This window comes from Quercus robur, chromosome 10 (assembly GCF_932294415.1).
Source record: "Quercus robur chromosome 10, dhQueRobu3.1, whole genome shotgun sequence".
Taxonomy (NCBI): Eukaryota; Viridiplantae; Streptophyta; class Magnoliopsida; order Fagales; family Fagaceae; genus Quercus; species Quercus robur.
The window spans coordinates 39477783-39621961 of NC_065543.1; the positions used below are offsets into that span (position 1 = coordinate 39477783).

The following is a 144179-nucleotide window of genomic DNA, read 5'->3' on the forward strand; positions in this document are numbered from 1 at the left end:
GATTACATGACATCAAAGTATTTCAACTCAGTTTAAGGGAACTATAGGATTTACTATTGTCATTTCGTCGGATTTGCATCCTCCCACGTTCATGTATAACACAATTCATGTTGTCAAAATCTCAACTATACAGTACTGAATGTATGGCCATGATCTTGCAGCACCCTAACTATGTGTAAACTCATAGTAGGAACCATATGTGGTGGTAGGATCATAGGATTCATAGCCATTTATTTAACATTCATATGGCCTAGATTTTATACCTTGAAAGTATTAAAGCACATTAATTTAGATATATATAGCATTGTAACATGACCCTAGGAAAAGAGAGAGAAAAGAGAGAAAAAAAAAAAAAGTACAAACCGAGAGTAACATCTACAAAGTGAAAACATATAACTTGAGATTCACATTTAAAATTGATAGAAAAAATTAATTTTAACTAAATAAATAAGAGTAAAAGAAAATTAGATACAATTTTTGTTTGAAAGAAATCCCAGGGCTAAAAATATGAACAAAAGCTAGAAACAGAAACCATTAAAGAAAACTAACCAGGGATAGGAGCTAGGACATGCTAGAGCTTTGAAAAATAAGTTAGAAGAAGAATATTTATAGTCTTTGAGAAAGGTAACAGAAACAGGAAGTGGAAAGCAACGCCAATGTTACTCACATTAATAATTACAATGCTATACTGACCAAATTAAATACTACAAAACCAGTTCCTAAAATTAAAAGAGTAACATTAAAAAACTCAAATAATTTTTTTAAAATAATTATTAAAAACAATAAAAGAGTACAATGCACACTATTTTTGAAGAAGAGAACAAAATCCAATTATTAAAGGGACAACATTACAATAATTTTTTTTTTTATAAAAAGAAAAAAATCAGATTCAGAATTTCTATTTGTCACAATTTAGAAATTCAACTTTTCCCCAAAACAGCTTAAAAGCTTGACAAAAAAATGCATTAAAATTTGAATTTTCAGAAAGAACATGATTCATAGTTTATGGTATAAAATGTAATGAATTTTAAAAGGGGGAGTTACTAAGTTAGGATATTGATTGAGAAAGAAAAGCAATGAGAAAATAATGCCTTTTCTTTTCCTTTTTCTTTTTTTTTGGGGGGGAAAAAAAAGAAGAAAAAAAGAAGAAGAGAAGCTTTTATCTGTGACATAGTTAAATCTTTTTCAAAGGCAATTGAAGAATGATTTCTATGCTAACGGTAATAGAAAAGAGAGGAAATTCCTTAATTGATTTTGTAAGAATTATTCTTCATTGACACAATTTTTTTTTTTTTGTATAATTCAATAGTTAGGGGAGACTAAGGTGGAGCTTGGATCCACGTTTCTGCGTCCATGTTTGTGCGTTTTCTCCTTTTTTTTCTTTTTCTTTTTTTTAAGATTAGCGACTGGTGACATAAACAGTACACCAAGGCATATGAACAGTAAAAAAAGAGTGAACATTAATTTTTCACATATTTAAAAATTATTTTGCTACAGTGTTTTCAATTTTCAGTTTTCAGCAAAATAAGTTGTATCCAAACGGACCCTAAAGAGAAATTTGAACCATTAATGTCTCTATTAAAAATATGAAGAAGTGTCAGCCAGATAAGTTATAAGTTTTTTTTTTTTTTTTGGGGGGGGGGGGGGGGGGGGAGACAAGAGTTCTTTTATGGGCATAACAAATTGTCAACATTTTTCACAATAAATTGAGGTGTTAGCTCATCATAGGTCAAAATAAATAAATAAAATTTAAAATATTGTACCTAGATTCACAACGACTGAAAATATCGTGTTACCAAAATATTATAACAGACATTTTGTTGTCCACTCGTGGACTTTCTCTTTACACTACTTACAGTTAATAAATTATGAGTAAAGCGTTCACATCTTTCTCATGTCAACTGTCAAGTGTTAAGCCTATTAACATGACGAATGGGCAAGAAGTGTGTGATTGATCTCAGCCATGTTGAAATTAAACGAATCCAGGTATTGAATAAAAATGATAGCAAAGAACTGATATTCACAGCATTTTAGGAATAAATCTTTTTTACTAGAATAATATCATATTATCATTCAGTGGATTCATTAACATTTTATGGTTGAGATCAAACAATCAAGACTTGGTCAGAAATGGGCAAACTTGACAGAATACTATTTTTTATGAAGATATAAGATAGATTTCAGGGAAGAATGCTTGTAAAATTTTCCATAGTAAAGAACCTCATTGAAGGAGGAAATAGAATGGAAAATAGTACTTGCTGGGATTAAGCACAAACTTGTGGTTTTGCTCAATCCAATCCAAAAACACTGATGTGGGTTTAAACAATTCCTAGGTTATCTGTGATAAGAATGTCATTTTAAATGAGAATTTGAGCCAAAAGGGAAAAATAATCACAAGAAGAAAAGGTTAAGATTCAGGATATGACACAAACTAGCAAGCAGAAATTTAAATGATAAATATGTTCATCAGAAATCATTACAAAAACTCAGGACTTTGATTAAAAAATAATAAGATTATAAATCAGCTAGATTATGAATAGTATCTTATTACATCAGAAATTTCTTATTGAAGAGACTACTACTTACACTAAAGACATCAGAACCAAAAGCTCTGAGTCAAGAGTGAAGAGAGAATTATGCACAAGCAGGAGCATCAAAGTTGGGAAGTACTATGAAAGAAATGGAGTAAGGTGAAATATATAATGGAGAATGCACATTATTGAGGACAGGGGCCAATTTTGGGATTTCTCCATGATCTGTAAGCACTAATGGAACTCCGTTTAGAACTGAGGTTTCACTTCGAAGATTCCCATCTTTGGGGGTCAAGTGAAACTCCTCTCTGTACAATGGTCCATCTGAAGCTTTGCTTCCAACCCAAGCAACCGTTTTCTTAATACTATGCACGAAAGAATTTCGGCTTTGGATTTTTCTCCCATTTGCGGGTAAATTGACGTGCATTAGATTTTCAACATTGATGACGAACCTAGTCTGATTGCTAAAATTAATCAGGAGCAAAGTAATACCCGCCTGTACAATGTGATGAAAATTGTCAAAATTAGTATAGCAAGATCATGGAATACAAGATATAAAAAGAGCAATAAGAAACTATACTAAAGAACTGTCTTAAGACTTTTTTTTTTTTTGGTTGGGGTGGGGGGGTTTGAGAATTGGGAGAAGATTGAAATACCATTTCAAAAATCAAATTTTGTTTTAGTTGATTAAAAAAGAACTGTTGAAAATAGACCAAGCCATATGTATGCAAGTAAAATAAGCTAAAGTATTGACAAATCAGCCTAGTTAGTACAATATTGAAGCCTATGTAATCAACATGCAAAAGTTGGGACCTAAGAAAACATGGGTGTCACTGAAAATATTGATGTTAAAGATCTGGGTTTAGATGGTCACAGGAGTAAGGATGATAAAAGTATGATGCTTATAAACATGTGACCATGATAAAGATAGACCTACACCTCCTAGTCCAAAATTGCCTTAAGACTCCTACATTGCCTCAAAATTATTTCCTTTGATTGGAGACAAAGTTAACGTATAATAAAGCCTTACTCTTCCTTTTGAACAGTGGGCATAAGAGCGTAGGTATGGTGAATCACCAGTACTAACAGCAAGAACACCTTTTCCCATAAGTCGATGCCATAGAAGTGCACTACTCAAAAAAAAAAAAAAAAGCTTCAAACAAAAGGAAATGATATGAATTAGATCAGCCCTGCAAGGACCTTCCCCAACAAAAAATAAGACTTCAATGATCTTGCCTGTAGTAATCAGGCCTGGGGACAAATGTGGCTGTGTTGAGGAGACCATAATTCCCACCAACTAAAGTCTGCCTGCAATATGCTTTAGTATTGAACTTGGATGCCATTCCAAGCTGATCTAAGTACCTAAAAATTCATATATAAATAAGTCATTACAGAATTAATGAAAGAGATAAGATGGAAGAGTAGTAAATTCTTTTTTTTTTTTTTTTTTTGTGGCTATAAAATGCTTAAAGTTTTTTTTTTTTTTTTTTAATTTTTTTAATTTTAAATGATGGAAGTAATGAGGAGACCAAGATTACCAGAAGCTGTCCATGAATGAGTCAGACACATGGCGACCACCACTGTTAAAGGCACCACCAGATTCTCCAACCCATGCAGAAGCCCAAGGACCATTATGCTGAATAGTTTGGTGAAGACTGTTAAATGTCTTTGATATCTCGCTTAAGTAAGAGGGATCCATTATCTTCTTTACAAGACTGGGGTCATTACCTGAAATGGAGAGAGCAACTATAAAAGCAGATATGGACACACCAATAAATAGGAAGGGGAAGTGTATGTGAGTGCATGCACAATCATGTGTCAGGGTATGAAAACTTTAATTTGTTTCCATAAGAAAGACATCATTCAGAAATCAGAGGTATTAAAATGCTTTTGACCTAAGCAACCAAAAGCAATGTATGAAACCAAAACAAACTAATAGTTGTCTTTTTGCCTTGTTGGGTTTTAACTTCCATACCAATTTCCAGTCAGGATACAATTTATAAGAACGAAAGAAAAAACATTAATTTGCACATCAAATAATTTTTTGCGTGCTCTTAACCATTCCTTGTTGCTGACATGCAACACTTTGACTCCAAGCGGAGAAAAATTAATGGGAAAAAAAGACACTGGAACATATCCTCTGCATACAATTCTCCTATGCACAATCCATTTCAAATTAAACTATTTTTTAATATTATGCAAGTGCAAATTGTGTAGAATGAGCTTTTAATATCACCAGTAGTGAAATGTACAGGTATCAACACTAAAAGAAGTTTGGTACCATGGTCACATACCTGCACCTAAATTATATATATGATGAGTCACGAAATTGACTACATTTGAACCTGAAACCTGAAGAAGTTTAGCGAACCATTCTTGGTCATAGAAACCTCCAGGTGCTATGAGTGAAGGCTTCAATTTGGATTTCTGATACAAGTTATTCATAAAACTTTTAAACTTGATCAAGTCTTTCCCATACAGTTCAGCACCAACACTTGCACCAATGCCATTTCCAGTCAACTCGTTACCTACAGTAGCAAAGGCAAGGATAGTGATGAAGAGAAACAAAATAATGGCAACAATAAAGAGCTTTGTCTATTAGTCCATACCCAATTCCCATGAATCTATCTGGTATCCCTTTGAAATGGAATACTTCATTAAACTCCTGGCGTTGCTAGAGTCCCAATCTCCTCCCCAAGCATTCCCCTTAAGCTTGTGCCTCCCATAGAGAGCATTCAAGCCAAATGTCACAATTACCCTGCAAATGAAAGATTCACATAACAAGTAAGCATGCAAACCATACCCCCCTCACCCCCAACACACAGGAAAAAACCAAACAAAAAAAGAAGAAGAAGAAGACGAAATTTTCCTTTTCCTGAAATACCTCTAAAAACAAATTCATAAATTCAATACCATAGGGAAATCTTGTGGAAGTCAAAAGACGATCATAATAATTTGAAAACTTCAGGAAAAACTTGAATTATGTTTACAAATGTTTAATCTGAAAAGAACATGGGAGAATGGTAAAACACTAAAACTTGAGATATAGAAACCTAGCATTCATTCTCAATGAATTTCCATAAGGAAAATAAGATAGTATTTAAAAAAGAGTTTACTCCCTAGGTGGTAAGGTAAAATGGAAGGAGTATCTGTACTGATGTTCTGTATGTATTGTACTCAATCTACGTACACGGAAATCCAGTTTAAGATTGACAAAATAACTTTGTGATGCATGTAACAATTTTGAATTGATCACGAGTTTAAGGCATCTACTTTGCATATTATGTTTGAATTAAAATTTAAGTAGAAAAGAGCTAGGGTTTTTCGGTCACTATTAGGGTTGACAAAACATAGACAAAACTTTGGTATGTAATTCTTTTTCTTTTTCTTTTTTAAGAATTCAGGTTGATATGTAATATTCCAAAAATCTTTTCTTTTTTTTTTGGGGTGGGGGGGGGGGGGGGGGGTTGAGGGAGGGGTTAGAATATAAATGTTCGAATGTCATAAAGCTTACCCTGTTTTACTGAAAAAATGGTTCAGCTCATCCCACCTCCTCATGTATAAACATCCCTTTGAAAATCCAAACAACCCATCCTTCATCTTTCGAAAAGGATGGCAAGGATACCTCAAATTTCCTACGTTGTACACCACTTGATCTTGCAAAGAACCTCCAATTCTTATCCTCAAATGATTGAAAGCTATCATTCCAGCAAAATTAAAAGAGTAACATAATGTTGTCCATCAAAATATACCAACAAGATATCAATAATATAAGCAGAGGCTCTTGTTTATCATTATCACTCTAAATAATACTTGAATGACATGAAAATTTCCAAAATATGGATACATATTGAAGCAGACAGACAAACCTTGGATAGCCTTGGCAAGTAAAGGATGAGATAAGTCCTGAAAAAACCAAACCACACTGAGCAGTGATTCAAACTGCCTAACTGTTTTTCAGCAATTTAATGAAAAAAGTATGATATCAGTCTTTCAATGCTAATTTAGTCTTATACTGAGGTAAGTTTCTAAATCCTCACCAAATTAATAACAGATGTATTCCCCCATGGACATTGGTTGTAGTCACACTTATTACGAGGCCACCAATCAATAGTTGCACAGATGAAATTATCATCAATTTCAGCTACCCTTTTAGTGCCATCCACTAAAATTTTAGCAGTTCCAATATCTTGAGCTAAAATCGCAGGAAGAGAAACGAAGGCAAGAAACAAGGTGAGGCAGAATCCCAATGTTAGATCCATTGCAACTACCTCAGAATCACCTCAACTTACAGAAATTGACTGCAACAAAAAGCGAGAAAGTTTTTAATAAGAAACATATCTTCTAAAATGTGCTAGAGCTAGTACATGTTTCTAGACATGAATTACAATACAGGAAAGATTTTTCAACTCAGTTGGGAAGAGAGTTACAGACTTTGCAATTCCCATTTGGCCCAAACTACACTAATCATCTTCATCTTTTCAGCCAATCAAGAACTTGAAAGTCTCAAAGCTAGCATTTATTTCACACTAGTAAAATACTAAAATCCTTAAAGATAATAGAGAGTGCGAGAGAGAGAGAAGAAGAAGAAACCAAAACTAACATCTACAAACTGGAAAAAGATAAGTTTAAAATCAAGAACATAGAAATTAGTATTGTATCAGAAATTCTTGTTAGATCCATAAATAGTATTAGAAAACAGCTTCTTTACCCAAGTTAGGGGCTTTGAGAACAGAAGAAGAGTTATGGTATCTGAGAAAGTGCGATAACCACAACATATTGGTGTTATTTTCATATATAACAAATAACGAAATGTGGAAACACCATTACTAAACAAAACCAGTTCTTTAAACTCAGAAAGCATCATTAACAGGCAATTCTGTCAACTTCTTCTCTCTTTTTTTTCAAGGGAAAAAAAAAAATGCTTTTCACCTACCATAGGCAAAAGGACCATAATCCAAAGCTCTACCCAAATACAATTTAGGATAGTTAAGGACAACCAATATGAGAATCAACTTCAATATAATCAAATAAGAAATAAAGACCACCATAGCTCGATTCTTAAACTAGCTTTCCTCATAGACACATGCATAAGAAATCACTATATCAGGCACATAAAGAAACTACATTTAAAGCAACCCAGATGGGATTTCAAGAAAAATAAGACTACCCCAGATGTAGACTAACCTCAAATGTATCAAAATCACCATTATTGATAACAGTGAAACTCAACTCTCAGAACTGGGAGTCTGAAGCAAGCAACTTCGTTCAGACAAAAAGCACACAGACCAATAATGTGGATCTTTTTCTAGGTGAGGAACGAACTATGTGACTTCCTTATCTTGGCGTATGCTAAGAAAACCATAATGGGTGAAATGGGTCGGTATCAGATTTGTCGGTTTTGTAAAAAAGTTCAGCTAAATTTAGCTGTGGATTTAAATCATTTTTACCTTTAACATAAGTTACTCATTCTCAGTGAGTTTTAGGTGTGTGGATACAGTCAAGTATCTTTTTGAGGAAAGAGTCAGATAAGAGAATATAAAATACATGTACATTTATGAAAATTTATAAAAAGGTGAAAACTTTGTGCGTGTGTGCAAGTGCTGCATTGCTATTTTGCTGAGATTCCAAGTAGTGTGCAATGGGCTTAGCTTTGATTGAAAGTTATGCTCATGCCCACTAAATCTTTCTAACCCAGGACTTAGATTTTGATGATGATGTAAAAAAAAAGTTGAAGATTGAAGAATGTTTTTTTCTTTTTTTTTTTCTTTTGGGGTTTTGCTTTTTTCGAGACTTGACTATGGCTTGAATCAAACTCAACAGCAAAGATCCGTGTAAAATGGGGTTGTCATGTAGTGCTTGTATAGTTGTATAAAGTTTCCACATGCACCAAATCAAGTGTCTGAAAAGTCATATAACATCTAGAAATTTCGAAGAGACATTCTACTACTAGACAGTGGACACTAGAGAATTTATGCTTCAATAAATAAATCATTTTTGTTTTGGAATAAAGCATTCAACTTTTGAAAATAGCAATAGTTATTATTAAGAGTCAAATTTTAAACTACAACTTGATAAATTAAATTATTCATCAAAATAAAAATTGATAAATTAAATTTGAGCTTCCTGGTAAGTTAAAATATAAGTTTAGTGATTTTTTTTTGGGAGCCATCCTCCTATCTCATTGATAGTTACATTATCTAATGACTAATTGTGTGAGAGTGAACGTGCACTTGCCTTCATCTTTGGTTAGTGCTCATGTGGAATATAAATTTTTTATATATAATATAGTATATATAAATTGTTTTATATAATTTTTGAAGATAATTTGTTACCTTTAAAAATTAAAAAATATATATTTATATCAGAAAAAGTATTTTTCATATCTCTATCTCTACAAATATATCATTCTATTATTTTTTGTATCTATATAGCCATTTAGATTGTGTTTGATATAAACTCAAATTCTCACTTCCAAAATAATTAAGAATTAACTCAAACAAAACTCAAAAAACATAACACTAAAACATATCAACTCAAAGTAGAGTTTATAAAAAATAAAAATAAAATAAAAAAAAACCCATAAAAATTCAACAACTTAAAGTAGAGTTGCAATAAAGAATAATCACTTTTTTCATAAGAGAATAAGAGAGAGAATAACTAATGTATAGAAAAGAAAATGAGAAGAAGAAGAGTCAAAATAAAAGGTACAGTTATAAGCATCACAAGTTATACTATGTAATAGAATAGCAACTAACAATCAAAGAAAAGGAAAGAACCTAGAAAAAAAAAAAAAAATATATATATATATATATATATAACAGCTAAAAAAACACAATCAATCTCATCAATCCATAGTAGAGATGAAACAAAGAATTAAAAAATCCACTAAAAGAAATATAAAAATAGAGAGAAATAGAGTAATTACCTTCTTTTTTTTATATGGAAAAAATATGAATTAAATGTGAGAGAGAATAAGATATTTATAGTAAAATGAAGACAAAAGAATTGAGGAAGTATAACAGAAAAGTTAGAAAGTAGTGGAAAGATAAAGAGATAAAAGCGGGAGGGAAATGTTGTTTTAAGTGTAATAGTAAGGTGAGATGTCAATAAGGATAAGAAGAGACCAAAAAAGAAATAAATAAATAAATAAAGTGCTAAAAATAGATGGATGACACATCACACTCTTTGTTCCACCCCCATACTCCACAAATTAAAATAAGCCACATGTCTCTTAATTCCTAATTTGAAGCTATTTTATTCAACTTACCTGAAATAAATTAGAAAGAAAAAACCCAACACATATTCTTCCCAAAGTACGCAAACCCTCCCACCACCAACCTTTGCCCAACGCCTAACGTCATTGACATGAGTTCATCGGCGCCATCAACTCTAGTCATAGGCACTAGTTCCAAACAGGTCTGAATTCAATTTGAATGCCCACAACCACCACCATCAGTGTTAACTTTGCCTTGTCCCTTATTCGCTCCCAAACCACTGCCCCTACCTCCTCTTACTTCTCGTCTTCTTGTACGCCCCCAAGGGAGCACAACCTGAACTCAACACTTATAAGATTTTGATTAGGTAAATAGAACATGGTGGTGGTGGTCCCAGGCCCTTATTCTTCTTAATTTTGATTCGAATGCTTGAAATTTTTGGTTATGTTTATTCTTCTTAAGAAATATATTAGTTGGAAACCTTCTTAATCATGATTCAAAAATTTGAAATTTTGGAGTTGAACTAGCAAGGAAGAATATAATTTTTAGTATAAGAATAAGGGACCAAGACAAAGTCAACAATGACGGTCGTGGTGGGTATTCAAATTTATTGCAATTTTTCTTGGATTTGGTGGCAGTATGGTGGCTATGACTGAAGTCAACAATGTCGATGAACTTTTGTCAGTAGCGTTGGGCGAAGGTTGGTGGTGGGAGGTTTGGGGATGAATATGTGCTGGGTTTTTTCTTTCTTATTTATTTTAGGTAAGTCAAATAAAATAGCTTAAAATTAGGAATTAAGAGACATGTGGCTCATTTTGATTTGTGGAGCATGGGGTGGAACAGAGAGTGTGAGACAAATGATTTTGACTCGCTTAATTTGGCCGATGGAATCGTTCATAATTCAACTATTTGGGGCTTAGGGCTATATTATGTAACAGCTGAAAACCAATCTTGTCTCTCTTTTTTTTTTATAAAACTTATCTCTTTTCTTTGATAATAAAGAAGTTGCTACAATTCTTGCCTATTTTTTTAATAAGGAATAAACAATATTTTACTAACAATAAAAAACAAATAAAAAATAAAACTCAAAAGCAAATAGCAAAGAACAAGCAAAGCATTAAAAGGGTATGATTAGTTACTAAGTCATATGCAGTAGGACTTAGTATGCATAATATATATCTATAAATAAATTCATATGAAAAAAATAATAATCATGAATGATCACAACCATCGCAAACAAATCTGGCCAATTCCTTAAATCTTGCCACGTTATGTGCCTATCATTTGTGATTTGGGCCTTGTGTTTATTTTTTATTTTTGGCTAATTGGAGCAAAAGTACTTTATTTTTGTTGCAACATAACATGCACCTATCTTTTTGTTGTAAAATAAAGAGTCAAAAGTACTTTCTTTTTTGGGCTCAAATAACTGGTAAGTACATCGTCACTTCAGGACTCCAAGTCTTTTTTTTTTTTTTTTTGGAGAAAAGGACTCAAGTCATTTAAAACTTAAATTATTATTATTATTATTTAAATTATAGGATCCATAAAATGTATGGACTGCAATTATAAAAGATCTGAAATTTAAATCTCTATTCTTTCTAAAAAAAAAAAAAATTTAAACCTACCTTAATAACAAGAAGAAGATTTATAATATATGATAAAGACTGCATTAGATTGGGTTTCTTATATAATTAGATTAGTTTAGGATTTCTTTGTTTATTTTTGAGATTAGATAGTTATTAGTGTTTGAGTTCAGTTAGGATTAGTTCTGGTATGTTGTTATCTTTATTTCTTTATTTTCCAGTTCTAGATAGACATGATTGATGAAATTCAGATTGGATAATTTCCAATAGTTGGGTGTTGATTCATAAGTGACCCAAAGTGTTGATTCTTAGGTTTATCCTTTAATTTTCTTGTTCTTATATTTTTGTTTTATTCATTTTCTTGCATCAATATATCTTTCACACTACGTATAATTGGGAAATATGGTAGTAATAATAATTAGGGTTTGAAAGATATATATCTTAATGGTTCCATTTTTTTTTTTTTTTTTTTTTTTTTTTTTGTGGTGCCTAACAACCCCTCCCATGTATACTTACAATGTTCAACAACAAAATATATAAATAAAATAGTAATTATTTATTTATAATAGGGACAAAACCTATTTTTCTTTACACCTATTAGTAAGTTAGTATGAACTATGACGTGCCAAATGTCTAGCTTGTCGGTGTGACTCGACTATAAATTAGAGATGGGACCATCGTAGAACAATTTTATGGTTGTTTAGGTCTTTTTCCTTCACAATCATGACCATAAGGTTTGACAAGGCCAGGAATACGGACTTAATTTATTTTTTTCTTTTTTTGAGAAAGACTTTTGTTTTTTTTAGAAGAATTTTTGAGAAAGACTTAATTGTTAATGAAGCATGGAGAACAGTATCACTAAAATAATTAAAAATCAGTAGGTTCCAGTTAACTCAACTGGTAAAATTTATGATGATTGTATAAGAGTTCTGGAGCTCAATTTTGGTGTTTTGGTCTAATAATAAAGAGTTATTATCAGGAGCGGATAACATAGGTTGAAACTCTCTCTAAAAAAAATTAATTAAAAACCATAATTAGAATTATAAAAAAATAAAAAAATAAAAACACTCATGCAAAGATTAAAATTTATTTCTCTGCTTGTATATGTCATATTCTCTTATACATCATCTATTAATTATAGAATACATTTTTGCTAGAGTCTTCATGTTTGGTTGAGGATATCTACTGCTTTGATTTGATAGATCTTAGGATAGAAACTAGAAACACATTGAATGATCACTAATAAAGGCTTGAATTATAGAGCCTGATTTGTTGGAAATTATAAAAATTAATTTTTTAATAAATCAGTTTGTTCAAGGCATTTGGTCGTATTTCTATATTTTATTTCTAAAAAGTAAAGACTACTCAAAAGACACCGTACAGAATGATTTTTAGAAAACTTTAAACCACTGTTTCTGGGTTTTTTTTTTTTTTTTTTTTTTTTTTTTTTTTTTTTTTTGTGGATTTAATTGCATCCTTTATAATACCTACTAGATCTCAATCCAGTATCTTTGGGCTTTGGTGGTGTCATGAAGCCTTTTTAGGGATGTATGTGTTGTTTGGGAAGGATGGCAACTTAAGGCTGTGGATGCTTAAGATGTCAATGGACTGATATTTGGTGATAGGAAGGCTGCAAATGAACCGAACTAATTATAAACAATTTAGGCCCAGTTTGAGTAAAATTTGTTTATGCTAATTTATTTAGCAAATAAGTTAATTTCAAGTCAAAGTTTATACTCAACTATTGAATGCGCTAAACTTAAACTCAAAACATGATAACGTGTTTATAAATTAAGGTACGAGGCTAAGACTCAATTTAAGTATATATAATATTGCATGTTTATATGTATATAAGTGTAAAAATATATGTACTTGGATTGTGCCAAATTGTAAATAAGTTTATATTATATCGTATTATTCTTATAATTGATTCGTAGTATAATTTTTAAAAATACAAGGATGATGAATTCAATTTTTATAAGTTCATAAATGAAAATCATTCTATATAATTAACTCAAATAATGTAATTCAACTGTAATTTAGTTGTAATTCATTTAAAAACCATTATTTAATTATTATTAATTATCACTATAGATTTTGTGAATGAGTAAAATTTTTATTTATGATGTTTACTGTATATTGGAAAAGAACAAATCAATCAAATAGCTAACGAACAAACTCAATCTTATTTAATAAGAAAATTGATGTTTATGCTCGAATCACATTCAAAATAAAATAAAATGAATAATTTTAAACTTTTATATGCAACTCATTTGTAGTCCTAAAGCGGGTTTTGAGTCCATAATGAAAGTGTGTCGGCCAGATTGTGGTTTGGCCCATTTGGGTTTGGTTGAAAAATGGATCTTGAAAGGTGAGATGTGGAAATTGAATGGGTGTTGGGTTGTTTTGTGATTTGCCATTGTTTATTGTGTTGTTTATTTGAGTTGCATCTTCAAAACCCATTTGTTTATTTTGAAAAAAGAAAATCTACAATTTTCAAAACAAAATTTTCAGATTTTTTGAAATTAAAAAAAAAAAAAGCTACCAATTAGGCCCTTACACGGTTACACCACTAATCAAACCTCATGCAATAACTCACTTTTTAAATTTTCAAAAATTTATTTTAAAAAAAAAACTTTTTTTTTTTTTTTTTGAGAAGGCTAAAAAAAACTTGTTAGTGTTCCACAATGACAAAATGTAGAATTTAATAGGGCCAACGTTTTACATGTATTTATAATTCAACCAATCTTTAAAGCTAAGTGTGGTAGTAAGTAGTAACCAAAAATAGAGAAATCTCACCTACCTTATTAAAAAGGGTCAAGTACCAAACACATTGCTATTATGTTATTTTCTTTTATACTTTTAAGGTCACCGACGTTCCCAAGCTACTATCTTTGTATGTTTATGTGTTACTTGTTTATTAATGTTTGTGTTAGGCTAATATGGATGATCAAAACCCACTTGTACATGAAGCCACCGACAAAATCCTTAGCTTGCAAAGTGTGCATCTATGAATAAATTAACTATGCCATAAAAAAAAAAAAAAAAAAATTCTTCAAGAATTTACATACAAGTTTTCATCACTAATCTATTTCAAATAATCACAAATAGTTATTTGCATTGTCACATAGTTTATTGAACAAAAATTTCACAAAATTATATTAAATGATAATTATGTTCATAATGAAAAGGAGCAAAGAAAATATATACCTGTTATTGAGGTCTGGTTCTTTGTTGAATCTACCACTCAATTGGAAGCCATAATGCAAGAGTTTAGAGATACCAAAACAATCACAATATGAACCAGTTCCAATTGAAAACCAAGTTATACTTATATAGTATTGATGCAGTTATCAACTGATTTTGTAATTGAATTTGGTTAGGCATAATTTGACAATTTCTCAATATGAGAGAACTATTCCAATCCAAGTAGCATAAAACCATAATAATAACAACCCCCCCCCCCCCCCCACCTTTATTTTATTTTTATTTTTTTATAATAAGAGTGTTGAACTTAGTAAATTAGGATTTATGCTAAATTAGGGAAAGATAACTCCCAGCCAGCTAATTGGATTAGATGAGTTACAATCATTGCCCAATTGTTTGTCTAATGGATAAGGTTGATATGGTAGTGCTTTCGTTCATTGTGGTTTGTTTTGAGTGTCGACACTTAAGTTTTAGGTTGGAATAAGTCATAGACTAATAGTTGTGTCATATAAAGCTCCATCAATATTATCTTATTTTATGGGTTATAGTTAGCTCAATTAGTGAAGTCGTTTGTCATCAGAAACAGACGCTATAGATTAAAACTCTTTAAAAAAATTATCTTTTTTTTTTTTTTTTTGGTGGTGATTATAAACAAAAAATATATTTATTAAAAACCTTGTGTGTCCAAAATTCTTCGGGCAACTGACTATTTCCTAATATATGTAGTCCTCTATCTTATACATACATACTAGATCATTATAGAGAAGAATTCATTGAAGATATCTCAGGATGCTAGTTAGGTGTTTTGAAGCCAAAATTTCATAAATCTCGTAAAGATTTGGAAATCTCTAAACCAACCTTCTGTAGTTTTTAAAATTTTTTGTTCTTTTAAAAACAAACAAGTTTTTAATATAATATGCTTAACTTATCGTGAAAAAGGAGATCTAAAATAATTGTCATATGCCAAGACTTAACCCTTTAATCATCACACTTATCCCAATAATTTATGAAGATAAAAACACCATAAGGATAATATATATATTTCTTTAATGTTTTTTTGACTTGGTCAATCTTAAAATCACTTTGTTTTTTGTTTGAAGTAAAGCTTATTAAATAAGTTGTAACTACCCACCCTAAACTATAGTGATAATTGTAACATACATCTTGAATTTAAAAAAAAAAAAAAAAATTTACAATCAACATTCTAATTGGACAATAATTTACAATTTTCATCCATTATCTAAACTAGTGTTACACAATGTAAAATGATCTTTTTAGGATGAATTGTAAATGCTTTCATAGATAAGCACACTATAAATATTGTCATAGCTTAGGATGGGTAGTCACCAACTAAACTATTTATTGTTACACCAACTTAGAAGTTGGGAGAAAAAATTGCAAATTATTATCTAATTAGGAAATTAATTGCTATATTTTAAATTTTAGGGTACATACTACAAACACCCCTATAGTATGGGGTAGATGATTATAATTAAAAAAAGAAAGAAAAGGAGAGTAGGACTTGTTAGTTGTTGCACAAAATCAAACAACTTGTTACAATGTGGTACCAAATTTTATCCAAAAGGAAATAATAAAAGAGACAAAGTAAAAAAAAACACAGTCGTAGACAATCTTATTCAAGCTGGACCCCTTTTATTAATTTTTAATTTATTTTTTACAAAAAAAAAAAAAAAAAAAAAATTTGGGCCCAAAGGGCAAATCTGTAAAAACAGTCACTCTGTTACCATCTCCCTCCTTCTACTCTCAACCTATATAACCTCACTCCCTACCAAGCTCTTCTTTCTTTCCCTCCTATTCTTTCTCCCAAGTCAAAAACCCTAGAAAAACCTTTTCCACCTCACACCTCAAATTCCACTTTCCCATTTCAAATTTTCCGCAATTTCATGCAATCCCAGTGGAATTCAATTCCCTTTGGACTTCCTTTTCCCCACTCTCACTCCCCATTTTCAGTGAAATCCGCAACCAAAATTTCCCCCAAATTTCTTTTCAATTCAAAAATTTCCAAGCTTTAACTTTTCTCCTCATTCAGCAATTTGATCACTGATTTGTTGAATACCCATTTCGATTTCAACGATCATGATCGTGTATCATTAGGAAAATTTTCATGTTGTTGTATAAATTAAAGGAATTTGTTGTTTTTTCCATTTATTTATTTGGGTCTGTAAAAGATTAGGTCTTTGGTGTAATATTTGATTTTTTTTTTTTTTGGTTTCCTGTAAATTATGGTGTTTTTTTGGGGGTGAAAGAATAATTTTGGGTATTTGATAAAGTGGGGATGGAGAACAGTGAAGAAGCTGTGGATGATCAGGGCTCTGGATGGTTCAAAGTGAAAAAGGTGTTCGTTTGAGTTCATTTTCTTCCATTTTCTTCATCAGCATTGTTGTAATTTTGTTGTTGATTTTTTTTTTTCTCATTAACATTAAAAAAAGAATTATATTTAGCTGCTGTTTGGTCTCTGGGAATGCTGAGAGAAACGAAAAGAAAACAAAAAGTTGAGACTTGATAAGGCATGAAAGTGGTTTAATTGGACTTATTGGAGTGAGTTGTTTTGATTTTGAAATTATAATTTCAATTTTGCTTTTTCTTCTCTAGCATTTTACCAGCTACCACACGGATCTCATTCTAGATAAATTGGGTTGTGATAATTTTTTAAATTAATCCAGTGTGATCAATTGTGTGTTGCACTTGCTACTTATGAAAGTTAGGACTTTGGAGAACACCTCAATGCATATCAATGAGAGATGTTTGGACACGGAAGTGGTTACTTTCACTAATAACTTTTAAATGCTTCATTGTATCTTAAGTTGTTTATTTATCTTTTGGATTTTTATTTATGGTATAGAAATTTTTATTTTTATTGAACTGATTTATTTGGGCTTTAGGTTTTTACATTGTGATGCATAAAGTAACAAAAATGGATCTGGATATCTATTCAAATCTCATATGTTACTTAGAGAGGGTGCTTCCACCCCCACCCCAATGGACGCGCACACACACACTCACACAAGGAAAATAGATGGTGTTCCATCCCTTAAATTAAAGAGTAAAATATGAAACAAATTTTTGCTTGCGTTTGAAAATGAGAAATCTTTTTACTCTTTATTGTCAATACGTTTGAGATGACCTCTATTTTTATTTCCAAGGAACAAAAAAGAACCATATTTCTGCCCTCTTCTTTCAAGTTACCTGCTTTTTAGCTGAAGTGTTTATTATATGTCTTCTGTATTTTTTTTATCAGTTCTTTATTTATTTACATTAGAAAGTATATCAATTCCATATTCAACCCAATTCTCATATTTTTAGCTGTATTTTCTTCCCATTTTTTCTTGTCCAGAAGCATAGAAGTAGTTCAAAGTTTTCTCTTCAGAGTTGGGTTGGGGGATGTTCAGGAAAAAATGCTTCTAGTTCTTTACATATTCAGCCCTCATTGAATGAAAATAGTGGGAATTCAAGTGGCAAGCACAGATCTCAGCTTCCGAAGGCAGGGGGAAATTATGCTGTAAATAGCCATTGTAGTGTTGTAAATTCTGTTTCTATCTTGAATGAAGACAAAAAGGATGTGCTCTATCTTGACAAATGTGTAGTTCAACAAGATACTGAGTGTCCTGATTCGGTTCCATTGTTTGATATAAATTCTAATGGTGTGACTGGAGATATTGAGAAAACTCCCCAAAAGGATAAGCCTGACACGGTTCACAAATTCAAGTGGGGTGATCTAGAGGATGATGCATTGCTACTGCATCATGAAAACACTGTTGGAGTAGGAATCAAGTTTGGTGATATTGGGAACGATAATTTGGTGGCCTGTAGGAAGAATGTAAACAATAACAATTCGGTTTCCCCTCTTACTTCTTGTGCTATTCCCCAAGAAAACAGCTTGGTGGCAGCTGCAGATGCAGATATATGCAGAAATGAGGTTTCTGAAAAGAGCTATACAGAGGTGAATGAAATATCTTTAGAAGATGCTGAAGTTCCAATTGTGAATGAAAAAAAGGTTGACCCAGATGTTGAAGTTTCAATCTGCAAGGATATACACACTGAACATGTTGACCCAGAAAATAATGATCATTTAGATACTGGTCCATCTGGTGAAGATGTGGGGACAGTGGTGAAACTTCAGGCACCTGTTATACCAAAGGCAGGTTATTCAGATATTTCTGAAGTACCAATGACAAATGGGGCTCCAAGCACAGGTGCAGTTTCCCAAAATACCAAGTTGGCTCCTTCTAAAAAGAGTGGACCTGAATTTTCAGGTGATGCTACCTTTACAGGCCCTACTAAAGACCAAGGAAGTCCATCGCATGGTACAATACAAAATGAAATGCAAAACACACAGATTATGAATGCCCTTGGAGAAGGTGAAACAACTGAAAGTAAAGAAAGATTTAGGCAGCGTCTATGGTGTTTTCTCTTTGAGAATCTTAATAGGGCCGTAGATGAACTTTATCTTCTTTGCGAACTAGAATGTGATGTAGAGCAGATGAAAGAAGCCATTCTTGTTCTTGAAGAGGCTGCATCTGATTTTAGAGAACTAAATACTAGGGTGGAGGAGTTTGAGAATGTGAAAAGGTCCTCTCCTCAGCTAATTGATGGCACACCAATCACATTGAAGAGTGACCATCGCAGGCCTCATGCTCTTTCATGGGAGGTAAGCATGTTCACATTTTTTTTCTGATGTTGGAAATGAAATTTTATGCTCAAATTACTGAAAATTCTGTTAATCAACAACACTGAAGTTTTTATGGAAAGATATTTGTTGATATCATATACTTATTATAAATCAGTGTTTTGTACTAATAATCTTCACTCTGATTTTAATAGTCTAAGAATGTGAATTTTCTCGTGGGTTGTTCCTTCAATTTCTGAAGGCATTAACTTTGCAAAAATTTGCTTAATTTAACATCATCCATTCACTATTCCTAAGCTAGAGAATTCTCCTTTGGGAGGTCAAAATCACCTTCAGCATGTTAAAGAACAAAGTCAAAAGTAGGGCACTTGAAGAAAGGGTAATGATCGTGTAAAGAATATGCAGATGCCTGTGCATAGTTTAGTTGATGAAGACATTGCATGTACATGTGTCAACCATTGTAGGGCAACATATCTTCTTAAAAAACATTTTTGGCAACGTAGCTCATCAAAAACCATTGTAGGGTTACCTGGCTCTGACCTTATTAAAGTTCACTCAATGAAGGTTTATAAAAGAGCGATACCTATATAAAAAAAGAAGGTTTATAAAGCAGTGATGCTTTTAACCATCTACTTTCATATATCATTTGTGATCTTTTGTGCCCCTTTTGTTGGAGTAAGTTCCATTATACAACTTTAGTTTAATCACCTTTCTCTCTAATATAAAAAGGGTTAGTCTCTTATTGTTGAGTGCAGGTGCGAAGAATGACAACTTCACCGCACAAGGCAGATATACTGTCTTCATCTCTTGAGGCTTTTAAGAAAATTCAACAAGAAAGAGCTAGCATGTTTACAGCTAATGATGTGAAAATCCTGGGGCCTGCATGTCCTAATTTTCAGTCTGTTGATAAATCAGCTGGGAAAAGCAATGTAATGCTCAATGCTAAAGAATCACAAATAAAGTCAAGAAAACAGAGTGGAAATTCAGATCTCATTCAAGGGAACCTGGGTGGAGAAAAGCGGATTATTGAGTCTGGCAGGTCCTGCAAAGTTAACTTAGGACAAAATGGACGCGTCCCTCCCCAAAATTCATCCTCTTCTGAAGTTGGTTCATCATCTAGGACACCTTTTAGGGATAGTTCTTCTGCTGGAAAGACTAAGAGAGAACAACCTGGATCTGAAGCAGATAGGCTGTTTCCTAAGAAAGAAAAAATGTTGGCAGAAAGTGGTGTTGAGAAAAATCCTAAATCTACAGAGCATTTAAAGAGGCAAATTCCTCCATCTGAAAAAGAAAGGGATAAGGAAAAGAGGAATTCAGCCCCATGGAAATCAATGGATGCTTGGAAAGATAAGAGGAACTGGGAGGACATACTTTCATCTCCTTTTCGTGTCTCTTCTCGTGTTTCACATTCGCCAGGTATGAGCAGAAAAAGTGCTGAACGTGCACGTGTATTGCATGATAAACTAATGTCTCCTGAGAAGAAGAAGAAAACTTCTATGGATCTGAAAAAGGAAGCAGAAGAAAAGCATGCCCGGGCAATGAGAATCAGAAGTGAGCTGGAGAATGAAAGAGTTCAAAAGCTTCAGCGTAACTCAGAAAAATTAAATCGGGTTAATGAGTGGCAGGCTGTCCGCAGTATTAAGTTACGAGAGGGAATGCATGCTCGCCACCAACGTGGTGAATCTCGGCATGAGGCTTTTCTAGCTCAAGTTGCGAAGAGAGCTGGCGATGAAAGCAGTAAAGTTAATGAGGTTCGATTTATTACTTCCTTAAATGAAGAAAATAAAAAGCTAATTTTGCGACAGAAACTTCATGGTTCAGAGTTGAGGAGAGCCGAAAAACTTCAAGTGATAAGAACTAAACAAAAAGAGGATATGGCTAGAGAAGAGGCTGTTATAGAACGCAGGAAACTCCTTGAAGCTGAAAAATTACAGCGCCTTGCAGAAACACAGCGGAAAAAAGAAGAAGCTCAAATTAGAAGAGAAGAGGAACGCAAAGCATCCAGTGCAGCACGTGAAGCAAGGGCCATGGAACAGCTTCGTAGAAAGGAAGAAAGAGCGAAAGCCCAGCAAGAGGAAGCTGAACTTCTGGCCCAGAAATTAGCTGAGCGACTTAGTGAAAGTGAACAACGTCGCAAGTTTTACCTGGAGCAAATACGAGAGAGAGCTTCTATGGATTTCAGGGATCAATCTTCACCTTTATTGCGCCGATCTATGAACAAGGATGGGCAGGGTAGATCTACACCAACCAACAATGGTGAAGATTATCAAGCAGACAGTGTCTCAGGCTTTGGAGGTTCTGCTCTTGCAATGGGCAATGTTACATTGCAACATTCATTGAAGCGAAGGATTAAAAGAATTAGACAAAGGCTTATGGCTCTCAAATATGAATTTTCTGAACCTCCTCTTGGTGCTGAAAATGCTGGTATTGGATATAGAACGGCTGTGGGAACTGCAAGAATGAAAATTGGGAGGTGGCTTCAAGAACTTCAAAAACTTCGGCAAGCTAGAAAAGAAGGGGCTGTGAGTATAGGGTTAATAATTGCAGAAATGATAAAGGTACCACTTGAAACCATTATTTTAAGGATTAACACTTTTTTTAACACAATATACATGTGATGGTTATGATGTTTCCAAGTTGGGTACACTAAATTGTTGGTCAGATTTTAGTAGTGAAAATTATCTCATTTGTCCATGATATCAAAACATCAACTCTTTTTAGCTGTCTATTACTTCTCAAATAGCATTTGATGAATTGATGGCTCTGTTAGTAAGTGGTTTTGGGATTGAATCCTTTTCTACTCTTACAGATGTAAACATTTTGATATATCTATTGTAGGTTGACTGTGCCCTGGACATATAGATTGTCCAATATGGTCAGGTCTATACTAGATGAAAAATTCTAAAAAGTTATTAAGTTACTTGAGGAGCTCCTTTTATTGAAGTTTATTCACGTTTATAGTTGACAAAAGTTGTCCATCCATTGGTGATAGGACATCACTCATGATTTTCCATCTGATCAATGTATGCTTTAATTCCCATTAAAGATGGTGGTGTTATAAATACACATTGCAGTTTTTTGCTTTTAATTCAATTTTGTAAGGTTCTGTTGATTTTCTAACTTAATGCATCCGATATATCTATGTGATTAGTATTTGGAGGGAAAGGACCCTGAGCTGCAAGCTTCTCGCCAAGCTGGCTTGCTTGATTTTATTGCTTCTGCCCTGCCAGCTTCTCATACATCAAAACCTGAAGCTTGCCAGGTGACAATACACCTTTTGAAGCTTCTCAGGGTTGTTCTGTCTGTGACTGCAAACAGGAGCTATTTTCTTGCACAAAATCTTTTACCCCCAATCATCCCAATGCTATCAGCAGCCCTTGAGAACTACATAAAGATTGCAGCCTCCTTAAATGCCCCTGGTAATATTAACTTGTCATCAAGTAAAACATCAGCAGAAAACTTTGAATCAATCTCTGAAGTACTAGATGGCTTTTTATGGACGGTTACAACAATAATTGGTCATATAAGCTCTGATGAACGACAACTCCAAATGCGGGATGGCTTGCTAGAGTTATTGATTGCCTACCAAGTTATTCACCGGCTGCGAGATCTCTTTGCACTTTATGATCGGCCTCAAGTAGAAGGGTCACCATTTCCTTCTTCTATTCTCTTAAGTATACATCTATTGGTGGTCTTAACATCCAGACCTCAGATCAATTGTTCCATTGACTGGGAATCTTGTCCTAGTGAAACAGTGCTGGGAAATGAAAGTCAAGAAGCTAAACTTGCTGAGTTTGCTGATTCTGGATATTCCACAGTAACCGACTCCTGTGGAGACTATAGACCTCCATTATTGGTGTTAAATGGTAGCACAGTTATACATCTACCAGATGTACCAGAGGATAGACCATTAGATGAATCATGTGAGATAAATAAAAAATCCGAGTCAGTATCCATGAGCAAGGATGGTGAAAAGGAGCAGACTAGTAGTTTAGTTGAGGCAAATAATTCCAAGACAGATGTTCCAGAAGAACCTCAAAAAATTGATATTGCGGAGCCTTTTGTAGCTCAGAAGGGCGAGAAACACTTGGTTGCAGCAGAACAAAAGAAGGAAAATTTTTTGAACTTGGAGCAGCCAGTAGCTCTTCTTCTTTCTGCTATATCTGAAACAGGTCTTGTCAGTCTCCCTTCTTTGTTGACAGCTGTGTTGCTGCAGGCAAACAATAGATTGTCTTCGGAACAGGTAACTATGCTGGTTTGGGAAAGTTGCTACAACTGCACATGTTGTTATTGTTGAATACTCCCCCCCAACCCCTTTTTCTTTGGTCGTGGGTTCTTTTTTAAATTTTATGTCCAGGTTGTTGTGAGTAAGTATTATGAACATGATTCTTGAGTTCAGTAGCTATCATGATTAAGTTGTTATGTACTGTTATAGATTTTTCTTCAAATTTTTTTATTTCAGTTTCTAAATGCTGATTTAATGTTTTCCTGGAAGGCTCCTCTTTATTTGTGACATGAAAATTCCCGTAGATAACTTTTGGCCAATTAGCATTCTGAGAATCTTCTTTCTCAAGTTCAAAATTACAACACCCTGTGTTAGTTTTACCTAAGTGGAGTCCAAGGAGGGGTGGCTTGGATACTGCCCTACCCTTCAATTTATTTTTTTTATTATTATTAATTTCATTTTCATGAATGGTCACTTTCAAGACTTAAATCCATGCACACTCACCCAATCCTTTACAATTGTACCAGAAAATGGCCCCTAGAACTTCTATCTCAAGTTATCTGTAAGAAAATTATGTTGAGATAACTTATATTCTGTTTCAGGCCTCATATGTCCTTCCATCTAATTTTGAAGAAGTGGCAACTGGAGTGCTGAAGGTGTTAAACAATTTGGCTCTTTTGGACCTTAAATTTATGCAAAAGATGCTAGTAAGTTAGTTAATATCACTTATTACCTTTGGAGATGTGTTTTGGTGATGGTGACATCTCAAAGTTACACTTTTATGATTCTATATATTCATTTTTATTTTGCAATATTCATCACTAAGCTCTTGCACTGAACTGACTCTTATTTTTGTCCTCGCTTTGGTCACAGGCAAGGCCTGACCTGAAAATGGAATTTTTCCATTTAATGAGTTTCCTTCTTTCCCATTGCACAAGCAAGTGGAAAGTCGCCACAGATCAGGTAACTTTATGCAGGCCACTATTTTTTAATACATGGATGTAAGACACCCAAGAAAAATTTAGACCTTTTTTTTTAATTTTATTTTAAATCCTTGTATTTTCAAGGGCTACTTTATTGATCCATGAGCATACGTTTTGTATGGGACCCAAGTGAATTTGGCATCCCATAGTTTTCAGTAGCTCTTTTGTTAAAGGCGACACAAAAATATAAAAGTTAGCTACATTTCAAAAAAGCTAGTTTTGTTGCTTATTTGGTGAAAGGTGAGACAAAAAGCAGAAAGCAAAAAGCTTATTTGAATGGGTATAGTCACTGTTTCTATCCTCTTTTTTTCTGCATCTTTAATGGTATTAGAGAGCTAGCTCCTATACCAAGTGCAATTGGTGACTATCAATTTCAAGGTCACTTTGTGCTATTTTATAAGTCAATTTCCTCTTAGTTATTGTAATTTGTTCTTAACTACCATTAGCTGGGACAGAGTGGGCTTTGTTAGGTTGAACTGAGTATATATGGAATTTCAATTGCATTTTTTAATGACTGTAGATGAATTAATTTATTTGTGGACCATTTAGGGCAGCCCTTAACCAAGTGCTTGTGCATTTTCTGTAATGTCTCTCAGGTTGGTTTGCTTCTGCTTGAATCTCTATTGCTTCTTAGTCACTTTGCTTTGTTCCACCTGGGGAATCAAGCTGTCCTCCGATGGGGAAAGAGTCCTACCATCCTTCACAAGGTAAGTGAAATTCTTTATGGAACTATTCTTGTATCTAAAGATTATATTGACAAAACCTAATCAATTGAGCTTGAGGACAGGTGTGCGATCTGCCTTTTGTATTCTTCAGTGACCCTGATTTGATGCCTGTCTTGGCTGGAACACTTGTTGCTGCCTGTTATGGGTGTGAGCAGAACAAGGGTGTGGTTCAGCAAGAAATCAGTATAGATATGCAACTTTCCTTGTTAAGTTCATGCAGAAATGTTTTTCCTTCTCTTCAATCCAATTTAAATGTAGACAATTCCATAAAAGATAATTCTAGTGAAAATAATCAGCTGGGTCCTGAATTTAAAAAGCCTCAAGTTGAGAGCTCCCTAAGATCTAGCCGATACAATGCCAGAAGCACTAAGGTTTGCTTGGGAAAGGCTGGAAGTTTGGGAAACAGCATAAGGAATGGCAAGATGAGAAACCAAAGAGATGGCAAAACAATTAAGGCTAGTGAAGAAATGGCTCTGAAGCAAAATCTGCTGGCTTCAGAAACTTCTACCGTAATGTTATACTGCAGATTCCCTAGCAGCTTCATTGATAGAGCAGAGCAGTTCTTTTCAGCTGGCATCCCGAAATTGGGTGATGAAGCATGAGTTCAACAGCGATACAATACAATACAATTTCGACAGACATCTGCTTTGTTGTTAACTTTTGACATTTCAATCTGAAATTATTACACGGAAGTTTCCACTGAAACTGCTAGAGGCTGGTGTTCGATTTTGCCACTGAGTCTTAAGCATCACTGACCAAGGAGAGCTTTTTCTGGGATAGCTCAGGCTATGTGATAATTATGTATTGAAAGTAATTATTCAAGATGGATTTTGATGATCATGAAAGAGTACTGAATTATAGGTGAGAATCCAGTGTTGTGTAATTCAGTTGCATTGGATTCTAAAATTCTCTTTTATTTAGCACAACTGAATGTCCAAAGGACACTATCAGGGTTGGAAAGATACAGGCAAGCCTTTTGTTCATGTATGAGCCTGTATTATAACTCTCTATTCCCTCTAACTTGTATACTCTTCACTATTTATTTTTCTGAGGTACACTAAAATAAATAATAAAAAAAAAATCAGTCGGTTTGCAAATGACTGCTAGAGAAAACGACTTGTAGTTGAGAGTTAGGTCATGACTCATGACCAGTAGTTTTCTGTCTGCATGTGAACTCACCAATTGCAGTATTTGATGACTTTTTAGATTTTAACTCCTGGCCATATCTAGCGAATATGCTATTACCCACATAAAGGACTCAGTTATTTTTTCTGCTTCAACGACTTGTAGCAGTTTATACCCCATAAACCGCTATGGTTCTTTTTTTCTCCAGTCTCCAGATCTTCAAACGTCTGGTGGCTAGTTTCTTGGGTGTGACAGAATTGGGATTTGAAAATCTAGCCTTCACAAAAACTTTAATTAGGACTGGGCTTAAGCCCAACAGGAATGTTGGGCCTAAAGGATGAGCCTAAGCCTACCTAGATGAGGACTGGCATTAAATCATCAATTTTTCTCAACATTCTTTAAAACTTAATAGTGGACGACTGTTCTGTCTGACTTGATAAAACTCAAAAGTAACAATGTCTTGTGTTTTCCTCTCAAGAATTGATTACATGCAGTCATAATTTCTGTAACTAGTTCTCTTGAAGTTTTCAAAATCATCTGATATTAATAGCTCTATCCAAAAAATAGGAACAAATCAAGCCAGGGCAACTGAACACAACTCAATCTGCTCAAGTAGCAGTGATTGTTAAACCTACAAATAATTCTCTCAAACTTACATTTAGAACTATTTGTACAATAATACAATGGAAAGGCATGATGAGTTGGAGAATGTATGAACTGAATCTTGCTTGCAGATGCTTCACTGTTAGGATATGCATACCATCCTTCTTTGGGACACTTTTAAGTCTCACTTCCAGTACCCCCATCCTCCAGAGTAGCCAATAAAAAATAAATATTTGAGTTGAAACTGTGGTACAATGATACACCAGACATCTAGGATACTACTTGCAGGAGCTTCTACATCATAGGGATTACTGAGATTTGTACTCTTCCAAGACTTCATTCCCAGTAATTGTACCTTTCTCTCCAGAATAGGCACTGCCAGGAACATTAACCAAAAGATCATCCTCCAAAATGTTCTCCTGTTTCTGTAAATGCCCGTGGGCCTGCCATAATTCCAATCAGGCTTTAATGTGAAGTAAATAATTATTAATTTTCTTACATATCCAAACATTGCTGTAGGTGAAGTCAGCTTTAACCATTTCAGACAAATAACCACTCATTTAAACTTGCAGAAAAAAAAAAAGCTCTTCACGTGCATTTTCAATCTTAAAAATCATAATAAAAAGAGATCATGAAGTAGCAGGCTATTTTACAAGAATCTTTAGCCAGCTAGAATGAAGACAAGAAACAAGCTACGATGTTTTAACCCGAATGAAAAGAATAAATCACAAATTTCTTTCATAAAATCCACTTTTAATTAGATGTTCCCCTTAGAATATAGTATATGGCCATAAAAAAAAAAAAAAAAAAAAAAAAAAGAATTCTAAAACATTTAACATAATTACAGCATAACTATGATTTAACATAACTACAGCATATTATTCCATAATAGGTGCTCCAGAATGCCCCAATATTGATGGTCATATGAATATGAGGCATCCTAGGTTAGCAAAATCCATTCAAGGCACAACAAATTCAGCTACTTTATCTGTAGATGGAAAACTTCATGAGAACAGGAGACCTGTACTCTCAGAACATACCTCAGAATTGGTATTTGTCCCTTTGGTGCTCTGAACATTTCTGAGTTCACTCAGAATAACTTTGAGTTGTTTCTTAGCTTTGGCCCTTGTTGAGCGTCGTTCAGCACATTGTGCTGCTGTAACTTCAGAATGACATGCAATACAAAGAGTCCTCATGTTCTCTAGTCTGCATTCGCCTGTATGAATTTTGAGGGGAAAAAGGGAAAGGAAGAAAAAAATCTTAAATTTTTCTGCCTATAGTGAAAAAAAAAAAAAAAAAAAAAAAAAAAAAAAAACACATACACACAAGATTTGTATTGCCAAGACGAAAGGAGCCTTAACCCTACCAAAGTTATGCTAAGAGTTAAAAAAGACTGGAGCAGCAACAAATACGATTCTAGCTGATTATGGTCTACATTATGGCCGATGTCATCTGAGACATATCAGTATTAGTATGGTCCAATCAGAATTTGAGTCCTGTACACAAATCCAAGAGCTTAACTGTCTTCTTTGAGTGGAACAGGGGATATCAAGTACATGGTTGGCTTATAAGTTATAGCAGGTGGAGCAAATATCTGATCTCTATATCAAGTTAGTAACATGATTTGACCAAATACTATAAATTAAGAATGTGGTCAGACTTTTTTTCAGCTAACCTCATACTATGATTTCCTAAGCAGCCCCTAAAAGAAGGGAAAAACTGCCAAAAAGATCGAAGGATACCAAGATTATTAGAATTAAGAATGTGGCTAGCCAATACATAATGATTTTAACTTGTACACTGATTCTTAACAGGTATCCAGCTTCGTATGACTTGAGTTGAAGAAGACGATGGGGGGCGGAGAGGGTTACAATACATTTGCTTATCTTGACATATCAAAAGTCAAAACAGCCAGTTACTAAAAAAAAATCCATATATTATAATCAGTAGTAGCTGTCTTATAATCAGAACGTTGTTAGAAAAGAGAAAGCACTTTCAATACCTTTTTTTACATGGTACCATTTTAAGGGGTTTTCCATATATTTGATATCTCTGAAGCATTGAATTTTTTGAACATTGACCTATTGTGTCTATAGTTATACTTACAGTTTTCTTTCTTATTTAATTGCCTATATATTGTTTTGCATATTGACAGGATCAACTGCCATAGAGTTGTATTGTTATCACCAAGTCATTATGATGATAATGAATTATGTTGGAGCCTATTGATATGATGACTGAGACCATTATATATTATCCATGTGTTGAGTGGTTTACAACTAATTAAGGAGGACAAGTTGGGGCAAGTCTCAAATCCAAACAGTAACTGGTACAATAGACATCAAGGAGACAGATCGCTCCTTCAGGGAGAGAAAGTTCTTAAATATTAATCTCAAGATAAAAATTATACCTCCTCCTCGGTAGACAGGAACAATGTGGTCTGCATGCCATGCATTGCCCTCAGTGGGATCATTAACAAGCTTATCAAGCCTGCAGGATATGAAACAGACATTGTTAGGCTATCAATGGTTACTGCCATTTGGAAAGAACCAATCTCAGCCTATTTGCAAGTATCACAAGCTCATTGTTCTGTAACAACAGCCTAATTGATTAATTCTTCCCACGTCTGGTGGAAAGTCTACTAAATACACTTAATACATGGACAATGCTATTTTTTCTAGAGATGGGATGCATACTAAGCATTAACAAGAATATTTATTGACCTCAATGCATGCAGCTGGACAAACACAAGATTCAACTTGTATGTGATAGTGTACACAGTACACTATATTGTTCTGCAAAATTTAAAAGTAACATTGGCATTTTTTTTTCAGCAACTTACAAGTTCTTTCGCCTAGCCACATTTGGTGCTACTTTCTCAATGTACTCTTGTCGTCTTGCCAATGATAAAGGTCTTATGTGCTTCACAAGCTTATGACAGTCTAACTGGCAATGTGTACAGACACCATGTTCTATTTCAAAAAGACCCTGAAAATTTTAAATATGTTATTTGAAACAAATATGATTGAGAACAATGAGAAGAAAAGAAGTGAGAAATATTGAGAGAGCGCCCAAGTTTTTTTCTTGAAAATATGACACATGAGCAAAAAAAAAAAAGGTATTGGAGACAACAATAGGTTCAAATTCATTTTAATGTATGATATAATTCATGTTCTAACCTGACGGATGGATTGGTTGCTAGTTCTTAATCGATATTCTTCGTAGCAGCCTAGATTACAAAAAAGATCCTCAAAAAATTCTGGTGTCTTGGCATTGTTGCCCCTGAAAGTAAAGAAACCACTGAAATAACCCATATGATTATAGCAAGAAAATTTATGTGAACTTACATGCATGGTTCCTGACAGAGTTTACAGAGAGGTTCATCTGTCAGTGTCCAACCCTGGGTGTATTCCTTCTCCTTTTTGCCATAGCTGCTACATAAATTAACCTTTTTCCACACAGCATTTGATGGTAAAGGCTGACTAATCTCATATAAAGGTGTAGTCCGTCGCTTGCTTCCACCCTTGAGCAGTCCCTGGGAGAGAAAATTATAGAATTGTTACCAATTCATACATGCTATAATATCCACAAAAGAATCAGAGTTCAAACTCAATTTGACAGACCCCATTGTTGTGGTTAATGCCTTCACTCAAGTAGCCCAACTCAACAGCCAGGGGAAGTTGCAAAGGTTTCCCGACTAACTTTCGTCGTTCGATGGGCCTTAAGTTATTCCACTCGTTAACAAACGCCATAAGAATATGCCTATATGATGGGTTGCCCTTGATTGTTGCTCCTTTGTTATTCTCAGCAGCTTGAGAATTAAGAGAATCAAGTTCCTCCCGTCGGAAATTCTCAAAAAGTGGCCTTGGTCTCAGATCTGTCCCAGGAATGCAAGAATACAAGTGGATCCTCCCAGTATATTGGCTCACCTGTAAAGCAGGCAAAGCTGATCATAATTTATTAAAGCTCGTACAACTGTTTTAATATGTACTCTTAGAAGCACTAGTAACTTACAGAGTGCAAATTGTTCAGGTACATAGCTAATCAGACTTGATTTTTGTAAGTGTAGTCAAAGGCAAGCTGAGTGCTTGCCAAAGCAATTGAGTGAGGCCAGGTGCCTTTGAAGCTTTGAGGCGAGGCATCTTTAGTTTAATAATATATAACTTTTACTTTAGTTTAAATTTTATTCTATATTTAAACCCTTCATTAGAATCTTTCCACATCATATTTTATTTAAATGGTAGAATAGATAGTTCCATATACAAACACAATTATAATAATTGCCTGTTAATAACTACTATGATTATTAAAATTATATTTTCTTCGAATGGTAGACTAGATAGTTCCATATACATACAATCACAATAAATTATCAAATTTCATATATAGAAAGAAAAAAAAAAAAAAACTAATATATATTTTTTAGAACTTTCTATGAGCTTTCTTGTGCACTGTATGGGTTATTGACTAGTTCCAACAAATAGAGAAGGTAGTTTCAATTCACAATTAGCTATCTCTATATCTAGCTCACAAATATAACTCCTGGTACCTTATCTCTGAGCCTATAATGAAGGCATTCATTAGCTATAAGAACCATGTCTAGTGTTTTTCCCCCTCCCACAAATGCATTCTCAAACTTTGACTCTAGCTTTCCAAACACAGTCGTTCGTTAGTCAAATAGAGGGCAGTTTTGCAATTTGATTAAAGTAAATGGGTGTAAACTGGTGATCACAAACAGCTAAGAGACGAGCAAAAAAGTAAAAAGAGAACCAAAAAGAAAAAATGGTAGGCTCACAAAACATAATAGTCAACAAAACATGACAAAAATCTGTCTTCTATGCTGTTAGGGCCTTCGAACAACATCTACCAGCCACCAGTTTTTATACTTCTCTCTCTCTCTCTCTCCTAGACCACTTTCTCACTCTAAAAAAAATAAGGGACACAAAAATTAAGTGAACTATTATAGTTTTTTTCCCTAATCAATTTAGAAATAGATTTAATATAAAATAAAATCAATCATCTAATATTTTAGCTAAGAGTTTCTCTCTCTCTCCCTCTCTCTCTCTCTCTCTCTCTCATATATATATATAAGCTTATTGTAAAGCCTATTCTTAGATTAATTAATTAAGCCTCTTTCTAGTTTCAAAAATCAATTCTTGCACTAGATACATTTGATTTAATTTCAGTTCATTATATACAAAAGACCTATTTTATAATTTTTGCCCCCCTCCACTCAAGTTATAAAGCCTTTTGGCGCCTCATGCCTCAGGCGATGCAAGGACTTGGTCCCTTAAGGTTGCCTTTTGCCATTGGTTACATTGATTGTCACAACTGAAATTCTAGTAATGGATAAATGCAGTTTTCACCACTAGCTTGAGATGAGTTTTCCCTAGGAATAAATAACCTTACTCTTTCACAACAATTTTCACAGCAAACTGCAAATTTCAGAGGAATTTGAGGATCATTAGATGACTACGCATTTATATTTATTCTAGAACCTTTGCTACATTGAGAGAGGATATAAAAGTCATAATCTATGCTGCATCAATAAGATTAAACTTTTATTTTCAACACAGATGCTGTGTAAGAGCCAAAATTAATCCAGGACAAAAATTCATGGATAATGTTCAGCAATGAAGAAAACTGCAATCTCACATTAAAAACCTAAATTCTAGGTATCAAGATACAACAATCCACAGGGTTGTACAAGCCTGAATTGATGATGCAACCATTGTGTGGCCAAAGAAAAAAAATATCCTCTTTGGAAGCTTAAGATTAAGCAAAGCCCTAGAATAAGTATCCGTGTCAATTAATGAGGTCATTAATATTTTATTTGGTTTTCCTGAAGTCAAGGGTATTTTTGTAATTCTGTTACTGTTGGTTGTCAGTCTTATATGTGAGCCTTGACGTTTTTCATTATTAGGCAAGTTTTATTTAGTTTATGGGCTTTTATGTGTGGTCCAATTCAATTAGGAGTTTGTTTACTATTGATATCTGAGCTCTGCAAGATTCATTGGTTTATGGCTCCACCAAAATGATTGTGATGAAAAAAAATGAACATCAATCGCAAAGACATCAATTTTTAGCAACTTTAATGTGTTATCTGTAGAAATGTGAATTGACAAACAACTACCACATATTGGATTTATGACATATTAAAGGTTACAATAATTTATAACATCTTAGTCATAATTGTATGCAAAAGGAATCTCATAGCCAGGTATCAATGCCTTACCTCAAACCGCAAAAAGCCTACTTGGTCAAAGCAGCTTTCATTAGTTTCAATTTGCTGAACAGGTCTAACATCATCTACTACTGTTGGAGGGTGGAATGTGAATTCCTGCATTATGAACTATATATAACAGTGTCCTTTGCATCAATTTTTTTTTTTATAAAAGAAGAAAGAGTGAAAATAGTTGACCGTTTTAGTAGTTCAAACACAACAATTACTCAAGTTGTACCTTTTCCTGTCTCCGTGTATCTTTGCTGCCCTCATTCAGCTTACAAGGAGAGACTTTGCCAGCACTTCCAATTTCAGCGTCAGAATCTTCCAGTGTTCCCTTTGAAACTGGACCTTTAATTATAGCCGTAGCGGAAACCATATGAGCCTGTTCTACCAATACAATTTGTCTATTACAGCCTACTACAAGAACCTACTTATCGCAAAAATGGAAAGGCAAAGAGACAAGGAAACCTATAAGTTGTATATAAAAAAAAAACCCTAAATGTTAAAGCTTTACATTATTGTGGAGGTCATCCTTTTCGCCTGAACTTCCACCATCAGATACGCAAAGTTCTTCAAATCTATCACTTATTTTTGGAGCTACTTCACCAGATGCTTCAAACGGCCACAAATCCTCAGCTGAGCCAGAGTCTGGCAACTTCATTGTCTCTGCAGAGAGAGTATCACATGCTGCTTTCCCCAAAATCTGATCTTCACAACTTCTATCAGTCTCACCAGATGTTTCCAAATAAGAGATACCTTCAACCTGCCAACCAAAACATGATGCTGATCATAGGGAAATAAGAAACAATAAACGATAACAATGAAAGCAAAACAAATGAACCATCTAAAGAAGTCTAAAATTTACACTTCATTACAACAGATTAATATACTATGCAGAGAACAAATGACTTCTATTAAGGAATATCAACATAAGCCAAAAACAGTAGCCAATCATGCAGAAGGAAAACCAAATTACAAAACATCGCCAAGCTCCTATGCTCACAGCAGAGTATGAAGCAAGATAAGGGCCACACAAACTTAAATAACAAAAAGCAGATGCTTGCTCTAGTTGCCATTATCATTATAATGCAGCTTAGCTCTCCTATATGAATACCCCATACTAATGCCTACTTTATCAAGTCAGCACCATTTTAGAGTTACTTCTTGGTATTTTTTATATTAAAATGTTATTGTAAATTAGCAGAAGGGTATTCTAATAATCATGCCATAAACTATTATATAAATATGTACAAAAGTGAGGGACTGATTAATGTAGCCCTAGACCTTTTCTCAAATCTCTCTAACCCTTCTTCTTTTCTCCTTTTCTCTCTTTTAACCCAATATCTCATATCTAACAACTTATAAATTACCACTTATCCCCTTAAAAAAAATTACCACTAATCCCAAAAGTTTAAACTATTAAGAAATTATGAATCTAATCACTTAAGCACTATTCCAACACATGTGACTTTTAACTTTTTATATGGGAGGTAGAGTGGAGACAAGGTTCAAACTCAAGACCACCTACTATGATTCCATGATAAATTACCACTTGTCTCAAAAGCTTAAACTATTAGGCAACGGCGATTTTAATTATTTAACCATTATTCCAAGACAACTCAACTCACTAGTACACATTCAGCAGAAAAATAAAAAGTCTACACCCTGTACACCTCCACCTCATATTCTTGTCCTGTGTGTATTATGTAATGACAAAGCTAACAAATATTTTTGTTTTCAGAGAGTAAATTGAGGACTCAGAACTTTCAACCACAACTTAAGGCAGAGGGAATAACTTAAGAAAGTAAAGAGGTTAAGAAAATTGTTACTTTGAAATAAGCATTTCCAGAAATGTTGCTACTCCATGTAAAAATAAAGGCAAGAAGGGAAGGAAGAGAGTTTTTTTTTTTGGGAGAGGGGGGACATACCAGTATCTCTTGTATGGCATCATATTTTCCATCTGTTGTGGATGAAACCTGACGTAAACTCGTGTTTAACTTTTGCCAATGTGACTCATCTATGGTGTCCTGCAATGTGAACAAAGCATTGGTTTGTGTTGAAGAGATATGTCTAAAAAACTGCTGAAAAACAAACAAGAACCTTTGCACAAAAAATGTACACGTTGACTGCTCTTTTTTGCCCTCGCCTGTGAGCTCTAGACTCACCCTAAAAGAATTAGTTCAAAGAAAGTTTAAGCATCAGTCACTAATATAATGTTGGGGAAAACCACAAACAATCTCACAGATTAGTGAAAACATGCTTCTTTTCCTCAAAAATTAAATTAGTAATGGTAACCAATAATAACAATATTTTAACTTGTAATTATTACTACTTTTAGTATTATTATTATGTAACACTAAAATAACTAATTTGTTAATGTATTCCATATTCATCTGTGTAACCATGTTGCATTAAATATTCTAATTTACCACATATCATTGAAAATACATATGGATAAAGAAATTCCCTCATCATTTTCTAATTTCAGAATAGTGCCGACCTTTCTTCTTCTTTTTTCATTTTTTTTATTTTTAAATTTAAAAATATAATTCCCACAACTGTATTAGATCGAACCCTTGACCTCACCCTCCATTATGGAAGAGGAGATAATGTCACTTTGTCCAAAGACCATCAGCAGAAAACTCATTACTTCTAGTCTCTTCACACATTCATCTTGACATACAAATTTAGGTTTTGCTCCATTTATGGACAGGTAGATTCTAAGTTACTTTTCATTAACTCAAAACCATCCCAACCTCATAGCAGCCTTATAACGCTCCCCCTTTGTTTTGATGACTATCGACTTTTTATTATATTTTTTCTAAAACATATTTCCAATATGCAGAAATGCTATATAACTAAGAAACCCCTAAATTGCATAAAGAATAGAAATCAATGGGTGCAATGATAAGAGAAATTAAACACTACCAAAGCCATTAGAGGCAAGACTGGGAGAAAATACACATTTTTTTGAGCTACTATTATTCAAATTCAACTTACTAGACATAAACTGTCTGAGCCTTTAATAACACCAAAATATTCTTCATCAAAGAAATTACTTGTGAACATAAAATCAGAAGAATGATGTAATCAATTATAACTTTCTTATTAAATTACTAGAGTTTACATTAGGGGAAGTTATTCAATATTATTGGACCTGATTCATCCATGATGGGTCCTTAGGCAACTCCAAGAACACGACATTTCGCGCTGACGAAAAATCAAGTCCAACACCTCCAGCAGTTAAACCAATTATTGCAATCTTAACCTGATGAAGAAAGATAACTGATGCATTAGGACAAATTATAATATCCAGGCTAAGGGGAAGTGGCTCAACTGCCGCGTGTGACATTTTAATTTACACAAGATGTAGATCTAAAACTCCCCAAAACATGAGAACAATGCAGTGTTAAAAATTTCACATAGGACAGAAATTTATATGTGCTTGTGGTATATGTAGGAAATCAGAAAGTGAAAAATAAAGAAAGAATGAAGTAAATATAAAGATAGTTTTTCTAAAGAAAAGATATGACGAATTAGCTCTTATTAGTCATCTAACCAATAAATTAGAAATATAAGTAAAGTTCAGGTCACTAGATAAAAAATCGTGTGGAAGTCACTTAATCAAAATGGCTGACAGTTCATTTCCTGTTAAAAATTAAAAATTTAATTTTTAACAGAAGAAGTTAAAGGTCAGAGTCTATGATAGTAGACAATATACAAAACTACCACAAAAGAAAAAATTAAAATCAACTAAACTAAAGCACATCAAAGTACTGTCCACTGCTTTCCTTTCCATTCCTGAAGTTCCAAAATTCCTTTCTTTCAAAAATAGAGAATCTATCATAGTTTTAAATAAAAGGAAATCTCTACTGAGACTGAACCAATTGAGAATGGTGAGACAGATAAGTTATGCTTGACAAGCTCCACACAGTCAGTCCTTTCGAAGCATTTACACTTCTTTTTTTTTTTTTTGGGGGGGGTTGGGGTGTGGTGAGGTGGGGAAGCCAGAAAACCTTGAAGTCCAACAAACAACCAAAAGGCTAATAAACACAGCAGAAATTGTACTCATATCAGATAAATGAAGCAGATAAGGAGAATAAGATACGAGCCTCAGTTGATGATTGGAAAGTCTGTACAGCAGTTTGCCTATCTTTGTCAAGTGTCTTTCCATCAATGCGGACAAAACTGATCCCCTTCTCACATATAAATTCCTGACAATACAGAATTAACAAATTTTACGACAGTAGTTACACACAAATCTTGATGAGCAGTAACGAGGCCATCAGATGCCCAGATAAACAGAACTTATTGGCTGAATTTGTATGAGTGAGGAAGGATCTGACTAGCTTCCATGATTTCACACTTCCATTTGATTCCATTTCCATTACTTGAACATAGAATTCATATTAAGTTTTCAAAAATATCAAAATGAGTTTAAGATTAAATCTATAACATAAGAAATAAGGATATGATGATATATAAAAAAGCCTATAAGTTATTGTAAAGAAACAAGCCAAAGTAGATTCACAATGTTGATTTTTGTCTCAAAAGCAACTGGAGAAAACTAGTAAACTATCTCTCTATTGTCTGTTTCTTCACCTGTCACTTTGTCTATTATCCCACAGGAATAACAGTGTAGATGATCCCTTACTGAGAAATGTCTTTGGCAAACAAAAAATCATATAAAAATTACATTGATTACTAGGAAAAAGTGAGCAGCTAGATGAATGAAATACAGATTGAAAATCACAACATTATATATAGATTCTCACACAATTAACTTCTTTTGCATGCTATTGTCCCACATTATCTCAAAGATCATATTTTCTCTATGTTAGTAATATGCTTAAAATAGAATATAGCTGAATGAGTGATATTATTAGTAAATTTATAAAAGCTTCTACTACACCTGCTTGCTGCATCATTACAGTTCAACTTCAGCAATCACAAATTGTTCCTCGAGTTAGTTAAATATGTGAGAGCATAGTTAGAGGTGTTGTTAAAACAAGAAATAATAATGCTTTGAGATTCTCGTCATCTCCTCCAGAATTTGAAGATTGTTAACTGATAATAGTTTCCTATACCCAAAAAAGTTGCCAAAATCTCACCAGCCTTAGATTCTAAGCCAATAAGTAAATAAATAAAAATCAGAGTGTCCTTTACCAAATTTCATAGGAAAAACACAGCAGGACTATGAGGTTTTCCTAGTTCTTTTACAAAGCCCTAAGCAGTCATGCTCCTAGTTTGAGAGCACATGGGACAAAGGTGGGACAGACAAAAGTATTAGAGGATAAAATATTATCTGAGATCTTGTTAATCTCCAGGGTTTAAGCAATATATCCCAGTAACGTTCAAACGAGCAGTAATAAAAAGTGGATTCAGGCCATTTTAAAAAAGTAAAAAGGAACCACCAACTGAGAAAGAACCAAACCTGTATTCCATCAAGGACCATATGATGATGTGCAAAAATTATCATCCTCTGAGAACTGGGGTGTAAATCCAAATCTTCCACACCATCTGACTCTGCAAGAAGTGGATGAAGGGAAAGCCAATCACGAAACCCAGAGAGCTTGGCAACACCAAGTTCTTCGTAGGAGAGCTTCCCTGATTTGCAACGATTCCCACTACCTGAAAGCAGAGGCAAAAGGAGATAAGTAAATGAGGATAAATTGTGAAGTCAAGACTGGCTTGTTCACCCAACAATCAATAGTTACTTTTCAAGGAGCAGTCCATAAACAATTTATTACCAAGTAAATCTGATGAAAGTACTCAGAACTCGGCATCTCATAAACTTATCAAATCCTAATTGTGTTCATTTTCGGAAGAACCAGTTTGAAAAATAATGTCATTTCTAAATACTAATAGAAGTCATCACATCCTATAATTAGATATAACATCTTTATAAACTTAAGTGTGTCTGTATGTTTGTGGGTGAGTTCAAGTATCCGCAAGCATCTGAGTAATAATTAATTCTACTTTTCTTTTTCCTTTTTTTTTTGGGGGGTGGGGGGAGGTACAAACTCAAATTCATTGAGTTGCATAACAGGACCCCTATGAGCTAAAATCTTAAAAAAAAAAAAAAAAAAAAAAAGGTATGCAGCAATGATTCTTGGTTCAAAGCACTAGAAAACCAGGCATTTACATGGGGTCTAGCTTCCTTAATATTTTTTTACTTCTCCCACTAGTCTAGTGAGTATTCATCTATGTTAGACTTATGGCCATAAGTGATTAAATTCACCATTTCCTAAAAGCTTAAACTTTTGGAACAATCGGTAATTTAACATGGTATCAGAGCAGGAGATCCTGAGTTCAATCCCTAGCTTTACTCTACCTCCTATTTAAAATGTTAAATTCCCACTTGTTGGGCTCCCACTTATTAAGGGGAAAGTTTAGACCCACAAATGAGGGGGAGTGTTAGACTTATGGCCATAAGTGATTAAATTCACAATTTCCTAAAAGTTTAAACTTTTGGGACAATCGGTAATTTAACAATCTACATGGTCTTCATCATGAGATTTTGTCACTTTTGCTTCACATGGCAGATCTAATTTGGGCATTTGCAGGGTTTTGTGGATTGTTTCCTCCCCTTTTTTTCACGATTTGGCACTAAATTGTGCCTTTTTTTTCACGATTTGGTACTAAATCATGCCAAATCGTGCCAATGAGCTTTAGCTCAATTGGCACCACCTACCCTTATAAGTTCTAGGTGGAGGATGAGATCATGGGTTCAAAACTCATTGGGTGCGTGTGTAATTTACCAATCAAAGAAAAACAAAAATCTTAGGCTCACGTGAGAGCTAAATGATCTCTCCATTTGCATATGGATAGAGTATTGATAGAAGGGATCAATTTAATACAGTGTCAATTATCAAAGTTACTGTATCAAATTGGTGGGGAAAAGAAAGTTAAGGTATCAAATTGGTGGGGAAAAGAAAGTTAAGGGGTCTTAGTGCAAAACCATAAAATTTTCATTCTCACCAAATTGTCCACATCAAGATGTCAATGAGTTTCTCCAGTAGCACCCATTGAATCCCAAAAGACCTGAGGGCAAAACTCCACACATCAAAAACAGCAATACAACAAAAAACAGATGATCCATCGTCTCCCTGCTACAGATGATCCATCGTCTCCCTGCTACACCGACACATACAACACTATCCTAGTAGCATGTAACTGCGCTTTATGATATTATCACACATGAGGATTTTCCCACATGCTGCAGTCTAGACAAAGAAAGAGACCCACTATGAGGCTTTAACACTCTAAATACTCTTCCAGGGAAATGCTAATCTACATCCACCTTGAGGCAAAGTGGGATAATGAAATCAAGAAGATTGAGGGGGTGTTTGGTAATATTGTTTAAACAACAGTTTTCAGTGTTTAAACATCACACCACGTATTTCCACAACACTTTTTAACCTACACGTATTTCCACGACACTTAAACAACGTTACTAGAAATCTCTTATCAAATGGGCCCTGAGAAAGCAAGTCATCCCAGGCATTATATTTCAAAGAAATCTCATATCTCAAGTTGTCCTCCTGCCACATTTTGTCTCACCAGCATGGATCCCATTGATACTTCTTTAGCTAAAGAGAAATTACACAAGACTAGGAAAGCAACCCTCAAACTTTGATCATTACACCATTTGCATGCCGGAACTGAAGCTGACTGCCATTTCCAACATCAAGAAGAATTTACTGTAAGAACCTATCCAACCCCATCCTTATGCTCTTCCATAAACTACATCTATGAGTAACCCAAGCAAGTTTTATACTCCCTCAACCCCAGTCCTCACTGTACTTTACACCTACTACACAACCACCCTAAGCACGTCTCCTCCATTCCAAAACACCATAGCCATTTTCCCAAAAGGACTTGGTTGAAGGTAGCTAGCTTCCTAACACCCATGCCCCCATTAACAGTAGGAGTGCATAAAGTTTATCAACCCACAAAGTGATTGAACTCGCCTCCATTGCCAACCCACAAGGAATTCCTCCTATAAGAAGATTCTCCATTTCTTACAAAATCTTTCTCATGGTGCATTTTAAACTAACTCAGCGTGCAAAACAGAGCTTTCAAGCACTCTTCCCATTGTCTTCAACATAAAGCAATCAATTGTGATACGCTAACTTTGAGATTGGCATCCCAAAGTTTGAATCGGAAGGGAATATCCACAAACACCACAGTGCAATATCTTCATATGTCAACTTAATTAAACTAAACTAAACTTTATCCCCATTTATGGTGGTAGTTTACTTGTATCAATTTCTTTTAAAAAACACAAATGAGAAATAAAAATATAATTAACTAGTATCCTTTGCAAAGCTAAATAAGAAGTATGCATTTTGAACAGATCATGTAAGAAACAAACAACAAAAATCTTGGTGACACAATATTATATCAGTCAACCAAATCACAAAGATTGCAATCAATATATTAGCAACCATGACATGAATGAATGTTTAGAAATTCACTACTCAGAGCCTAACTCAAATGATAGGAGTCAGCCCAAAAGAAAAATAGGAACCAATAGTGACTTGACATGCATCCATATAACAAAATCTTCCACTATACTACATCATAATGTCACTTTACTTAATCTATGAACTAAAAGTCAGAGCATAAATCAAATTGGATGAATCAATACCCGTTACATAAACAATGTAGTCAATTAATAAGCTATTGTGAATGACAAGGGATTTATTTTCAAACCAACTCCTCTTGCCCATATTTTTTGATCCAATCTGTTATCAAACAGGACTCCTTGACATAAACTTTTGCAGAGTATACACATAAAAAATGTATAAATTACCATCAACTTCAATAAAAATTTCCGAAGTCATATCTTCAGCAACACTTTTTCCAGAAGCATCAGTATCCCTATTCACCACTTTTTTTTCAGCAACAGCAGCCTTGGCTGAAACTATATCTGAACTCTTCAACAACAATCTTACAATTTGCCGGCGTAGAGGTGGTAACTGCACTAGCAGATGTTGCTTCAGACGTCTTATCTACAATAGAGAAACAAGCTTCAAAGAATCAGAATTTTTCTTAAAAATAAAGGTGAGATAATGACCACTTGGATGTTTATTGCAGCAGAACTGCACTAATACTATCCCTCTGGATAGCAACATTTACTAGTACTTCATGCTAAATTAGAATCAAGAATCAAATTATTTCAAAACCTACACATATGCTAAACAAACTCTTAAATAGTGGATTATGTCTAACCAAGAAAATAAGAGAACACTGAACCACAATTAATTGCTCCTACATGCCAGGTGACAAATAAGTGTCCAACAGTCATGGACCTAGATCCACATTCATAGTAACTGACTTAGATCCAAAACTTATTATCTTCACCACAATGTTTCCACATCATGGGAGATCCTACACAAGTGGATTGACTTGGCAAGATGGTAAGGCACCTCTTGAAGAAAAAATTCTTCTACAAAATCTTCAACATCCTCTTCATGATCAGTTAAATACTCTTGAGAAAGACGTGATTGATGATGGAAGGAAATATAAAGAACTATATACTGAGTCTCAAGTAGTAGAAAGTGAACCTATGACTATTGCTCGATTCAAAAGTGGGCTGAAGTATTAAATTTAAAAATAAATGGCCTATGTATATTTAGAAATCTTGAAGATGATATCGAATGACTATTCGGTTTGAGTTGTTTGTTTCAAGACTAAACATAATGCTAAAAGATTGCATGTAAAAAAAAACTGCACAACAGAAGCAGCCAGTAACAACTCCTAAACAGTGAGGTAAAACACCGCAAAGGGAAACTGGAAAGCCAGAACAGGATGCTGACTAATCAAAACAGCTTGCTATAAAGGTAGAATAGCCAAAGGAGCAAGACGTAGACTCTAAACAGCATGTTCAAGAGTCAAAAATTATGCAAAAAATTCCAGATGGTCAGAAAAACAAGCAAAAGAACCTAATGGCCCTAATCAGCTAGTCATGACACTAGATGACCTGAAGATGAACCTGAAAGTTCATGGAGGAAACTTTTGATAAAAGGGAACTATTGAATTGCAATATTGCATGAGGAGAATTTTGAGCAAAAACATGAGAGCCAAGCTATTGCAGGACAAGAAATCGACAAACCAGCAACTATTCAGCCTATTGTTAAAGCCAATTATATCTCAGCCAGCTATGTGTGTTATTCTACAACAAGCCAAAATTGAAATAAAAGAAGATAGTATGAATGTATGATGAAAGAACAGAAACAAAATGGAGAAGCTTGTTTCAATACTTTAACAGGATAATCATGCTAAGGATGTGTCCCTTGCAATGATGGTTCCCATTTTTCATTATCTAACTCCTGAAAAGTTTTAAGTTCCCATTGGAGACAAGGATAATCCATTGTCATCATAGTTTCAAGCAACAAAGAAAATAAAGAAAACTCAAACTCAGACTTTTTATATTATGTCAAGCATGCTATACAAGAGGCTAGAAATTATACTACAACATTTTAAAACTTGTGTATGAGTTTTCTCCAACTAGGGAGATTTTTGTAGACAGTAACGAGTTCGAGGAAAAACAAGATTAAGTACCAAAAAATTCAAGCATTGTGGTCTAGATTAAGCTACTTCAGTTATTATTCAGTCATAATATTAGGTTTTTTATGTTAGAAAGATAATGGTTCAGTTTTAATAGATTTTCTAGAATGTATTGTAGTGGGTTGTTCAAGAGTCCCATTAGTCTTATTTTACCTATTGGGTCATTTTTCTATTTGGTTAACAAATTCTTAATTACTTTTAGCTATAATTAGGAGTCATAGTCTTTCTAAGAAAAGGTTATTTCAGTCCTAGTCCTTCTAGGAGTACTAATGGCAATAGCTTATAAAAGATCTTTATTTATTCAATAAAAGATAGAAATGATGAGATTGAATTTAATAAAATTCTAGCAACTTATTTTAAACTTTGAGGGTGTGATAGGCTTCTCCTTTCTATGTACGGTTGCTTAAGGAATCTAGGTGTAATTGTCAGGTTTTATCCTTCTTTGTTTCTTGTTCTATTCATTGTTTTAATACCAAACAGCCATCAAACTCATTCAAGATCCAATTATTTTTTTATAAGTAAAAGATTTTATTCCATTGAAACTACCTCATGAGCATTACGAAGCATAAGATAGTCTAAAGAATTGTAACCACAGAATTACAAGCCAACAAATCAGATTAGCAAACTCTATAATATTCCCACTGTCACTAAAGGAGGACCATAAAGGTATTAAATAATTTCATAACAGCTTTCCCAAGCAGAGTATTCTAAAGGATGACATCAGAAGGTATTTAATTATTTCCACAACCATGGTTCATTTGAGAAAGTATAAATGCTACTTTTATCGCTTGTTCCAAAAAAACCTGGGTAGTGGAGGACAAGGATTTTCGATCTATCAATCGAGTCACTGGGGTTTACAAGATCATAGCCAAAATACTGTCTAATAGGTTGAAAAAACGGTGCTAGAAAAGGTGGTGTCTGTACCCCAAAATGCTTTTGTTAGAGGGAGACAGATTTTGGATTCTATACTCATTCCCAATGAATACATAGATAGTCTAATGGAATCGGTTATGCCAGGGGTGTTGTGCAAGTTAAACTTGGAGAAAGCTTATGACCATGTACGCTAAAATTTTCTCATTTATATGCTCAAACAACGTGGGTAAAGTTCTTGATGGAGAAAATTGATATTAACATGTATTTACACTGTCCAGTTTTCAGTTGCTTGTATTATTGTTCATCATTGTTACAGAGGCTTTGTGCAGATTACTAGAGAGGGAAAGGGAAGGTAATTATATCGGGGTTTACATTAATGACAAGATAAATCGCATTTAAAAGTTGATTTTGTGTAGCTACAAGCCATTTCAGGACAAGATAAATTTGGAAAAATCTAAATTGGTTCTAATAGATGAAGTATCAAACGTACAGGCCTTGTTGGATATTTTGAGGTGTAGAGTATCCAAGCTTCCTATGAGATATTTGGGGCGTCCTTTAAGCTCCACCTCAAGGAGAAAGCTGTATGGAATATTGTAATAGAGAAAACAGAGAGACAGTTGGCAGGCTGGAAGAGAATGTATCTCTCTAAGGGGGGAAGAACGATGCTTTTAAAGAACACCTTATCAAACCTCCCAACTGCTTATCTTTATTTCCCATTCCAATGGGAGTTGCCTGAAGTATAGACAGGATAAAGAGGGATTTCTTGTGGGGAGGGGTATCTCCGAGTGTAAACTCCGCCTGGTTAACTGGAAACTGTTTATACACCATTTTCAAACAGTACACTGGGTATCCAAAATCCAGTGCAGTTAAGCAGGCTTTGTTGGGTAAGAGAGAGGCTTTATGACAAAGGGTGGTAGATCGCAAATATGGCAGCATGAGGGGAGGATGGTGATCCAACAGCATTAAGGGGTAAGTCTCTGGAAGAACATTAGGAAGGGTTGGGAGGACTTTAAGCTGTTTATCACTTTCAAGGTTGGAGATAGATCTTCAATTAGAATTTTGCATGACTAATGGTGTGGGGGGATACCGTTGAGGGAGAGTTTCCCAAGGTTATTTCATATTGCAAGAAATAAGGATGCCTTTGTGGAGGACATTTTGTCTTTTGAGGAGATAATTATAACTGGAATGTCAATTTTGTTTGCCTAGTTCAGGATTGGGAACTGGATTTGATTGCTACTTTTATGGATCTAATGTATCTTGGGAAAATAAGATGTAGATTGAACACGCTTTGCTGGACTCCATCTTCACAGAATGTTTTTGAAGTCAGTGTTACACTCAACATCTCATCAATCCTTTACTTGGAAGAATCTGTGCAGAGGCATAAAGTTCCTACAAAGGTCAGCTTTTTCCTCTAGACAGCAACTCTTGGGAAGAACCTAATTACTGATAATCTCTGGAAGCGGATATTAGTTGTGAAAGTTAAGTGTTGCACGTGTATAAGGGATGGGAAAACCATGGATCATCTACTTCTCCATTGCACGGTTGCCAGAGAGCTTTGGACCATGGTATTTTCATTGTTTGGGGTTAACTGGGTCATGCTAAAAGGTATTATGGAGCTTTTAGCCAGTTAGAAAGGCAACTTTAACAGGGGTAATAATGTTGGATTTAGGGTATGATTTCTCATTGCCTCATGTGGGGTATTTGGTGGGAGCAAAATGCTCAAACATTTGAAAGATGTGAAAGATCGGTCGATGACTTGAAGCTTTTATTCCTCAAGACTTTACTTGAGTGAATAAATGCTTCAGGTCTTTTTCTTTTCTTTTCTTCTTCTTTTTTTTTTTTTTTTTGGCTGCTTTGCCTGACTTGCTTGAACAATGTACTTTTAGTGTTTAATTTTATTTAACTGTTGTACGCATTTTTAATGAAATTTTTACTTGTCAATCATGGTTATTTTTGAAAATGCATATTCAGGAGTTTAAGAAATATATAGTTTTAAAATGGCTCAAACTCACACTCAATATTAATTATGCTACTTAGTGGCCTTTGGCTTGCTAATGTTATTTATCTGTGGCTTTCAGATCAGTTGGAGCTAAAGACTCCTTATTAAAAGAAAAAGTTATGTTGGAAAATGATTTATATATTATTGGTATTTAAGGTTGCTACACTTGCCCCAATATGCTTTATTAAGCTGTAGTTAGTTGATTAAGTTGTAGGATCTTGACATTAAGACATTTGTTGCATTTGATATCTTGTGATAAGTTGTATGTTATTGAGGAAGCATTTAACGTTATGTGTAGACCTATATGGAGATGTATGATTTGTAGTTTATAATAATTTTAAAAGTTTACAGAGTTCTAAATTGTAATGAGGAGATATTTTTACATTTTATGGAAAAGTAACCTTGGAAAATTTATTACTGGTTTAACTAAAGTGGATTTCTTACAGTTTTAGTTAGTTGATAGATTTCTCATGCACTACACCTTAATGGGTTTGAGCCATGACAGTTAATTTGATGAAAACAAATTTTACAGTCATGGTAATTAATATGTTTTTACATTATTGGTATTAGTATTTACTATTTAGTACCTAAAATATTGGTCAAAAAGCTAAATTGAAGTCTAAAACAGGAAAGTAGTTATAAATAGCCATCATTATTTATATATATATATATATATATATAAGTATTGAATTAAAAAAAAACATATACACTAAATGAACGGAACAGTTATGCTCTGAAAGTACAATGAAAAACAGCCATCATTATAGCAGTTCTATTTCTAAAAATAAAGAACCAAGGCCTCACGCAACTTAAATTTTCAATTGATAGTTGATCTTAAAACCTTGATGGTCGAATGGCTTTTCAAAGATAGAATAATGCAAATAACCCGTCACAAAAAATATTGTAAAAATGTGCATCACACTAATTAGTCTGTTTGGTTCAGCTTATTTTCATCATAAAAAGGAATATACAGCTTTTTGAAACATCACATTTTTCATGGTACAACTTACTTTTACACAATAAACAAAATAAGCAGACCAAAATAAGTTCATCCAAAGACATACTTAAGCATATTGAGAACAAGAGCACAAACCATAATAGTTTGCCTAAGTAACACATTCAACTCTTCCAAGCGAATTCCCTTTGAGAAATCCTACAAGAGCAACATGATATGTTTTAAAAAGTTCTTTGCAAGAGCAAAATATGAGAAAAAGCTAATGATCAGAATATTCATAGATCTTATTACACAATTCTCTAGATAGAAGATATGGCATCTTTGTTTACCAACCACATATTACCAATATCTATGTAGGTATCCCTTATAGGATAAGAATCCACAAAGAGGTCAACTCTATCACCCTAGAAATAGACTTAGCCACATGGTCTTTCATCATCTTCATGAAAAGCAGGCTCAGCATGATGCTTTTTGTTTTTTTCTTATTAATGGGTTGTTAAAACAACACCAACTTAACCAAAATGCAATTTGAAAAGTAATTTATCCAAACCATATAGTGCCCTTCTGACACAATTCTAAAGACTACCTGATAAAACTTCCCTTGAGAATCACGGACAACTCTAACAGCACAGTAAGTTTTTGCAAACTCATATTTGTTCATTCCCAGTAGACCAGGCCTATTACCAACAGAATTGTTGAAAAATAGATGAAATTAACAAACTAGGTAAAAGAAAATCAGTCTTGTGAGACATAAAGGTGTAAAGAAACTTGCCATAGCATGTTTATCTGATGAAAAATGTCATATGGCCTATGGATCACCTAGGAAACATACAACCAAGATATTAGTATTCGTTAAACACAAATTGGAAAATAAACCCACACAAAACATTAGAAAGCTAAGAAACATAAAATTTCGACTAAAAAGGAATGGTAACATTGTTTAAATGCGCCACAACCTCGACAAAGAAGGTGTCCCAGATAGTAGAACTATTCGCTTGACCTTCATAGCCACATCAAGGACAGCTTTTATCTGTCAATACACCAGCAAAAAAGAACAAAGAAAAAACATTAACATATGTCAAAAGGATCCTTGCAGATGATATGTACAATTAACCAACCATAACAATCAAAAAATGAATATGAAAGTAAATTAAGAAAGAGATTGTTCATGAAATCGCTTTTAATGAAACCCATGTAAGGACCATATATCCATCTACAAGATACCAATTTGGTTAATAGTACTACTACTTATTGAGACAGACTGTTTGATGAACTGTTCTTTTCCATCATTGCTTCTGTGCGTAAACCCGTGAATCCCCCTAATGGTAGATGGAATTATTTTATGCCTGTTTATAGGCCATATTTCTAACCATGAACACATAGTTGACTGTAATGGAATATTACTTGCCAAATACAATGAGTCCACCATCATTCAAATAACATTTTCTTACAGTTTGATTTTTCATTTTAAATAAATGGTACCTAATGTGGCATTGGAAGAGTATCTGCATCTAAGCATCTGTGTGTCGCAATGACTTATTTCTTTTTTCTTTTCTTTTCTTTTTTTGATAGGTCGCGATGACTTATTTCAAAGTGGGGCTAGTTTAAAGAGAAGTTTTTGCTTGAGTTGCGACACATATTTGGTTCATACTCACCATTTTTTCCTTTAATAATGCCTTGTGGAAGAGATGATTGTAGGGATAAACAGTAATAGTGAGAACTACCCTTTAAAAAAAAAAAAAAAAAAAATTCTAAATGCTTTTGTATTCTCTTTTTTATAAGTAACAAAAATTATTAATTAAAAAGTATAGCCCAAGTATGCAGGGAGTATACTATGGGTACATCAAAATCAAACTCTTTCAGTACAATGATCAAGAAAATTTAATAGGGTGGTAAAGGAATAGTTCTTTCACATCCCTCAAAGCCACAAGCATTACTTTCCTGCCAAAGACACCACATTAAACAATGGGAAACCAACTCTGAATTTCTATATTTTGATGCCATCCAAAATGCCCCTGCCTAAAAGCCAGAGGCATTTTAGAAACAAGTTGAACTGTTAATAACTTTTTGGTTAAAGTTTATTTATCAATAGGATAATTTTTTTTAATCAATGTTGGCAAATATTTTGGAATATAAAAAAAAAATAAAAATAATAGATCGTGTGCATTCAAAGTATAATTATATCTATTGTACTGCAGACCAACACAACACAAAACATATATATTGTGAAATGCACACGAGTTTCAACAGTCTTAATGGTCATCTTTAGGCAATAGATCATGCATTAAAGTAACTTCTTCATCATGTATTCCAACCTTTCGCACATAAACTTCCATTATTTTTTTTATACATAAATTCTGCATATAATAGCAACAAAATATGGTCCTATGGTGCATGTACAGCAGGTTTAGAACCTATACAAATAAAAAACAATCATATTTGAAAATTCTGGCAATATCAGGGCTGGTTCCTTGCTTGGATGTATTAAAATTGCAACAACAAGTCAACAACTAAAGCAGCAAAAGAAATGTTCTTTAATATCACAGTAACTCTTTGAGGCAATGGAAGTCTCATTTGAGAATTAGATGTTATTTAGGTATCATTATCAAATTTTATTTAACAGGTAAGAAGAAAATATCAAATCCACCCAACTGCTTTCACATATGTCAAGATATAGGAGAGTGATTGTACCTCTTCTGGTTCAGACGCTTTCTTAGAACACCGAACATGGTGAGATTCATCAATTATTAATAAAGCCCATTCACGATCAAGCATGCTTTTCCGCAAATGGTGAAGCATTTTGTAAGAAATAACCACAACTCTAGGGCATCTCTTTAAATGGGCAGGATTATCTCGATGACCAAAAACTGGAGTCAGGAGGAACATGTAAGCACTAGTCACTAAATATAACAGAATATTCCCATTTGATGATCTGAATCATGGACCAAACGGAGAGACTAGCTTTTATATTGTTTCTTCTCTACTCCACAAGAGTCATACACTTAAGAGCAATGATTACAATAGTTAAAAATATTTGAATTTACAAAAGACCAAGATTTTTCTATTCCCCATTATTATTTACTCAACAATGATTTTTCTGCTCTCCATTATTAATTACTTGACAAAGATTTTTAGTACTTATAAACTCCACAGATTGATAGAAACAGAACATTAGGGCTTGTCTTCCAAAGACCCTAAACTTTAATCTTCAGACTCCCATTCCCCCACACACCCCCCCCCCCTTCCCAACCCCCCCAAAAAATGGAAACATATTGTGAGAGAATATTACCAAGATGGATATCTGAAGTTGAACATAAGGGAAGCCAACGTTCCAATTCTTCTGCCCATGGAATGCGCAAAACAGCGGGGCAAACAACAAGTATAGAACCTTCATTCATGAAACAGCTTGCAATAGCAATAGCCTGCAAAGAGATCAGGCATATAAATAAGTTAAAGTATCATGCACTCTTCTAAGAAAATTTCAAACAGTAAGGGTACGTGCGTACGCCTATTATTATGTATAAATAATAAGAACATTAAGATTTCCCAATTACACGAAATCTCTAATTTACTTACACGTTAAATCAATGTTCAAATATATATTCCAAATCAATGGGGGTGCATACATAAAGTCACATTATCCATTCAATACATACCTGCAGTGTCTTTCCAAGGCCCATTTCATCTGCAATAAGGCACCGACCACCCCTCCGCAAAGCAAATCTCACACCATCAAATTGGAAGGGCAAGAGCGTATCATGCAATGTCTTTGGCATCTTCCCAATCAATTCCTCAACCTGCTCATCAGACAAGTGTTCTGGCCTGCATGGTAACCACCTTCCAGCAATAAAGGAATGAGAAAGCCTCTCGATAACATTAAATGTCCCCCAAGGTATCTCTTCAACCTCAACGCTTTTCCAACTCTTTAAACATCTCAAAATAGAATAATAATCCCCTAGCTTATAAACACACGCCTTCCCACCTCTGTGATTTTGTGTGAAGTGCGATGGCATGACCTAAGAGAACACCAAATAACCAAATATGTAAAAGAAAAGTTAAAGTATAAACATGAAATGACAGTGCTAAGGAAGACCAAATGTGAACAAGGACTATACATAAGCAATAATATTGTTTTTTTTTCTTTATAAACAAAAATATTGTTTCCGTCTTTGCATGAATTTTGTCTTTTGTCTTTGAACTTTTTAAAGAACTTTTTGCAAAATTCTAGTGGTGAAAATATGGATGAAAAAAAACAACTTTTTTTCAATAGATTAGGGATGGATTTTTATTTTTTTTTAAGTTTAAAGACATATCCGTTTGGGATTAGTTTATAAGCTAGCTAGCTGTTCCCAAATGGACACAAATGTTGCATTTTCAATAAATTAGTGATAAAAAAAAAAAAAAATCCTTTTTAAAGTTTAGAGATGAAAAACGAAATTCATGCAAACTTTTTAAAAAGTATAAACATGAAATGACATTGCTAAGGAAGACCAAATGTGAACAAGGACTATACATAAGCAATGAATATTGTTTCCGTCTTTGCGTGAATTTCATTTTTCGTCTTCAAACTATATAAAGAACCCTTTGTTAATAGTTTAGCGCCAAAAATATGAATGAAAAAAGAACCTTTTTTTTTCAATAATTTAGGAACAAATATATATATATATATATATATATCTTTTCAAAGTTTAAAGACAAAAAGTGTAACATTTCCAATAGATTAGTGACAAAAGATAAACTTTTTAAAGTTTAGCGATAAAAAACGAAATTCATGCTAACTTTAGGGACCAAAATGTTATCTTGATGCATTGTTTATTTCGTTGCAAAGAAAGTGAGAGTAAAATCATATATATTCAAATAGAACTAGAAAACCTAGAATTCGATTTTGTACAAAAGAAAATGGGAAAAAAAAAAAAAGCACATACATTGGACAAGCAATCGGTGATTCTCTGCAAGCACTGGTCGTCTCCGGGATACGCAAAGTCCCGCAGGGGTTCGGGCGCGGCAAAGAACGAGTCGGGCGAGCATATCTCGAGCCTGACCCGGAACTTATCGGGCGGGCGGGGCGGCGGCAACGGAACCGGGTTGGATAGAACAGTAGGTTCGGGCCTTGGTTTGGAGAATTCGGCGGCGTCGGTCTTGGTAGTGGTATTGGAAGCGAGTTCGGGGGAGAGCTTTCGGCACTTGAAGAGCTTCCACGGATTTTGCGGCGGCGGTTGTTGGTGGTGGTGGTGGTGGTGAGAGGAAGATTCTAGAAGGGCCTTGCGTTTGGCTAGGGCGGCGAGGCGGTTCGACTCCGCTCGCTTTCGCTGCTCCTCCGTGACCTCCATTTCTTGGGTTTGGTCTGGTTGTTAGGGTTTTGGTTTCATTTTGCAAACCAGAGAGAAGAAGAAGAAGAGAGAGTTTTGAAGTGGAGGTACGATCGCAAAATTGGGCGGGGAAACAATAGGGGGAAAAGAGATTTTGTTTTGCACGTGCGAAATTGTGGCGCGTATATACACGCGCTAATCACTGTGGAGGAGTGTGGGCTGGGCTGCAATTTGAACTTTGTTGAGGGAGTGTGCCTAAAGCTCAAGCCCAAACAATGGCCATTTGTGTTGGGCTCGGTATGGTACAGAATTTTTTTTTTTTTTTTTTTTGGAGTTAAGGAAAAAAAAAAAAAAAAAAAAAAGCAAAATTCTTACTAAAAATAAAATAAAACTAATGTTGTTCAAATTAGCTTTTTATTTTTATTTTTATTAAGATTGAAGTATACTGTGGTTACACGATTTTCCTGGCCCAACTTATGTTGATTAGGCCCTGGCCCAAAGCGCAACCCACAATAATTATTTGTAGAGGATGGGTCAAAGAACTTGGCCTCAGTGAACTTGTTCAGTCTAATGCATGGACAGTATGGTTTGCCAAAAGAAAATAGAAAGCACCAGAATTGATCTTTCTCAAGTATGATTTTATTTCTTTTTTTGTTCCTGATACAGTTCTCTCCTTTTCTTCTTTGAGGGACTCCACTACATTATATATTCTTCTTCTTTTCATCTTAGCCTTACACCTGTTAATCATCCAAGCATCCACTTGAGCACCTGTCCCATCAGACGCCCTCATCAGACCCTTTGTGAGTTGCAGAGGCCAAGGCGGTACTGTTCAGGAGTCTTTTCCTCATTAATGCGGCCAAGAGGGGTGGTTGGGGTGCAATTAATGTGGTGGTAGCCTTCCGTGAGATATTTTGGATTTAATTCATTTTATATGTTGGGAAGACGAGCTGAAATGGCTGGGGCAAGTTCCTCGTCTGGGCTTCGTGATGTCCGAGGAGGAGTTACTCCTCGGACAGGCTTCCTTGGCGCTATTGGGGTTGAATAGCGCTTCATATGAGGCTTTTCTTTGAAAAGGACGCTCCTCGGACGGGCCTGAGTTTGGAATAGCCCATCATTCTTGGGCCGGGCCCCACATATACATTTGGCCCTTAAATTTGAGGTTGTTTACATTTTGTCTGTTTATGTTTGATTGATAAGTGTATGTTTAACTATTTTTATGAAATACTAGTTTAAAATGTTATACAATAAATGAATTTCATTGTTGTAAGTAGAAAAACATATTATAGAGAGTCAGATTATTAACGGAAATAAATGATATGGCCAGTATGAAAACGGAATCAAACATAAAAGGCCAAAGTAGAAAATTTAAAACGTAAATGGTCAAAATAAAAAACAAACTCAAACATTAAGGGCTAAAAGCCTAAAAGTGTATTTTAGTATTCCTTTTTGTTTTTGTTTTTAACTTATAAAACCATTGTTCCTATTTCATTACACATAGTTAGTCAATTCCTATTTCCTATTGTAGTATTATATCTTTAGAGAGAGAGAGAGAGAGAGAGACATTGTTTAGCAAGAGTGGGAATCACTTCAAGTAGACCACCTTGTCAAAACTGCAGCCTATATATAAAAGAGTTAAAAACCTCAAAGCCAAGCAATCCAAAGCTTCAAATTAAACAATGAGCCTAATGAACTGTTTCCCGCCTTACAAAGCAATAGCATTAGCAGTGAAGAGACTGAGGGTTAGCCAAGAATTTGCTTCCTCTGGTGGGCCACACGAGAATCTATCTTTCGGCTTAACCGGGTGTACAACATTATACCGTTACCATTCAAATGGAATAAGGAATAACTGCATGAAATGTCTAAGTGGGGAACATGATGAATAGGTTCCATTCAAGTTCATTGCAAACTTCAGCATCACTTAAACACATAGAATATGTATATAGAAAAAGATGTCTGTGTGCCAAAGATGTCTTTAATAGAAAGGTGTCTGTGTGCCAAAGGACTTAAAAAAATGGAAACAACTTGCAAACACAGGTTTATGTGTGCTGTGCATGTGCATCTTCCATTGGAGGGAAGAAAATGCTTTGCTTCCTTCAACAGTTGAATGCAAAGCATATTCTACCTTGCTTGCCGCCTATCCTGTTCACCAAGCTAAAATCAGTTCAACCTGCATTGTGATCAATTCTTGCTTCTAGTCTTCTTCACAGACAGACACCATTGAATAATCAGGCAAATCAGATTGGGAAATCAACAAGAAGAGTTTTTGGACAATGGATCTTTTGGTTAAGGAGCAAAGGAGGTACCCTCTAACCCAACCCAAAATCTGTATTTTCTTGGCAAGTCTTTGTGAAATTTTCTTGAACTTAGAAATAAAAAGGAATACAGAACATCTATATAACTATAAAAAATATGGCATGTAAGTCTTCATTGATGATAAATTACTGATTTAATCATTTAATCTAACATCCGCCCTTCACATTTGGGCCTAAGGCGGAGATAGGGTTTGAACCCAAGACAACTTGCTTTGATACCTTGAAAAATGATCAATTGTCCCAAAAGGTTAAGCTATTAGGAAATTGTGAATTTAATCATTTAATGTAACAATTGAAATGTACATAATAGAGTAGACTTAGTCTCTTCCATACCTTTTGCATCAATCATGGTTGAAGAATTATTAACCACTTTGTTCTTGTTAGAGTGAAATTTTCAGGCCAAAGAAAAGAAAAGCAGGAAGAGTTCAGTGGCACTGGAGTAAGAACACCACTACATCTATCTCAACAATCAGATTCCCTCAATGAAGGTACTAGTGTTTTCACATCATCAAAATACACATATATGCGCAAATTTTGCGTAATTCTACACCATAAACGTGAAGCATAAGTTCACAATCTTGTGCTTTCTCTATCATTAATGCTTTCTGTGTCAAGATACTTTTTTTTTTCATCAATGACGTGTGTGAAAGCAGATTCCAATTTTTTTTCGGTGGCCAATCAATGAAGCACAGACAAATGAAAATGCTTCATTGGTGAATTTATTTATTTATTTTTAAATCTCATTTGCTAGCTTTTCTAGATAATGCTGAGCAGGGCTTGTACCAGAGGCGGCTTTCGGGTCAAGTGAGTGAGGATAATGATTCCGGAGACATTGAGTTTGCAGCTGCTGTTGCAGCAGCTGCATTTGCTATTCACTCACTTGAAGAAGCTGAATTAGAAATTCAGAAGAAGAGGAGAGAGGATCTTGAAACGTCAAGGAACAAGGTTAAGAGCAGAAAGGATGATAGCTCAAGTTCTGGTAGAGCAACCAGGATATTCTCAAACACAGAAATGAAGAGTGCTGGTAAATGTTACAGTATTAAAAAAAAAAAAAAAAAAAAAAAAAAACCATGATAAACATTGTCCAATAATTAACAGATTGTGTGTATCAGGCACAGTTTCATTAAATAAGTCAATAGGGCAGGAAAGGGAGGCACAAGAGACAGCTTTTCCAACTCCGATTCCAAGTCATACATCCTCAATGAGACCTACACCCTCAGCAGATAGAGATCAGAACCAGATGAGAGATTCATCAGGACGCAATGATGTGGAAACCAAAGCAGATGCTTGGGAGAAAGCTGAGATGACAAAGATAAAAAAGCGGTAAATGATTATACTTTGAGATGGTTCACTTTCTTGGAATCCAAGTTAATTATCATGTATTGATTCCAAAAATTTAATACCTAGTCTTTTCATAGTCAACAAGTGGCTTATAATCCCACATTAATAGAATATGGATTTTAGTTTCATTTTCTTTCAAAATTATTTTCAATAATAAGCACAAATTTCAGGTATGAGAATTTGAATTCCAAAATACTTGCTTGGGAGGATGAGAAGAAGACACAGGCCAAATTAAACATGGAAAAAATTAAGGTTTTGCCTCAACCTTTGATGTTCACTTGCTAAGTTTTTGAATTAATATTCACAGCACAAAACTTGTCCAACTCAAATTTAAAATAGGGAACAACTATCCCATATCAGAGCAAAGGAAACACCCCTTTAACAAGCAAGCTGCACACTTTCGAGTTGATAGAGTAATTATAGAAAAACCTAGCCTAACCTTAACCTAGAGGATTATGTTACTTGTTCTACATATGCAGGCTTAAAGAGGCATGACCTTACAACAAGTTCCCTAATTGTTGAAATTTCAGGGTGAGTTGGAGCAGCGAAGTGCTTTAAATTTACGACACTACCAAGAAAAGGTAGCAAGGATTGATCAGATAGCAGGAGAAGCAAGACAACAGTTGGAAGAGAAAAGAAGAAATCAAGTCTCTAAGGTGAAAGAAAAGGCAAATAAGCTCAGGTCAACAGACAAGGTTCCTGTCAAATGTTGCTGCTTCTATTTTCACTAGGAATGTAATGCACACACAGACCCAAAAAAAAATGGAATGCGAGGCATTTGGATTCAATAGTCTTCACTCAGGAATGTAACAGTAAATTGTAGGGACAAAATGTTGATCAAGTCAGCTAGGAAATTGTGTGTCATGTTAATTACTTAAATCTTTTTATTCACATTGTGATTATTTGCTCTATTTTTTTTTTTATTCTGCATAGAACTATTATAATTCATTGCACTCAGTACAACCAGAATTACTTTGCTCTATCATCGTGTAGACAATAAAAACAACAAGAATTCCAACACAGAATTCATTGCGAAGCTTGGGAGAATGGCTTTTCTGAAATAGACAGTTCCAGACACTCTTGATTGATTGTCAGCAGATAAGTAAAAACCATTAGAACAACAAAGAACATGCAGGAATAGCATTTTTTTTTTTTGAAATTCTAGCAACCCAAAGGCCAAAATCAGAGGTAGGGCAACAAATCTCCTTGACCACAAAATTCATTGCAAAGCCAATTGAAGTGAGAACACAATGAGTCCACAAGATTGAGGCGCCCACACAACTCAACATAAGGAGACCAGCTCTAAATGCATGCCAGCGCAACAGCAATGGTCTGCAACCACATGGAACAAAGTTACCCCAGCCGCCACGGCGTTGAACTGTTATACCACATGCAAGGCCTGGCTGTGTAGGGAACCATCTTGGCCAAACCTTGACAAGACATGATAGTTACGTGTCTGATACATCATACATGCCTGTTTGATTAAGCTTAAAAATGAATATAAACAAGCTTATTTCTTAGGTATAATTTTTTGGAAGTGCTATACTTTTTTAGATATTTTTACACAATAAACATTTTTTTAAAAAATAAGCCATCATTAACACACTTATGCAGTCAAATTCACGAAGATATGATGCCAGATAGAGATAATGGAATCTGGAGTCTGGACAGCAGATAAAAAATAAGAAAGAAAAGGAAGAAAATCATGAAGTGGAAAATTTTGCCTTTTTCTCAATTCAAACTTCATCATTAGCCACAAAAGCTGTGCATCTGACACATAATTCAGGACCACAACCAGCCAAGCAGGGACCTGTAAGTTATGACACTATTAGTCATTCATTAATTCAATGAATATTGTGACAGACATTAGCCTATGCAAAGAATTTCTGTGTTCTTTCCTGTTTTCTGTTTCTAATTTATGGTTTTGATTCTCACTCACACATCTACTATTTTACATCTCACACATCTGCAATTTTTTGTCTACTATTTTAAAAATGTGGACATTATCGCATCAATTGTGGATGTGTGTGAAATAGTGAATGTGAATGAGGTTGAATGAATATTTTTCCTCTAAATTATTACTTTTCTAGCTTGAATATCTCCTGATTTCTTTCTCTAATCTATTATTCTTCTACCTTGAATGAGTTGTAAACTAGGAAGCACGGACACTTCATTAGGTGTTGTACCTGTCGTGTTATGTTATAATTTTTCAGAAATTACTTATATCAACATGTCATACTTGTGCCCATACTTGTGTTTCTGCTTTGTAGGTTGTAAACCTCAAGTTTGTAGCTAGAACATCCCATATATATATATATATATATATAACACAGTACATTCAATTTTCAATAACAAGTACACATCACAGATACTCACAGCCATCAGTATTTACTGATTTGCAAGCAATTCATTACACAAATGATTCTAATGCGTAATAAGCGGGAATAGAATTTAAAATAGATAAATACTATGACGAGTGAGGACAGTTTACTGTGGTTGTAATAATATGCACTGCCCATTTCATATCGCACTCATTAGTAACTGAAGTTGGGCTTGGGGTCAGCCTTCCATTTCCTAAAATGCTCCATAGCTTAACCATTTTTTTTTCGAGAAATAGATAGAGCACTAGCATCCATAATGTAAAAAAAGTGTCTATTTTATATTCTCAAAACATATTTTATTTATTTTACCATCACATTTTACAACTCACCTAACATTCTAGTTTCTATTATTACGTATAACTCATTAAAATAATATAAATTATACCAACAAATAATATAAAAAAGTTAATTTCTCTCTCTTATCTCTTCTCTCTTTCCTCTTTACCTTTTTTTTTTCTCTCTTTCCTCATTAAATGAGAACCATCTGTTCACAGTTGGTAAAAAAAGTAAAAACCCAAATGTGGGTGGGTTTTGGCTTATTGGTTGCTAAAATAGCAAATGGGGACTTTTTACACTCCCAATGTTAATACTCTAAGACATTAGCTCTAATAAAAATCAAAATGCCTACGACCACACCCAATATCACAACTTAGGTGTTATTTTGTGATTGGATTTCAACACTTGCACACAAGACCCACACTAAAATTTGATTAAAAAAATATTTTGAATGCACCAATCACGAGATGAAACTAAAGTATGCTATGAATTTGGATGTAGAATTAGATGTATCCCTAAACTTTCTCAATAAAAATTTACTTCCAAGTCCAAATGACTCAATTCTTAACTCATAACCCATCTAATTAAAATGCGTTTATGTGTGTGTACAAATCCACTATGTCTATAGAAGTGATTGATTGTGTGTACATTTATGGTCTGTTTGGATTAAGAGGAAAGGAGGGGGAGTCGAGGGAAGTAGAGTAAAATTGGTTGAAAATAAACTAATTTTGAGCCAAATCTACTTTACTCTACTCCTCTCTCTCCCCCCTCAATCTAAACGGACCATTAATGTATTTGTGCCAATGTGCGTGGGATCCTATTGTGTGAGCATAGGCAGAGCTAGGGGGTCGAGGGGGGCAATTGTGTATGACTATGATGATGCATTGATGGGTGTTGTGTGTATGCTACGATGTAAAACACGTTGAAGAGAATATAGAAGGTGCTGAGGGATTTCAAGCATTATCTATCTTTTTCTTTTCTTTTCTTTTTTCAATTTATTTTAAATTGTGTGTGTTATGAAGACCTAATAGACATTTCAAATTTAAATTACATTTTCTATTAAAAATATCTACACAAATTTAGTAACAACAGGGGCAACTTGCTTATTCCCAAACAAAAGAAATATATAATATTCTATTTTTATACCGTTTATCAAACATATGATAAAAAACAATAGTTTTAGAACCACAAATTATTTTACAAATTTTGTATCACAACTTTGACTAGGAAAATTATAAGTGGTTGATCATCACTTACATACTCACAATTTTTTTTTCACCAATCAGAATCTCCAACTGTATAGTAGTGGTAAGAAGTTGCAAAAATTTTTTGTGTTCCTAGACTTTTATTTATTTATTTTTAACATGATATATTTTCTCTCTTTTCTAGTATTTTCCATTTCCCTGTCAAATGGACCCTAGAAGACAAGTGGGAGATGGGACTTGGGATTGTTCTTAGGCTCTAAATAATAAACCTAATGACAGAAATTGATTGCTGACAAGTGGTGATCAATAAGGACAATGTATCTTTCTCAAAAAAAAAAAATAATGACAATGTACACCACTATGGGAAGTTCCAACATGGCAAGGGATGACTGTATCAACGTGTGCACGACTGATGCAGAAATTCATAGTCCCCATGTCTGGTTCAGAAATAAGAACTATTTTTTTTTTTTTGAGAAATAAGAACTATTAAATTGAAGGGCCACAATTTAGATACGAATCTCTTATGGTGGATGTGACATCTATATGATTGGAAACTTTATATCTACCATGGACATTATAGTCATTATCTATTTCATTCCAGGACAGTTTAGGAAATTCGGTATATCTTGTTCACATATCATGAAATTGGAGATAGAAAATAAAGTTAGTTATTGTACAAAAAAAAAAATTGAAAAATAGACCCAATTAGGAGCAGATCAGCAGCTAAGTGAGGGGCCAAAACTGGTACAATTTTCAACCTAAACTTTTAATCTCCCCGATTTTGATATTTCAACTTGTGATATGAGATTGGACTATATTTGGGACCTAAGCTAAATTCAAATGAAAATCCAACTTTAATTTAGTGCACAAAAACAGTAAACCCGTTAAAATACTGACATATGTGAAATATCCTTACTTACCTAACCTACTAGGCAGTAGGCATGATCCATGTCACTATATATGACATAGATATAGCAATAGATTGGGAACTGAATCCAACTATAGTTTGATTGGTATATCTTGTTCACATATCATGAAATTGTAGATAGAAAAAAAAGTTAGATATTGTACAAAAAAAAAAAAAAAAATAGACCCAATTAGGAGTAGATCGGCAGCTAAGTGAGGGGCCAAAACTGGTACAATTTTCAACCTAAACTTTTAATCTCCCCCGTTTTGATATGCCAACTTGCCAATATGAGATTGGACTATATCCAGGACCTAAGCTAAATTCAAATGAAAATCCGACTTTAATTTAGTGCACAAAAACATTAAACTCGTTGAAATACTGACATGTGAAAAATCTTTATTTACCTAATCTACTAGGTAGTAGGCATGATCCATGTCGCTATTTATGACATAAATATAGCAATGGATTAATGGGAACTGAATCCAACTATACTTGGATTGGGAAGAAAATTTCTTCAGTGTCACGAACATTAAGGGGCCTTTTGGCCGACATTTATTGCAATAGTCTATGACAGCAAGCAAAATTTTTGACTTCCTGGCCTGCCGCAATGCTCAGACCCTTGGTATCACAAGATTATCCTCTCACAGGATGTGAAATTTTACATTCTTAAAACCAATACATGTGAAAGAAATGTAGTTGGATTGGGAACTGAATACAACTGTAGTTGGATTGGGAAGATAAGACACTTGCACCGACCTTACTTTTGGGGAATTTTGGCCGACATTTATTGCAATAGTACAGCAAATAAAATTTTGTCCTCCTGACCTGCCTCAATTCTCAGGTCTCTTGGAATCAAGTTGATTTATGGTTATATACCTATTGAACATACATGACAATAAGTAAAATTTGGACTTCCTGACCTGCCAAAACTTCTTGTATTTTTGTAAATAATAAGAAAAGTTATTAGATACCCTAAAAATATTCGTTTATAAAATTTTTTATGGAAAAAAAAAGTACATGGAATCTACATTCCTGAAACCAATACATGTGAAAGAAATGTAGTGTGTGTTTGACAAAAATAATTTTTGCCAACTTATTTTACTATTTAGCTTATATTTGCTACTATTTATGGGTCCCACTGTACTTTTTGATATTATTTATGAGTTTTATTGTACTATTTCATCTAATTTTTACTTTTATCTACAGTATTTTTAGTAAAAAGTTTTTAGTTTCAGCAAAATAAACAGATTCTTAACACCTTAGTTGGATTGGGAATTGAATACAATTGTAGTTGGATTGGGAAGACAATTAATTTCTTCACTGTCACCAACCTTACTTTTGGGGCATTTTGGCTGACATTTATTGCAAGAGTATAGCAAGTTAAATTTTGACCTCCTGGCCTGCCTCAATTCTCAGACCTCTTGGAATCAAGTTGATTTATGGTTATATACATATTGAATATACATGACAAGAAGTAAAATTTGGACTTCCCAACTTGCCAAAACTTGTTGTTAGGACTGTCCACGCGGCCCGCCAACCTGCTCAACCCAGCCAACTTGTCTGTGTCTGACCCGCCGCCACCTGATTCGACGACTTCGACGGTCGGATGCGGGTTCCAAACTCGCTAACCAGACCCCATGCGGGTCGGTTGTCGGTTTTTCGTTTCAAAACCCGTGACACCCGATCCAAACCAAAACCTTTATCCTTTCCGACGAATTATTACAAATTTTGGACCAAATTCGGTGAGATTTCATCAAGATTTGGTCCAGATCCTTCAGATTCGGCAAGATCTCGCTGTTATCTGACGAAATCTAGGCCAGATCTTGACGGATCCGGCTAGATTTTGGACAAATCTAGCTGAATTCGGCCAGATTTCAACCCCGATGATAAAACCCAAGACCAACCCGAATCAACTCGAAACCGATGAGACCTGAACTAAAAAATCTGACCAAATCTTCGGGTTGGTTTCAGGTCAAATTTTCATCCACTCGCCTCATTCGAGTTGAGTCCGGGTTGGGCACAAACCCGACCTGGCCCGACTCGTAGACAGCCCTACTTGTTGTATATTTGTAAATAATAAGAAAAAGTTATTAGATACCCTAACTGTTTTTTTTTAAAGTTTTTTTTTAATAAAAATAGTATTAAAAGTAAAAAAAAATAATAATCCATTAACAAATGCCCTAAAGGTACTTGCCCTTTATAATATGTAAGTCATTTTATCTTGGAAGTAAAATAACAAATAAAGAAAAAAAAAAAAAAAACAAGAATAAGTGGCTATAGCTTATTCAGTGCCCACAATACTAATGAGAACAAGGCTTGCTCAAGTGAAGTTGCTTTACATTGTGAGTGCAATTTGGAAAAATTAAATGGTCATATCGATGCTTAAGTAAGCTCATTCGAGTAAGGCTTGAGCATAGGACAAGTGAGTTATAGTCGCGTACAAGTAAGACCAAAGGATATCTCATAAGACGGTATCATGAGATTATCCTTTCACAATATGTGGAATCTATATACATGAAACCAATACATGTGAAAGATATATCTCATTAAATATATATATATATATATATATATATTTATTTATTTCTTTTGGGAAGGGATGAGCCTTAAGGCCCTTAACTAAACTAGAGAATTTAGGATTAGATCATAGATGCCTCTTTTAGCTAGACAATTAATGGGCAATATGATTGGGTTTACCCATGAAATATGTCACATATATATATATATCATAGTCTTATGGCATAAATGACCTTGGCATATAAATGCATGGACATAGTTGAGAGAGGGGTCAAAGCATATCCAATTGCCATAGATACTTTTTTTAGGCACCACATGTTTTGTGTAAGATCTCCATATCAATTAAAAAGGAAGGGACCCAATAAGCAAATTCCAAAAGGGTGAATCCAAACCGAAGCTCTTGTCCGTTGAGAGAGAGAACCGAGAAGAGTCATAAAATGAGTCAGTATATAGTACCAAACTGGAACCTAAAGCACCAAAGACAAGAACAAGTCGAAGGAGAAGAGGGAAACAGATCTTCGCACGTGCACAACCAGCAGCAGAACCACCCCAGTAGTACTTCTCCTCTTGTCCCCAATATGTACGCTGGTCCTTTCTTGTGTTACTATATTTTCTTTCTTTGTTGTGCTTATGGAGTTATTACAGCTTCATTTGGGAGAGACCCTCTAGCTAGTTTGTTGTTTATATATTCTACTTATGGTTTTTCTGTACCATTCTAATGAGTTTCTGTTTCAAGAAAAGAAACTTGAAGTGCATCTTGAGAGCCGCATTACTTTTCTCTAGTTTAGTTTTCTTCATTCTCGTTTGGTTAAAGTGGTTTCTATAATTGTCTGGTGAATACAAAGCCCAAGCATGTTTTCAGCTTGGAAAGCCACATCTGGTTTTCTCTTCTCCATTAATTCTCTTTTCATGTTTTTACCTTGTGGGAAACCATTGTCTAATTTTGAATATATCTTCAAATTATTATTATTTTAATTTTCCATCTTCTTGTGTGTGTGTGTTTTTTTTTCATTACCTTCATTGTTCATACATTAGTTTTTTTGGTAGGGTTGTCCATATATACATCTTACTTCCTCTTTTTAAGTTTCACTTTGGTCCCCTCCCCCCCCCCCCCCCCCTCTTCTCAAAAAAAAGAAAGTTTCACTTGGTCCAAATCATTTCATATATATATATATATATTTGTTTGTTTATTCCTTCTCTAATTGGTAAGCTACACCTAAAACTTATAAGAGAGGAGGTACTATTTGAGATAGACCACATTGGCCATTATCCCTTTTTTATGATCTATAATAATTTTGGTAAGAAAACAATCAAGGCATCAATCATTGGGTTACTTCTTACCTAACTCTTCTTTCAATTAATTAGTTTATTACTACAATTTTTTAAGCAAACAGTCGGTATTTTATATTTTGGGCCTTGGAGAGTAACCATACGAATGAATTGCTAAAAATAGAAAGAAGTAGCCCAACTTGTATCACTCTTTATAGGAGTAACTGTACTAATTGGAAGAACTGAGAAAATGGGGTCTTGAATATTCATCATGGGTCAAGACTTAAAATCAGAAGGCCTTTCATACTAAATCATTTGGAATTGATGAAGGATTTCAAAATTTTCAAAACATGTTTTAGCCTTTTATTAGGGTAGAATATATAAGACTTGCTTATTTCTTAATTTGGATAATCCATCTTTAATAATTCACATTAAACTATATATACTATTTCTTATTTAAAATATTGGACCATGAATTAATATTTTGCTACAGAAAATTTCCAATTATTATTAACAATATTTAAGCAAATTAATCAATTATCTTATACTTTTGGTTTAGCTTTCATCTAAAATTTGTTTTAAAATTCCCATGTGTGCTTGAAATTCAGGTCTAGCTATGAAGTTGCAGAGCTAACATGGGAAAATGGTCAGCTAGCCATGCATAGGCTTCGTGGGCTCATTCCCACTACTCCTACAAAGCCCACATGGGGTAGGGCTGGTGATACACTAGAATCAATAGTCCACCAAGCTACATGCCACAAGCAAATCTCAGATGTACTGCAACATGACCATGCCCCGGCAGCCAATATAGTCCCTATTGATGCTGTTTCCACCGGTGCAACATGGGCTGAGACTGAGAGTTCCGGCCAGGTACAGGTGGCACCGACGACGCTGATGAGGAAGAGGACACGTTCGGATTCAGAGCAATGTCATGGAAGAAAAATTTGTGGTGGTATGAATGAAGATAGTGCTGATCATACTAGTGCAAGCGCAACATTTTCTAGGGACAATGATACAACCATGATGACATGGGCTTCCTTTGAATCTCCTCGGAGCTTGAAGACCAGAACCACTGAAGTGGACTCGTCTTGTCACGATGGATTGGTACAAATTCATTAAGCACTACTGTAATGGTCAATTAATGTGAAACATTGGAGTTTTAGAACAAAAATTTCACTAATAAATCATGAATACATTTTCAACAAATGGCATGCCTTTAGAATATAAGTTTTTCAAAGGTACATTGAACATTTCTTGACAATTTGAGACCAGCTTTTCCTTAAATCTTAAAAGATATTTATCAAATTATCTTCTTCCTAGCTAAACTCAGGTAGCATATATATGAGATGATATTAAGGACTCACAAGAAATGAAGGGAGAGAGTAAGTCATCTTAAATAAAAAGACTCCAATTTCAAATTTCACATAATTAGAAGTTGGAAGTTTTTTCATGTTAGAATATAAGCCTAACGGGCTTAAGCCCATAGTTGTAGGTCATTTATACAACACACCTTATTTACCTATATATAAGGCAGACCGTTATTACATACAATTTAATACACAGTTGTTCAGACTTTTACATTTTTTGTACTGCAAGTTCAAAGAAAGTCTTATTGTGAAGCTTTAATTTGTCAGGAAAAAAAATGGTGGTTTTGGGGGTTCTGTATGCTAATTTACTTTTGTTGTGTAACATGCCTTTTTCTTATATCATGTATCATGATGAACTATGTATGTGTTTCAGTTTGCACAATAATAATTTTGGGTTTACTTTTAATAGGGAAACAGAGATGATGATGAAGAGCATGAGACCAATAATATTGAAATGGGCCGCTCCTACTCAACAAGAAAAACTAGAGCAGCTGCTATCCATAATCAGTCTGAAAGGGTAACAATTTAAGCTCTCCATCCTAGAATTATTAGTGATGAAAATAAATTTTTGACCATTATAATAGTGTTTTTAGTAACATTTACTATGAATATTTTTCATTGAATTTTACTTGATTAGAAAAATACATATTTGAATTCAAGTGTATTATGATGAAACTATAACTAATGATAGCATTATCATTGGTATTCTTGGTGTAGAGAAGAAGAGATAGGATTAATCAGAAGATGAAAACCCTGCAGAGGATGGTGCCAAATGCAAATAAGGTCAGAAAACCATCCTCTAGGCTACATCTGTGTTGGAAACAAAAAAGAGAGAGGTTAAATTTCTTTATGTGATCCCAGCTTTTGAGATTTGTTTTAAAATCATGCTTATACTTTAAAATGTTTCAAAAAAATCCCCAGTATCACATCATGGACCGAAAAAATGTTGATATTGCAAAAGAAATTCATGAAATCAAGATCATTGTGATGGTGTGGCATGAATTCTGTTTGTTATATCTACATTTTTTATCCATTAGATGACGATAAGTTCTTTTTAAAATAAATTTGAAAGTATATATAGGGATTAAAGTGAAACCTTTTAAAGTATCGAGATAATAGGCAATTGCCAAAGGTCAAGGATCAAATATGCAATTTAAAAAAAAAACTTCATTAATTGTATTTTAAGGGTTTTCTTTTCTAATACCTTCTTGGATATTAAAAGGTCAAGAATGTATATCTATGTTATTTCAACACTTTGTAAAAAATTTTTGGCTTTCAAAAATGCAGACAGATAAAGCTTCAATGCTTGATGAAGTGATTGAGTACTTAAAACTACTCCAAGCACAAGTTCATCAACTGATGAGTATGAGAAGTATGCCCCAGATGATGATGCCTTTAGGCATGCAGCAACATCTTCAAATGTCTCTATTAGCACGTATGGGCATGGGCATGGGCGTTGGGCTAGGGATGGGTATGGGTATGGGTATGGGTATGCTTGACATGACTACCATGTCACACAGTGCACCTCAAACTCTTGCTTCACTTATCAATCCAGCTTCAGTTTCTGCCACAGCTCCTGCACTAGTTTCGCCTCCATTTGTGCTGACCTCCATGATTCCAACTGATGCTTCAGCTCAGCCGAAGCCTAATTCCGGAACCAATGCTGCAGTTCCATTGCCTGATCCATATTGTGCATTACTAGCACAAGTAAGTTGAATACATTAGGGTAATGATCATCACACATTAAAAGTGAGGAGATGTACACTTCATATACACACACTTGACACAATTTAAAAGTGAGGATGTACATAGCGTGCAATTGGTAATGAGTGTGTAATAAGATTTCCCAATACACTATTAATAGTTTTATAAGCAATTAACGCGAAGAAAGATTTAAATTTAAATGCTTTCAACAAGCCGTTGGAAATGTGTGTAAGAATTGGGCAATGCCACTAAGCTAAAAACACTTGTCGAATAAAGAGTTAAGTGATTAGCAAGTGTAGGAGCCCCAAAATTTTGGATTGGAGATCATGATTAATGCGATCCTTTGGAGAAGCATTTCACCCAAAGTTTCTCACAAAATGTAGTTTGCACAAAGACTTATGTTTCATGAACCATTCCCAAGATATAACCAGACATTTTGAGAATAAGAAGTGAATCTTTCCTACGAATACACCCTTTAACATAACTATGTCTATGTCATTATCTATTGTGTTTGCAATTGAGATTCTTTAGTTGTGCTTTTATTTATTACTTTCTTTATAAGAATTTTCTTTATTAATCAATTGAAGAAATTTTTTTGACTGCAGTCAATGAATATAGACCTCTACAACAAGATGGCAGCAGTCAATCAGACCACAGTCACTACACAGTCAACTAGTTGCCCATCACAGTCACACCATGTTCAAAGTGGCTGAGCGAGAAATGAATTAGTCATTAAAAAAAAAAAATTATTCTAGCTAGATTGTACAAGGCTTTATTAGCCTTCAATTTTTATATATATAACTTCTAAACTCTACCCCTGACAATATTCTTGAGTAATTGCCCTTGTTGATATGATTAGGTCTAACTTATTATTATTCTTTTGTATATTTTGTATATTGAAAGCACACTTAGTGTGTAAAACACTAGTTAATGTTTAGACCCCAATTACAAAATAACCAACACAAGCTTATACTCAAACAATATATGTGCGGAATGATAAATATAAGCTATACCCAAACATGCAACTACTCTAAGCCATAATTTAATCACAACACAATAGTAATTAAAAGTAAAGAGTAAGGGATAGAGAGAAGCATACGCAAGATAACATCGGCACGTGTTATTGAAAAGGAAACCAAAGAACTCGGCGAAAAATCTCTCCGCTGCCCTTCAAGCAGTAAAATGATCCACTATAAAATCAGTTGGGATATATGAATAATAATAGGCCCTCCAAGCCTAATCTACCCGATGCACCTAAACCTTCCAAGTTTCTTGCTCCAACAAGGTTACACCTAACCTTATCTTCTCTAACTTACCGGATCCCGCAATTAGCCCATTGCATCAACCAAAATGAATTGGTTCTCTCTTGAATTGCTTCCTAGACACCAATAACCTTCTCACTACTCTGAATGTGGTGAGGTAAGGATTTGACTTAAGATCCTCTCAAGGGTATGACAATGAAGAGGGTAAGAGTAGAGGAATTTGGAGAATCAAAGGTATAAGATTGTGGATGAATCAATCTTGTTGTTCTCTAGGGTTTATCTCTCAAAATTCTCTCTGGATGCTTTCTACATTTCGTGGGTATAAAAGTATTTATAATAGGGTATGAGAAAGAATGTGAAAAGTCATTTTTCTACAAAACAGGTTACACTGGCTAGTCACTCGTGACTGGGACAAGTTGCGAGTTCCAAGCACCAGTTAATAGAATGGCCAGACTGTATTTTTTGTCCTGTAGTGATCCAGCTGTCTTGAACCTTCAACTTCCTGCATGCTTCACACATGTGTTGGATTCTGGCGAGTCACCACTCGCAAGTCAGTCACGAGGCCCAATTGTGAGAAGCCATTTGATGCACAAATTTGATCAATTCTTCACACTCTCTCACACACAATCCTTACATTATTCCCACCTAAATACAGGGTTTCTAAATACTGACTTACAAGCAAATTTGGTATGGAATAAATCTAACACATAGTTGAATAAATTTAACTTTTCATATATATAGAATGTATTATGAACCAATTTCAAAGATAAGTTAAGAGTCTTATAATTTAACACTATTGTTTGATTTCTCCTATATAGAGAAATCGGGTTCAAATACCCCATCCCTACTCGTTACATAAAAAAAAGTATTAAAAATATGAAAATGGGGTATATGGAGAGAGATAGAGAAGGGTGGGGAGTGGGGAATTGTCATGTCCCAAACTCGTATTTCAGATTTGTAAGCATGACCGACATGTTAATATCAAGTCCAACTCAAGAGTAACATGAACTGACATGCATTGGGAGAATGCAAGCTAGGAGGTCAAATTGGTTTGGTAGCCAAGGGAAAATAAAAGACGAGGTAAACATTATGGTGCAGATAAATAAACTTCAGAAAATAGTTCCGGGGATCAGATTGTTGACAAATTCCAAGCCTTTTATCCATATGCTTTATAGGTGTCATTCCTTCATTATAATGTGCATGAAAGAGATGGCGTGAAAGTAACATAGCCAAACTTATTACTGATAGCTAGAAAAGTCCATGTTCTTTAATCAGTGGTTAAATGTTTTATTCTAAGCTGGTACTACTGAAGCTAGCTAGTGATTGCACAACGTCATATATAAGACACATTTTCATCATGAATGATGAGTTCTTGATTTCTTTAGTGAAAAATGTCGCCAGAAGTCATTCTCAAACAGCACATGGCTTGATATTTTATGTCGGCATGCTTATTGTGTAAAAACTGTTGGTATCTCAATGCAAACTCAATATATTGTTTGTTCCATCAATATGTCGTGTAATAGGGGACCGTAAGGGGATACTCATTGTATTATCGATCCAACTCATGCACGTATATATACCCATCACAAAAGTATGCATAATTTTATTTATTTATTATATAATTATATAAAGAGCCGCGTTTATTATACACACTACAAAAAAAAGATCTATACCCGCGCTTCAAAAATGCCACCATAGCTCTTGAAAGTGCTGGCATAGGTCCATTTGAACTATATCGCTTTCTAGTGTTGGTATTGAATCGTCGCAATAGACTCAGCTGGGCTATACTGGTGTTTGAAAAGCACCAATATAGGTCTAGGCGGTTTTGTGAACCTATACTAGCGCTTTTCACAACTATTGTAACAGCCCAAAAAACCTATCATTGCATATTAAAAACGGCACTAAAGGTTATTTAATTATTTATATATTTTGAAATTGGCTTTAGTGGCGTTTTAAAAACATTGCTATAGATATTTCTCAGATTGTAAACTGTAGTGGCGCATTAATATGTCTTTAACCTATAACGGTGCTTTAAAATGCTGGGATAGGTTTTTTTTTTTTTTTTTTTTCCTCCTAGACAGTTAAAGAATTGGACATTCAACAAAATTCTTGGGCAGTTTTGTCACCCTATTTGTAACTCCACAAAATTCAATACTAAACAAAGAATTGGAAATTCCAAACTATCAAATTAATACAATAACATGATATAATATATAATTGTTATGCCAAATTAAAGAAAACAATCAAAATGTCTAGAAATGACATATAAAAAGTTAAGTATCCTATTTTATACATTGAATAGAGAAGTAAATAACTAAGTACTCCTCAAACCAAAAAATTACCACAAGTGTCATGTTGCTAATGAAGTAACATCAAACCACTTTCTAGCAAAAAAAAAAAAAAAAAAAAAAAAAAAAAAAAACACAATGTACAACTAATTTTTTTTCCAACTCAATGCATTAAATTAATTTTAATTACAGTTAATTTTTTTTTTTTTTTTTTATACTGAATTTGAAATAAAGAACACATATGTTGCCTAATTTGGACATCATTTGTTTCATTTGCAACATTTCTTCCGACCTTTCATTTCTTTGTTCAATTAATTGCTTCCTCAGAGATGCTAACTCAATCTCCAAATCCTCAACCTTTGTTCCATTTCATTGGATGGTGGTGGAGTCATGGTATACTATTGAATGTTTCTTGTATTTCTACCAAATGGGGTTCATCCAAAACCCACCCCACGTACACGTCCAGGCACTCTAGATCCATCACCTGAGCATATGCATCATATATTGCCCATAGGATTCCTCCACCACTGGTCTCTCCATGTAATTGTGTTCCAGGAACATTCAAAAGTTCTTGCATCATGGCCTTTTTCACAATTGAACCAAATAACATATTACTTTCTATAGATAATACATAGAGTTCTATATATTTATAATCAACAATTACCTAGTTGTTTACGAATATAAGTAAAGCAAGAAGGATAAATGTAACTATAGATAATACCTACAATGTTTTGTCCCGCATGGGCAATAATTGGGTCCCATTGTTTGTGGCTATATACTTTTTCATAAAACACTGAACGCTTTACTGGGCCCCTTTTTTTTTCCTACAATATGTTCATTAGATTCATTAAAATAGTTATATGGTGAAGACGTGTTTAAGTCTATATACTGTCATCTTTGTGGTGTAGCTACCCATATTAAGATATATAAGAGTTATTAGAGTAATGCTATAGACACAAATTATTTTACAATATTTTTACAAACTGCTGTTGTGGCTTTAGTAATTTTCAAATAATCATTAACAAACATAAATGTGATGTTAGTGGTGGACCTATATTAGAACCAATAAGAATTTGTCATGTCAATAGTTTGTAAAAATGTTATAAAATAGTTTGTGACTGTAGCATTACTCTAAGAGTTAATGTAGAAGATAGCAAAATATATGGCATCATTTAAGTACAAGATATATGTAGCAATAAAATTACAAAAACAAAGTTAATCGTATAGTCTATGCAAATTTTTTTTTTTTTGGTTGTTGTTTAGCAGAACCAATGTAAGAAGTAAAATTCATACAATGATAACAGTGGGTTGTGCATAACTTCTGGATACAATTGTATGTGTGGGGCCGGGAAACTTATGATCCGGCCCACGCTCTATTAGGGCCCGGGGCCCGTGCCGAGGAGTGTATTTGCCGAGGACGAATGGGGAAAGGCTGAAGTGTCGAGTGGAACAGCCGAGGATGACCCTGTCCTCGGCACTCCAGGACTTCAAGGGGAAGAGCAACGTCTCGATGATGGCTGCCCCCAAAAAGCCCCCTGAAGGAGATGCGAGTAGAATGGGACCCACGTGGGGGTACGGTGCGGAACTGGTTCAGGGTAAATATGTCCCCTCCGCATTAAATGCACCCGCCAGCGTCCTGACCATGTTAATGAGAAAAGACGTCTGGATAGGGTGACTTCGATCATCGCAACTAACAGAAAGCAAGGAGTGACAGCTGATGGGACGGGTATAGAAGTAGGCACCTGCCTGATCAACAAGTGGAGGGCTAAGATCAACCAAGAAGGGCTATATAATGTGAAGGTTAATGCACCAAAAAAGGGGCTGGAAAAAATGGCAAAAAACCAGAGCCTCCCAGCCCGCCTCCAGGAGAAAGACTCTTAGAGCGAACACGATTTAATTATGTATGAACACCATGGAAAACTCCTGTCTGGTGACCAAGGCCTAACCTTTCAAACCCACGCTCTATAAATGATATTGTTTGGGCCTTTTTACGTGCGAACCCAACATTATTATGGGTCGTTACAAATCGTGTCCTTACAATTGGCGCCGTTTGTGGGAAAGACTTGTGTCTTGGCACTGGTGGCGGGTTGAGGCAGTACCTCACTTCATTTCCAACAGCCGGATGTAGTGTTCCAGCGTAAAGTTCCACTAGGGGCTACGTTTCTTCACTAGGGGCTGCGCTACGTAGCGTCAGCTGCATGAATGGTTCTAGGGGCTCGGCCAAGGAGCTAATCCCCCTAAACCAAGGTCCCACGCCATAGCTAAGGGGTTAATTCCTCCAACTACTTAAATATCAAGTTTTGGACAGAATCAAGGTATTGCATGGTCCTCGGACTCAAACCTATGGGGAAACCAACTACTTAAATATCAAATTTTGGACAGAACCAAGGTATTGCATGGTCCTCGGACTCAAACCTATGGGGAAACCAACTACTTAAAAATCAAGTTTTGGACGAAATCAAGGTATTGCATGGTCCTCGGACTCAAACCTATGGGGAAACCAACTACTTAAAAATCAAGTTTTGGACAGAACCAAGGTATTGCATGGTCCTCGGACTCAAACCTATGGGGAAACCAACTATTTAAATATCAAGTTTTAGACAGAACCAAGGTATTGCATGGTCCTCGGACTCAAACCTATGGGGAAACCAACTACTTAAATATCAAGTTTTGGACAGAACCAAGGTATTGCATGGTCCTCGGACTCAAACCTATGGGGAAACCAACTATTTAAATATCAAGTTTTGGACAGAACCAAGGTATTGCATGGTCCTCGGACTCAAACCTATGGGGAAACCAACTACTTAAATATCAAGTTTTGGACAGAACTAAGGTATTGCATGGTCCTCGGACTCAAACCTATGGGGAAACCAACTACTTAAATATTAAGTTTTAGACAGAACCAAGGTATTGCATAGTCCTCGGACTCAAACCTATGGGGAAACCAACTACTTAAAAATCAAGTTTTGGACAGAACCAAGGTATTGCACGGTCCTCGGACTCAAACCTATGAGGAAACTAACTACTTAAAAATCAAGTTTTGGACAGAACCAAGGTATTGCATGGTCCTCGGACTCAAACCTATGGGGAAACCAACTACTTAAATATCAAGTTTTGGACAGAACCAAGGTATTGCATAGTCCTCAGACTCAAACCTATGGGGAAACCAACTACTTAAATATCAAGTTTTGGACAGAATCAAGGTATTGCATGGTCCTCGGACTCAAACCTATGGGAAAATCAACTACTTAAATGTCAAGTTTTGGACAAAACCAAGGTATTGCATGGTCCTCGGACTCAAATCTATGGGGAAACCAACTACTTAAATATCAAGTTTTGGACAGAACCAAGGTATTGCATGATCCACCAAGTTGGTCCTAATGGCACATATGACATTTCAGGTGATGCCTATGTACCCACTGAAATAGGTCCAGACACGAGTTCAATACCTTGTGGGTGCGGGATTGCTACTATTCTGAAACAGGGTCCTAAACATGTTATATGTGCAACCATGCATACAGGTTATGATAATTAGTTAAGAAATCATAAACAGTAGTAAGTATCGACGAGGGCAACTGACAAGTAACCAAAAGGAAAAAGGAAGAAAAGAATTTCATATATATGGTCAACAGGTTCAAATTACCAACAGAATACAAAGTCTTGTCAAAAAAAAAAAAAAAAAAAAAAAAACTAGCTAATCATTAAATTAAAAACAAATATGAAGCCTGGCCGGGGTTTCTACTTCTTTAATTTTGCATCGGCCACGTCCTGGGAAGGTGGAACGGGATTAACTTCGATGCCCTGGAGGACAGTCCCTTCGGGGGAAGACTGAGCAGGATTGGTGTTGGTGCTCTTGGGGACCATAGCAAGGGGAATTGCCTGTAGGGGCTGGGCAGGTATGGCTGGCTCTTCGGCATTAGGCATCTGAGTGCCAACCACGGGCTCAACAACCTCTTTGGGTACCTCGGGATCCGTACGCTGAGATGCTTCTATCACATCCTGAAGCTCTCCCTCTTTGAGCGGCTCGCCAGGAGAGGCGCCGACCTGTACGGTTTCCGACTGAGTGACCCCTTCCTCGTGTTGGTCGCTCACAGCCATGGAGCTGGTGGAGGTGGCCTCACGGATGGCTATAGGGTAGAATATGTTCTCCACCTTCCACAAATCGGACAAAGCATCCACCCCAGCTCGCTTCAAGGCCTCTTCCCAAACCTGGGAGTAGTAAAGCCTGCATACTCCAGGAATTTGGGCTTTGAGGGAGGCTTGGGTGTCAGCTACCCCTGCGTTGTAACCCTCATCCTCGGTCGTTTCCTTGGCAGCCTCAGCCTCGTTTCTGGCAAACTCGGCCTCTCGCTTGGCCCTCATGGCTTCGTCGCGGGCATACTCCGCCACACTTTTGTCATGCTCTGCCGTGACCAGTCTTTTATTTAAATCATTGATCAGCTCCTTGGCTATTCGCAACTGATCCTCGGCTTCTAGCAGACGTTTTGTTTGGTCCTCGGCCTGTTTTTGGGCGCTAGCTAAACCCGCCAAGGCGCTATCCCTATCTCGGATAGCCTCTGTTAGGGCAGTCTTGGCCTTGGTGAGGTCGTCCTCGGAAGTTTTGAGAGTCTGCGTGGCCTCTAAGCGCTTGGAGCGTTCATTCTCGGCCGCCTTACTCTGCTTGTTCACCTCTTCCTCCATCCTATAGGTGGCCTGGAGAGCCTGTCAAGGGAGATAAATACATCGTGAATGACAGACCGAGAATGAGAGTTAATAAAGTTTTAGGTTTCAAGAGCCTTACCATACCTAAGTACCTTTTTGTACTGAGGAAGACCTCATGCATCCTCATTTTCTTCAGCCCATCCACGTCGGTGGGAAGTAGCATGGTTCTCCCTAGTGCGTCTGCCACGTAACCACCCTCGCCATCTCCAAGGTCCCTCATGGACGCAGTTTCCAGCAGTGGCCCCCCGTGAAGCATTGGGGCAGGAAGCCAGGCACTTGGCAAGGATTGGGCCTCGATCCCCTTTCCCTTGCCTTGGGAAGATTGGGATTCAGTCTCTTTACCCTTGCTTTGGTGCCCAATCTTCAATTGTTTCGCACGCGGGGCTTCCTCCCTCTCCTTAGAAGGTTGGGATTTTCCCCCATCTGTGGTTTCCTTGCCCTTGGGGCTCCTCTTTCTCTTTGAATCAGTGCTTTCCAGCCGAGGAGACAGAGCTGGTTGGGAAGGAGCAGGAAGTTTGGGGTGGGGGGATTGTGGCTGTGACTTTGTGGAGGATGACCTAGTCGGGATAGTATGGGGCTGAGGTGGTGGGGACTGAGCATTGGATTGCGGCGTTCCTTGTGCACCCTTCCCCGGTTGACCTTCGAGGAGTTCGAATAAGCTGGTCAGGAGCTTTCTCTTGAGTCCCATCTCGGCTTGAGAAGATGTGCCTACTGATGACAGTTCCGCCTCGGACAAGGCTGGGTCACCTATATCACCAGGAGGATCCTCGGATTGGTTGGCTAGGTCAAATACCCCAAACCCTTCCTCAGGCTGATCTAACTCGCCTTCGTCCTCCGTTACTTGGCGAGATGAGGAGAGGTCCACCAGTGGGATGCTCTTTGGGACAGATGATACTTCGGAGATTAAAAATCCTGTCTCGACCACGGTAATTTTTGGAAGCCGAGGACGACTGGCGCTGATCACGTGCGTAGGGTCGGCAAATGACTTCTGAACGGGAGCGTACCCTAATATTTTGTGAGCGGCTCGGACTTGACCATCTTCGTCATTTACGAAAACTGCCACTTGTAGAACAGTCTCCAAATCCACCCGGTTAACTAAGTGAAAATGCCGTTGATAAGCGTGTGGATCTACAAAAGAAAAACACATATGCATGGTTAGTTACCGAACCACATCAGATTAGAATGGTGCAAAGGGTCGGCATCCTTCCATTCCCTATACCCCACCTGGTTCTCCTTCTACTATGGGGCACGGATTGCCATCATGCCATTCACCGGAGATGATAAGGAAATCCTTGTTTAATCCCTTGTTGGAATTAGGGAGGCATTGAATTAGTCGAACCCTTTCGTCTCTCGTCTTCATGTAGTAGGATTTCCCCTTCAAATTTTGGAGATTATAGCACCAATTCACGTCATGGTGGGTTAGTCTTAGCCCCATCTTTTCGTTTAAAACATCCACGCAACCCAGAATCCTAAACATGTTGCCGGTGCACTGCGTGGGGGCTAATCGGAAGTGCCTGAGGTAACCCCTCGTTACCGACCCCATAGGGATTCTCATACCCCCCTCTACAAAGGTGAGGACGGGAATTACTACCTCGCCCGTTTCTCTCTTATAGTGCCACTTCCCCTCAGACTTACGTTGGGAGGAATCCTGTAATCGGCGATGAACTTTGTCATCGCCTCTTCAGTATCGACTAATTTTCTCAGTCTCGATTTAGCCATCTCTATGATTTACTAAACAAACTCAACCAACGACAGGAGAAGAAATGGAACCAGAGAAAAATAAACTCAGAAAAGAAAAAGCACGAGTTAATGGAAGCAGGGAACTTACATAAAAGAGGAAAGACGCTTCGGACAGGCTTTTTGTGCTGGAGATAGACTTGAGTTTGGACGAAAGTTCAGATGAACCCAGGGTATACGCACTAGAACTCTTAAGTGCAAAACTGAAGAGGCAGATCCGTTCAAAAAAATCATTTATACTTCCTAGGGTAACTGCACAAATTTTCCCGCCCATAAAGACCAAGGAATCACCACCGTTTGATCTTCATCATGCCGTAGAACGTGGGAAACACAGAGCCGCCCGTATTTAATGAGGCCACGTTTCACCTTCCAAGGGCTCCAGGAACGTGTCTCGAGCAGACGGAAAGTCTCGTGAACCGATAGGTGACAAGGATTGACAGGCATTGACAAGTATCTGGTGTCATCAAAACCCTCCTATCCGTCCGAGGAGTCAGATAGCAGGATTTTGAGGGGCTGTTGTGGGGCCAGGGAACTTATGATCCGGCCCACGCTCTATTGGGGCCCGGGGCCCGTGCCGAGGAGTGTATTTGCCGAGGACGAATGGGGAAAGGCTGAAGTGTCGAGTGGAACAGCCGAGGATGACCTTGTCCTCGGCACTCCAGGACTTCAAAGGGAAGAGCAACGTCTCGATGATGGCTGCCTCCAAAAAGCCCCCTAAAAGAGATGCGAGTAGAATGAGACCCACGTGGGGGTACGGTGCGGAACTGGTTCAGGGTAAATATGTCCCCTCCGCATTAAATGCACCCGCCAGCGTCCTGACCATGTTAATGAGAAAAGACGCCTGGACAGGGTGACTTCGATCATCGCAACTAACAGAAAGCAAGGAGTGACAGCTGATGGGATGGGTACATAAGTAGGCACTTGCCTGATCAACAAGTGGAGGGCTAAGATCAACCAAGAAGGGTTATATAATGTGAAGGTTAATGCACCAAAAAAGGGGCTGGGAAAAATGGCCAAAAACCAGAGCCTCCCAGCCCGCCTCTAGGAGAAAGACTCTTAGAGCGAACACGATTTAATTATGTATGAACACCACGGAAAACCCATGTCTGGTGACCAAGGCCTAGCCTTTCAAACCCACGCTCTATAAATGATATTGTTTGGGTCTTTTTACGTTCGAACCCAACATTATTATGGGTCGTTACAAATCGTGTCCTTACAGTATGTATTTCTAATTAGTTTGCACGATAGGCTTTGCTCTTCTCACACAATGTCAACGAAAGAACATTGCATGCAAAAATTTCAAGAACATTCTTGTTAACGTTCTATAGCTAGGCATAAAAGTTATTAGTTTCTTCCAGTATTCCAACAGTGGTATCGTTGAACACTTCTTTGCAAAGCCATCAATTTGAGATATATATATATATATATATATATTTATTTATTTATTTATTTATATTAACTTTATCATTTAATGAATTGGTTTATTTGAACTAAGACCGCTATGATCATGCCAAAATCATGAAATATTAACTATGATATTGGCATGTTAAATGTATTTCATGCAAAATATGAATATTTTTCATATGCCTATAGTATTTTAAATATAACATAAAAGTTTTAAAAATTTGTAAATTATAAATAGTGTCATTTCTATTGAAAATTAACCTCAATTGAGTTTCAAACATATTCTTTTCAACCCTTACTTAAATTCACGATCCCAAAAATAGGGCTTAGTCTAGGGCAAACTCGACACATTTTGGGGTTAGATGCAAATGTAAAATGTATTATTACTTATTATTTTATAAGCAGATTAGAAAATAAAAATCCAAAATTTTTATATAATTTAATACATTAATTGGACTATTTTCATATATTTATAAAACGTATTTCAAAACTTTTAATTCTAAGAATATTGAGACAATCAATATCAGATCAAATATTATATTTTAAATGGTCACTATCCCTCTTAATAATGTTTGATTTCAGTTATTGAACAATTGATTTCAATAATGAATTTGTCTTGAGAATTATTAATTCTAATATTAATCTTGATAGACTGAGAAAGCAGGAGTGAAATTTTTGGGAGATTGAAAATTTGTACACTCTTAAACTACTGAAAATATAGTAAAATGTATTAATAAAATGTTGAATATTTAAAAAAGAGTATAATATTTTAAAAACAATTTTATTTTCTTAAATTTTTTTACATCCTATGACAAATAGACAAGACATTCTATCATCCAATAGAAGATGTCTATGTCATCCGTAATAAAATCCAATAAATGAGAGACATGTGTAAAAAAATAACTACTTGTTGATACATGTCTTTTAATTGTTAATGGGTTAGTTATTTTTTGCTGATATGTTTCATATTTATTAGATTTTGATACCGCTTACATAGTAACATTTAATACCAAATATCTTCTCCTATCCTAGAGAGCAATATTATCATTCTCTTAAAGTTGATAATTCGTGGGGGAATTGGAAACCTAGTGCCAATGCCAAAATAACGAGGAGGGTACATGAACAGTAAAAATATTCTGATTTTTCAAAATGATTATAAACGTGGGGTTCTAGTCTTCTATGGAGTCCTGGTTGAAAAAAAAAACATTATTAGGATGTTAATATTAATGACACACTACACCGACTTAATATTTCTAGAGTCTAGTTCAAGTTGAAAAACGTAAATTCTGTAATTATTAATTAATGAGATTAAACTTTTATAATCTTATCTATATAAGATTTATTGTTACAGAGTTAGCATTATACTATAAGTCTTGTTTAATATAAACTGTAAAGAATACTATATATATATATATATATATATATACACGTGAGTTGTGTGTGTGAAAAGGCATTGTTGAATATGGAAGACTCAAACTCTAAGGAAAGCTCTGAGATAAAAAAGATGAAGAAGGCTGATGATGATCACTCAGAGCAGCAGCAACAACAGAAGATTGGTCGAATCTATCACATGAACCAATCAGCGGAAGAATATTATGGTGGACTCATGCAACAATATGAACAACTGCTTCGACTTTCTAAAGAGCAACATAAACAACGTGAAGCTCAATTACATCATGAGCTTTTGCGAGCTGATTATTCTTTTCTTTCAACGTGGATTAGGAATAACCCTAGTGCCAATGCCATTGATGATGGTAGAGAACAACAACAACAACAACCACAAGGTCAACAACAACAGTAACAACAAAGGCATGAGGTTTTCAATTGGGTCATTCTTAGTGGAGTTAGAAGTTTTTTATTTATTTATTATTTATTGGATTACAATATATGTAGAAGTCTTGCAAAACATTTGGCAATTAATATGATTTTTCTTTTCTTTTCTTTCATTAATTAAGTTCTTATGTTATATATATGTTCATACAGGGTGACTATGACAATTGATAGAAACATATATTTTTAATTAAATTTGAGTGAAACTTAGGTATACTATATTAGGTTTTTTAATTAAATTCAAACACTTAATATATTTATATTAAAAAAAAAAAAACACTTGATTGCATTGACTCATAAAATACATTGACCCATAAAACATAAATAGCGTTATATATTTTTTTTAAAGAAAATTAAATTCAAAATAATCAAGTTCAATTAGCTAGAGAAGCAACTAGATTCTATGATTTTTAAAAAAATTTGTTATGGGTTCATGTCACATTCTTCTTTTCATTTTTATATTAAGAATGAGAGAGTTTCCTGGCTAAAAGGAATCGATCTCACTCTTGGACCTAGTTTTCCGCGTATAATAAAATCAGTGTCCCAGTTTAATGCTATTCTACAACTCCTATATTTTTGTATATTTGTCAACAAATATTAAGAATAGATTTTTTTTTTCTTAAATACGGTAGAATTTAAATCTATAACTTCTACACCATTATGATTTTTCTTATCACAAAGCTAAGATATCAATTATTATTATTATTTTTTTTTACATGAAGTTTGAATGTGCAAAATAATGAATATTCTATAATATTAGCTCATGTGCAAAATAATATGAATATTCTATAATATTAGCTCAACTCCTCAATTCAAGTTAATTAAGGACTGAAAGGTTCAAGATCAATTATACTTGGCGTACAAACAAAGTTTTCTACTTATATTACAAGTCTATGATGAAATAATATATAATTAGTTCATTTAAAAAAGATATATAAAAATATATATATATATATATATAAAATTATTTTAGAGTTTAACCTTATATATATATATATTGTAAGGACACGGTTTGGAGCCCAAGTTCAAAGTGTAAATGGAAATTGGTCCAACGAGCCTAGTACAATGAATTTTCAGAGAGTGAGTTAGAAAATTAGGCCATAATGAGTTGAATAACGGTTAGAAGGGATTTAAAAGACAATCAAGCAAGAGCAAGAAGGATTTTTCCAAATAAATTCGCCCTCGGCACAATCCGAAAAGGTCAGTTCTTATATAAATCAATTGTTCAAGTTACAAATACAATTTTTGATTACTACAGTGCTTTTTCTCTCTCTTTTTCTGCCACCTTCTTTCAGGGTCCTCCCTCTAATTTATACTGTCTCTCTTTCCTTATTTTCACCTTACACGTGGTTAGTAGATCGCTCATATTGATCCTTGTTCTATCAGCACATTTCCGAAGTCTTTGGGGATAGCTGCAAGGTTGAAAAATACTGTTCAGAGATCACTTCTTCATTAATGCGGCCACAGGGTTAGTTACAGAGCATTCAATGCGGTGGTAGCGGCTTTCTCTTAGATATTTCTGAGCCTCCTGTACGTTTATAATTCATGTCCCTATTAGTAGAATTTCCTGGAAGGCCACTTTGAATGATAGGATATACATTTGGTCTATGCTTCATTTATCCGAAGAGATACTTCTCCTCGGACCACCTCCCTCAACCTTTCCATTTGCAACATACTTATGAGACTTTAAGCTTAACAACCTCACTACTATTTATTCGTCCTCGGACCAATCAACGTTCTCGGTCAAGGCCTAAGGCCCAATATATAATTTTGGGCCCTTATCCTTACATATATATATATATATATATATATATACCCAAAATAAATTCATAAAATATAATTTTATGTGAGTGTTATTTCAAATTTTCAACGATCATAATCATTTTTTTTTTCCTGAATTACAAGAAGGAAGTTACCAGAAAAACACTGGAAGTTTAGATGAAGCTGAAGCTATGAATTGCCAGATCGTATTCAACTACTAAACCTTTTTTCTTTGTTTTCTTTGTATGTTGGCCAGGCACGAAAAATCCTCATTAATTATCCCTATACATAATTTGTCAGTAAAAAATAAAAAGATTAATTTTTCTTTTTTATATATACAACTTCCATAATATATATATATATATATATATATATACATGCATAAATGTAACTATAGATAATACCTACAATGTTTTGTCCCGCATGGGCAATAATTAAGTCCCATTGTTTGTGGCTATATACTTTTTCATAAAACACTGAACGCTTTACTGGGCCCTTTTTTTTTTCCTACAATATGTTCATTGGATTCATTAAAATAGTTATATGGTGAAGACATGTTTAATTCTATATACTATCATCTTTGTGGTGTAACTACCCATATTAAGATATATAAGAGTTAGAGTAATGCTATAGACACAAACTATTTTACAACATTTTTACAAACTGCTGTTGTGGCTTTAGTAATTTTCAAATAATCATTAACAAACATAAATGTGATGTTAGTGGTGGACTTATATTAGAACTAATAAGAATTCGTCATATCAATAGTTTGTAAAAATGTTATAAAATAATTTGTGACTGTAGCATTACTCTAAGAGTTAATGCGGAAGATAGCAAAATATATGGCATCATTTAAATACAAGATATATGTAGCAATAAAACTACAAAAACAAAGTTAAACGTATAGTCTATGCAATTTTTTTTTTTTTTTGGTTGTTGTTTAGCAGAACCAATGTAAGAAGTAAAATTCATACAATGATAACAGTGGTTTGTGCATAACTTCTGGATACAATTGTATGTATTTCTAATTATTTTGCATGACAGGTTTTGCTCTTCTCACACAATGTCTACGAAAGAACATTGCATGCAAAAATTTCAAGAACATTCTTGTTAACGTTCTATAGCTAGGCATAAAAGTTATTAGTTTCTTCCAATATTCCAACAGTGGTATCGTTGAACACTTCTTTGCAAAGCCATCAATTTGAGATATATATATATATATTAACTTTATCATTTAATGAATTGGTTTATTTGAACTAAGACCACTATGATCTTGCCAAAATCATGAAATATTAACTATGATATTGGCATGTTAAATGTATTTCATGCAAAATATGAATATTTTTCATATGCCTATAGTATTTTAAATATAACATAAAAAGTTTTAAAAATTTGTAAATTCTAAATAGTGTCATTTCTATTGAAAATTAACCTCAATTGAGTTTCAAACATATTCTTTTCAACACTTACTTAAATTCACAATCCCAAAAATAGGTCTTAGTCTAGGGCAAACTCGACACGTTTTGGGGTTAGATGCAAATGTAAAATGTATTATTACTTAATATTTTATAAGCAGATTAGAAAATAAAAATCCAAAATTTTTATATAATTTAATACATTAGTTGGACTATTTTCATATATTTATAAAACGTATTTTAAAACTTTTAATTCTAAGAATATTGAGACAATCAATATCAGAACAAATATTATATTTTAAATGGTCACTATCCCTCTTAATAATGTTTGATTTCAGTTATTGAACAATTGATCTCAATAATGAATTTGTCTTGAGAATTATTAATTCTAATATTAATCTTGATAGAGTGAGAAAGGAGGAGTGAAATTTTTGGGAGGTTGAAAATTTGTACACTCTTAAACTACTAAAAATATAGTAAAATGTATTAATAAAATGTTGAATATTTAAAAAAGAGTATAATATTTTAAAAACAATTTTATTTTCTTAAATTTTTGGTCCTTAATTAATTTTTTTTACATCCTATGACAAATAGACAAGACATTCTATCATCCAATAGAAGATGTCTTTTTTCTTTTTTATAAATTTTTTTCCCTAAGTGAGAGGTCTTACATTTTTATTATAGTATTTTCAATACTATAAGACAAATAAATATATTATATTTTAAGGTGTCTTTTCTATTTGAGATCGCATTAAACCATTGCCTAATAAATGGCTTGAGCCATCCCTGTTCTAGGAAAAAGTATTTTGTATTATATAATACTATGTCATTCGTAATAAAACCCAATAAATGAGAGACATGTGTAAAAAAATAACTACTTGCTGACACATGTCTTTTAATTGTTAGTGGGTTAGTTATTTTTTGCTGATATGTTTCATACTTATTAGATTTTGATACCGCTTACATAGTAGCATTTAATACCAAATATCTTCTCCTATCCTAGAGAGCAATATTATCATAGTTGATAATTCGTGGGAGAATTTTTTTTGAGAGAGAGTTTCAACCTATGGTGTTCGCTTCTGATAATAGCTCTTTATTATCAGATCAAGACACCAATCAGTTTTGATGTAGGCGGGGATTGAACCCCAGATCTCTTATACAACCATCAGAGACTTTACCAGTTGAGCTAACTGAAACCCACTAATTCGTGGGGGAATTGGAAACCTAGTGCCAATGCCAAAATAACGAGGAGGGTACATGAACAGTAAAAATATTCTAATTTTTCAAAATGATTATAAACGTGGGGTTCTAGTCTTCTATGGAGTCTTGGTTGAAAAAAAAAACATTATTAGGATGTTAATATTAACTAGTCGGAAACCCGTGTAACGCACGGGAACTTACCTATTTATAATAGACTAAAATAATTTTATAAAATTTTAAATTGATTATGAAACTATACTATTGCGTGAATTGCTCCTATCTTTTTGAGTTACAATTTGATGAATAAGCCAAATTTAGATATTGAAAAAAAAATAACTAAAAAGTTCTGATGTTAAAACGTTTGAAAGGGGAAAAAAAAATCAGAAAATTTACTGGCACTGCCTAGAAATTATTGAAACAAAACAAAATATATATGACTACCAAATAGAGAAATATAAGAGAAAGATAGGTTACCTTCAAGAGAATAATCCATAGTTATAACAGTTGAAATTTGCTAAACTGTTTCAAATATTGCAAAAAATTGAACCCAAAAATTTAGATAGTCAAACTTTCAAAAGATAATAAAATTAAAAATCAAAACATTCAAAACCTACAAATTATTTAAAAAAAAAAAAAAGTCATTATTGCGAGACAATTTCAATAAGGATGGAAAGCTTTTCTAAGTTTTTTTAATCCAATTCTTCCTAATTGATGAAAAATTTGGTTCAAACATTGTCGAACACTTTGAAGGTGCAAATAATATAGGCTTCCAACATAATCTTTAATTAATAAACAAATAAGCAGGACACCATAAGAGAAAACATAAGATAACATATAGTGCATATACCTTACTCCACAGCTGTGAAAAAATATCCACACAAAAGGAATTGAAAACTTGTACATACGTCTCCATAAGGTAAAGCTTAAGGTTATATAATCTAAAATAATATAGAATATAGCATCTTTAAACCACACAAAAAGTTAGCAAACTTACTACAATACTTGTAGTTATACTATATATTGTGAAGTACTACTCCATAAAAAACAAAAGCAAAAAAAACTAATTCACAAAAAAAAGAAAAAGCAATAGCAAGCGTACCAAAGAAATTGAAGCTTAGGGTTTTCTCTCTTAGTGGAGACGGACAAAGAAGATTGCTTTAGGGTTTTTAAAGATTTTGTCTCTTATATATATATATATATATATAAATGAGATTTCTGTTAGGACTCTCTCACTATTTAGTTTTAAAAATTAAAAATTTTTTAAATTAAAATGATGATGTGGAAAATTGTGGGAGTTTCAAAGGCTTCAGTTATATATATATATATATAGATGACACACTACACTGACTTAATATTTCTAGAGTCTAGTTCAAGTTGAAAAACGTAAATTCTGTAATTATTAATTAATGAGATTAAACTTTTATAATCTTATCTATATAAGATTTATTGTTACAGAGTTAGCATTATACTATAAGTCTTGTTTAATATAAACTGCAAAGAATACTATATATATATATATATATATATATATACGTGAGTTGTGTGTGTGAAAAGGCATTGTTGAATATGGAAGACTCAAACTCTAAGGAAAGCTCTGAGATAAAAAAGATGAAGAAGGCTGATGATGATCACTCAGAGCAGCAGCAACAACAGAAGATTGGTCGAATCTATCACATGAACCAATCAGCGGAAGAATATTATGGTGGACTCATGCAACAATATGAACAACTGCTTCGACTTTCTAGAGAGCAACATAAACAACGTGAAGTTAAATTACATTATGAGCTTTTGCGAGCTGATTATTCTTTTCTTTCAACGTGGATTAGGAATAACCCTAGTGCCAATGCCATTGATGATGGTAGAGAACAACAACAACAACAACAACCACAAGGTCAACAACAACAGTAACAACAAAGGCATGAGGTTTTCAATTGGGTCATTCTTAGTGGAGTTAGAAGTTTTTTATTTATTTATTATTTATTGGATTACAATATATGTAGAAGTCTTGCACAACATTTGGCAATTAATATGATTTTTTTTTTCTTTTCTTTCATTGATTAAGTTCTTATGTTATATATATGTTCATACAGTGTGACTATGACAATTGATAGAAACATATATTTTTAATTAAATTTGAGTGAAACTTAGGTATACTATATTAGGTTTTTTAATTAAATTCAAACACTTAATATATTTTAAAAAAAACACTTGATTGCATTGACTCATAAAATACATTGACCCATAAAACATAAATAGCGTTATATATATATTTTTAAAGAAAATTAAATTCAAAACAATCAAGTTCAATTAGAGAAGCAACTAGATTCTATGATTTTAAAAAAAAAAAAAATTATTGTTATGGGTTCATGTCACATTCTTCTTTTCATTTTTATATTAAGAGTGAGAGAGTTTCCTGGCTAAAAGGAATCGATCTCACTCTTGGACCAAGTTTTCCGCGTATAATAAAATCAGTGTCCCAGTTTAATGCTATTCTACAACTCCTATATTTTTGTATATTTGTCAACAAATATTAAGAATAGATTTTTTTTTCTTAAATACGGTAGAACTTAAATCTATAACTTCTACACCATGATGATTTTTCTTGTCACAAAGCTAAGATACCAATTAATTATTTATTTATTTATTTTTTTTACATGACGTTTGAATGTGCAAAATAATGAATATTCTATAATATTAGCTCATGTGCAAAATAATATGAATATTCTATAATATTAGCTCAACTGCTCAATTCAAGTTAATTAAGGACTGAAAGGTTCAAGATCAATTATACTTGGCGTACAAATAAAGTTTTCTACTTATATTACAAGTCTATGATGAAATAATATATAATTAGTTCATTTAAAAAAGATATATATATATATATATATATTGTAAGAACATGGTTTGGAGCCCAAGCCCAAAGTGTAAATGGATATTGGTCCAACGAGCCCAGTACAATGAATTTGTAGAGAGTGGATCAGAAAATTAGGCCTTAATAAGTTGAACAACGGTTAGAAGGGATTTAAAAGACAATCAAGCAAGAGCTGGAAGGATTTTTCTAAATAAATTCGCTTTCGGCATAATCCGAGAATGTCAGTTCTTATATAAATCAATTGTTCAGGTTACAAATACAATTTTTGATTACTACAGTGCTTTCTCTCTCTCTTTTTCTGCCACCTTCTTTCCTTATTTTCACCTTACATGTGGACAGTAGATCGCTCATGTTGATCCTTGTCCCATCAGCACCTTTCTGAAGTCTTCAGGGATAGCTGTAAGGTTGAAAAATATTGTCCAGAGATCACTTCCTCATTAATGCGGCCAAAGCATTCACTACGGTGGTAGCAGCTTTCTCTTAGATATTTTTGAGCTTCCATCATTCCTGTACGTTCATAATTCATGTCCCTATTAGTGGAATTTCCTAGAAGGCCACTTTGAACGATAGGATATACATTTGGTCTATACTTCGTTTATTCGAAGAGATACTCCTTCTTGGACCACCTCTCCCAACTTTTCCATTTGCAACATACTTATGGGACTTTAAGCTTAACAACCTCACTACTGTTTATTTGTCCTCAGACCAACCAACGTCCTCGACCAAGGCCCAAGGCCCAATATATAATTTAGGGCCCTTATCCTTACATATATACATATATATATATATATATATATACCCAAAATAAATTCATAAAATATAATTTTATGTGAGTGTTATTTCAAATTTTCAACGATCATAATCATTTTTTTTTTCCTGAATTACTAGAAGGAAGTTACCAGAAAAACACTGGAAGTTTAGATGAAGCTGAAGCTATGAATTGCCAAATCGTATTCAACTACTAAACCTTTTTTCTTTGTTTTCTTTGTATGTTGGCCAGCACGAAAAATCCTCATTAATTATCCCTATACATAATTTGTCAGTAAAAAATAAAAAGATTAATTTTTCTTTTTTATACATACAACTTCCATAATATATATTGTGGGTACATGAGCACCTCACACCGTTTGGGATTTGTCCGCTTTGGGGAGCCAGTCCCTCACGGTTTTGTCCTCGTCCCCGAGTGTGGTTGGGGGATTTTTGCCATGAAGTGATTGACACCTAAGCTCACCTTTGTCCCACATCGGTTAGAGAACCCTCCCACTCAAGGCTTATAAGCTTCTGGAGCAACCAAGAGTGTACCACTACTACACATGGCAAAAATCCCCCAACCACACTCGGGGACGAGGACAAAACCGTGAGGGACTGGCTCCCCAAAGCGGACAAATCCCAAACGGTGTGAGGTGCTCATGTACCCACATATATATATAATAATAATAATAATTTAAAATACAATTCCAAATACAATTCCATATTATATATATATATACATATAAAATAATCTAAAATAGTATTCAAAATACAATTCAATATTCAATATACAATACAACTATATTATACAATAGTTAAAAAAAATTATTAATAGTTTAAAGACGGGTAAAACAACAACCGTTGAATGCATGAACAAATAGAATTAAATAACTAATCATACATTTTTGTCAAACTAGGAGTAAACTTGAAACTAAGAAAAGAAAAGAAATACTAAATAATATAAGTTTTTACTTTTTAAAGTGTCTTTTTAACCATATATGTAGTTACTCTCTTGAAATTTGAACAAACAGTAAAAGATTTCTTGAACTTGGAAATTTTTCTAGCACTTATCAAACTACTTGATTAGGGGAAAAAAAAAACTAAGAAAATATAGAAAGGAGAAAGAGAGATAAAGAAAACAAGAAAATAATTACAGATATAGAAAAATATGTTAGTTGCATTGGTGGTGTAAGAGAGAGATAAAGAGAATGAGGAAAGAATTACAGATATAAAAAGATATGTTGGTTGTACTGGTGGTGTAATTTTTTTGCTGATGAAGAAGAAAAGTGTAGGGAAAAACAACTTTATTCTACTGTTAATGTGAAAACAAGCTAGTAAGCTAGAGTTCTCGAGAGAAGGTTTTTTATTTTTTTATTTTTTTTAATGCATGCAGCAAAATTTGAAACATTTATTTTCCATATAAAATAAAATATTTTAAGAGTTTATTTTTTTGGTAAACATCAGATATTAAGAAAGTTAAAGAGCTAAAACCGGTTCAGGACAAAGCTTGATTAAATACAAACCATTAACATCAGAGTTTAGAATCTCTAGAATGTTCACAGGTGGACTATTAAAGAAAATGAAATCATTAACTCGATTTGTTCCCCGTCTTGCTAATGCATCACCTATTGGCTTCCTGAAAGCAATGCTTGATCCGGACTCGGGGATTTTGGGAAATTAAGTACCTGCAATCATCCACCAAAGGAGAGACAACATTGTTAGCATAGTTCGGATTGTCCAGCAGATCAACTATAGCTTTCACATATATTTCTATTTTTGCAGCAGGTATATGGAAGTTATGTGTTATGACATTGAAAAAGTCTTTCTCTAAGGCTCTACAGCTCAGCTATAAAGCTGGTTGTAACTCATATTTTCTTGCATATCTGCTAATCCACTCGCCCGTTTCATTTCTAATGAGATCTCCACTGCTTGCAGGCCCAGGCCCATGGTTACCCAGAGAAGATCCATCTGAATTGAGTCTAACCCACCCATGGTTGGGTTTCTCCCATCTAAAACCCTTCTAGCCACCTTATTACAAACCATTCTAGGGGATTTTGCACAATGTTCACTTTCACAACAAAATTTAGTTGGTTAGTTATTAATTGTAAGTAAAAAAGTGAAGCCAGTTGCGAGTCCAAATAAAAATCAGCTATAATTCGTCATTTAATCTATATTGTGAAAATATTGTGAAAGTAGTATTAAAATGTTAATAATCAAACTTATTTCAATTGAGCTTAAAAAAATTTAGGGTCAGAGTATTCAAAATTTTATTTTTGGGGATCAAAATATATATTTTTTATAAATTTTTTTTTACTAGGTCAGGGGGTTCACTCCTATTAAGTTTTAGGGATAAAATAAAATCTGATTGATATTTCACTATTCAGGGAAAATAATAGAACCTAAAATATAAATTATATTTTAGGTTCTATTTTTGTCCCTGAAGATATATATTTTTATCAAATACGCTGTTAACAAAAGTGAATATAAAGACAAAATGAGTGACACTCTAAATCTTCATGGATGAAAATATAACTTTCTTAAATTTTAAAGATGAAAATAGGACGTGTAGAAGATGAGGAAACTTTGACAACATGTTGAAACGAAGGAGTTAAAGGATATATGTGAAGCACATAGAATCATAGATATATGGGATGTAAATATGGATTTTAAAAGAGGACTGCTTAAGTTACTACCATTATTATCATATCTGTAATTCCACCACACAACTATGTCTATGTCTGTTTTTACCTTGTCAAAGGCTAGATTTTGAACAGCTTAAGACTTTTAACTTGTTCTTAGCATAAATTTCCTACCCAATTATTTTTCACTTCAGTTTGGAACCTTTTTATTTATATAAGCCACTTATAAGTCTTCTTGTAGCCACCTAACTACAGAAAGCAAGAACACTTACAGCTAGAATTGAAAACATCCAACTCTTATGTCTATGACACCTATTTGAATATTCCAGATTCATGGCAACGTGCCAAATGCTGGGGTGCTCATGCTAATTTTTCTTTCAATGCCTTTAACTTGGACGAACCAAAGCCATGATTTATGATGCCTGTATAGAACAGAGTAAGATTGTCAGAGATTGAATATAACATGGAACAATTTATATAACAGATACACAATTTTGTTTTTTGAGAAACACGCACACATACAAGAGAGAGAAAATAAGATTCTAATAGAAAGGCACACTACAAACTCCACTCAAAAGCCGTAGTAAGAGACAAAGAAATTCTGATTGAATAGAAGCAGGAATAACTGACTAACTTTGCCAGGATACAAGAGTCATTCCCACAAATGAAGGGAAGAAGTAATAATGCAGATCATTAAGAGATACTTAACCTCGTTTAAGCACGATAGTCTACATTCAATCACAAATCTACCACGCACCTAAGGTTTCAAAAGGAAGAATAAAAAATCCGACACAAGCAGAACAATATGAAACAAAGAGGGTATATTACTCTTGATCAAACCAATAAGTAGCAGGACATGCAATAGAAGAAGCTTCTATCTCTGAAATACCTTCCTCAATCAGATATCTCTCCATTAACTGAGGACTGAGTGCAGGTATCCTGAAGAGATATAACAGTTTCAAAAGCACCAACCAAAGCCTTGACCTTACTCTTCCTGGCCATAACCAGCTTACTTGCAGTCTCTTCAATCACATTATTATACAGACTTTGGGTATCTTTCTTTTCTTCCACATTTTGGTGTCTGAGAACAACTTCTTCAGACTTGATTTCAGTACCATCCTCACTGTCACCAACTTCCTTGCTCTTTGAGTTTCTCCTTCTTGTACCCTCCAGATTTTGGTCTCTCTCAAAATCTTTCTCCAATTTACCATCATCAACTTCCTTGCTCCAATTTCTGGTATGATCTTTACCATATTGGATCTCACCAACTGATCTTACTCGCTTAAATTTGAGTCTCCTTGAATTACTGTTCTCAGATTGAAGTTCAACCACCTTTCCTCTCCTAAATTTCAGATTTTGAGCTGGGGAACCTTTAACTTCTGAGCTAACCATTCCATCCCTTCCAGAACTACTCCTGAATTCCAACTTTTGGTCCTCACTTCCAGTTATCTTGGCACCATTTTCTTTGCTATGGGAAGACGAGGATGGAGACGAGGATGATTTAGCTCTATGAGTTCCATATTGTGTGTGTGTCAAGCTTTTTTTCCCAAAGGAAGGAGAAGGGGATACACGTAATTTGTTGGCATCAGATCCAGTTCCAGTGTGTCTCAAGTTATTTTTCTTATAAGAATAAGGCAATTGTGAGCTAAGGATACCCTTTTGAGCTTGCTTCAGGCTTTTGTCCACAGAGGATGGAGATGAGGAAACACTACTTTGAGAGGGTTCCACAGTTTTGTTCTCTGTACCTGCTTCAATGACGTACAAAGTCTTCTCAGGAACATCGCTGGGTTGGTTGGGTTTGACCTTTGTTACACTGTTTTCGATCTTGGTCTTCATGTTTGAAACTCCCTTGACAGAATGTTTGGGAAACAAGTTAACGGTGTGTGGAATTGAAGCCTTTTTCTCACCAATTTTGGAGGTGCTCAACTCGTTGCTTAAGATTTTGCTTTTTCTTGAGCTGGCTGAATCTCCTTGTGGTTCCTTGCTTATTCTGATTTCGTTGTTTCTTTGAAAGCTGAAACTCCAATCCACTGGGTGAGAATATGACTTTGATTTCCTATGCTTTGGCTTTTGATTGCTAGCATTTTCTATAGAAACATCTATTTCCTTGGAGGATGTTGGAACCTTTTCTAAAGTGGCAGTCTCCTTTTTTGTTGATGAGGAGACTTCTCCCTTGATGACAACAGGATTACTAGGTTTCTGCACTTTGGAATCTAAAGAAGGCCTACGACCAATTGCTGATTTCTTCTTCCCCTCAATTGAAGTAGCAGCCTTTTCAGGAGACTGGATTTCACCTTCCAAAGTTGTTACCCTCTTCGGAAATGAACTCCACGGCTTTAATGCAGGTTTTGTTCCATATTTGCAAGCATCATGGCAGGAACCTGTTGAAGCACAGAGATAACGGGAACGAATCTTTATGTCACCAATTGGGTTATCCAACCTCCCAGTAGAATTCCTCCTCCTTTCACAGCCACGTTCAGCCTCAGTTTTTTCAGGAGTCAGTGGAGTCTCAGTGCTCTCCTCGGCCATTATTTACTATAACTGGCAAACTCACAACCCTGCAGCATATGAGAATTTCATTAGAGAGGGAAAGGTGGGAGAATGAAAGAGGGAGCAGAAGCACTACACAGTCCTTCAAACTTTTTAAATTACTTTTTTACATTATAATATTTCACAAAAATTCAAATCAAGGTGCTCACAAAGGTCGCATATTAAGTAGAGATTATCTTGAGCTTCAAAATCTTCTTTAGATTTTTAGCCTGAGCTAAAACATGAACAAAGGAAATTTTCTGACATATCCCTAAAAGTCCTATTAAAATTTTTATAAAATATATATATATACACACACACACATACAAAAGCTTCCTTGCAACAAAATTTTATAAAGACTTTTCTGATAGATTGCATGAATACTTGAAAATGTTGATTGACTGATCCATACATCATTTACACTGAACAAGTTTGCTATGTTTTCAAAAGGTTTAGATTAACTAATCTGATTCTGCCATAAATTTAATTTAAGGGCTTGTTAGCTTTCATCAGAGTTATTTTTACCATTCTATCTTTTCTTTTTCTGGATACAAGTAAGAACTTCACATCCAACCTCAAAAACTGTGGTCAGAAAGGAAGCCCTGTGGTTTTACCAGTGGGTGTGCATGTGCCTGTGTGTTTGTCTGTATTTCTGAAATATCTATGCAATCAACCAATTCATTACTTCCATTCATATCCAAACACTAGCTTAATTTTTCTTTCAAGGGTGAGAAATATTTTCAGAACTTAGTTTGAAGGCTTCTAATTCCAAGATTTAAATACACAATTACCAGTGAAACAACACAACACCTTATTATAATTTTTTTTTTTTAATTTTTTTTAAAGGGAGAAGAAAAGTACAAAACTATATTATCATAACAATTACCGTGAGTAGTCTGCCCCCGAGGATCCATTTCAGATATTTTGAGTCCCTGTGCAGAACCTGTAAAGCTTTAGGAAAAAGTATAATCAAAATCAGGGGACAAAAGAATAAACAACCTACTCACCATCCAATATCATTAGATAGAAAGGGATTCTTCTGCTCTAGTCAAATGAATCCTTGAGCAAAAACAAGAAAACCATTTTAAACTTGGAATCAGAGAAGAGAGATAAATGGACAAGTAAGTCCTTTAATTCAATAAAACAAATTCTTGAATGGCAATAAATTCATACATTTACAATGCGTTTGAAAATCCCAGAGAAATATATATATATATATATATATATATTTGCCATTCATAATCTTTTCCACAAATTGATAATCTTGTGAAATGATATGTAAATTGGTAGCCATAATAAAACTGATACTGAAAATTTCGAACTGTAGCAACCCCTTATACAATCATCATTTCATTATATGCAAAAGTTTATACATTCACCATTTCAATTAAAAAGATATCATTTTATCTATTCAATTCCTTATCCATTCACTTTTGATCAAAACAGACACTAGCCCATTTACAATTTGCTTCAATATTGTCCATTTTGAGAGAAAGTTCAAATTAAAAAAAATAAAAATAAAATCATGCATTTCCATCAATTAACACATCCATAAGCAAAACTAAAACAAACCCATTTCTCAAGGGCTAACAAAAGACATTTTAATAAGACAATGGGAACAAAGATCATAGTTCCTCATCAAAAGCCCGATATGTCATCAACCATTCATTCATGATCAAAACAGACACTAACCCATTTACAATTTGCTTCAATAATATATGCCCATTTTGGTAGAAAATTCAAAAAATAAAAAATAAAAAAATAAAAATCATGCATTTCCATCAACTAACACATGCAAAAGCAAAACTGAAACAAAAACATTTCTCAAGTGCTAACAAAAGACATTATAATAAGACAAATGGGATTTAAGATCATACCTTGTTTTCTTTGTTTGTTGTCAACAAGAAAGCAAGCAAGAAGAGACCCTGAAAAGGGTCTCTACTCAACATAAATTTGGCACTAATAGTTCAAAAAAATGGTTGGTTGCAATACAAACAGAAATGCAGTTTTTGCGTGGCACTGGCTGGCTTTGGGTTTGAGTTTGCTGTGTTGACACCGAAAATAGCCTCTCCTCAACAACTCGGTTTTACAACAAATTAACAAAAGCTCTTCTTATTAGGCATTTCCCTCCCAAACCAAACACCAACCTCAAAAAGAATATTCCTCTTAAGAAAACAGAGAAAAGAGTGGAAAGAGAATCAAAGAGAGAAACTAACTATCTTTGTCAGCAAAACTTTATCAAGCTAGCGAATGATTGCATCACCACCAGTAATTCCTTTGACTAGACCCAGAAAACACGTGACCTTAAAAAGGTTAAGTTTTGACTATCTTCTACTAAAATGGAATTTCAGTTTTCTACTTGCATGCATTGAGTATTTGGCACATCACATGTTTGTTTCTTTCAAAGTTGATGATACTACATATGAAACCCACTTCTTTATACATGTATATAAATGGTTATAAAAAAAATAAAAAATTATACATGTATATAAATATAAATACACCTCAGCAAAAAAAAAAAAAAAAAAAACATAAATACAAGAGAAGTGTTTTTTTTATTTTTTATTTTTTTTATTTTTTATTTTTTTATTTTTAAGAAACAAACACACACAAGGGAAAGGGCAACGTGTTCTAATACAAAAGCACATACAAGAGAAGTGTTATATGCACAATATTTTTACAATAAATCATAGGTGATTTAGTGTTATTGGTTCTAATTTGAACATACCACTAAAATTATTATTATTTTATTTCACTAATAACAACTTGTAATAATCCACTACTTAGAATTTGCTGTGAAAGTATTATGGACATAGCATTTATATATATATATATATATATGTATACACACACATACATACTAGCCTCTAAGCATGCACGTCGCGCATTCTCAGGGGTTCTTCTATTTTTTTTTTTTGGGTAAAGGTTAATAATTTGCATTTATTATAATTTGAAAATATTTTTTATTTTATTTTTCAAACAAATAAAAAAGATAAATTTTAAAGATACGTAGTAACTGTAATTTCTTTTTTAATCATGAAGGTATTTTTGAACCATATAAAAGTCCAGTTTAAAGAGGGGAATCCTCTTATATATAGTATAGATATATACATTTTTAGTGGGATTAAGTTCTATTCTATATTTAAACCCTTAATTTATTGTTAAAAAAAAAAAATCCTTCATTTTGTAAGTTTTAGTTAGTTCAATCGAATCAATACATTGAAATTCTATTGAATCTAAAAAAACAAAATTGTATACAAAAAAATTGAAAAAAAGAAAACCCTTAATTAGAATCTTGTCACATCATATTTATAGAAGATGTGAAGTAGGACATAATCTACAATTTAATTATTGTAATTTATTAATTTTAGTATTTAATTTGTAATTTTCGTTATTTTAGGTTTAGGGTTATTATTTCCTTGTTTTTAGGTGCTTTTAATATTTTTTGGGTCAAATTTGGTTCTTGTTATGGTTAGGTATCAATTAGAAGTTATTTTAGAATATATTTTTTGGTCTGTCAAGTTTTATGTAGCCCTTTAATAAGCCTCTAAGTCTGTACACATTTTTTTAAGAATTATTCAATTAATAAAAATTCAGACTTTTGTCTATTGTTTCTTTGGTGGATTCTAGAACCATTTTTCCTTGTGGATTCAAGAAACCTTCGTGGATTCAAGGTTATTTTTAAAAACAAACATGTTTTGTTTTTTGTTTTCTAGAAGTAGACGTGTTCTATTTCTTGATACTTCCGCATCTCGCATCAAGATGGTTCCATAAGCAAACAAAATTATAGTAAATATCTACTATAAATAAATACCAATATAAATTTTTTATTTCCATTTACAAACACAATAATCAAATGAAATACCTATTAATAACTACAATAATTATTAAATTTCATATTTAATATTCCATATACAAACGTACAGTCATAATAAATATCTGTTAGTAATTATCATAATTATTAGATTTCATATTTATAAAAAAATAAATAAAAGAGAGAGAAAATCAATTTCTTTTTATAGATAAAATTATATTTCATTAAATTTTTATGTACTTTGCACTTGTTATTGACTAGTATTATAATATACCATAAAAATTATCAACAAAACCTGAATTTATGGGACAAATAATAAATTACGTCTTATTAATATGAAATTTGGCATGCTTGTGAAGAATAAAGCGAAAGTGTAATTAGACATATGGATTTTCAAAATATTAATCTTATATTGTTCGCCTATGGACACACCCATTCTCACAGCCGATTTCACAACATGCTGACTTGTGTTATTGTGAGCGGTTGACAAAAAGTGGAGGGCCCATTAATCAGTAGTGGGTGTTTATATGAAAATGCATTTTTATACTTAATTATGCCATATGTAAAACAAAGGATGCCACTTTTTCAATACAAGAGAAGTATGCAAGTTATTTACTACAAATAACCCCCACTCCCTTGATTTGTGAGGTAGTTATTGGCAGGAAATAACTAACATCTATTGCCTACAAATTAATTGAAGACTTGATTCTACAAGAAAACACTCCTTTACAATCCAACATCCAAGACAAATAAAAAATTTTAGATCTCTATCAAGAGAGTCCTATCCATCAATGTAGGCTAATTAACCAATGTAGGCAAGTGGTCATTAAGCTTGTTAATTTAGACTTTTAATCTCCCTTGTACTTGCATTCTTATTTAATCAAGTGAGTTCTAATATTTTACATTTAGCTTGTTCGATTATTTGTGCACTTGAATTTTCTCATTTTTTTCGTCAACTAATGCATTCTTTGAAAAGTTCTATTAAGTTAGGCATTATCAAACCCATTATCCCATATCATCTTTATTGAAGTCAAATAATTGTTCTTGAGTAGTTTCTAATCATACCTCAAGCAAGAGAAATCTGGTTTGTACTTAAACAATAATGTTTTGCGTAAGTTTCATTCAGCTTGTTGGCCACATTTAAGTTAACAATCAATATTATTTCAAAGTTTGACCTTATTTAATTTTTCTTGGGATTTTTAGTAATTTTTTTGATATTAATCCCTTAGGAGTTTACTAATTATAGTTAAAAGGCTATCATCTTCATTAGAGTGATCTTGAATTAAGTCATCATGTTTATGTATTTTGTGACACATAAGTTTATTCATGACAAATAGATATTTAATAATCATGCTAAGAAATTAATCCTATATTTAGAGTGTACTCATGCTCTAATACCAATTGAAAAGAATTATTTAGGCCCTTGGTAGATTTTACGTTGAATTAATCAGCTTTAACAAATTAACCAATTATGTAAATCAATTTGATTATCAATTAATTACCACATTCAAATATAAATTATAAAGAAAGAAAGCAAATAACACAACTTATTGTTTGACGAAGTGGAAAAAACCTATGAACATAATTACAAGAAAAAAAAAATCACTACGAGGGATAATCCTAACCCAAGAAGATTTTCTCTATTTAGTACTGAAGTTTACAATTGAGATATACTCATATCCCTAGTCTCTTCCACGTAAAAAAAACTTACAAACGCTATCCCACTTTTTGTTCCAAGTTGCTTGGACTCTTCTAAACTAAAATTCTTCTACTAATCAAGTCTGTGACACAAAGGACCACCTAGCTAGGAGATATCATTGCAATAGCATCGGGATGACTCTATTGCTTCAACCTTAATCTATACTATATATGATAGTGACAACATTGTAGAATATCTTCTATATTTGCTTATTTACTCACGGTTTGCATAGAGAATTTCCGTGTCAAGAGACTAGTCTCAATTGATCAAGCCTCAATTGAAGGCGAGTCAATATTCCAAAGACTTCTTTCTCTTGAGATGATTCTTGAACACTTGATCATGTACTTGTGATTTGACTTTTACAACTCAAACAAAAATATCATGGAATTTGTCAAAAGCTAAACCCAATATATTTTACTTGTCCCTTAAATAATTCTGACTTGACCTCTGTTTGGTATATGAGTTGAACTTTGCTTCAAAGGGTGAGGATTTTTTTTTCAAAGGCTTTGGGACCCAAAAGAAGAAAAAAGAAAAAAGGCTTCAAAAAAGCAGTTTATCGTGGTTTTAGGCTTTTTGCACTCGTTTTTGCTCTACAAATAAAAAGAAAGGTAGCCGTAAGAATAGGTAAAAAGTTAGACCAGAAAAGAATTCTAGAGAGTTTTCAAAATTGATAGAACTTTGGATTCTCTCTCTCTCTCTCTCTCTCTCTCTTTCTTTTCTTGCACATTGATATCGTGTGCTTCCAATGTAATTATGTCATTACAAGTGCTAATCCTCTTCTAATCAAGTGCTGACCACAATACTAATAATAAATTAAGGGCTTTGAAACTCCATCTACTTTGTTAGATGACACTCCGACCATCAATTAGCTTCATTTTCTATAATAAGAATCATCCTTTAAATTCTCTATTTGACTTTCCTTCAAGTAGTAGAAACTAAAAGGCGACAACATACTATTTGCATGGAAATTCTTCCATATCAACCACCTCAAGAAATCTTTTTTCATTGGAATTTGAGTAGCATGATGAACTTCCTTCTCTCTTGTTGAATAATGATGTATTATAGCATCCTTTGGACCCCATTCACAATAGTTGATTCCCATCTGCACCTATTGCAGATAAATTATGGGCAAAACCCTTTCCAGCTGGCCAAACAGAGGACCATTCACCATTTGCACTTGCGTGAAGCAAGCAGGGCATTAGCAAACAGACAGCTGAAATAATAGGACTCTGATAAAATGCAATGTAAGTTAATTGTTGGAGCTACATGTTAGGGTGGGGCGGCCCCCCCCAAATTTTTGATAGCCCCCAAAAATAGGACTTGGCCCCCCAATTATTTGAGTTAGTCCAATAATTTTCTTAAGAAAATTTGTCCAATTGGTCATAGTAGTTATAAAAAATGTATTTTTTCTCAAATTCATTTTTTTGTTTGTAAAATGTGTTCTCGTATCTTTTAAAGTTTTGGATCGTTCATGTCTGAACACTTATATTAAAAATGGTAGACCATCAAGTAACTTATATTGAAAATGAAAATTTTAAGGATTTCACTATAGAATATGGTGAAAGATGAATTTAACTCTATAAAACATTTAATTTTAAGGATTTTACTATGAAAGATACTAAATTGTGTGTGTGTATGTGTATAGATGTATGTGTTTGTGTATATGTATGGAAGTTTGTATAGACAACAAATTAGTAACACAAATTGGCCCCCCCAAACAAAAATTTCTAGCTCCGTCCCTGGCTATCAACTTCACTCAATGTGCATTGAAAGCCAAGAATTAATGCTATTAATTACTAGGAAAATTAATAGCAACTTGTGGCATGCATTCCTGGTACTACAATGTTAGAGTGACAACTGACAAGCGTACAAAGATGAAAACCAAATTGGAAAAGAGAAATCCAAGAAAAGTCTTTTTTTTTTTAATGTGCCCTTGAAAAAAAAAAAAAAAAAAAAAAAAAAAAAAAACTTCACTTTCCCTTTTCCCTTTGAAGTAAGGTTCCAACTGTTTGTTATTCCTTTGCTTGTAATTTTTGCATTTAGATTAACTATATTCAACTTCAATCAAACTGGCCGGTTGGGCCAAAGAACTAGGTGATGTGGTATTTAGTTTGGTTTGATTTTTAGACCATTTGAACATACTAGCCTTATCATACACGCTTTGCGTATGTGATGAAGCTTTTTTTGTAGCAAAAAAAAAAAACATGTGTTTTTATTTTATAGATATAATTTTTATTTTGAGAATCTAATTTATAAGTGGATAAAGCAAATTGAAAATTAACAGGAGAGTGACCTTATTTTTTAGGTAATGTTTTAGTGGTAATCCAATAAGTTTTGTAACCCTTTCAACTCAGATGGGTTCTTAAAAATGGACTACTTCAAGGGTCCAGCCTTAGATATTCTTTTTGCTGTTAGGGTCCTCCTTTGCATCGGAGCCGCACCCTCTTTCGGTAATATGATGTCACCTATTGGGGCTGAATCAGGCTCGTCTATTGTATTTTCCAAACTCGAGAGGGAAGTAATTGGTTTATAGATGAGTGCTCTTGGAGTATTGGTTTTGAATGTATGCGTTATGACTTTGTTTCTTAGGAAATCCATGCATTAGAAGATCCTGAATTTGAGATGTTCTACACCAAAAATATTATTTAAACGAAGGTTTTTGTGCTTGGATGGCAACTCAAGATCAGCTTCATAAAAACCTTATATTCCTTGAGGAGATTCTACCTGTAGAAACAATTTTTAATGGAACTTTGGAATTAGTTGGTCGTGACCAAGAAACCATTGGTTTCGCTTGGTGGGCCAGGAATGCCCACTAATCAATTTGTTCGGTAAGTTACTCTAAGCTTATATATGTAACCCATACTGAATTAATTGTATTCTTGGCAAGAGCAATGAACTTATTTGAAGTGGCTCATTTCGTATCAGAAAAGGTCATATATGAACCATGATTAATTTTATTAAATTATTTTTACTTACATATGTGTTGACATTTCAATATGTGTCTGATTTTTCTTTCATAATTGTATTTTTAGTTATATATTTTCTTAATAAATTAAATTTATGATTTATTTATGATTTATCATCATCAAGTTATTTATTTGAATATGGACTTTTTTATTTATATAGTATAAATTAAATATTCTATCATTATAAATTTTTATAATAAAAAATTATTGAGCTCTTTAATAACTTATACAAAGAGTGTTCTATAATTATTCTTGTATTATTAATTATTTATGATATTAAGTACGTCTTTATATGAGTATATCATAGTTAGCTGAGTCAAATCCTAATAACACAATTCCAAAACATGAAATGCCAGTTAACGTCATTCAAATAACAAATCAAATTATCCCATCCAAAAATAGATTAATCTCATAATCGCAAAGATCGGTCGATTGATCTTGAGCAATACCTTGATCAATTACCATGAGATTGTGAGATCCTCCTAATGTGAAAATCTCTATGATCCAGCTCCGGCTAAGTAAGGAAACAAAACATTTCTTAAACAAAAAGCAATTTTTTAATCCCTAATGTCAAATTGGCATTAAAGAAAATCGGCGTTTTGGGCATATCTAACTAAGATATTGACTCAATTAAATATCATACGTGACAAGTTTTTATTGGAAGGGAGGACTATTATTGGGCATTTATAGCTAATGTTGTCTTCCTGAAAGACTGAATGGTTTCTCTTTATTTCGGAATGCTCAAAGGAAAGACTATGTTTCTTTCTTCCCTTAATGAAAGTTTGGATTTATCCCAAAAAAAAAAAAAAAAAAGACTACTGGATTATCTATAGGACAAAATTTAGCTACAAAATTGGATGTAGTCTTAAGGTATAACCTTACTCAATAAAATAAACATTACTATATATTTTGAAAATCTAATTATTGAATTGCATGTTCTTTATGCTCTTAATACATATGTTAAATTTTGTGTTAATCAAATATTATTTATTATATGATCTACAAACTTATAATTTATACATAATTTTAAATTACAAAAACTTGCTATTTAAACAATTTATTGATGACATAGCTATTGATATTTAAATTTTTAGAAATTTTGTAAGCATGTAGAATATAAAAAGAAGATGTAATCAAATGGTAGATTTGTCGAAATTCATCACTAGTAAAAAGATATTAAGTAAAGTTGTAGCCTTATACTATAACCAATTTTATAACTAAACTTTTTCTTTTAGTATATCTTTATCACAATCCATATGAGTAATGATTGCATGCATTTTATCTGTCCAAATAGATTAGGATTGTGTTTTGGTAATTGGGGAGTCCAATTTCAATAGTTGGCAGCTGAGAGGTTCCCATATACAGAAATCAACTGAATATATACAAATAAGCATGTCCATGATTCAGGGGAATCCTTGGTTTCTTGCTATGTACATATAACCATTGGGAAGACCCCTAGCTACCGAATTGACCATGTCTTTTAGAAGGAAAAAAGCTACTATGATAACAAAAGAAAAAGATTGTGGCCAGGCATGTAGGAACAAATAATGAATTACTTACTTTCTCTCACTTTCAAGCTCCAATGTTTCCCTTTAAGTTTTCCATCCATAATAAAATTGGTAGGTAAAAGTATGTAAAGAATCACTATTCCTTATCAAGTAGTACTCTATATATACATGTACTGCTTTCTTTCACTCAGTGGCTCAACAAGAACGTACGCCATGTCCAAATCCAATGCAGAGAAATGTACTACAGTCTACAGCTACAGTTGATGAAGTGTCACATAATTCGTTTTCACTTTTGTATATTTTGTTGGTAGACTGTAAAATACGTAGCTTCAATTATTGGTATAACAAAGATTTTATTGCACAAATAGAGTCTAATTTACCTTTGAATGTGACGTATACTGATTACTGATTAATCGTAAAGTACAAAAAATGTATTATTACATGATATTGCTTGTAAGCATACTCAGAGAAAGCAGTGTATTAACAACAATTACTTGTATATCTTTGTATTTCTCCTATTTGAAAGCTTAAAAGAGAGCATCACGACTAACATTGTAATTGTATCAATTTCTCCCTCAAGTTATATATATATATATATGGTTCTTTTTTTTTACTCTTCGTTTTTATACACGGTCAACAATGTATATTATGCTTAAAAAAAATAAAAAATAAATAGTATGGTTCATGAACTATTTGATTTAAGGTTATAGGGTGAAATCAAATCTCTCTTAGATAGAAGATCAGTGGCAATTTATATTTATCAATTTTTTGGGGGCAACAATTGGATAGAGACATGGCACTATGATTTGGTGATTTAATTAGAGGATGATAATGACATTTACAGGATGATATTTGGTATAACTATGAGATTGGACCAGTTAGAAAACCATGTCCTTATTATACTTGTGGATTCAGGACTTTTCACTTAAGAAAATGGCCCTTCTGATCACTCTAAGGATATTGTAACTGTGCAATTACAGAAAATTTAATTTTGACCTAACACATGCATGTGTACTATTCACAATTCTTAATAATTAATTGACTTTAAAATGAATCCTTGATTGCCTCTTGAACAAGATCTAAACCAAGCAAGGACATGTGATACACAAAAATGTGCTATACAAAGGAGTTCCAAAGAGATATATTGCTTTTCCTGCTTAAGCAATTAAAGTGTATAGATTGCTTCTGCAGCTAATCACTGAAACCCGCATGTTTGGTAAACCTGATTGGGCAAGCAAGCAACACCTAATCCATTAGTACATATCATGAAAATCGAATCTTTTCAGATAGTGACAAAAATCATTGCTTGGTTCATACTCGACGTTTATTTTAGAAACTTACAGATTTTTTATCTTAAATTTTGTGTTAATAGTGATTAGCAAGTCCAATGGGGACTAGTTTTAGACAAAAACTTATCGATGAAGACGTAGGGAGCTTCTCAAATCATGGCATGCAGTAGGGTTAATTAATCATTCTTAATTTTACTGAGCCTCTCATAGTTTATGCATAGATTTGGATCTCTTTATCTTTAATTTAACATTTTTTGTTTACGTAGTTCTAACAATATGTCAAGATTTTGTTAGCATTACTTTTGGAAAGATGAATCAGCAAGAACCCATTTAAGGATAAGAGAAGAAAACATAATTAAGCTTCACTCACATGCAATTGAGGTTCTCAATCATTTTTGGTTGTTGGGATTTGTTGGGATTAAAGCCAAATTGTACTCTTGTATTCTTGTCTCATTTGGTAAAAATTTTAAAGCTTGGAGAAACTTATTGCTGACAGGTTCACCAATTTGGATAATCAACAAAATTTCATTCATTCCTACGTGTGTCTTATAATGCATTAAACACTATAAATGCCCTATAAAACCTCACCTAAAAATAATGTATAATTACGCTTCCATTATTACATACACGTCTTCTGAAATATATAAACCACCCTCCAAAATATAATATTATATGCTTAACCAACAAATAATAAGTGTGAATCTTACGAGAGAGGGGTTAAAAAAAATACTACTATTTGAGCCCATGTACGATCATCATATCATCAATTTGTTTTGTCTTGTAAGTTTACCATCTTCTAAACACATTCGATTGCCTATTAATCAAAAGCTAGTCACACATGCGCTAACTCATCATTTCTTCGCTAAATAAACAAGAATGTTGTCTTCATCTTTGACCATTGTGTAGCACAATATTTTTCACAATTGCTAATATTACCTGTTAAGATTGGTTGGTGTATAATAAAAATATTATCAATATTTCTGGATCAAGATGAATGTGATGTTACTCTAAACATAACAATTCACATTAATAGTCGTAAAAAATGCTATATTTGTAACCTTATTGCTTCAAGCAACCTTTTTATTAAAAAATTATTTGGAGAAAGAAAAAGAAAAGAAAAGAAGACCTGATCTTGCTCAAACAATAAAGTAGTAAACATATAATGAAAGCCAAACTAAAGACCGCAATCTTTTCTTTTTTCCTTTCGATTCTTTTGACAGCCTTTTCTAGTTGTTGTAATCAAGAAGCAACAAAGTCGGTAAAGGAAGGAAAAGGAGGTTACTTGACCAAAGTTAAAAGTCAAGATGATAACAGGAAAATGTGTTGAATGAACATGATCAATGTTCCATGATTGTTCATGTTCCCATGGCTTGAAGAAGGGGCATTCTTCCATTGTGGGGACCTAAACAGTGGGCAAAAAGTAGAAACCACAATCATACTTTCTTTTTTGTTCTTGTTTCTATAACCTAGTACCCTACACCTCTTCCATGGCACACTATCATGAAAAAAAGAAGAAGAAGAAATGGTGGATCAGCTATATATATAAATTAATTAAACCTACTTTATGTTTAAAGTACATATAAGATAACCTTATAAACTTCCATGACAAAACAAAAGAATTAAAGAAATCTAAAGTATATATGAGTCTCTAGGAAATAATATTTTGGGGGTCTCAAGGCAATTGTGAACTCCTAATAAATAGTTATAAAATTGGATGAGAGTTTGGATTTCTAGGCATATTCAATTTTTTTGCAACAGTTTATTTAATTTTATATACATGGACCCTTCGTTTTTTGTTCTCCTTTTCACTATTTGGGCAAGACTAATATTAAACGGAAAAAAGAAAATTGGAAACCCCATTTTATTGTCCTAAATATGTTAAGGTTCTCCTTTTTTTGGTACAATTTGCAGCTCTCCTTTCGGCCAACTACATTATTAAATGTGAATTAAACTTCATCTTTTCAGGCCTATTTATTTTCTTTCATTAATTTGATCGATGACATTGTAAAATTACAACTACAATCTATTTCTTTTTTCTCATTCTAATTCAATTAATTGTTATGGTGTGGGTTGGACTACGCCTACTAGTAATTAACTTGTGAGCAATATGGAAAAAGGGGAGAAAATGAATGTTTCAAAGTAGATCCATTTATGCCAATATACGTATAGACCCTCTACTTATTTGTTATTTATGATCGATCTCTTCTAAACAGAAACTTTTCTTTTAGCAATTACAAATACACCAATTTTCTCAAAATTTTACTTTTCTTTTATTTTTATTATTATTATTATTATTATTTTGCAATTTTCAGGATGATAAATTGCGATAGAAATTTTTATATGTGTTTACTATTAATTTGTGATCAGTCTTTTCTAAATAGAGACTCTTCTTTTAGCAATTACTGTTAGAAATACTGAATGAATGTATTGTATTTCTCAAGTAATAAAATATACATGAGTGCATTTATATAGGAAGCAAAGTGTATAGTACAAGTATGTGTGCTATACAAGTAAACAAGGTGGGCCTAAAGCCCACAACGTATTACACATTAACAACCCCCCTCAAACTCAAGGTGGATATGAGACCAACTTGAGGTTGTCAACCAAAGCACGAAGGTGTCCCTTAGGATATGACTTGGTGAAGATATTTGCAAGTTGATCTTTAGAGGAGATCGAGAACAGCTTGAGAGCACCATAGACAAGATGATAACGGATAAAGTGATAATCGATCTCGATGTGTTTAGTCTGTTCATGGAAGACATTATTGTGAGTAATATGAATAACACTCTGGTTGTCACAATAAAGAGAAGTAGCAAAGGAGGTGGACACACTTAAGTCCTTAAGAAGCCATCATAGCTAAATGAACTCAAATGTCGTATCAGCAAGGGCACAATATTCTGCTTCAATACTAGAGCAGGCCACAAGAGTTTGTTACTTGCTTTGCCAAGAAATAAGAGAAAAACCAAGAAGAAAGCAATAACCAATGGAGGACTTGCGATCAGTGGGATCTCCTGCCCAATCAGTATCAAAGAATGCACTGAGAACAAGAGGAGACTGAGTAGAGTAGAAAATGTCATGGAAGAGAGTGTCCTTCAGGTATCCAAGAATGCACAGAACAGCAGTATAGTGAGTCGATCGTGGAGCAAACAGATACTAGCTCACTTGGTGAACAGCATAGGAAATGTCTAGACGAGTGACAGTGAGATAAACTAGGTTGCCAACCAAGCATTTGTAAAGAGAGAGATTAGACAATGGTTTCCCCCCTAAGGGAGTCAGATGCGCATTCAGTTCAACTAGAGTGTCAACAATCTTGCTATTAGTGAGTCCAGCTCGAGACAAAAGTTCAGAAGTATACTTGGCTTGAGTAATATAAAGTCCATATGTAGAATGAGTGATTTTAAGACCCAAGAAGTAGCTGAGATATCTAAGATCTTTCATCTCAAACTACTGACTGAGTAAATCCTTGAGTTTTTGAATGCCACTAAGATCATCACCAATTATGTTCATATCATCCATTTATAGGAGAAGTAAAATAGTGCCTTTGTCGGTGCGACGAAGAAATAAGACAGAATCATAATGACTGGCAATGTAAAACACCTTAGCAAATTGAATTATAGAATTTAAAATTCAATACTATACTCAGAACATGATACATCTCCTTTTTTCTTGGCCTCCTCATTTAAGTGAATCCCTCCTTCATCATTGGAATCAATTTAAAATTCTTTCTATTAGCTTTGATTGCATTTGATTCTACTCTTGGCCATCACATAGATATAAATAAAGCGATTACATGCCTATTGCTTTGGAAGGAGATTCCATTGTTGGCCGAATAGTTTAGGTAACCAAATAATATTTGGCTCCAAAGTCGATGATATGTAGAGTATCCTTGACGTTGGAAAAGAATTGTCTACTGAAGCAGAAACTACAAGTGAGAGAGGCTGAACAATTTGTGTAGATATTGCTTAATAAGAGAGGTTGAACAGTTCATGTAGAGTATTGTTGACATTGGGAATTTGTATTGTTGTTGCATTAGTATAACTCAAGCGTGGCATGAATTACTAGAAATTTGTATTGCAACTCACCACTGTTGGTGACCAAAATTTGTATTGCAACTCATAGCTATTGGTGAGAATTTTTATTACTCTCTTTATTTGTTTGGGTTGATTGAAATAATTAAAATTTACTGGTGATATGTTATTAGGTTCTTTAGCGTGGTGAATCCTACAAAATTGGTAGTTACATATCAGAAGTTCTTGATGTTGGCCTTCTTGGGCCACTGTTTAAGGTGGATTTGCTCAGTTTTTATGAACTCAATATATGTTTACAAAATGAATATATAGTCTGATGGAAATTAAATTGTACTAATTTCTAATATAAATTGAATTTGAAGAACAATGGGTATTCTCAAATACTAATAATAATTGGGGTTGATGATATTCTCATGAACTAGTTGGTATGAATATCCTTTGCTATAAGTGTCTACGTGGAATAGAAACTTATGTCCTTTGTAGCAAAAGTGAAATATCAGGTTTTGTGCAGAGCATCAAATATACAACAAAGAAATAGAAAACAAAATTTTAGCACCTCATTGTCCTTATTTATTTTGGTGGTGTTGAAGTTGTTTAATTTGGTTTAGTATGCAATATTATGTATTAATCCAACTCAAGTGAAAAAAAAAGTAAATAGGATATATTCTTAATGATATGATGTAGAGCATTCGATCAATTATATTTTGGTATTGATCAATTTTAAACTCATCCACATATTTATATCTTAATTAAAAAAATGTATACTAATTTTAAAATTTAAGTATTATTGCAAATTTGCATAAGCATATGCCAGAAGAAGTTCATGGTGTTCCACGTCTCTATTAAGGTAAGTTTATCATTAAAAGAATAACAAAAGAAGTCACAAGACACAAATCTTTTTGTTTCTTAATTTTTTTTTAATTTTTTTTTTGAGGAAAAAGACCACACTTGAAATTTGATTAAGAAGCTGGAAAATCAGCAAAAAAAAAAAAAAACATCAACGTCTAATGGAACAATCTCCATCCAAACTAATAAAGGAAAAGAAAGTCTTACTCTCTAGGCTAAAGCATGTTCAGCATCATTACCTTACCTTACAATATGAGAGAAAGAGAAACTCCTTAGGGAGCTAACATTAATTAAAGTATCTCTAAAAAGAATGGGTTTCCTAACACATGTATCATATCGAATGTGGCATACATGGGAAAAAAAATAAAGCTGTCATTTTACAATTTCCTTTGAAGTCCAGTTGGAAAGGTATACATATTCTTTCTCCTTTATTTAGGAGTAATGGTTGAATTTAATAACAAATTGAGACAAATGAAGTAAATATTATCATTATTACCCAACCTTTGTTGTGAAGTGTCACAATGTCTTTTTTATCTTCATAATTTTTCATTTAAAAGCTTGCTGTGACTTGAGCCACATTGTCTAAGGAAATGAAACACTTTAGTGGGTGTTGTACTTCTGTTTATATGTGTTTGCAATTTGTTTAGTTCATAGGTTTGTTTACAATTTATTCCCCATTAATGTGCTATATCATAAGTAGTTGTTTTTTTATATAATTTTTTTATGGTAATTGATGAGTTAGAAATTTATGATCGTCATTAATCTGAGATCATCATTAACCAAGAAAAGACGTTATGCATTTATTACGCTCATTGATGACAAAGTGTAACGGACAAAGCAATGGTCATAAGGTGAGCTGTGAATTTTAGACAAAGATTTTGTAACGCACTAGCCGTTGAGCATAAATACAGCAATTCATTGCCAATTAATGAGGCATGCAACTATAAAAAGAGAAGGCAACAGAAGTTAAAGGCACACAAAAAAATCCTCTACGAAAATCACTCTCTAGTCAATTCTCTCTAAAATCTTTCTCCCTTACTAACTTAAGCATCGGAGGTGGTTTGGCTAATGCCACACCGGCGTGTTACTCTTCCACCTGGTTCATTTTTGCAGGTTTTCCTCCAACAGAGACGACCCCAATTACAGCTTCGTCCATCTATTACGAGGAGGAGCTCAATTACTGATTGTTTGCATCATCAGTAATTACTGTCAAATTTTTTTTTTTTTTTTGGTAGTTGAATCAAAATAAGATTATGCTAGATTTGAATAATTAGTTGTTGTTGCATCTTCATCATTATCACTAGTTTAAGATAGAGATTACTCTCATCAATAGCTACTACATCTTCTGCATTGTCAAACCTGATCATCTTGATAAACCTATTATTTATTTGATTGTACCACATGTATTTATTTACTTTTAAGATGGATTCTATTTGATTGTAAGATTTTTATGTCTTTTGATATAAATTAACTAGCTGGTACGCTAGCCAAACTGCTTGCTTCTTCAGTTTTTTTTAATCTTTTACGTTTCCTCCAACACTATTATAATTGGTTCTCTCTCTCTCTCTCTCTCTCTCTCTCTCTCTCTCTCTATATATATATATATATATATATATATGGTTGAGTTTAAGTTACACCTAGTGTAACCTTACTTAAGGTTACACTAACCAATAATTTATTATAAAATTCATATTTTGAAAGTCTTATTGTTGAATTACATGTTCTATATGTTCTTAACATTCATGTCAATTTTCATGCTAATTGGATGTTATTTACCATTCGATGCATAAACTCATCTTTTATGCATTATTTTAAACTATAAAAACTTGAATTTAAACAATTAATTGATGACATGGCTATTAATCTTTGATCACCTTAAAATTTGGCAAGTATGAAGAATATATAAAGGTAATGTAATTTAATGGTGGATTTTTCAAAATTTACATCCAATTAAAAAATATTGAGTGGTGTAACATTGCTTAAAGTTACACTAGGTGTAACTTGAACCAACTCATATATATATATATATATATATATATTTATATTGTTTTGTTGGATCCAAGCAAAAAAGAGTTTAAGATGCTTACTGTGTTATTTTCTCAAATTTTTTATAGCATGAACAACTTGCGGTATTGAAGGAATTATTAAATATTTTATATAAATAGCTATTTGTTAATAGGTGTTTGACGACTTTAGAAAATGAAAAGTTTTAAATTAATTGGGTAACAATTTTAATTTTGTTAATTTTTGCTTTCTAAATTACTAATAGTGATTTATCATGTTAAATTGGTAGTTTATTTGTATATTAATCAGCTACAATGTTGTAATGTTATTTATTTTTTCTTTCTAATTTGTGAGGTTTAATTCAAATAATTTTGAATAAGTCCTCTGAAATCAAATTCAATACAAAAGAAATTTTGTTAGAGACTCTGTAAGGCTAAGAGGAGCTTGAAGATAATATAAGTTTTGGCCTCGTGTAATATACTTATATTGTGAGCTTCAATTACTACAAGTAGTATTGTAGTAACTTAGATATGAAACTCTAGATATAACACAAATAGCTAAGGATAACATTCACTAATATTTGTTTTTTTAATTTAAATGGTATTTTGCATAATTGCTTAGTATTCATTAGATTTCATTTTCAGTAATTTTATCGTGCATCGCACGGGTTAGCAACTAGTTATATATAAAGACAAATATAAAAAAATTATGCATTTTATCTATACTATTAATAACAGGATTTCCTGTTTGGGTTTCAATATTTTTCACACTAAAATACCCTCACACAATTATTAAACTCTCTAAAATATCCATATCTTTTAGTTAAATAATTTTAAATTAAAAAACACAAACTGGTTAAAAGAGTAATTTATTGTTCCTAAATTTTAGGCCTTTTCCTTTATTTTCTCCATTCAGCCTAAAACTTAGGATACTATCTCAATCTTATTCTTAAACATTATTCCACATTACCTTACCTTTTTCTTAAAATAAAAAATAAAAAATAAAAAATACAAACGGTTAAATTTATATTTCACTTTTAAACATTATAAGAGCATTCCCATAAAGGGAAGTAAAATTTTTAGCATATACCACCTTAAAATCCAAAATTTTAGTTTTTAACATCTCACTTTATAATACATCATACATCAAAGATTCTAATTTTTTTAGCACTTCATTTAAATATTGTTTTTTTAATTCTTTGTTTCCTTCTCTCCGTCTCTCTCTTTCTTTGAAAACCCACCCCTTTCTTTGCAAACCCACACCCACGGCTAGCCGCTATCGGCCACCACCATCGAAAACAAAAAATAAAAATAAAGCCACTCGCCGGCGCCACCACAGCTACAACAACTGTCACGGTCACCACCACCCACAACCATGACCACCAACCACCAAAATCATAACCAAATCACAAACCCAAACCCACAACCTCATCACCATTCACCACCAACAACTAGAAAAAGAAAAGAAAAACAACCCTCCAAAATCACAAACAAATCACAAACCCACAACCTCATCACCACCAACAATCGGAAAAGGAAAAAGAAAAACAACCACCGAGAGAGACCCACGCCGAACTCTTAGCCGATGACCCACACCGATCTACCCTTAACACCGATGCCCACGCCGGTCAGAGACCCATGAACCCACGCCGATGCCCACACCTGTCAAATCCAAAACGCCAAATCCATAACCCATTGATCGGCTTGCCTTTATGCTCAAGCCTGGATTTCGTCGAAGAGGGAGGTAGAGACGTCGAGAGAGAGAGAGAGAGAGAGAGAGCAAAGAGATGGTTGGAGGCTCTCAGAGCAAGAATGAGAAATGGAAGAAAGATAGGGAAATGAGAAAGAAAAAAAATAAGAAGAAAAGAAAGCGGGCCCATTGAATAAAAAAATAATATAAGTTTTACAATTGGTGAACAGCGCAGTCTCAAATTTGAGATTGCACTATTCATCAATGCCAAATATTATAGTATTTAAAACTATTGATGGAAGTGGGTTTTTTGAGTTTGGTGTGTCGAATGCTAAATATTTGGCATTTGACACACTTGATGAGAATGCTTTAACACTAAACCAAATAAATAAATAAATAAAAAAAGCATTATTGCATGTGCAAAACCCATACGATGAATCTGTATAATAATAATCATTTATTTAGTTAAAAACAAGTTCTAAAATTATGTAATAATAAGTCATTAAGTTAATATTTCTCAAAAATAATATATATATATATATATATATATATATATTTCACCAGTAAAAAAGTTCTTAGAACAGGTAGGGTCACTTGGTCCTCACAACTCACAACTTGAACTATTGGGCAAATGCCACGAATCCAAATCCTTTCAAGAGGGACTAACATTTTCTATTATGGGCTCCTACCTATTCTGAGGCATAATGATCTTGATCCCAGCCCATGCATGCAGATAAGAGTGCCAGTTCAGAGATTTGAATCATTTGATTTTTGCAGGAGATTAATAATAAGTATTCAAAAAAGTTTTAAAAGATTTGAAAGTTTCTAATCAAATTAAACACTAATTATTTCCTAAAAAATAGTAAAAATTAAAATTAAACACTAATTAATTATTAATTCCAAATGTAACTTCTTCTTTTTTGAGGGGTTCAACCACATGTAGCTTTTAGTAGAACGCAGACAAATCCAAAAACCATCATGTTAATATGTCACGTGTGTCTCCTAGCTAACCAACCATCCCTATTTCTTAACATTATTTCTCTTTCTTTGCGTGTAGAAATTTCAACTATATAAACCCCTACATCACACTTACAATCCTCACAATCTCTACAATACCAACAAAATACATTTTCAATTTGAAAGACTTAAACTTATAAATCTCTCTCTCTCTCTCCCTCTTGCTAGCTATACAAAAAATCCAACAACAATGGTCTCTGTGAGGACCCAATCTAAGCATGTGTGTGTGATCGGGGCTGGACCATCAGGGCTAGTAGCTGCAAGGGAGTTGAGTAAAGAAGGCCATAGTGTGGTGGTTTTGGAACAAAACCATGATGTTGGAGGCCAATGGCTATATGATCCAAATGTTGAGGTTGAGGATCCTCTAGGAAGGAACACTTTTTTAAAGGTACATAGTAGTATTTATAACTCTTTGAGGCTCACATCTCCTAGGGAGATCATGGGGTTCACTGATTTTCCATTTTTGGTCAAGAAAGGTAGGGACATGAGAAGGTTCCCTGGCCACAAAGAACTTTTTCTGTACCTAAAAGATTTTTGTGACTGGTTTGGGTTAAGGGAGATGATAAGGTTCAACACAAGGGTGGAGTATGTGGGTTTGTTGGATTCTGAAGCCATTGGCAAAGATTTGAGATGGGTTGTTAGGAGTAAAGAGAAGAAGACTGAGAAAGTAGTGGAAGAAGTTTTTGATGCAGTGGTTGTAGCCACTGGTCATTACTCTCAGCCTAGGTTACCTTCCATTAAAGGTATGTGAAAACAATAAAATGACTTTCTTTCTTTTTCTTACACAAATCACATTTACATCTTTGTTAAAAAAGAAAAAGAAAAAAAGAAAAAAGAAAAAGAAAGCACATTCACATCTTTCTAAAAGTTAAGCACATTTACACATGTACTTTTGAATCAAGTTCAAAATAGTCAAAGAATGAGTCCCTATGTAAAGCAACTCTATTCATGAATTTTCTTCAGGTTCATGTCATGTCTAGGCACAATAAAAGGAAAGACACATGACTTCATTAATCTTTTAGATAGTTGCATATATGGTATCTTATTTCACTTTTGAGTAATATTATAGTTACAACCATTTTTACAAAACTTTCCACAACAGTTGAATTTGCAGATTTTTATTGGTTATTGATTAGACTCATTACTTACCTCACTTTATTGTAAAATATTTTGTGATAATTATCATGACTAATGCTTTTACGTGCTTTTATCTATGTTATTAGGCATGGATGCATGGAAAAGGAAGCAAATGCATAGTCATATCTACAGGGTTGCCGAGCCATTTCACAATGAGGTAATGTAATAGAATGATAGAACATTTTTAAATGGTTTAATCATATTAAAATGGTAGAGTACTATATATCATTAAGAATGCAAAAGCTTCAGGATTAAGAATTCAATCTGATTAAAAAATTGTAGTCTGACAACACATTCCAATTAGTTTAATAGTTAAATAAATGACCATAATTAAACATCTCATTGTACAGGTTGTTGTGGTGGTTGGAAACTCCTTAAGTGGACAAGATATATCAATAGAACTTGTGGAAGTGGCAAAGGAAGTTTACCTCAGCTCCAAATCTCTTAACATTTCAGAAGGTCTATCAAAAATTCTCTCCAAACATGACACCTTGCATCTTCGTCCACAGGTATCAATTCCTCATTTTTCAAGTTTTTACTTACAGTAATTTTAAAATACATAAAAGCAAATAATTTTTACTAAAATTATAATAAACCAAACTAAATTTAAAATGCAATATCATGCAGATAGAGTCTCTTCATGAAGATGGACGGGTTCTATTTGTAGATGGCACTTGGGTTATTGCTGATACTATCATATACTGCACAGGGTAAGACACCCATGACCAAATGAGTTAAAATCTAATTTTACATAGTAAATTACCATTTGATTTTGACCTTATTATATTCACTTAGTGACTCCAAACAAAGAACATTCCCATGTCAAAAAGGTTGTTGCCTGATTGGTTGATAATGGCTATATTGACTGGGAGATATGTAATGTGGGACCCTTAAGTTTACAATATCCAGGTGTTTGTAAATATATTGATCCAACATATGGTCCAATCCACTATGATTAACAAATTAAAAAAGCTTGGTGCACTCTCTATCAGTTATAATAATAATGGTGTGCTATGTGTAGGTATTCATATACGTTCCCATTTCTTGACACCAAAGGGATAGTAGCTGTGGATGATGACAGAGTGGGTCCTTTGTATGAGCATACATTCCCTCCTTCTCTTGCACCTTCTCTCTCTTTCATGGGTATTCCTAGAAAGGTATAGATCTAATATTTTATATCTTATACCTATTTCCACATTTATTCATTTGAAAGTATTACTTATGGGATTTTTTTTTTTTCATTTTAATATGTGTGTGATGATGTGAATGTGATGCAGATTATAGGGTTCCCTTTCTTTGAGTCCCAGGCAATATGGATAGCTCAGCTTCTGTCTGGGAAAAGAACATTGCCATCATGGGATGACATGATGCAATCCATTAAGGATTTCTATCACTCTAGGGATCTTGCTGGTGTTCCAAAGCATTACACCCACGATATAGCAGAGTTTGAGGTAAGAAAAATGGTTATCTTCTGTAAAGTTTCTTAGAGATTGTATATCTTAGATTTTTCAATTAAATTCAATCGTGTGTCTACGATAGTAAATGAATTAAATAATTGAATTTAATTGTGCTAACTTCTTTGGTAAACATAATATTTTTTATGTTGTATCAGTCAATATAGCAACGTCATTAAATATAATATTTAAAGAATTGTTTTTAAGTTTTTTACTTTTAAAAAATTGCATGGTTTTTATGTATTGTAACAAACTAGCAATTGTAAAACTAGGTCTATATGTATATAATATATATATATAAGCAAATTCTATCAAAAAATAGATGGTTTAAATACATATATTTGTTAATTTAGACACCCACCAAAACATGGCTTGCACTCTAAGCTGTAATATATGTGTGTAATCCTAATTGCTTTTTGTTGCAGTATTGTGATAGATATGGAGATCATGTTGAATTCCCACATTTAGAAGAATGGAGGAAAAAGCTATGCGTTTCAGTTTTAGTAAATGCTGATGTAAACTTAGAAACATATCGTGATTCGTGGGATAATGATCATGAGCTACTTCAAGAGGCTCTTCAAAGTCCTCATTTCACTCAACTTGGGACTGAAGCTTTTACTCTGTGAAAAAAGCCTATTGGTTTTGCTTGGACCACACAATTTAAGTACTAGTATATTGTCGTTTTGGGATTTTTTTTTTTTTTTTTGGGGGAGTGGGAGAGAGGAAAGAACTACTATTATGGTTTATAAAAGTTCTAAAAGAAAAGGAGAGTATGAAACTTCCTTTATTTTTTGTGTTTCTTTATTATTTTGATCAAATATAATTTTTTGATCAAATATTTAATTTAAATCATTCTATTCAATGAAACAACTTGATGAGATTTTAGATGCTTAAGATACTTAAAGTGTTACTTGTTAGCATTAGGTTATTTCTCATGTCAATGAAAATAAATATTGCTTTATTTTCCATTTGTTATTGATAATATAATAAAAATTTACAACAAATCAAAATTATAATGAAATCAATCTGAAACACATAAATAAATGAAATTAAAATCAGCCAAAAATATCTATTTTGTGACTTATCCCTAATACAATATCCCAATTGTATCGTTATATAGTTCAAACCAACTCTACACAGGTGGTTGATTTCAAAGCTTCCCCAAAGAGACTTTTCTTTGTCTACAAAATAGTCTATACAAAAACCACTCAATACACATATTTCTCATCTATCCCACCTTACATTCGTGGGAGGGTGTTAGAGATGTTAGGACCCAAGATGTCTAAACTTACCGTAGGTTATGTACTTGTAGAACAAGAAAACTAACATTAGGGTTAGTCTATGATTAGCCCAAAGTTCTCCCGTATATAAACCTTACTATAGATTCACTGCTATCAAAATAAACATAACGCAGCTACCAAGGGATTTCCATGGTGTGGACATAAATCACTGGGCCAAAACACATTAAATTCTTGCTTCCGCTTCTCGCTTCTCTCTATTTTAAACACCCAATCACTCATCAACTTTACCATTATTGAACACCATGTGATTTTCCTGAATCTATTATTGGGAAACAAACGTACCTTAGAGACAACTTCCTGCAAGTCATACAGAGTAATCGTGGTTCCCATATGACATAATTGGTTTTATGATTTTCTTGAGTAAAACACATGCAATTTTTTTTTTTTTTTTTTTTTTTTTAAGGAAAAAACATATGCTAACTTATTTGAGACAGAATCTCATATATTCCCTAGGTAATATGCTGTTGGCTAGCCATGATGCTTCACATTATCTTTTGAATAATTGAATGTCACACACACTACACCAACTTTAATCCTTGCCTATTCTGTCATGTTTTCAATAGCCACTTTTTCTGGCTTTATTATAAAAGATTTTTGTTTTTTTCCAGAGATGTACCAAACCTGGAAGCACATCAAGATGTATGTTAACATTAATTGCTGTGTATTTAGATATAACAAAAAAGCCTTAAGGACAATATAGCTTAGCTATAAAATTGAATACGAGATGTTGACTTGAATCAGAACTTCCCAGCATAAAATTATCTGTGCTTTATTATATAGGTCCTTCCCTATTTCTTAAAGTTCTAACTTCTAACAATTATGTATTGAATAATGGTCTGACTTGTCTGGAAAATTAAATAATGCAACAATCAGAACATAAATATATGACATGGACTTAAAAAATAAAAAATAAAAAGGCAACTGAAAATTTATAAATATATGCCAATTACATTAGCTGAAAAAACATCCTCTTCATGAGCTTACACTTCACGCTCCTTTCAACGCATAATTGATATTCTCTTTCTCTTTCAAGTTTCAACTATATCAGGCGAAAGGCATGTGGTCCAAAAATTTCACTACTTTTAGGTACCAGACTGAATTATGAATAGAGATCATACAGTGTGTACGAACACACAGGCTGAAATCATGTTTTGTAAATACGATTTCAAATGCTATGCGGCTATATGTAATTAATTGTGTGCAACAATAATTAACCTTGTAATTTATGTACTTCACCGAGTTACAAAAAGTGCATAAATTATACTGTGTACATAAATTAATTGACGAGGAATAAGAATCGAAGAGAAAGAAATCTAAATATTTACCACAATTCACCACGTGAAAAGTTGTGGTAGAAATTATTCGTGTAAATAGTTGTGGTCTTAGATGAAAAAATCTAAATATGTATGAATAATTGAAAGCAAAAACAAAATCAGTAGTTATAACAGTGATGGCATATTGTCAAGCTTAGTCAGGAGGGCATTGAAAATTAGACAGGTTGGACGTTCATCATGGATCTGGTGGTAGGTCGCTGGGTTAAGAATTAAGACTTGGACTTACATGCTTTTCATGTCACTTCTTCACTTTGCTCTCGAAATTATAAGGGAATCCAATCCACCCACCTTGATTGATAGCCCAAAAACAAGCTAATAATTTGACAATCCACCAACCTAGGTAGCATAATAATAACTCTATATATTTTACGTTAAATGAAGTGATAGCATGTTTCTCAAAAAAAAAAAAAAAAAAGAAGTGATAGCATAATAAGTCCAAGTTAGGATGTTTAAATATGACATGAAATACTGACTACCAAGAAGAAAGAAAGAAGGAAAGAAAGGAAATAAAAAAAAAAAAAAAAAATTGTGACATGACATCAATTGAGCCCCATTCTTCATTACAGTGACAGATTTAGGATTTCAAGCTAAAGGGCTGGAATAAAAAAATAATAAATAAAAAAACCTTTAAATAGACATCTATATAGTATTAACAAACAATCAACCAAGACAAATACAGTAATCATTAAGATGCAATCATTTACCAACAAAAATACAAGAATATATATTTATATATATAAAATAATATTATTTCTTAATACTGGACTGGCTAGGTTTTTAAAATTTTATTTTTGTTAAGTTTTTGGGTTGGGTAATTGCTAGTTAGGCTAGGCTTGGTTAGGCTGATAGGAGGGAAGGGGGACCTAAGGTTTTGAGAGAAGGGGGTCCAATTGCAAAAATAAAAAATATAACTAATAAAAAGAAATTTCTTAGGGCCAGGTGGACCTGGGCCCCCTTAGGTCTGTCCCTACTTCATTGACATGCTCTCATGCACAAATTACTTGAGTTTGTTAAGGTTTGGAGAAAAGTCGGAGATCAACTTTTATTTTCAAAAATGACAATTTAATACTTAAGTTTGTTAAATTTCCTTATCCTATAATAAATTTGGTTAGTAAAAATATATGACTTTATTTTTGGATGGGATTTAATTTGAAAAATATATAGTTTGACTCGATTTGTAGTGGCATGTGAATGGTTGTATGAGGAATTTGTTTAGAAGTCTTTTTTTTTTTCTTTTTTTCTTTTTTCTTTTATGAGAAACTATTTGTTTAGAAGTCAATTGTATTTTTTTAGTATAGGCCCATTGGATTTTATTTTAGGTCTTATTATAGCTAATTATATTATTAGTATTTTCTTTGATTCACTATAGTCAAAGTTCTTTTCGTAATTCAATAATTGGGCTTTGACTCAAGTCTATTTAGATTAGGATTTAAACCTATTGTCTATATAAGGATGCTATTGTATATTCTTATAGAGACTTATATAAGGAATAAAATTTCAATTAGAATTTTACAATGGCTTGGTGCTAATTCCATCCAACTTTAGGTGCTAATTACTAAAAATTATATCTTCCTTAGTGCAAATTCAAAGCAGCCTAAATATTAATTTCTAGGTTTATCTAATTTTTCTATTTTACTATTTCCTGCAAATTTCTTTGAAGAATTTTGTGCTATATATCAATTTTGGTATTAATACTACAATTATATATTAAGCTTGTTGTCCTACGTCAAATAGGTTTATGGAATATCCTCAAACTTCAAACGAGAATAATATAATTTAATCTTTTTCTTTGCATGTTAACTGTAGAACATGGAAGTATGGTTTAGTGTGCCAATCATTCCCCCCCTCAAAATCTTGGCAAGTTACATGAATTCATCTACAACTCCAGAAGTAATGACCTTCAACCATTGGCTTGAACATTGCTATGTACTAAATATTTGACTTTTTTTTGTTAAACTGCCAAATATTTGACTCTTTTTTGTTAAACTGCCAAATATTTGACTCTACAACTCCAAAAGTACTTCAAAATATTTTTCCTAGAAATTACTTGTCACACACGTCACCATAACAACCCAATACATCATTTATGGGTAATATTAATTATTTTTTAAATTTCTATATGCTTATGAGCACTCCAACAAGATTACTTACATTCCATTCATTTGCATTTTTTTTCATTCCTTTATTTTAAAACATCCAAACAAAGTTACTTAATTTTATTCAATTTCTATATTTTCCATTCTTTTCCCTGGCTTAAATACATTTCATTTCATTCCTTTATAATCATTCTATTTTATGATCATTTCATTACATTTCCTTATGAACTCCTAAACGAAGCCTAAATTAATCTAAGTGTATTTTTCCCAAAAAAAAAATTAAGGACCTTAAAGTTGCTCTTAAGGTGTTTGTGTTCACATTGATGCCTACAAGAACATCAAATTATATTCAAGATCATTTACAATTTTTGATCCAATAGAAAATAAGTATCAAGTGACATCTTAATGAGCATGTGATTTATTACATGAGGTTTTCCATTTTCAATCACAAGCAATTTCATTAACCATGTCTGATTCCCTAAAAGACAGAAAATTCATTTCACTTGTAACTAGACTACTTGAGTTATCAAGTCCATTAGGAGAGCAAATTTCATTCTTAAAAAAAGCTTAAACCTCCATATACATATAAATATCAAGGGGTCCATTTTCTTATCCACCAGTAAAGTTGTTTCATATACCATGGCTTAGAAGACATTTACAAGAAATCCGATGGTCCACAAAACACCTCACCCAAAAACCATTAAAACAAAGAGAGATAAAAATCACTCTTGCTATACTTGGCCTAAAATAAGCTGTGGGTTACTAACTGGATGCCTCTGCCCCCTACGCCGCCTAGTGATCTTTCCCCAGCCTATTAGGTTCCTCTCCTCAATGCCCTTTTCACTGTTGGCAGTTTGCTGCTTTAAGAGTGAGCCCACCGTGTTCTCTGCAACGCTGGAAGAAGGGGCACAAGACCGTCTCCTCCCCCTTGTCGACCCACTTCTACCTGCATTTCTCAAAGAACCTGTTTCCCAATGACTACCAGCAGCTTCCATTAGTCCTCCTATTGTTTGGAGATCCTCAGTCACTTCATACCTTGACAAAGAGGCAAGGCTTGGTAGAATTTCACTTTGGAAGTCCTTACGCTGCCTCCCCCTCCTTGTCCGGCCCTTCCTTGGCTGACTTTGTAATAAAATCACACCTCTTTCTTCCTCTTTTTGGACATTACACTTACAGCAGCACTCTTCCTCTTTTGTCTCGGTAAGCCTCAATGTCATGGCCTCAAAGTAATCAATTCCGTCAGGCAGAAACTCATCATCATCATGATTACTATACTTACTACTTAAAACCTTTCCAGAATCATTCTCTGGTTCACCTACCACAGAAGAAACTATCCCAGCAAACCAATGTAAGGAGTCACTTGAAGGAGCTTCAGACATCTTGCAAGTGGTCTTCTCAATACAAATTTGAACCTCTGATGATGAAATGGAAATTATAGCCTCTGCAGCAATCCTCATTAGTTCCCCTAGAAGATCTGCATCTTCCTGTCTTGATGATTGAGAAGGTGTCTCAAGTAAGGTTTCATTAGACTCTCCTCTGGGTGGGGAACACTCCTTGTTCTCTGGACTGGCAGGTGCCTGAAGATCAACTTCTGTTGAGAGAGAGTGCATTGGAGAAGACTCATCCTCATTAATACATGAGTTCAGGTCAATGTGACTTCCAAAACCTTCATGTTTTTTGTCAAGTCCATTCTCTAGGACAAGCTCACTTGCAGTAAGACATTTTCCTGAGGCAGGCACAGAGTCGCAAGTCAAGTTTACGTCAAGTACATCTTTCTGAGTATTCTCTATATATTCATCTCCATTCTGATGGGTTTCTGACTGGGAGGCATGAGAAGAACACTGATCACTTGATATATGAGGCTTTTCATAAGTGGGAAAACCAAGGATTCTTCTATTACTAGGGGAGCTGCTTGCCTCAAATTTCTTTGGATCAACATCAGGGATACATTCTGAATAAGCTTTTAAAAGGACAGATTCCACCTGGGTTGAATCTTCACTTCCTTTTTCGGGTCTCCCGTCATGTACTTGCTTCACTTTAAGCGGCACCAAACCCCCTGTTAATTCTTCAAGCTTCTCTATTCCATCTATACTCTGGATACTCTGCGAAACTTCCACATCTGAAGAACAGCAATTAGGCATAAAATTCAAGTTTATGCTCTTAGAAGACTTCATGTCCGTTGAACCCTGAACATAGTTTGAAAGGCCTTGGTGTTCAGATGTTAACTCATGGCTGTTATTGTTGTTCACATTATCAAAACTGAAGGATGGTGGGTGAACCCTAAATCTCTTGGGCTCTGATTGGTAGCTGTTGCAAAAGCTATCCTGAACAGAATGAGATATGTCTCCAGTAAGCCCAGGCCTCCCAATTGATGATTTAGAACTACCCAGTGATACAGAGGGGTTAAAACAGGGTAATGCTTGAACAGCAATGGGATTTCGCACCATGTCACGTACAGGTTTTCTACAAGATGCAGCTAGAGATGACCCAGAAATGGCCATATCAGCAAGAGGAACAAGCTCACGTGTAGTGCACATGTAAGAAGCACTGCTTGGTCCAGGTTGGCTATCATTGAGGGAACCATGATTCCTTCCAAAGCTCTCAACACTGAAAATTGTTCTTTTAGTCTGCACTTCTTGGTAACTCTTAGTTAATAAATGAAATGTTGGAGGCTGATGAGCTTGCTGAAGCTCTTCTTTTGATGATTCAGGCAACATGGATAAGTTTTCTGCAAAAAAACCTTGAGGAAAAGAATTCAAGTTAAAATGATACCAATTAATAAGAAATACTACACGTCATTATAAGAGACATACGAACTAGCTTAAAAACTCAAAGAATATCAATTGCATAGAAAAAGGCAAATTAACAATGAAATTGAAGAAGTATTAAATTAGTGCAACATTGCAAAAAGATTCTCACCAGCTTCATCACTGAAGGATGACCACTCTCGTTTTCTTTCTTTCTTTTCAGACAGTACAACATCTGAGCGAGATTCAAAATCCCATCTGGAACAGGTATTTTGGATATCTTCCTCAGAAGAAATCTGGAAGGTTGATTTTGTCCTTTGGGAAACATCAAGGCATGGGCTCTCCCTGCAACTGGTAGGGCCAACAAAATCAGATTTAGAAGCTGCTTCTTCCTCAAAATTAACAGGCTCATTTAAGTCAGCCAGAGCTGTGGATTTCTTCAATACTGAAGTGGAGGCTTCCTCACAAAAAACATCCTTAAGTTCATTACTGCCATGAAATGGATTTACATCACCATTGCACACAACCTGAGTAATTCCTTTTGAAGTATAATTTGACAGATCAAGCACTTTAGGAACCTTTCCATCTTCCAATGATTCCTCTTCTTCACTGTCAACGTACACATAAGCTGGAAGTTGAAGATCCAATACTTTTTTCCCAATTTTCTTGCACTTGGATTCCAATAGCTCAAAGTCTTTTAAACAATCTTCAGTTTGAGCAGGATCAGGACATGCTTGAGTGCTCTTTCCTTGAATAGAACTCAAAGGAAATTGGACATTTTCAGCACCTGAAACTGATAATCCACCACAAGTAGGGTTTACCCAAGGCAAGCTAGGGGCATGACATGTCTTTTGAGCATATTCACTTGAGACGTGAGACAGAACAGAATTTGACTTTGATGTCTCCAACCTTAGTTCAGGTGTATACAATTCATTCCTTCTCATTTCATCCATCAATGCCCTCTGTCTACTGTAAAGGCGATGAAGCTCATGGATCTGGACACAGAAACATTTTGAACAAACAAGTGTTTAAAAACCATAAATAGGAACTAAAAACTATCAAGGATTAAATGACTAGTATGACATGCCAAAGGAATGCAATTGTGATCCATATGGATGATTCAAGGAACAATGGTTTTTTTAAAATCAGAAAAATGATACCTATGATTATTTCTATTTCTATTAACACCAAAAGTAGAGATAAAACTTGCCTGATCCCTAAATATGGTTTCATGCTTGAGCATCATCTGCTTTAATTCTTCCTTGTGGTACCCCAAAAGCGGATCAAGAGGAAAAGATGACAAAACACCATTGTAGAAGGGTCCACGATCAAACATTTTATCCATATTGTTTATGGGCCATGTGCTGCTATTAGCCTCCATATTAAGATTTATTCTGGAGCAATATCCTGGGAAATTGCCATTATACTGCATATTTGCTCCCATTCCCAGCAGTGCCATAAACAATAGAACAGAAGTGTATTTAAAAATGAAGTACAACTTCAGTTAGAAAAAGCAACCTGCAATAGAACAAATTAAGGTAGTTGGTTAACTTGATTTGCATAAAGAATACAGGAATACCCAACTGAAACCTTTCTTCATTCTCTCTTTTTTTATGTTTGAAAAAAAAAATACTAGACTCAAGTGAATTTGTAAACTTATGTCTTCATTTATACATCACTAGCACCAAAAAAATAAACAGAAGGGAAAAGTAAGGAAAAGAAATGAAATCTAGATTTAATTCAACCATTTAAATATTGTTGATCAAGATAATAAGAAGATGAACGGGGATAAAAGAATCTGCAGATTTAATTTATCCATTTAAGTAATGTTTCTATAAAAATGTTCCCTAATACTGGCTATCTGTACAGATATTCTCAAAGTTCCAAACAAACCTCATAGGTAATTAGAAAATAGAATGATCCCTAAACTCATCTTCATATTCCACTTAATTGAACAAATATTGTATCATGTACAACCCTGATATAGTTAACCTGCTTTATAAATCAAAGTATCTTGCACCTCCAACATATCCTCAATTCAGAATAAAGTAGCATGATATTACAACTAATGAAGTCCATTTCTCTTAGCACTATAAGCACTCATAAGTTACAACCTAATCACTCACAAAGCTGCACTAAGATGATGAAAATCCTAATATTTGAGCAATGAATTTCCTTTTCTCTAGGCTTTTCATGCGAGTTGTACAAATAAGAAGAGAAAATAGAACTCCTTGATTAGCATAGGCTCAATTTAAAAGTTCTACATCACAGGATAGAGTTCACAGCCAAAAGTTTGACCACATTGTCAAAAAAAGAAAAAGAATCTAAAGAATTTTCTTACAAGCATCCCCTAAGCACAAATGATCTAGAGCAAACCCTCCAAGTGATGCTAATACCACTAGAGAAGCAATCTACAGGTTGCACGAATTTAAGTAGATATCATATTACCAAGTAATTGCTTAATGCCATGAAATATCTTCATACAAACATAAAACTCATCAAAAGATAGGTTTCATTAAAAATAGCAAAAAATTAGCATAGAAAAGTTCCTACATTTCACAGCCGTTCGACTACAAGAATTCAGAATGGATAGCCAAATCAGAATAGTTTGATATTAGACTAAACTTGACACAGCAAGCAATGCAGATTGAGAGGGAAGAATAAAAATTTCTCAATTCTCATCTAAGAAGACTCAAGTCCATATCACAACCCCTGATAATTCAACATATTCATCAGGAGTAGAAACTAGGGCCACACATCATCAAGCCCTCAGAATAATCTTGGTACGACGAAATGTACTTGAAATTTGAAAACCATCCAATGCAAACAGAATCAGAAGCTCCACAAATTAAAGAAAAAATTGCATAATACAATGGGCAAAAAGCTAATACTAATATCCAAAATCAAACAGTGTAGGACTAGGTGATATGGTCTCCACCCCCAGAATCAAATAAAGCACCATTCAAAACTGTTTATTTGGATTTTTTTTTCATGTACTAAAAGAGTGGAGTCAGTGCAGGAAAATCACTTATGAATATTAATCAAATATTATAACAGACAAGAATTCCAATGGAATACAAATCCAAACAATTCCAGAGATTATTAAATAGGAAAGGTAAAGTATATTAACTAATAAAAATCAATCCCCTTCAACAGAGTTCCATTTAAGCAATACTAAAATTAATAATGAGTTCAAGGAAACAAAGTTAATTGCACAACCCAATTGTCAAAACCATCAAAATACCACAATCCATTTTTTTTCTTTTTTTCTTTTTTTAAGAACAGTCCATGATCAAACAAAAAGAAAAAATCTTCAACAAACCCATTGGAAAAAAAAAATGATCTTGAAGCATAAAATCAGTTAAAATCTTAAAACTTACCTTAGAAAAAAGTGAAAAAAAACAATTCTCTGCCATCTCATCTTAAAAAATCCATCATTGGGTTCACTCATTCCACAAGTCATAACTTAGCTCTGCAGCACAAAAAAAGCTAGCAAAACCAAAAGAAACCCATTAATCAGGAAGCAAAGAAAAAAAAAACAGCAACCCAAAAGAGCTTAAGAATCCAAAAAGATTTAATAATAAAAGGGTGTCATTCAATTGGCCATGAAAAGCTACATAAAAATGGGGATTTGGATCTACTGGGCCATTCTCTGTAGGAAGATTTAGAGAGAGACAGAGAGACAGAGAGAGAAGGAGAGAAATCCCAGATAAGAAAATCCACAGAAACAAACGAAACTTACATGAGAAGGGACATGGAAGTTGTCAACACCCTTCTTTTTCATCCCCTTCTCATTTATGTTTTGTTTTTTGGATTTTTCAGGCACACTGTGTGTGTGAGTAAATTGAGGTATGCGACTAGGCTCTAGATTCTATCTATCACTTTTGTTTCTGGTACCCAATTAAAAATCATTTAAAATATTTTATTTTGTAAAACATAAAATATTAATATTAATAATAAATATATTAATTATGAGAAAATTAAAATTAAACTTAGATATAAAGAAATGTTAAGGATATATCCATTTCTACACCCAAATTCATGCATCGCTTCTATGTCAACTCTTTGTTGAATTTTAATATTTTCACATAGTCTATCCCATGAATTGAAATGCAAAGTTGACACATAAGCAGGGTTTAATTTTCTTTTTTTTAAAGAAATAAACACACACAAGGGAGAGGGAAAGAGGTTCTAACACAAAACACCATAACTCCACTCAAAAGGCATGATAATTTTTAAAGGAGGGTGGAGCAAGTTAAGCAAGGTGTGAAATTGGATGTAAAAATATGTGTCCCTAACATTTCTCTTAAGATAATTTCGCGTATACTTTAATAGTGTACTCATTGGTCTAAAACTCGATGTAAATCCAGAAATTTTAGGTTGAATCCATTCCGGTTTAAGTAAATGATGTATTTGGAATATATCATAAATAAACAGTGAAATAATCTAATAAAAAATTGATACACCACTTTCTTATATAAAAATAAATAAAATAAGACAACGTTACAATACAGAGTCCAAATCTTATGTTCCACTTTTCCTATTCCACTCTATACTTTACCAATAAAAACTTACCACGTGTTCACCTAATTAATTAAATACTATCATTATTGACTTATTAATACTACAGTTATTAATTAATAGTAGTATTTAATTAATTAGGTGAACACGTGGCAAGTTTTTATTGATGAAGTATAGAATAGAACAAAAAAAGTGAGACAGAAAATTTAGACTCATACAATACACGCCAATTTAGACATAAAAACAATCTCATTCCTTAAACAATTTTAATATCTAGTTCAATTGAATTTTAGTAATATTTTATTACTATAATAATGCTCTGTTTTTTTTTTTTTTTTTAATAATAAAAACATTAATAGACAAATACTATAGTAGTCAGCAATGGGGCCCTTGTACGAGTTTCACACAATCAAGCAAAGCATGCTGATTTTGTGAATTTCCATTTTCAATACCTTAGAATTACATAATTGACCCTATAATTTTGAGTTTTATAACTTTTATTTCAGAAATAAGTAGTGGACAATTTGGGCATTATCTGAGAATTTCCTTTTTTCAATAAACAAAAAGAAAAGAAGTAAAAGAACTAATAAAAGCGACGTATCTTGTTGTCAGCATTAAATGGAAGGTGACCTATTCTAATCACCTCATTAATGAGTAACCTTAAAACTTATCAATATTGATTAAATGATTCTTCACTCTTTCTTTAACAAATTATAATTGAAAGCATTGCTGGCTAGTCAATTCAATAATTTCTATTCAGCAAAAATAAAATAAAATTAAATCTCACCATTCTAAATTATCGCATCAAATTTTGGTCAGCATCCCATTTTTTTTAGTAAATATTACTAAATAATAAAGGGAAAAAAAAGGTTAAAGGACATTGTTTTAGTAAATATTTATAGAAAATTTTATGGAAAAAAAAATTGACCTTTTTTTTTTACATATTTTTATATTTTCCATGAAAATAATATTAAATTTTTTAAAAAATTGTCTATTACCAAATGTCCTAAAGAGACACACGTTAATAGGATCCAATAATAAATTAGTAACATATAAAATTTTACAATGTTTTTTTTTTGAATCTTGACAACTTCACACGATTTAAATATAATAAAAATAATATTAGTTGTGGCCTGTGGTCCTGTGCAAGTGATGTTTTATCACTTAAAAATTTAAATAATTGTGATAAAATTATGTCTCTATTTTTTTTTTTTAAGAAAAGAATTATGTCTCTAATATTACTCAAAAGTTGATAAAAAAAAAAAAAAAAAAAGATATGTTATCATTTTTATGGTACATCATCATAGTATATCATGATTATCATCTCAATAATTGGAATAATTGGAAGAAGAAGAAGAAGAAAAAAAAAGAAAAGAAAAGAAGAAGAAGTAGAAAGAAGTTAGTTACAACTACACTTATGCATTGATTAGAACAAGCATCCAGGAATTTGAAGGAGTATAGAACACGTTATAGCGACTTCAACGACCATTAAACCCTTAGCCTTTGCGATGTTCATAATTCTAAGACTTTGTCTACACTTATTTATTTATTTATTTATAATTTTGCACTAAAAATACCTATTTGGCATTTGGTAATTTTCGTTAGTATATTTGTTAATGGTGGTGAGACACACACCAAAAAAAAAAAAAAAAACTTTAGCTTTTTATTTTATATTTTTTATATTTTATTTTAAGTCTTGTTACTTATTAGAAAAAAACTAAGGTGAAACAATAGACAAAAAGCTAGACCGACAAGAGGTTTCTTATCGTTGTGCTATTTTTTAGATGAAGATTTGATTTTTAGAAAATTTAGTTTTTTTTTTTTTTTTTACCCGCTAATAAAGGTGGATGTTAGAATATTGATTAAATGATTCTTTTTTTATCTTTAATAAATTTTAATTAAGCTTTTGGGTCCAAATATCAAAGTGAGTAACTACACCCTAAAATACCGTCAACGTGTCTAACATGCATAGAGCTCGAACTTAACGGTTGCATGCATTTATATTACATTGAATTGTTTGTTCAATTTATAACTACCGAGGTATTCTGCTATAAACTATATTATCAAGCCGAACCATGTTAATTATCTTGTTTCCGCTTTGCTTATATATCTCTAAATACATCATTGTATTATTGTCTTCTTCCTATTTTAGAAAATATTCCACTTTAGATAAGAGACCATTTGCATGCTTTGATTGTCAACATTCCCCAAATTTTAATCCGAAAACTAAGCTTGCACTGCAAGAAAAGTTAAACAATATTGTCCTATATATCCATATATCTACTCTTCGTGCAAAGATACAACAAAATTCTTTTGCATCAATGTAATAATAAATAAATAAAACATTATGTAGATAATTACGAATATCTTCTCATGTTAATGAAAAGAATAAGCCATATTACAGCTATTAGAATATAATTACACTGTTTTTTTGTCCATATAATATTCTTGTTATTAGCATTTGATGTGAATTACGTTTCTGTAATCTATTCTACATTATTTTTTGACTTTTTGCATAACGGTGGATCCTACAGTTTAGATATCTAGACGGATATTTCAAATTAGCACTAGTAGTGAGAAAGAAGATTACAACGATTGATTACCAACAATTTTGTGACTAATCAGCCAAAAGCAGTCGGCCAATTAACAGTACTAGAGATGTCATTTTTAATAGATAACTTATTTTAGTGACTAATCATATCTATTGATGTCATATGTCTACTAAGAATAAAGTAAAAGATTGAACAGGACAATGAGATTAATGCTGTAGAGTTGTTAATTTGTTACTTCAACTAGTTACAAATTAAAAATTGGTATAATAATAGAAAGAAAAAAAACAAATAAAGAGCTAGAGCTAGAATTCAATATGCAATGAAATTGGCAAGGAATAAACAATGAGTCCAAGTTGAAGGCAGTACATGACAAAGAAAAAGACTACAAAAGAAGTAAGACAAGACCAACACCAAATTTCACATATTTAAGGTCAACATATTTGGAATACTATGTCTATATATATTATTTACCAAACTACTTTTTTTTTTTTTTTTTTTTACATTATGTTATAAATATTTTATAAACTTGCAAACAAAGAAAGAAGCTCTAGTACTTGATGACCAAGATATGCCCAAATCTGCTTCCAGAAAAAAGATATATATTCTCAAATCGAACTTTTTTTTTTTAACAAAGAAGCTTTTCTTATCACTCCACAAAAAAACAGGTTTTGAATTGACCTATTCCTTCACACTTACATTTTCTATAGACTTTTAGCCCAAATTGGTTGTCTGGTTGGTACAAAGTGTGGGAATCTTTCCTTTTTCATGTATTATATTATTTTTACTTGGCCTAAATTTTATAGCAAAATTTTGTGATCCTCCTAATCCATTGTAGCCTTCTAGTTGTAGGGTAGTCTTTATGTCCATGATGTGATAATATTGGGGGCTAACATAGTAATTTCCATTATATCTTTTGGTTTTAAGGATTAATTAATTAATTAATTAATTAATAGGGTATGATTAGTTTTTACTAAAAAAATAAATATCTTGTGTACTATAAAGTTTTGGATTGATAGAGTTGGCTTTGTTCTGCTATCATCATTTTTTTTTTTAATCTTTGTGGAAAGTCCTCCACCAAATCTCTCAATGGTGTTGTGTATACATCAATAATGGTGCATGTGTAATGACACTAATTAATAGTTTTGATAAGGAGTTGGTGTAAAATCAATTGGTTCAATAATTTTTTTTTAATAAATATTTTAAGGGTTTTGCAAGATTCTGGTTAGTTAGCAGTAAAATATAATATATTAGAAATCTCAATGTTGCCCAAAGAAACCAACCATATTTAATCCAAAACATAATTAAGTTTTCATTATTCTTGGGAAGTATATGGGACCTCACAAAAATACTGAGGTCCGTTGTGTGGTGGGTTGGTTCCTAGCTTGTTTGAGGGTATTACTCTCAGTCATGTGGTATCCAAGCAAAATTTCAATTGCAAAAATCCTATTGAATCTCACATTATTTTCACCACAAAAATGAAAAATCTAGTGGCAGTATGCATTTGCATTTACATCTTGTTGATGTCATATTTTGTTCCGTATCGATTTGTGTGCCAAAATGTCAATTTAAACACTAAAAAGCCAAAAATTACACTTTTAGCAAAGTTTGACCAAGCTAATTAATAGTTAATATAGCCCAAAAATCATCCAACCCCAAATTTTGTCTCTTCATGTAAAACTATTTGACCAATTTAGACCAAATTCAACCAATCTCTAATCAATCTTTGACCAAAGTTTAACCAAAAATCTGACAATTAGAATAAATTTGTGCTTATGAGAAAAATCAAATTAATTTCCTTTAAAATGACAGCTTACAGGCTTAGATTGGAGTCAAAACGAACAAGATATCACTCAAATATTAAAACTTTGCCAAAAAGACCTAGCTATTTTTGCATGTGTCATAAACTTAATTACAGTTTAATCTTGATTAAATTATAATCAAACAACCACCAATTGATCCAAATGATGAATTGTTTAAAAGGTCCCACGATGTCTTTGACTTGACATGCTTATATGGCAAAAATTCCACTTGAATAAAATAGAATTTACAAAAATATTAAAGTCGAAACTTTCAAATATAAACTTGTGTTTGAAACTATTTTCTAAATCCTCCAACTTGCCAAATCTTAAAATTTGAGCTATAAAGTGGATATTTTTATAAAATAGACATCAAAACCTTTCTAGTGACACCTTAATTGACAAAAATGGAGGTCTGATAGGCCATAAAATAAGTTTGCAAAGTTAGAACAAATTGAACAAAACCCATTTTTTAGGTCCAAAATTGGCTTTTTAGGGTATCTTTGTGCAAAAATCTGTTTGTGTTTCAGCCATGGATGATCCAAAAAGACGGTACTTTCATGGAGTATGATCAATTATTTACATCTTGGAACAAATGGCTCATCAAGATTATCTTTGAATTAGAAGGTATTGCATGCATAAGATAGGCAAAAAGTTATTATTGCAAATTTATACGTTGAACCACCGTATTTCTACTAAAATATCTCCGCAACCAATTATTTACATCTTGGAACAAATGGCTCATCAAGATTATCTTTGAATTAGAAGGTATTGCATGCATAAGATAGGCAAAAAGTTATTATTGCAAATTTATACGTTGAACCACCGTATTTCTACTAAAATATCTCCGCAACCGCTGCACCAAATGGAATAAATCAATTAGCTTTGGAAAGTAGGGTGCAAGACCTTTCCAATGGCAACAAGAACTCAAAAATTGGAGTTCTAGAGTGCCTTTAAAAGAGTGCTCAAAGATGAGACTTGAAAATGGGAAAAATGAGACTAAAATTGGCTGGAATATTGTGGAAGGTTGTGGAAACTTGGGCTGAAGATTTTGCCCCTCCCTACCATGCACCTAGCTCATGGTGGGGATGAGCAAGATCTTTGCCCATTTTCCCTTAAAATAAATCATCATTCAGCCATCAATTCTCATCAATTTTAACCCTAGGCCAAGCTCCAAAAATTCTCTCCCTAAAAAGTCCAGCCCTTAATTAATGCCTCCATTAGCCTCCTAATCACCATCTTAAGTAAGCTTCTTAGTCTCATTATTTCTTTATAAGTTTTAAGGCGAAACTACACTATTGGTCCCTGAAGTTTACCCTGTGGGCGCAATTAGTCCCTCAAGTTTGAAGTGAGCACAATTAGTCCCTTAAGTTTTAAAACTGAGTTGTATTGGTCCTTTCACTAACTTCTGTGAATGGTGTTACTTACGTGGCTAACTTCACAATGACTTGGCATTTTCTTTAATGATGTGGCATATTTTTATTTAAAAAATTACAAACTAAGTGGGAAAAAATATTAACCGGTACCAAATTAAAAAAAAATATTTTCTGCCTACTGTGAAAACCCACAACAAGACTACTCAGTTCCAAAAGAGACTCAAAAAAGAACAATAATAATAGAACAAATCTACCCAGTTCCAAAAATCTCCATTTCTCGGCAATAGAACAATAATAATAGAAATATCACCCTTTAAAAATAAAAACAACTGGGTCTCAAAGTACAGCCTCAAACAGGTTTTCTTGAAAGTTTAGTAACAGATAAAAAAAGACAAGAAAACAATGGTCCTGACATGGAAATTGTGAGAGACACAGAGATGTTTTGGATTGAAAACTATACAACTAATTTTAATCCTACTACAACAATGGTTATGGACTTATGGGCTGGGTTTGAACACGTGACGGCAGAGAACTAGAGAAGCCTAAAAAGCCTTCTAGTTCCAGAGTGCTAGCACGAAGATACAAAAGTGGCCGAGAAGGAAGCATCGCTAGGAGGCAAAAGGCCACCGTTGCCAGTAGAGGGAGGTGGCAGCGGTTTAGTGGTTATGCCAGAGAAGCAGTGCTATTGTGCTGTTGCCGGCGGCAGCTACAGCTTGGGCTATTGTCGGCGACAACTAAGGCATGGAATTTCAGGCAGCGGCTGGGGTTTGATTTCTTTCCTCTCTCCCTTTCTCTCTCGTTGTGGGTTTGCACAGTAGGCAGAAAATATTTTTTTTTAATTTGGCACCGGTTAATATTTTTTCTCATTTAGTTTGTAATTTTTTAATTAAAAATATGCCACATCATTAAAGAAAATGCCAAGTCATTGTGAAGTTAGAGTTAGCCACGTAAGTAATACCGTTAATAGAAGTTAGTAAAAGGATCAATACAACTCAGTTTTAAAACTTAAGGGACTAATTGCGCTCGCTTCAAACTTGAAGGACTAATTGCGCACACAGAATAAACTTCAGGGACCAATAGTGTAGTTTCGCCAAGTTTTAATGCTTTCTAGTTTTTTTTCCCCTATAAATAGTTTTAACCTATGTCATTCATTTTTGATGATTTAATTTTATCATTAGACCAAGACACTAATTAGTTTTTGGTGTAGGCATGAATCAAACTCCAAATCTTTTATTCAAACACAAGAAACTTTACCAGTTAAATGAATTGGAACCGATTAATGCTTTCTAATTAAATAAGGGCATGCTTTGTTATTGTAATTAGCATGTATAGATGTTTATGTTTGTGTGATTAATGTGTTATTTCCCTGATTCAATGCTTAGATCAATACATTAATTACATGCTTTGATTATATTTGCTAAATCACAAGCTTCCATACATGGCTACATGCTTGCATATGCAACAACATGCATTCCCCTTTTAGTATTTCTAGATTTACACTTCCATGATGTTTTGTATAGCTTTTTACATGGTTTTGGATATGATGAAAGTATGCAATTAGTCTCTTGCTCATTAGATTAGACATGTATTTGTGAGATTTGCTTGGAATACATGTTGATATGCTTGTGAAATTGATGGGTATGAGATAATTAGTACTTGGATGATTATGGTTATATCTATTGTCATATAAATACTTAGTTTGGCCCTTACATTCATAGATCTATCTGTATGGTTGAAGGCAGGTATGAAGCCAAATAAAGCTTGAGCTAGTGCTTGCTTAGTTGCAACTTGCAAATAAAGCTATCCATATTTATTTATGTACATGATTAGTTCATATATCTATGTTTGATACGGGTAAATAGCTTGAAAATGATAGATTTTAAATCAGTGTGTTATAATAGATAAATATGTGATAGATTCTATTAATTTTCTATGCTTATTTACTTAGATTTATGTGTTCCATGTTTTGCTCAAAAAAAGAAAAAAAAAAAAAAGATTTATGTGTTCTACGTGAAGATTCTCATGTGGGTAACTTTCTAGTTAGTGTAAAGGCTTGATCTAGAACTCTCTAAAAAAATGTTTTACTAAGAACTTTTCAAAATGCTTTTCAAACCCAATTTCCAAAGATGGATTTCCCAAGAGATTTAGAACTTGTTTTCAAAAGATGTTTAACAAATTGTTTCCAAAGTAAGTTCTTAAAAATGGGTTTCAAAAAATAAGTTCTTTGTGCTTTCCAAAACCAACTTCCGAGTAAATTTTCCTTAATGAGCTTAAAATTTATTTAAAAAAAAAAAATGATTTCCTTGAAAAAGCATTGTGACAAATTTTCACTACATTCCACATTTTTATGATCTTTTGTTAGAATTCAGACAATCCCGAGGGAACAGAACAATGAATATTAATAGTAAGGGGTTGTTGGCCAAAAAAGAATATTAATAGTTAGTTCGTAGTACTTCGTACCATTTTTCCTTCTAGTTTTTACGTATTGCGGCCCAAAAATTCCAACCTGGGCCCACCATGTCCAATCCCAATGTGGGACCTTCGTGGACTAGCTTTTAAAAAATAACTAGACACCAAATCTACACAAAATTACGTGAATGCCACTGTATGTGTTAGATTACTGTTTTGCCCTCTCAATCATCATATTCCTGTGACCTGGCTGTGTCTCACTCACTTTCCTAGATCTTCTACCCCTTGGGCCTTGGGCCCTGTGGGCCCCCACTTGACAGACAGAATATTGCATTTTCCAGGAGGTGTAATTGGGTGTGGAGACAAGTATTTTAATGTGGTGGACAAGCCTTTCTTTGTCAAACACTTTGGTTGGCTCATGGATGTTCAAGAGTTTATTGGAACCAAGCACTACAGGGTAAGAGGACCCCATCTACTTTAATAATACTAACAATAAATAACACATTTTCAAATATAATTAAAAACTATATAGAATTGAATGTGGTTAGAAATGAGTTTAGAGAGGTATTAAAGTTATGGACTAAAATTCATGACTTATATGCACTCCTACTCAAGTTGAAGAGTTGCAATTTGGTGGGCATTAAACTTGGCTATCTTTGAAAATTGGTGCAACATTATAGTTGAAGGAGATAAAAAAAAATATGTTTTGATGTACTGTTTAAAGAGGAAGAACCAACTGACTGGTCTATTTCTTCTATCATTCGTAACACTTTTGAGTTAAGTGTATCTTTTGTTAGTTGTGAGTTATGCTATGTTAAGAGATTTCTAAACTCAGCAACTCATTTTGCTGCTAAATATATTGTTGCTCTTAAAAATAGTTTTCCCTTGTAATAAGTGTAATATGCCTCCTCCTATCTTGGAAGCTTGTAGGCAAGATTATTGTACTGCCTTTTTCTCTTCTGTTTAGTCTTTAATGTAGGCAGTTTATCACAATAAAATAAAATAAAAGTAAAAAAGAAAAAGAAAAAAGAAAGCAAATTGCACCCTTTCTCTAACTTTACTTCTTTTAAATTTCAATTTTATTCAATTTAAGTCTTTTATCCAATTCTATTAAAATATTACCATTAAATATGCAATTAACTAATAAAAAATATTTATTCAAAAAACAAATCTCACATAAAAAATCTATAAGATATGTTTATTAATTTTATAAATTTTTTTATGTGAGAAAAATATTTTTTTAAAGGTGCTTTTTTTTAATGAAATTAGATTGAAGACCTGAATTGAATAAATTTGAAATTTAGAGAAATTAATTGAATTAAAGTAAAGTTAGAAGACTATAATAAATTTCAGTTAAATAGAGGGTGCAATTTGCATTTTCATCTCTTTTTTTTTTTTTTTTTTTTTTTGGTTCAACGAGTAAAGTTTTTTGTTATTGAGCAAGAGATTTGATATTCGAATTTTGCTTATACTAAAAACCAATTAGTACTTTGACATAATGATAAAGAAAAATCATTATAGAGTGGCCATATGTTGAAGTTCTATTATACCTATATATATATATATATAAATAAATAAAAAAAAAGTTTCATTCTCTGTTTTTCATACATTTATGACTTTTTAAAAACTTTTTATAGAAATGGTTCGTTAATAGCTTTTTATGTTTCCTTAGAAAGTTGTATTAAAACTTTTATAAAATGGTTCATTAATAAGTGTCCTAAGTCTATCCATTAAGTTTGACTCTCAAAAAAAAAAAGTCTATCCATTAAGTGGGCCTTTATTTAATATACTCTTGGGGCACTGTAGGCCCAACATTGTAATTAGCAGAGAGAGAGAAAGAGAGAAAGTTGAAACAAAAAGCCGAAAAGCCGGAACTTTGATCACATATCACTTGGATTTAGCTTTCGGCAGAGTGGCCCATGAAATCTGAAGGCCCATTTGACATGATCATAACTCACCTCTTGTCAAATGGTTTTCAGAAAGAAATCCGAAGGCCCATTTGAAATCAATTGGTTTTCAGAAAGAAAATAAAATCAACTATACTACAAATTAACACAACAAATTTCAATTTTCTTTTCATATTTTCTTGGAAGTAGTAGTATATTGTGATTATTGTAATATTACTAACCGGTTAATATTGTGATTTGTGAAATTTGTCGTGGCATTAGACTTATACTTAGTTTGTTTTAGTATTAATGTTTTTTGGAAAATGATTCATTTTTCGAAGAGCATTTTTTAGAAAATTATCTTATGGAGAGAGAGAGAGAGAGAGAGAGAGAGAGAGAGATCTACGGGAAGAGGAGAGACTAGGGTTAGTGACGATGAGGGTGTGAGAAGAGAAAAAGTAAAGGGAAGACAAAAAAAAAGTGAGTTTATCATGAGAGAGAGAGAGAAGGCACCAACAAATTTTGTTTCCCATGATTACAGATGAAAATAATATTTATAGGAGATACAACGCATGAGAGAGATTGTTTTCCAAAAACAAAATTTGGAAAATAACTTATAGAAAATAAGCTTTATTTTTATTAGGATTTTCCTTTGACTAAAAATAGTTTTTTGTTGACTAATTTTTTTTTTTTTTTTGGTACTACTAAATAATAAAAAATGTGAAAAATTATCTTTACAGAAGGACCATTATTGATAAAAAATGAGAAGGAATATAGATTAGCTTTTTCTCAAACACAGGAAAACTAGTTTTGTTTTAGCAACAACAAAGCCTTTTATTAACTCAGTTCCCCAGGTAGCCCAGGAAAAGCAGGGACCGAAGGCCTCATTAGAGATGAAGTGGACATTGGGTTTGTGACTATTGTGACTTTCTCTCTAATCATTGTCGGAGTGAGAACAAGTATTCTAGTGGAGCAATGGACTGTTGTTGTTTATGGACTCCTCCTGGGCCTAAAATTTGGGCTATAAACATAAACATATCATTGTAGAATCCGATTCTCTTCTTATGTTGACTTCGTGTTATCCTCTCAAAATGAAAACTCTCCTTAGCCGTCCACTCTTTGAGATTTTATTCTGTGTACTTTTATGAAGAAGAATCCGATAGTTCTGCAATTTTTAAAAATAACATGTTTGTTTTCTTGTCATTATTTTCTTTGATACATCTATTTTATTCTTTGTTTTTTTATTTTATTTTTTATTTTTTGTGTGAAAAGAAGGGTTTATTTATATTTATATATAATTAGAGCAAGTATAGCTATCCTAGAGCCATATCAGATAGATGGCTAGTTACAAAAGGGACCATATGGTAAGATTCCATACATAATTGGATAATACAAAAATTGGACGGTAATTATATTCTTTTAGTCTATACACCTGCTCTTAGTCAGGCCATCTCCACTTCGTTAGCCTCCTAGAAAACGTGATGTAGATGGACGGTCTAATCAGGCTCCAATAGGGTCCTGCAATAAAAAATAAGAGGTGCCAAAAATGGGGCCATCACACCAAAAGAAGTTAGCCAAGATAAAGCATGAACAGAGTCAGTATCTAAGTTTCTATATCATTCTTTGTATTTTTTTTATGAAGAAGTACCCAATGTTTGGCAACCGACCTTTCTGCATTTTAAAAAAAATCACATGTTTGTTTTTCCTTATCTTTATTTTCTTTGTTTTTTTTCCCCTTCACAAAAGGGTAAAAGTAGTCTTTGATGTAATATTATTATTGTAATAAAATCAGAATACTTATTGCCAGAATCACAGTCCTAGCTACTCTAATGATGGAAAGCTATCAAGTAGAGCAATGCCATTATATTGGCTTTTTCCTAAACTTTCTTCATTTCATCCAATTGTTTCATTTCATTGGCAAACGTTTCATTTTTCCTTGTGCAAGAGTTAACTACGGATTACCTATCATATCATTGCTAATGCCGACATCGGCACAGATTAAGGGCCTGTTTGGTAAGAGATTTCTAGTAACATTATTTAAATTTTGTGAAAATACATGTAGGTGAAAAAGTATGTAGAAATACGTGTTGTGGTGTTTAAACAACAATTTTTGTTATTTAAACACTATTACTAAACGAGACCTAAAATTCCAAGGTATAAGTTTGTTTGTTTTTTTAAGAAAATGTTTAAGTTAAAAGGGTCCTATTAACATGTGTTCTTAGAGTATTTATTAATAAACAATTTAAAAAAAAATTTATACCACTTTTATGAAAAATATAAAAAGTTGTTAAAAAGGCATTCGTTAACATTTTCCGAAAGTTAAAATAGAATAGAGAATGTACAATGAAGTTGTGATTGCTAATCGTGGGATAATAATGATTTTAGGATGACATTGCAATTGAGATTATGATGATATATTAATGACGACAAAGAAGGCTAATGGCGATTATGATGATACATAATTATGAACTGATGAATCAAAGTTTTACAAAATGGAACAAATGAACCCTGATCATTATTTATGGTATGCCAAACCATTATAAGGAACACTCCCATATATATTTCCCACTTTCAAATGATGAGTTCCAGCAAGATCTCCAAAGTAAATCATCCCCACCAAACACACTTTTTGGATAATTATTATCTTCATGATTTCAAATGCTTTTTGGGCCATTACAACTTCAAAACCGTATCTAGTGATTAGTGGCCAGTTTAAACGATTAAAATTAAACTTAGTCAATAGCCATGTAGATAAGGAAAGGCCATTAACATTAATCAACAACCCTTTAACAGTTATTGTGATGTTCCATTTCGAGTCATTGTAACTTGATGATGGTCATGAATGATGATGATTGGGAGGATAAAGCCATCAACAACCATAAACGGTAGGGATTCAATGACAAGGAGAAATGGATTACCAGACATTACCAAGGCAGGAAGATCCAGATTAATAAGTTAGCATGCGGATATGCTAGCACCAAGGCACCTAGAAAAATATAATTTTCTAAGTAAGGGAAAAGTTAATGGATGCACTAATGATATAGGTTTAGAAATTATTTTTAGAAATATTTTATGGAAAAAGAAAAATAATTAACTAATTTTTTTTTATAGCTTTTTATATTTTCCTATGAAAGTGGTATTAATTTTTTTTTTAAATGGTCCATTAACAAATATTCTAAAGACATCCGTTAACCAAACCCTTTATATAATTCGATATATGGGAGAGAGGGAATTTAAACTCTAAACGTCTCTTGAAAACACTAGAAAGTACCACTTAAAATTACAAGGCTTTTAACACTAGCTAGCAACGTTCTAACCATACAAGATAGTATAAATGCCCTGAAAGACATGTCTTTGGAAGGAGTAAAGAGTATAAGGGAGAATGAAAGGGGAGGATTGAAGAGAGTATATACGAAATTCTCAAATCTGTGAGATGCAAAAATAGAGAAAAATATAAAGATGTAGTAATACAATTTTTTTTTCCTCTCAAAACCAATGTTATCAATTCTGTTTTGGAATCCATTTCGGTTTGTCTAGTGGAACGAAATATTTTAGTACCGGCTAATTTCGATGTACCGTTTCAGGGTGTTTCAGGATTTTTAAAAATAAATTATAATATATATATATATATATATATATAGATATATAAAAAATTTTGTACCACATAAATATATCTCATCATAGTCATAAGAATAGTTCTAGGATCACAAATTATTTCACAAATTTTTTTGTCACAACTTTGACATGACAGATAGTAAGTAGTTAACTATCACTTACACATAAATCTACCATTTTTTCTTCACCAATCTCACTCTGCCATGTCACAATTGTGACAAAAAATTGTGAAATTTTGTGTTCCTAAACTTTTTCTAGTCATAAATAAATTATTATTATTATTATTATTTATTTATTTATTTTATTCAAACTAGGATCAGACTTCACCTTATCAATAAGACAATAACTAAACCCCAAACCCAAGATATTACTCTGTTTAACACAAGCATAGTTCAACCTAGGAACTATTAGGCCTTGTTTGGGAGGAGGGAATGGAAAAGAATAAAAAGAATAATTTTAGAATATTCTTCTCTTCCCTTATTTTAGGAGTTTTAATGGAGGGAATGGAAATTACATTTCCTTATTTGGGAGTTTAAGTGAGAGGGAATGGAATGGGTAGGAGGGAACACTCATTCCTTTCTATTCGCTTAAAATCTCAAATTTTCATTCCCCCCGAAATTGGGAGGAATGTGAGGGAATAAAAT

The 144179-nt window shown here is 33.5% G+C and overlaps 8 protein-coding genes across 17 annotated transcripts; 4 read left to right on the top strand and 4 right to left on the bottom strand.

Moving 5' to 3' along the window:
• Positions 1-2422: 2422 nt before the first annotated feature.
• LOC126704417 (heparanase-like protein 1) lies at positions 2423-7971 on the bottom strand. 2 transcript variants are annotated; one of them, XM_050403428.1, is made up of 10 exons: positions 7719-7971; positions 6572-6832; positions 6401-6437; positions 6046-6229; positions 5141-5289; positions 4826-5059; positions 4070-4259; positions 3768-3893; positions 3562-3661; positions 2423-3027 (listed from the first exon to the last, which is right to left on the bottom strand). In XM_050403428.1, exons 2-10 carry the CDS (start codon positions 6791-6793, stop codon positions 2635-2637), a joined length of 1635 nt encoding a protein of 544 aa, XP_050259385.1. In that variant the 5' UTR covers positions 6794-6832; positions 7719-7971; the 3' UTR covers positions 2423-2634. The 2 variants fall into 2 exon arrangements, with proteins under 2 accessions (XP_050259385.1, XP_050259386.1); XM_050403429.1 differs by lacking the exon at positions 7719-7971 and adding an exon at positions 7468-7639.
• Positions 7972-16332: 8361 nt separating this feature from the next.
• On the top strand, positions 16333-26102 carry LOC126702197 (uncharacterized). Its single transcript, XM_050400855.1, has 8 exons — positions 16333-16894; positions 17894-19207; positions 19942-21744; positions 22338-23429; positions 24014-24118; positions 24285-24374; positions 24991-25101; positions 25182-26102. Exons 1-8 carry the CDS (start codon positions 16835-16837, stop codon positions 25719-25721), a joined length of 5115 nt encoding a protein of 1704 aa, XP_050256812.1. The 5' UTR covers positions 16333-16834; the 3' UTR covers positions 25722-26102.
• A 585-nt stretch (positions 26103-26687) lies between these two features.
• Positions 26688-52932, bottom strand: LOC126702199 (uncharacterized). Of its 2 annotated transcripts, none has more exons than XM_050400857.1 (24): positions 52401-52932; positions 51132-51491; positions 50765-50897; positions 50167-50342; positions 48432-48505; positions 48248-48283; positions 48062-48152; positions 47614-47673; positions 41892-42090; positions 38508-38704; positions 37186-37287; positions 36231-36341; positions 35174-35239; positions 35002-35100; positions 33588-33836; positions 33309-33455; positions 33083-33187; positions 30471-30776; positions 30195-30382; positions 30027-30129; positions 29690-29835; positions 29258-29337; positions 27888-28063; positions 26688-27290 (listed from the first exon to the last, which is right to left on the bottom strand). In XM_050400857.1, the coding sequence occupies exons 1-24, from the start codon at positions 52803-52805 to the stop codon at positions 27156-27158; spliced, it is 3744 nt and encodes a 1247-aa protein (XP_050256814.1). In that variant the 5' UTR covers positions 52806-52932; the 3' UTR covers positions 26688-27155. The 2 variants fall into 2 exon arrangements, with proteins under 2 accessions (XP_050256814.1, XP_050256813.1); XM_050400856.1 differs by having other exon boundaries at positions 33083-33199.
• A 1748-nt stretch (positions 52933-54680) lies between these two features.
• LOC126703095 (uncharacterized) lies at positions 54681-57348 on the top strand. 3 transcript variants are annotated; one of them, XM_050402008.1, is made up of 6 exons: positions 54681-55083; positions 55481-55584; positions 55848-56120; positions 56209-56419; positions 56608-56689; positions 56968-57348. In XM_050402008.1, exons 1-6 carry the CDS (start codon positions 55055-55057, stop codon positions 57166-57168), a joined length of 900 nt encoding a protein of 299 aa, XP_050257965.1. In that variant the 5' UTR covers positions 54681-55054; the 3' UTR covers positions 57169-57348. The 3 variants fall into 3 exon arrangements, with proteins under 3 accessions (XP_050257965.1, XP_050257967.1, XP_050257966.1); XM_050402009.1 differs by having other exon boundaries at positions 54686-55083; positions 55857-56120; XM_050402010.1 differs by lacking the exon at positions 56608-56689 and having other exon boundaries at positions 54682-55083; positions 56968-57146.
• A 6694-nt stretch (positions 57349-64042) lies between these two features.
• On the top strand, positions 64043-68938 carry LOC126702482 (transcription factor PIF7). Of its 3 annotated transcripts, none has more exons than XM_050401184.1 (6): positions 64043-64303; positions 65601-66096; positions 66769-66876; positions 67077-67142; positions 67647-68085; positions 68669-68818. In XM_050401184.1, the coding sequence occupies exons 1-5, from the start codon at positions 64161-64163 to the stop codon at positions 68073-68075; spliced, it is 1242 nt and encodes a 413-aa protein (XP_050257141.1). In that variant the 5' UTR covers positions 64043-64160; the 3' UTR covers positions 68076-68085; positions 68669-68818. The 3 variants fall into 3 exon arrangements, with proteins under 3 accessions (XP_050257141.1, XP_050257140.1, XP_050257142.1); XM_050401183.1 differs by having other exon boundaries at positions 64050-64303; positions 67647-68066; positions 68669-68938; XM_050401185.1 differs by having other exon boundaries at positions 64118-64275; positions 67647-68066; positions 68669-68938.
• A 21810-nt stretch (positions 68939-90748) lies between these two features.
• On the bottom strand, positions 90749-96645 carry LOC126703220 (uncharacterized). 3 transcript variants are annotated; one of them, XR_007647974.1, is made up of 5 exons: positions 96329-96645; positions 95338-95402; positions 92812-94480; positions 92195-92344; positions 90749-90968 (listed from the first exon to the last, which is right to left on the bottom strand). XR_007647974.1 is itself a non-coding variant. In XM_050402175.1 (3 exons), the coding sequence occupies exon 3, from the start codon at positions 94449-94451 to the stop codon at positions 92817-92819; it is 1635 nt and encodes a 544-aa protein (XP_050258132.1). In that variant the 5' UTR covers positions 94452-94480; positions 95338-95402; positions 96329-96645; the 3' UTR covers positions 92439-92816. The 3 variants fall into 3 exon arrangements, 2 of the variants coding, with proteins under 2 accessions (XP_050258132.1, XP_050258133.1); XM_050402175.1 differs by lacking the exons at positions 90749-90968; positions 92195-92344 and having other exon boundaries at positions 92439-94480; XM_050402176.1 differs by lacking the exons at positions 90749-90968; positions 92195-92344; positions 96329-96645 and adding an exon at positions 95459-95536 and having other exon boundaries at positions 92439-94480; positions 95338-95383.
• Positions 96646-115385: 18740 nt separating this feature from the next.
• On the top strand, positions 115386-118796 carry LOC126703046 (flavin-containing monooxygenase FMO GS-OX-like 9). Its single transcript, XM_050401952.1, has 7 exons — positions 115386-116054; positions 116535-116605; positions 116799-116957; positions 117076-117158; positions 117470-117605; positions 117726-117899; positions 118328-118796. The coding sequence occupies exons 1-7, from the start codon at positions 115502-115504 to the stop codon at positions 118526-118528; spliced, it is 1377 nt and encodes a 458-aa protein (XP_050257909.1). The 5' UTR covers positions 115386-115501; the 3' UTR covers positions 118529-118796.
• Positions 118797-123156: 4360 nt separating this feature from the next.
• LOC126704398 (uncharacterized) lies at positions 123157-129264 on the bottom strand. 2 transcript variants are annotated; one of them, XM_050403392.1, is made up of 5 exons: positions 129123-129264; positions 128761-128869; positions 126591-126898; positions 125553-126375; positions 123157-125373 (listed from the first exon to the last, which is right to left on the bottom strand). In XM_050403392.1, exons 3-5 carry the CDS (start codon positions 126837-126839, stop codon positions 123365-123367), a joined length of 3081 nt encoding a protein of 1026 aa, XP_050259349.1. In that variant the 5' UTR covers positions 126840-126898; positions 128761-128869; positions 129123-129264; the 3' UTR covers positions 123157-123364. The 2 variants fall into 2 exon arrangements, with proteins under 2 accessions (XP_050259349.1, XP_050259350.1); XM_050403393.1 differs by lacking the exon at positions 129123-129264 and having other exon boundaries at positions 128761-129111.
• Positions 129265-144179: the final 14915 nt, after the last annotated feature.

What these genes read in the sequence shown, in the direction of transcription:
- LOC126704417 (XM_050403428.1), bottom strand. Translation starts at nt 6,793, where the DNA reads ATGGATCTAACATTGGGATTCTGCCTCACCTTGTTTCTTGCCTTCGTT. An exon ending in ATACATCTGTTATTAATTTG is followed by an intron (nt 6,438 to 6,571) that starts GTGAGGATTTAG and finishes TGGTTTTTTCAG; the next exon opens with GACTTATCTCATCCTTTACT. An exon ending in TCATTCATGGACAGCTTCTG is followed by an intron (nt 3,894 to 4,069) that starts GTAATCTTGGTC and finishes ATGAATTTTTAG; the next exon opens with GTACTTAGATCAGCTTGGAA.
- LOC126702197 (XM_050400855.1), top strand. Translation starts at nt 16,835, where the DNA reads ATGGAGAACAGTGAAGAAGCTGTGGATGATCAGGGCTCTGGATGGTTC. An exon ending in GATGGTTCAAAGTGAAAAAG is followed by an intron (nt 16,895 to 17,893) that starts GTGTTCGTTTGA and finishes TTTCTTGTCCAG; the next exon opens with AAGCATAGAAGTAGTTCAAA. An exon ending in TAATTGCAGAAATGATAAAG is followed by an intron (nt 21,745 to 22,337) that starts GTACCACTTGAA and finishes CTATGTGATTAG; the next exon opens with TATTTGGAGGGAAAGGACCC.
- LOC126702199 (XM_050400856.1), bottom strand. Translation starts at nt 52,805, where the DNA reads ATGGAGGTCACGGAGGAGCAGCGAAAGCGAGCGGAGTCGAACCGCCTC. An exon ending in CATCAGATAAACATGCTATG is followed by an intron (nt 48,153 to 48,247) that starts GCAAGTTTCTTT and finishes TGTTGGTAATAG; the next exon opens with GCCTGGTCTACTGGGAATGA. An exon ending in ATACACGGAGACAGGAAAAG is followed by an intron (nt 33,200 to 33,308) that starts GTACAACTTGAG and finishes TGTTATATATAG; the next exon opens with TTCATAATGCAGGAATTCAC.
- LOC126703095 (XM_050402008.1), top strand. Translation starts at nt 55,055, where the DNA reads ATGGATCTTTTGGTTAAGGAGCAAAGGAG. An exon ending in ATGACAAAGATAAAAAAGCG is followed by an intron (nt 56,420 to 56,607) that starts GTAAATGATTAT and finishes CACAAATTTCAG; the next exon opens with GTATGAGAATTTGAATTCCA. An exon ending in TAAACATGGAAAAAATTAAG is followed by an intron (nt 56,690 to 56,967) that starts GTTTTGCCTCAA and finishes TTGAAATTTCAG; the next exon opens with GGTGAGTTGGAGCAGCGAAG.
- LOC126702482 (XM_050401183.1), top strand. Translation starts at nt 64,161, where the DNA reads ATGAGTCAGTATATAGTACCAAACTGGAACCTAAAGCACCAAAGACAA. An exon ending in TCCATAATCAGTCTGAAAGG is followed by an intron (nt 66,877 to 67,076) that starts GTAACAATTTAA and finishes TTCTTGGTGTAG; the next exon opens with AGAAGAAGAGATAGGATTAA. An exon ending in ATTGTGCATTACTAGCACAA is followed by an intron (nt 68,067 to 68,668) that starts GTAAGTTGAATA and finishes TTTTGACTGCAG; the next exon opens with TCAATGAATATAGACCTCTA.
- LOC126703220 (XM_050402175.1), bottom strand. Translation starts at nt 94,451, where the DNA reads ATGGCCGAGGAGAGCACTGAGACTCCACTGACTCCTGAAAAAACTGAG.
- LOC126703046 (XM_050401952.1), top strand. Translation starts at nt 115,502, where the DNA reads ATGGTCTCTGTGAGGACCCAATCTAAGCATGTGTGTGTGATCGGGGCT. An exon ending in TAGGTTACCTTCCATTAAAG is followed by an intron (nt 116,055 to 116,534) that starts GTATGTGAAAAC and finishes CTATGTTATTAG; the next exon opens with GCATGGATGCATGGAAAAGG. An exon ending in CCTTGCATCTTCGTCCACAG is followed by an intron (nt 116,958 to 117,075) that starts GTATCAATTCCT and finishes AATATCATGCAG; the next exon opens with ATAGAGTCTCTTCATGAAGA.
- LOC126704398 (XM_050403392.1), bottom strand. Translation starts at nt 126,839, where the DNA reads ATGGCACTGCTGGGAATGGGAGCAAATATGCAGTATAATGGCAATTTC. An exon ending in AAACCATATTTAGGGATCAG is followed by an intron (nt 126,376 to 126,590) that starts GCAAGTTTTATC and finishes TTCTGTGTCCAG; the next exon opens with ATCCATGAGCTTCATCGCCT. An exon ending in ATCCTTCAGTGATGAAGCTG is followed by an intron (nt 125,374 to 125,552) that starts GTGAGAATCTTT and finishes CTTTTCCTCAAG; the next exon opens with GTTTTTTTGCAGAAAACTTA.